The sequence below is a fragment of the Hyperoodon ampullatus genome (genome assembly GCF_949752795.1).
Source record: "Hyperoodon ampullatus genome assembly, chromosome: 11".
NCBI classification, from domain to species: domain Eukaryota; kingdom Metazoa; phylum Chordata; class Mammalia; order Artiodactyla; family Ziphiidae; genus Hyperoodon; species Hyperoodon ampullatus.
The window spans coordinates 56,706,164-56,837,704 of record NC_136924.1 but is presented as its reverse complement, the minus strand read 5'-3'; the positions used below and the strand labels follow the sequence as shown (position 1 = coordinate 56,837,704).

The window sequence follows — 131,541 nt, the reverse complement described above, 5'->3', positions numbered from 1 at the left end:
GATACTGCACCACTATCCTTGCAGGTATTATCCACCTCGTGTCCATAGCAGACCAAGGAAAAGTGCAGGCAAGCGGACTGTATTTCAGAGAGGTTAAGTAGCTGAACTAAGTTATACAGCTGCAGAGCCGGTGTTCAAACACAGCTTTGCTTGATTTTACAAGCCTTGTTTCTAATGTTTACATTGTTTAATCTATTTACATTGATTTTAATCTGCTGCCTCCCAAAGGTCTCAATTTCATCATCTGCCAGAAAACTCACATGATCCTTGTGTCACCTCAGGCTCTAAATCTAGACTCTGTTTTAGGGAAGGAAAAAAGCAAAGAGGAGCCTGAGAAGGCAGAGGGGAAGTAGGCCAAGCTGATAATCAGGTTGTAAATTCTGATCAGGCCCTAGATAAAAGTACAGATACTTCTACTGGATGGTAAACAGCCATTGCCCCAAGCCCTCTCCCCAAATACCCTCCTCTGCTCCAGCCCTCCACTGAAACCCCTCCTCCCCAGACCCTTCCATGGTCCAGTAATTAAAGGGTTAACTCTTTTTAAAAATTGTTTTTTAATTAATTAATTTAGCTGTGTCAGGATCTTCATTGCAGCATACGGGATCTTTCATTGCGGCGCGCGGGCTTCTCATTGTGGCACGAGGGCTCAAGAGTGCGCGAGTTCAGTAGCTGCGGCGCGCAGGCTTTCTAGTTCTAGCACGAGGGCTCTAGAGTGCGCGGGCTTAGTTGCCCCACGGCATGTGGAATCTGAGTTCCCCGAAAAGAGATCGAACGCGCGTCCCCTGCATTGGAAGGTGGATTCTTAATCACTGGACCACCGGGGAAGTCCCTAAAGGGTTAACTCTTGACACCCAGGAAGCCTGCAGGACCTAGTTCCAGCTAAGACAAGCTGCCCTCAGATTGGTCAGTGCCTCCTCTACAGGATGTTAGGTATTTTGCTTAACACGCTGAGACCAGGGTCTCCTGAAAGCCAGGGTGGAGCCAAATGAGATTAACAACAGAAAAGAAGGGGCTACAAGCCACTGTTTTCTCTGGCAGGTGGGATTAAGGGGCATCTGGCTACTTTCTTGAACAGGCATCAAGAGCCTTTCTGTTTTCTTCATTCTCCTTGGTCCCCAGTGAGATGATGTCATTAAGTCATCAAACATCCTTTCTTGAGTTAATTTAACAGCTATTTATCAAGCACCTGTTATGTGCCAGACCCTGTAATAGACACTAAGGAAACAATAGTGAAGAAGCACACTTAGTCCCTATCCTCATGGAACTTAGTCTACCTAATGGGAGAGACAGAAAAGTAAACAGATAATCAAAATATAGCGTGATTGGGCTTCCCTGGTGGCGCGGTGGTTGAGAGTCCGCCTGCTGATGCAGGGGACACGGGTTCGTGCCTCGGTCTGGGAAGATCCCACATGTCACGGAGCAGCTGGGCCCGTGAGCCATGGCCACTGAGCCTGCACATCCGGAGCCTGTGCTCCGCAGCGGGAGAGGCCACAGCGGTGAGAGGCCCGTGTACCGCCAAAAAAAATATATATATATATATATATATAGCGTGATTAATGCTGCCATAAGGACAGTATGGGGTGTTATGAGAACACCTGTGTGAGGTATCTAATCTTTTCTACTGTGGTCAGGGAAGGTGTCATGCTGGCAGTGATGTCTGAGATGAAATCTGAAGGGTGGGTGGAATTTAAGCAAGTGAAGAGGAGTCCCCAAATAGGGAACAGTGTATGCAAAGGCCTACAAGTGGGAGGGCTTATGGAGAGGGAGGATGTGACAACAGTTCGGTATGGCCGGTACATGGAATGGGAGGTGAGGACTGGTCAGAGATGAAGCTGAAGAGGTAAACAGGTGCCTTTCCATGCAGGGGGCCTTGGAGCCCATGGAGGATTCTATCTTAAGATAATGGAGTCTATCCTACAGGCACTAGTTAGCCACCAAGAGTTTTCAGCAGAAAAGTGACATGATTATGTTTTTTTGTTTTTTTTTTTTTTGCTGTACGCCGGCCTCTCACCGCCGTGGCCTCTCCCATTGCGGAGCACAGGCTCCGGACTCGCAGGCCCAGCGGCCATGGCCCACGGGCCCAGCCGCTCCGCGGCACGCGGGATCCTCCCGGACCGGGGCACGAACCCGCGTCCCCTGCATCGGCAGGAGGACTCTCAACCACTGCGCCACCAGGGAAGCCCCCATGATTATGTTTTTATTTTAGAAATATCTTTCTGGCTACCAAATGTAAAATAGATTAGAAAGGGGCAAGAGTTGAGGTGTGCCTGGGAGACACAGTTAGGATACAATGCAGTAATTTAGGTGACTGATGATGGCAGACTGGCCTAGGAAAGTGGCATCTGGGTAGAAAGAAGTGGGGGGATTCCAGAAATATTTAGGAGGCAAAACAGCTGGACTAATATTGGGATTAATGTCCAGGGTTAATTAACAGGATTAATGTCAGGGATGAAAACTCCATAAAGTCAAAAGAAAGATGACAAATTGGAAAAAAAAAATTTGCAGTTTGCATCACAAAGGGCTAATTCCCCTAAATATTAATAGCTCCTAGAGATCAATAAGTATATGGCCAACCATTAGAAAAAGTAGCTGGGAGGAGGGGGAGTTAGATGAAGGTAGTCAAAAGGTACAAACTTCCAATTATAAATAAGTACTAGGGAATGTAACATGATACAGATCATTAACACTGCAGTACGTTATAAATGAAAGTTCTTAAGACAGTAAATCCTGAGTTCTCACCACAAGGAAAAACATTTTTTCTATTTTTTAAAATTTTGTATCTGCATGAGACGACAGATATCCGCTAACTAAACCTACTGTGGTCATCATTTCATGATGTACATAAGTCAAATCATTTTGTTGTACACCTTAAACTTATATAGTGATATATGTCAACTATATCTCCATAAAACTGGGGAAAAATTTAACCAAATTTATAAAAAAAAAAAAGTAGCAAATGACATTTACAGACAGTTCACAGAAAAGGAAATGCAAATGGCTTCTAAACATATGAAAAGATGTTCAGCCTCACTCTTAATAAGAAGGCAAATTAAAACCACACAGATACCATTATCAGACTGGCAAAAATCCAAACATTTACTAACCTCAATTGTGAGGCTGTGGATAAGTGGATGCTCTAATTTATTGATGGTGGGAGTACAACTCCTATAGGGCCGATTTGGCAAATGTCTATCCAAATTACAAATTGCCATCCCCACTTCTAAGAATGATTCCTACAATTATATTTGCATTCATGAGAAATACTGTGTATATAAGGCTGTTTACTGCAGCATTGTTTATAATAGCAAAAGATTAGAAATAACCTATATATCCATCAATAGGGGACTGGTAAAATAAATCTTAGTATATCCATATAATTAAACACTGCATGGCTGTAACAAAGAACGAGGAAGCTCTCCAAAATATTTCATAAATGAAAACAAGGCAAGGTTCAGAACCATGTGCTTAGCATGATGCCTTTTGTGTAAAAGAGCAGGAAAACTATATTCATTAGTATTTGAGTAAAGAAATTCTGGAAGATTACACAAGATACCTACAAAAGTGGTTACTGGGAAGGGTGGGGAGACAGAGGTGGGAGTGACTTTTCACTATACACCTTAAAAATTTTTTAAAAATTTTTGAACCATGTGAATGCTTACCAATTCAAAACATTAAAACAATGTTGGCACACCTATTAAAATGGTTAACATTAAAAAGACTGACTGTTTCAAGTGTTGGAGAATATGTGGAGCTACTAGAATTCTCATGCACTGCTGATAAGAATGTAAAATGGTACAACCACTTTGAAAACAGTATGACAGGACTTTAAAAGTTACATATACCGGGCTTCCCTGGTGGTGCAGTGGTTGAGAGTCCGTCGGCTGACGCAGGGGACGCAGGTTCGTGCCCCGGTCCGGGAAGATCCCACGTGCCGCGGAGCGGCTGGGCCCCTGAGCCATGGCCGCTGAGCCTGCGCATCCGGAGCCTATGCTCCGCAACGGGAGAGGCCACAACAGTGAGAGGCCCGCGTACTGCAAAAAAAAAAAAAAAAAAGTTATATATACCATGTGATCTAGTCCTTCCACTCTTATTAACGCAAGAGAAATGAAAGAATATGGGCACACAAAGGCTTACCCATGGATATTTATTGCAGCTTTATTTGTAACAGCCAAAAACTGGAAACAACACAAATGTCCTTCAACAGGTCAATGGATAAACACGTTGTGGTGTTCCTATACAACAAAAAGGAATGAACTGCAGGTCCACACAACAACATGGATAATCTCAGTTATGCTGAGGGAAAGAAACCAGACAAAACAAGAGTGCACACTAAGGGATTCCATTTATATAAAATTTTGGAAAATACAAACCATAGTGATAAAAAGCGAGCAATGGTTGCCTGTGTAGAGAGATGGGGAGGAACAGGAGGGAAGAGATGGACTTTGGGAAGCTTTTGGGGGTCATGGGTGTGTTCACTATCTTGACCGTAGTGATGGTTTTATGGGTGTGTACAAGTGTCAAAATTTATCAAATAGTGCACTTTAAATGTGTAGTTTATGTCAGTTATGCCTTAATAAAGGTGTTCTTTAAAATAATGTTGGGGTGAAGGAGAGAGAATAGCCAAGGATGATGGCTAATGAATTCTTTTAGTGAGTTTGGGCAAGAGGGATGCTGAAAGGAAAATTACAGCCGAACTCGGTAAGTGCTACAGTAGAGATGGATAAACTGTCCTCTGAGGACTCAGAGAATGACACGCCTCTTCCTGCAGGGTCTCCTAGTCCCAGTTAATTAGGCTGATTAGAGCTTTTTAATGTACCTTTATTGAACACCTACTATGTATTGGGCTCTTCACTTGTGTAACTGGAGAACAAAACTACCTCCTATTCCCCAGCCCAAAGAGGGAGTGTGGAGGTTTTTGGAAGAATCCAATCAGGCTCTGAAGCAGCCTTTTCAAAGCTTTGGCTGGTCTTTGTGTAACTAAGGGAACAAGGATTACAAGATATATGACTCAGAAATGGATCCTCCTTTCTTATTGCTGGCGAGCCTTTGTAGGAGAGGCACTAACACTGCTCTGCATGATAATGTAAAGGCCTCACTCCACTGTGGCTACAGCAGCCTAGTAAATCCTGGGGCAGCGTCTCTTCTTTTGGGGTTTTGAGCAATTTTTCTCCGTGTGAAATCCCAAACCACCTGCATCAGAATCATTTAGTGCTTCTGCACCAGGGAAGTTGGAACTTCCCTGGTGGCGCAGTGGTTAAGACTCCATGCTCCTTGGGCTTCCCTGGTGGCGCAGTGGTTAAGAATCCGCCTGCCAATGTAGTGGACACAGGTTCTAGCCCTGGTCCGGGAAGATCCTACATGCCACGGAGCAACTAAGTCCGTCTGCCACAACTACTAAGCCTGCAATCTAGAGCCTGTGAGCCACAACTATGGAGCCCGTGTGCCACAACTAATGAAGCTGAACTTCTCAGCTGGTTTTCACTTGGATTATAGGGAAAGTTAAAATAAAAAATGTAATGCTTTCCTCTATTCTTTGGAATTCTCTTTAGTTTTTCCCTAACTCTTCAGTAAAGAACGACCTTGTGTAGTCACGTTGGGGAGAATTCACAGCTGTCCCCCACTGTGACTACAGCTGCATTTCATGCAGAGGGACCATACCAGGTGACTAGCAGCCAAATGAGTGGCCGAAAACAGAATGAAACAGAGGGTCAAGCGAAAGACTTGGGGGACAGGCATGTGACAAGCCTTGCCTTCCATTCCACTTCCCCAAACGTACAGTCTTTCTTCCATATCCACGGGAGATTGGTTCCAGGACCCCCTCCCCTTCACAGATACCAAAATCCGAGGTTGCTCAGGTCCCTTACATAAGATGGTATTTGCATAAATGGTAAAATAGTATTTGCCCAAAACCTATGCACTTTCTTATGTGTAACTTGAAATCATCTCTAGATTACTTATAACACCTAATACAATGTAAATGCTATGTAAATTGTTGTAAATACAATGTAAAGACTATGTAGATAGTTGCTGGTTTGAGGCAAATTCAACTTTTGCTTTTGGGGACTTGCTGGAATTTATTTTCCAAATATTTTCAATCCTTGATTGGATGAATCCTCTGATGCAGAACCCGTGGATACTGGAGGGCCAACTGTGCTAGAAGGAGGGGACCTTTAAAATGGAGGAAAATGCTGACACTTGGGTTTCATATACATTATCTCATTTAACACAAAAAACTCTAGAAGAAAGCATTATCCCCATTTTACAAATGAGAAACTACAACCTAAAGAGGCTATCTTGCCTCAAATTACACAGCTAGTCAGTGACCATGATCAGATCTGAACCCAGATCTGCAGATTTGACTGAATTATAATATCTCCTCCTGGCTCCTATGGCGAAGGAGGTTGGCAATCGTGGCAGTTAACTATCCATTTGTTATTCTCTGTTCTATAGAACTTTGTTTTATTTGATGCCTTCAAGCCTATATTGCTTCTGTAGTTCAGAGAAATAATAAAGGTATTAAAAAGAGAAAACAGAGGCTTCCCTGGGGGTGCAGTGCAAGAGAATCCACCTGCCAATGCAGGGGACACGGGTTCAAGCTCTGGTCCGGGAAGATCCCACATGCTGCCGAGCAACTAAGCCTGTGTGCCACAACTACTGAGCCCGCATGCCGCAGCTACTGAAGCCTGTGTGCCTAGAGCCCGTGCTCCACAACAAGAGAAGCCACCACAGTAAAAAACCGCACACCACAATGAAGACTAGCCCAGGCTCGCCGCAACTAGAGAAAGCCCGCGTGCAGCAATGAAGACCCAACACAGCCAAAATAAATAAATAAATAAATAATTTAAAATAAATAAATAATAAAAAGAGAAAACAATAAAATTAATGGTTCTTGGAAAACAATGTGAAATGCCTCTATCTTGGGACTGGTGAGTTTTATCATCCAGAGGATTTAGGAAGACAGAGTATAAGGAACATGGAATATGGAAGAAAATGTAGGTTCCAGTCCTGGTCTGCTCACCAGCTGTTTGGCTTTAGATAAGTCACTTAACCTCTCTGAGCCTCAGTTTTCTCATCTTGAAAATTATTCCTATATCACAGACTTGCTGTGAAGGTCAGATAAGAAGATAAATGATAATACTTCTTGGGCTGTAGAAGGCAACCTGGATCTTAATATAAGTATTAAATCTATCAGATTTGATGAAGTTACTCTTTTGCTGCAAGAAAGGGGACCCCCTTTGGCCACTTCCTGGACACAATTTCTCTGGAAGCAGGAGTCAGAGGCCTTTAGCCAAGTTAAATGAATGATGGTTGATCCTGCCAACTTATTTCCTCCTCCAAGTTTTATTTTCCTCTTATCTACACATCTACATGTCAGGAATAAATTTTTTTCCCTACAATATCATTTTTTGATACATTTTTTGAAACTTCCGGGCTTACTCGGATGGGAAAAAGGAGGGGGGAGAATGAAAGCCCACATTTCTTCAGGATTTCAATCAACAACCTCATTTTCTTCTAACAGTTGAAGTGAACTTCTTATGAATAATGGATGATAACCTGATGAATATGCACACAGCCTATTATGCCTGTGAGGTTTGGTGAATAATTTATGAGATAAAATGTTCCTCACCTTGTTACTGTTCAAAAATTATGGAAAAAAAACCCCATATTTACCCTTTGAGCTGGTAAGGTGATCTGTCAGAGTGACAGCAGCCCAGCAATAATTTTACATCATTGCTAAAATTAAAGTAAATAGAATATATGCATTTCAGGGTGGGAAGTCTATAAAAAATGGAGCATGCCCAGCCACACTCCTTGCCACATGCAAATTTTTCAGAACTCTGGCTTCTCACCTTAAAATAGCCCTGTATTGTTAACATCACCTTTTCTTTGATGGCCCATTCTTCTCATAAGGACTTCAGTATAACCAGTCAAGGTGGACAGTAGCTTCCTTGTTTTATGAAAGCTGGCTAACCACAGACTATTGACGTTGTAAAATTTAAGACATCAGAGATTTAAAAGAAAAAAAGAAAGTCCTAAAAGCTTTCAGAGAACAAGCAGATAAACACATGGCAGGCGGGGGTGGGGGTGGGGGGCGGTTGGAGGCTGGGCGGGACCTGGCCCAGAAGCACTTGAAAATGCATTTGCATTGCTGTCTTTCCTCACAGCTGAGAGGTTTTTTTCCTACTGACCAACCTGACTCCCTGCTGTATCATCCTTCAACTCACTCCCACCACCTGCCCAAGCCTCCTTCCCTTAGCAACAGCAGAGATGCCTTTAATCTGGTGATTGGAGGGGGGAGGGGCAAGATTAACTACGCAGTTAAGGAAGGTGTTTGGAAAAATATGCCTGGATCCTGGAGAAATTTGGGTGCTTCAAGGCAAGTTTTGAAGATTTGAAATTGGGTCAGTTCTCAAACCAGGTAAAACAGGATCCTAAGGATTATCTACTTAGATTCCAAGAGCTTTCTAGGAATAGAGTACAGGGCCAAGGGAGACTCTTACTGTCAACAGAGCATCCCTGATAAGCTAGGTGCTTGGAGGAGACTGGTTAATAGAGGAAACATAAGGCCCTGTCCTATATCTGTTGGGTAAACCAATATATTCTCAGGAAACAGAATGAAAGGCCTATTAACTACAAATTATATAATGAAGTTATTGGAGCAGCGATGTAATTAAAATAATATTAATTAGAACAATTCGGTATTATTCAAGAAGACCTCTTAGACGGGATAAATCTCGAGTAGAGTTTGCAAAGAAAGAAAGGACCCAACTGAATGGAAAGATTGGAGGTATATATGGCCAGGCCTTCCTGATCTGGGCCCTGCCTATCTTTCCAACTTCATCTTTCCAACTTCATTTTGTGCAATTCTCCCCTGTCACTTGCTGTGTTCCAGCCACATTGATCCTCTTTCAGTTTCTTGAACAACAAATTTATTCCTGCCTCATTGTCTCTGCTGTTCCTTCGGTCTCCTGCTTATTACATCTTTTTTTTTTTTTTGCGGTACGCGGGCCTCTCACTGTTGTGGCCTCTCCCGTTGCGGAGCACAGGCTCCGGACGCGCAGGCTTAGCGGCCATGGCTCACGGGCCCAGCCTCACGGGTCCAGCCGCTCCGCGGCATGTGGGATCCTCCCGGACCGGGGCACGAACCCGTGTCCCCTGCATCGGCAGATGGACTCTCAACCACTGCGCCACCAGAGAAGCCCTATTACATCTTTTAAACTTTGCCTTATATATGACTTCCTCAGGGAGGCCTTCCCTGAGAAAAAGAAAAATTCTCTTTTCTCTCTCATATCACCTTCTGGTTTTGTTATTCTCTCTCATATCACTGTCTGGTTTTCATAATCATCACATGTAATGATATATTTCTGTTTATTTTTTGTTTAACATCTGTTTCCCCAGAAGACTATAAATTCCAAGAAAGCTGTCTGTTTTGTTTACCACTGGACACTTAGCATCCAGCCCAGTGTTTGGCACATAGTAGACAATAAATATTTGTTGAATAAATGTAGGCTCAGAGGCATGGGAAGCGGAGTGAAGGAGAAAAAGAAAATGTGCTGGGCTGAGGATACTGTTGATGAGTTTTCTTTGGCATGGCATGTCACTAGTGACATCTTCTCCCAACTCAGTCATGGAAATTTGCATTGTTGACATTTTTTCTGATTATAAAATAAACACTTATTCTAAAAATCTTATATTTCAATATTGCAAAAAAAAGAGAGAGGCTGTATTGCAAGTATTGGTGAGGGTGTGGAACAACTAGAATTCTCATACATTACTAGTAAGGATATAAATTGGTTCAAACATTTTGGGAAAGTATTTAGCAGTATCTACAAAAGTTAGACATATACCCCAAACCTAGCAATCCCACTCCTCAGTATCTACCCAGGAGAAATATGTGCGTATATTCACTAAAAGACTTATGCAAGAATGTTCACAACAGCTTTATTCATAAAAGACAAAAAGAAACAAACCAAATGCCCATCAATAGTAGAATGGATAAACTGTGGTATAATTATACAATGGAATATATGCAGCGATAAAAAAGAACAAATAATACTGTTAGACACAACAACATGGGTGAATCTCAAAAACATGTTGAGTAACAGAAGCTAGACACAAAAGAGTACACATGCTGATTCCATTTATATGAAGTTCAAGAACCAGCAAAATTAAGCTATGGTGATAACTGGAAGTTTACTTAACAAGGAACACAGGGGAGTCTTCTCAGCTGTTGGAAATGCTCTGCATCATGTTGTGGGTGGTGATTTTGTATATATTTATAAAATATATGTATGTGTGTGTGATATAATAAAATATAATGATTATAATAAATATATAAATAATATATGTAATCTATTATATATGTAGATGTATGCAAGTAATATATGTAGATAGTAATATTTTATATATATATAAATAATTCATCAAGATGTACATTTAAGGTTTGTGTACTTTGCTGTGTGCATGTTATACCCCAATAAAAAATTTAAACAAACAAAAAAGTAGTATATGTTCAGCATCAAAAATTTAAGCAGAAGTGTATACAATATAAAATTAAGGCTTCCTTTTCCCAAAGAAAACCACAGTTAACATTTTAAAAAAATAAACTTATTTATTTTTGGCTGTGTTGGGTCTCCGTTGCTACGCGCGGGCTTTCTTTAGTTGCCGCGAGCGAGCGGGGGCTACTGTTTGTTGCGGTGCGTGGGCTTCTATTTGCGGTCTTGTTGCGGAGCATGGGCTCTACGTGCGCGGGCTTCAGTAGTTGTGGCTCACCGGCTCTAGAGCGCAGCCTCAACAGATGTGGCGCATGGGCTTAGTTGCTCCACGGCATGTGGGATCTTCCCGGACCAGGGCTCGAACCTGTGTCCCCTGCACTGGCAGGAGGATTCTTAACCACTGCGCCACCAGGGAAGCCCCACAGTTAACATTTTGATGTATGTGTCCATGAACCCCTTTGATCACATCCATTTCTTTCTTCATACTATCCCTGATATTCATGTCATCCAAAGCATTTATGTGTGTAGCACCAAACCAAGTCACATAGACTAAGAGTTTTTGTCTTCGTGTGACAACATTCAATAACAATACTGAGCCTCTTCTTCACATAAAGAGCAGTAGGAAATCCAAAAATTAGTAAGTCACAATCTGTGCTCTTGAGGAATTTACAGTCTGAGAGGAAGGACCATAGGGACTACAGACCAAACAAAACCCCCCAAAAACTATACCATGTCATGTATTAGTTTCACAAGGCCAGTTAAAACAGATTAAAACTATTGTACAGATAATGATACCTTACAATCGTAGAGCGATTAGCGTTTTCCAAAGTTTTTTCACATACAGGCTCACAATTAAACTTCTTAACCCTGTGAAGTAATGATTATAGATATCACCGTCTTTTTTTTTTTAAGTAATGAAGAAGTTAAACTACCTGCCTGAACCTCTAGTGGAAGAGTTGGGACTAAAACCTAAATATTCGAACTCCTAATCCGTTTGGTTACTCATAAATCTGCCAGGTGCAGGTAACGTTCTGGAAAAGTGTGTAGTGATGGTCTACCACCTGGTGCTGCTCTCTTCTCCTCCTCTCCCCTCCCAGTGTCCTTCCATGGGAGGAGGCCTTAAGCAACAATGGGCTGAGGGCTCCCCCTCTCTTCTCACACTACCTCTAACTCATCTATGCTTAGCTCATCACAAGGGGGGAGCGGTGGCAGTGGATGGAGGGGCAAAGGGGAAGCAGCCCAGGCTGATGGCAGGCTGCCTCAATGTTGGGATCCACAGCTTACTGGATTTACAGTGCTCCCTCCTCCCCAACTCGCCTCCCCTCATTCTTTCTCTTCCCCTTTGTTCTTCCACCTCCTTCCTCTTTCGTGTGTCAACTACTTCGTCCATTTGCCCTCAGCCCCAAACGGTGCCTCGTCTTATCCCTGCCCCTTTCCATACCTTCAAGAGCCTCTATTAAATAAACCAAACCCTTCTCGCCATCACCACCACCAAAGCAGAACGTTGTTTTCTCTCCATGCCACAGAACTTTGTCTATATTTTACATTTCGTAGTCTACTTGGTCAAGAAAGCAGGCAAGCTGTCTTTAGTCAAGACAGCCCACAACTGCTCTTGAGGTGGGGGTGAGGGAGCTTTCAGGCCCAGGGTCCCCTGCGTGAGATGGAGCCGGGGCACAGCTGCTCAGAAGGTTGGTTAGGCCGTGGCTGAGCGATGTCTGCGTTCCCTCCCTTTTCTCGCAGTGGGGTCCCGGCCTGGGGCTTGGGAATGGACATGGACTTGACTTTCAACGTTGAGGAGAGCAACTGACTAACCCAGAGAGGAAAGGCGGCCGCTGGGAGTCAGGGCCCCAATCCTAGGCTGACGGGAATGTGGCACAGGGTCCCCAGTCCGGACTCCCGTGCTCCCGTTCCCACTCTCGCACCTTCCAAAATGGAACGACCTCAAGCGGCACCTCGGAGGGGGCTGCGTGACCCGCCCCACCGGCCTTCCACTCCTGTCCGGGGAGTGAGCCTCTGGGGCCTCCGGAGTGGCAAGGGTCTGACCCCCCGGCTCCCCGCCCCAATCGCTCGTTCTCGGCTCCCCAGATCCCCTCCCTTCCTCGTCGGCCCGCCCAGCCCGCCGCCCCCGGCGGCTGGCGCGCGCGGTGCAGCATGCGGCAAAGCTCTTTGCATAAATTATGTTCATGACGCAGCAGCTAAAAAAATCCAAGTAGCAGAAGGAGGGAAAAAGGGAGGGGGGGGGGGAGAAAAAGGAGGGGGGGCCGTGGAAGCGGGGGGGAGAGGAGAAAAAAATATATGTACCTGACCGCCCCCCACACCGCTCCCCCTTCTCGCTTCCCGCCCGTCCCCTCTCCGCCCAGCGCAGCCCGCGGAGTCCCCTTCGGTTCTGCCCAGCCCGGGCTGGGGGCCCGGGGGCGGCGGCGGGTCCAGACCGGCTCCCGGGCCGAGCCGAGCCCAGCCAAACGGCACTGGCTTCTTTGTCTGCGGGCGGCGGCTGCCCCGGCCCCGGCCCCCGGCCCCCTGGCTCGAGTTGTGAGGTGAATCTCTAACCGGTGGATGCCGGGCACCCGGGGCGAAGGCGGCTCGGGCTCCGGTAAGTAGCGGGGTCCGGGGCGGGGAGGGGTTTGCACGGAGGGGGAGGGGGCCGGGCAGGGGAGGTTTCGGGTTTGGTTAATATGCAATGCCCGTAATTAGCATAATTTATATATTTATGATAAAGAGAAAAAATGCCGCGGGGCCGGGGCTCCAGGATGCTGGGCCGGAGCGACGGGGAGCTCTGGGAGTGGGAAGGCTAGCGGCCGCCTGCTGTGGACCGGAGACCCCGGGGGCCGCGCCCTCGCCTGCCTGCAGGCTGGTCCGGACCGAGGAGAGGAGGGGGCAGCCGCCAGGTGGACCCCGTGGGGAGCTTGGATCTGGCCCCTCCCCATTTCTGTTCCTGGAGCCCAGGTGGGGTACGGACCAAGGGGACGTTTTTACAAGACCCCGTGGCGACCGCGAATGGATTCTCGCGCCACTGGAGGACCCGGACGCCTGGGTTCCCAGCAGTTAAGGTCAACTGAGGCGGCCAGAGCTACCTGTCACAATTCTCTCCGACCACAGTGCACCGGGAGGACTGTGGGGCTCGGGGTTAGGGACCTGGGTGCTGCTGGAAGGGTGGCGGAGTGGTGGGAGTGTCACCGTATAGCTGAGCATGAGCACTTCATAAATATTTAGTGACAATATTATTATTAATAAATAGTCATCATAATGGACCTGATATGTGCTTCCCTGGGCGTTCTCACCTGGCAAGGCCGGGGGAGCCCCAGGGTGCCTTGTAACCTCCACTTTAGCGTTGGGATCCCCGACTCATTTGTCACTGGAAGCTCCATATCTTCACAGAACAGCCTCGTGTGCGGGCGCGTGGGGGGGAAATAAAACGCGGTCGGGCAGCCTTCGTGGGCAAATGAAAAGAAGCTCTTTGCAGAGAGCTAGAATCTGCTCTTCCATATTCCTTGTTCCAAAAGTAGAAGGCTGGTCTTCAATTGTTCATAGACAATATCCCACCTCCCTTTTCTTGATAATCTAAGGCAGCCACCATTGACCAGCAGGGCCTTCTGAGGAATAATTTTGTATATTCCATTTTGATTGAAGTCCGGGTTGGTTCTCAGCGTGGTATTTCTGTGACCTGGTACTTCTTTGCATATCTGCGGTAGACCTTCATTCATCTGTTCATTAGTGCAACAGAAATATCCACTCTGTGCCAGTTCTGAACAATACAGACAGAACTTCCCCTGTCTTGGAGTTTTAATTCTAGTTTGGGAGTGGAGGTGGGGACAGGCAGGTCATAAATATGAAAACAAACAAGATAATATAGAGTGATACTGTGTGTGTGTGAGAGAGAGAGAGAGAGAGCGAGAGAGAGAGATGGGCTATTCTCTTTTTGGAGGTACTACCTAGCAATTAAGAAATGAGTCAGAAGAAATTTGCTTCTCTAAGGATTCTCTGCATTATGAAGGAACTTGGGACAAGATCATATCCCCCCTCCCGAAGATTTACTCACTATAAAGTCATAGTAGTAATCTTACACATTTTTATAACACTTTACAATTAAAAACATTTTATATGCATGCTTTACTTCAATTTAAAGCAATTACATAGTGTTTGCTGTGTGCCAGGCCCTGTTCTAAGAGCCTTCCGTAAATGTTATCGATTTAACAATAGCCAATGGGGTAGGTACTATAATTTAGCCCCATTTCATAGATAACGAAACTGAGGCTTTGAGGGGTTATCTGAAACAGAAGCAGTACTCAATGTGGGTCTTCTGCCTTTAAACCCCAAGCCCCTTCTGTGTCAAAATGAGGGTCAGTGAGGCCACAGATGGAGTGGGACTCAGGAGAAACTAGACAAATGACGGAAGGCTTGGGAATGAGGAGCTGGACCAGCACGTTGGGAAGGGGCGAGTGTGACTGGGGTTCTCCAGAACTTAATACTACTTCTTTGAAATCGTTTTTAAGCAGCCCTAGCATTGGGAATGAGGGCACAAAATTTGAAATAGGCTATGTGTTTTGAGGAGAAGGTAGGAAATATGAGCAGGCTAAATGACATGATCTGATATCATAATTTATGTTTTCAGCTCATATTCATTAATCTCTGTTGTGTACCAGGAATTATACTAGACTCTGGGATATGATGATAGGTGGATATGCCTTCTTGGTCCTTACAGTCTAGAGGGGGAACATACCTACTTGTTATTTTTTCACGTTTCATTTGCCCCTTCCCTTCCCCCTGCCTGGGTGAATCAAGTTTGGGCACAAGGGGATGGAGGCAGAAACTAAATCTAAATGTGTCCTATTAAACTAGTCTTTACTGTTTGACTATGTATGTGTAAGATTATAAATGGTAGGTTGGGAAAGGAGAAATAAGGTTGTTCACTACTTTCCTATCTTTTGCCCTTTCCTTTCCTTCTGCCCCATGTTTGTGCCTAGCCGGTCTACCAACAGCTTGGCAAGTCATTTATCTCTGTCCATGAATCAGGGTGTGGGGTGGGAAGTTAATACATTAAGTCTGGAGCAGGACTGAGAGCTTCCATTTTCCAGTGTGTCCTGATCCTTGGGGGCCAGAGCAGCCCCCGTCAGCCTTCCTCCCATTTCCTGAATGGAGGCTTACTGTGGTGTCAGGAGGACAGGAATCTGGAGCAGGTGGATGTGGCCTTGAAGTTTGAATCTGCCACAAACTCTTCTGTGCCCTTGGGCAAGTCACCTGACCTCTCTCAACCTCCATCTTCCTATAGATGAAAATGAGGATCATAGTAAGAATACCATGTGGGGTATGATGGTATTCCCCATCTTACTTACAGATCTCATATCATCATCATAACAAGCCCACAAGTCTTGCCGATTTAATCAGCATTTTAAAGATAAGGAAATTAAACTTCAAAGAGATTAAATCATTTGCCCAGGATGGCACAGCTATTTCATGACCAAGCTGGGATTTGTTTTAGGTTTTTCTCCTAAGCCTATGCCCTTACCTCTCTTTGATCATCAACTTTCTCATCAATAAAAATGGGGATCGTAATAGCTAATTGTTAGTTGTGCTTTGTACGATAATTCCAAGATAAGCTCTCTTATTATTTATCCCTGAAAAAACAGAGAAGTAATCCGCCCACCTGCAGACAGTGACACAATTGGTCAAGCTTCACTATGTGTTTGCTCTGCGGTCTCATGGGGCTGGTGTCAAAACTGAATAACAATAGTTAACATTTATTGAACCCTTATACAATTTACTACAACGCTTGCTATCCCCGTTTCAAATATGGTAACTGAGGCATGAAGAGGCTAGGTCCTTGTCCAAGGCCTCACAGCTAAGAAATGGTGAAACTGAGAGGTGAACCTGGGTTCCTAACTGCTATACTAAATTTAAATGAGATAATGTATGTAAATTTTTATAATAGCTACCATCTTCTGAGCACTTACTATGTGCCAGGCATGGATCTAAACTTTTTACATGCATTAATGTATTCAGTTCTCATAATAGCCCTATGAAGTAGGTGTTATTACTCTCATTTTTACAGATGAGGAAACTGAGGCAGAGAGGTTAAATCATCTGACCCGAGTCCCACAGCTAGTGAATATCAAAGCTGAGATTGTGAACCCAGAAGTCTGTCTCCAAAGCGTGCTCACTGTAATACTATGTGTAAAGGGGCTGGGTTCCAATAAACTATTTTTTAAATTTATTTTTTAATTGAAGTATAGTTGATTTACAAAGTTGTGTTAATTTCTGTTGTACAGCAAAGTGACTCAATTACACACACATATACATTCTGTTTTATATTCTTTCCATTATGGTTTATCCCAGGACCAATAAGCTATTGATGATGATTATTTTTCAGCAGGTGGGAAGGGAAATCTATGTCCTGGGGCCAGAAATGGAGAAGGGCGGGAGGATAGGCAGAAAATCCATCAGACAATGAAAACCTGAAAGAGGTAGCAACCTGCGTGGAGACTGAGGATTTAAGAACAAGGCAGACGATGCCTGCCAAGCAGGAGGGGAGGTCGTCTCATGTTTCTTTACACCAGGTACTACATCCGCATGGACCATGGTGGTAGTGATAAGAAGTGGGGGGGGGGCTTCCCTGGTGGCGCAGTGGTTGAGAGTCCGCCTGCCGATGCAGGGGACACGGGTTCGTGCCCCGGTCCGGGAAGATCCCACATGCTGCGGAGCGGCTGGGCCCGTGAACCATGGCCGCTGGGCCTGCGCTTCTGGAGCCTGCGCTCAGCAGCGGGAGAGGCCACAGCAGTGAGAGGCCCGCGTACCACAAAAAAAAAAAAAAAAAAAAAGAAGTGGGGGGATTCTGGGTGCACTGGAAGGGAGAGCCAACACGATTTGAAGGAGTTACTATTAGATGTATAGGTAGATGTAAGAGTGAAGGCAAGGATGATGGCAAGGTTTAGGGCCTGAGCATCTGTGGAAGGATGAAGCTGCCATTTGCTGAGATGGGGAAGGCTACAGGCAGATAGAGCAGGTTTGGGGTAGAAATCAGGAGTTTGGTTTTGAACATGTCAAGTAGGAGATGATGTGAGCAATCAGTAGGTAGTTGGATATATGAAGTTCCCAGGTGAGGTCTAAGCTGGAGAGTTAGACTTGGTGATTGTCAGACTGGGTGAGACCATCTTGGGAGCATTGTCTGGATGATCCAGCTCAGCCCCAGCTACCAATCTATACTAATCTCCTGCTTCCTGTCCTTGTGGCCTTTTTAGATGGCAGCTCTGCAGGAGGTAAGTAGGTGCACAATTTAAATATAAAGGTGGTGTAGAGCTGGAGATGCTGATGTCAACAAACAACCTTGCTGGAGAGGATTATGTCAAAAATTTGAAAGGTAATTTCCCATAACAAATGTGACTTTCTTTCCCGTGAATACCAGTAAAACTCATTCCAGCTTAACCAGCCATTCTTTCAATACACGCAGAGTACTCTCCACCCCAAAAAATGATTATAATGAGAAGGTACTTTACACCTTGAAAACCTCAGACACATTAAGTGTAAAGTGATTAAAAGCACAGAAATGAGTCTGAGTTGAAAGTCTGAGTCCCGGGACTGCCCTGGTGGCACAGTGGTTAAGAATCCGCCTGCCAGTGCAGGGGACACGGGTTCAAGCCCTGATCCGGGAAGATCCCACATGCCGTGGAGCAACTAGGCCCATGCGCCACAACTACTGAGCCTGTGCTCTAGAGCTCACGAGCCACAACTACTGAAGCTCACACGCCTAGAGCCCGTGCTCCACTACAAGAGAAGCCACCGCAATGAGAAGGCTGTGCACGACAAGGAAGAGTATCCCCCGCTCGCCCCAACTAGAGAAAACCCACATGCAGCAACGAAGACCCAATGCAGCCAAAAATAAATGAATAAATAAATTTTAAAAAAGAAAAAAAAGTCTGAATCCCATACAACAAATTCCATTTTCCTCTACGTGGCACAAAATTCTTCATATACTACCAAACTTCATGTCTGAAACACATGCCACCCTGGAACAAGGGGCAAAGGACCGCACAGCACTGCATTAGACATCCCTTGGGTGGATCATCTGCCACCCTCCATTCATCCATCATGACACTTAAAGATACTATACTGTAGTTATCTTTTGTTTCCTTGATGCCCATATTAGATTCTCGGCTTCTTGACAAAGCTAGGGAATGTGTTTTTTCCTCCACTGAATCCCCAACACCCAGCACATAGTAACCACTGAAGTATTCGTTGAATAAACGAAGGACGAAGCATTTCAGGATTTTTCTTAGTAGGATCTCAGGCTGTTCTAGGGGTTCTGATTTGTTTGAGATTTCCCAGTGCTCCTCCTGGCTGTCTTGGAAGATTGCCATAAGCCCAGAGCAGTTCCCAAAGGAGAATGATAAACAGAACCGTGTCCTCTAACTCAGTTCTTGCCACTGAAAGTCGTGGATGGCCCTGGACCTCTGGATTTTTGGGTTGCGGACAAATGCCTCAGCACCTGCAGTTTCATTCTCCCGCTGAGGTTGCCTGTGGTTTTTTTGCGTTTTTGGAGTTTTTTGTTGTTGCTGTCTAAGCCACGCAGCGTGCATGATCTTAGTTCCCTGACCATGGATGGAACCCGTGCCCCGTGCCTTGGGAGTGCAGAGTCTTAACCACTGGACCGCCAGGGAAGTCCCTGCCTGCATTTATAGATGTTAACACAGAAAACCCAGGGACAAGTGAGCCATCTGTTAGCCTTGCCAGGTTTGATTCAGGTGTTTTTCAAACTCAACTCACTGGAGAAAGAAGGTAAAGGAGGGGACTTCCCTGGTGGCTCAGTGGTTAAGAATCTGCCTGCCAATGCAGAGGACACGGGTTCAAGCCCTGGTCTGGGAAGATCCCGCAAGCCATGGAGCAACTAAGCCCATGTGCCACAACTACTGAGCCTGTGTGCCACAACTACTGAAGCCTGCGTGTCACAACTACTGAAGCCTGCACGCCTAGAGCCCGTGCTCCACAAGAGTAGCCCACAATGAAGCCCGCACACCGCAAGGAAGAGTAGCCCCCACTGGCCGCAACTAGAGAAAGCCTGCACACAACAATGAAGACCCAACACAGCCATAAATAAATAAATGAATAAATGAATGAATGAATGAATAAATAAAAAGAATCCGCATGCCAATGCAGGGGACACAGGTTCGTGCCCTGGTCTGAGAAGATCCCACATGCCACGGAGCAACTAAGCTGGTGCGCCACAGCTAGTGAGTCTGCGCTCTAGAGCCTGCGAGCCCCAACTAATGAAGCCTGCACGCCTAGAGCCCATGCTCCGCAAAAAGAGAAGCCACCGCAGTGAGAAGCCCACGCACCGCAACGAAGAGTAACCCCCGCTTGCTGCAACTAGAGAAAGCCTGCGCGCAGCAACGAAGAGCCAACGCAGCCAAAAATAAATTAAAAATTAAAAAGCAAAGGAGGAGGCTCTGTCTGGGCACTGCTTCCTGTCCCAGCTTTAACCATGATCTATGTGTGTACTGGAGTTCTACTGCTGGGGTGATCATAAGAGCCCCTTCTCTTAAAACAGACAGTCGATCATCTCTCTTCACTGCTGTCAGGCTGTGGACACTGCATGGCATCATGAGCTCAAAGGAGGCCATCCAGATGTGCTATTTACCACAGTCATTGGGGTGAAAACCCTAAAACCCCTAGGGTGAGCCAGTAATTGCACTCCTAGGTATATACCCCAAAATTGAAAACAGGTGTTGCAACAAAAACTTGTACACAAAGATTCATAGATGCCCTATTCACAGTAGCCAAAAGGTAGAAGCAACCCAAACGTCCATCAGCAGATGAGTGGATAAACAAAATATGGCATATCTATATTTTGGAATTTTTTTTGACATATGAGTTTATCTACTAGACCATCCAGATGGAAATATGTGATAAATGGATGGAAACAAGGGTCATAAAATGAGAGAGGTAGGCTTTTTTTGTGTGTGTGTGTGCGGTACACGGGCCTCTCACTGTTGTGGCCTCTCCCGTTGCGGAGCACAGGCTCCGGACGCCCAGGCTCAGCAGCCATGGCTCACCGGCCCAGCCACTCCGCGGCATGTGGGATCTTCCCAGACCGGGGCACGAATCCATGTCCCCTGCATCGGCAGGCGGACTCTCAACCACTGCGCCACCAGGGAAGCCCGAGGCAGGCATTTTTAGACCCATTTTGGTTTAGACATTCACCAGGTTGGACTGTTTTTTAACATTTACAATAAAACTTTTTTTTTAACCACAATAAACAAAACAATGTATTAAAACTACTTCCAGGATTGTCCAAATTATTTTTTAATCATTATTAACATTTTTCATATTTATTTAAATGTTGCTTCCTTTAGCAAATTTATCCAAAATACTGAATTTTCATTTTAGAACTTGGTTTATATTTAGATAATAACAGAGTTCCTAAGTTGGCTTTCATCAGCATACCTTTCTCTAAGCTCTAGTGGTTGATACCTTCTCTTCAAAATATATAAGCATCTTTTTTATTATGTTGTCATTCTCAAAGATACTCTGGAGAAAAAAATATGAATGAAACTCTTACGAATTCTTCTTCATTTCTGTTAGAGTGTAGCAATTTATCATCTTACACATAGTGATCTATCAAATGGGTGAGGCTCAGTTTCTTGTTCTTTTCAGACATAGTTGATTGCAGCTCACAGAGCAACATCTGCCTACAACTTCTTCACTTCCTTATTAACAGCTGTAACTGGGACAGGTCATTCTTTGAGTGATACATTTTGACTAGTTTTAGCCTGTGAAGAAGGTCTTCTTTCTCCTGAATCTCCACCGATTTTGCTTTTTCTTCATTTAATCCTTGTTTGGGAAGAATTCTTATTCACAAAATCATTTTGGAGACCTCTGTGTGACCCAGTATCCAGTGATTTAGATTCACTCGCATCGATATTCTTAAAAGTATTTTTCAAATGTGTATTTTCTTCTACCTCACTATGTGTTTAAAAATTTCTTGAAATTCCAGTTTTCTTCTGCTAAAGATGCTGGCTTCTCTGAAAAGATCTGATTTTTAAATTTATTTATTTATGTATTTATTTTTATACAGCAGGTTCTTATTAGTCATCCATTTTATACATATTAGTGTATCATGTCAATCCCAATCTCCCAGTTCATCCCACCACCACCACCCCCCACACTCACACTTTCCCCCTTGGTGTCCATAAGTTTGTTCTCTACATCTGTGTCTCTATTTCTGCCCCGCAAACCAGTTCATCTGTACCATTTTTCTATGTTCCACATATATGCGTTAATATACGATATTTGTTTTTCTCTTTCTGACTTACTTCACTCTGTATGACAGTCTCTAAGTCCATCCACGTCTCTACAAATGACCCAATTTCGTTCCTTTTTATGGCTGAGTAATATTCCATTGTATATATGTACCACATCTTCTATATCCATTCATCAGTCGATGGGCATTTAGGTTGCTTCCATGACCTGGCTATTGTAAATAGCGCTGCAATGAACATTGGGGTGTATGTGTCTTTTTGAATTATGGTTTTCTCTGGGTATATGCCCAGTAGTGGGATTGCTGGGTCATATGGTAATTCTATTTTTAGGTTTTTTTTTTTTTATAGTGGAACTCTTTTTAAAATTTATTTATTTTATTTTTGGCTGCGTTGGGTCTTTGTTGCTGCGCACAGGCTTTCTCTAGTTGTGGCGAGCAGGGCTACTCTTCTTTGCAGTGCGTGGGCTTCTCATAGCGGTGGCTTCTCTTGTTGCGGAGCACAGGCTCTAGGCACGTGGGCTTTGGTAGTTGTGGCGCACAGGCTTAGTTGTTCCAAGGCGTGTGAGATCTTCCTGGACCAGGGCTCGAACCTGTGTCCCCTGCATTGGCAGGCAGATTCTTAACCACTGTGCCACAAGGGAAGCCCTATTTTTAGTTTTTTAAGGCACCTTAATACTCTTCTCCATAGTGGCTGTGTAAATTTACATTCCCACCAACAGTGCAAGAGGGTTCCCTTTTCTTCATACCCTCTCCAGCATTTGTTTTTTGGAGATTTTCTGGTGATGCCCATTCTAACCAGTGTGAGGTAATACCTCATTGTAGTTTTGATTTGCATTTCTCTAATAATTAGTGATGTTGAGCAGCTTTTCATGTGCCTCTTGGCCATCTGTATGTCTTCTTTGGAGAAATGTCTATTTAGGTCTTCTGCCTATTTTTTGATTGGGTTGTTTGTTTTTTTAATATTGAGCTGCATGGGCTGTTTATATATTTTGGAGATTAGTCCTTTGTCCCTTGATTCTTTTGCAAATATTTTCTCCCATTTTGAGGGTTGTCTTTTCGTCTTGTTTATAGTTTCCTTTTCTGTGCAAAAGCTTTTAAGTTTCATTAGGCCCCATTTGTTTATTTTTGGTTTTATTTCCATTACTCTAGGAGGTGGGTCAAAATGATTGTGTTTTTTTTGCGGTACGCGGGCCTCTCACTGCCGCGGCCTCTCCTGCCGCGGAGCACAGGCTCCGGACGCGCAGGCTCATCGGCCATGGCTCACAGGCCCAGCCGCTCCGCGGCATGTGGGATCCTCCTGGACCGGGGCACGAACCCGTGTCCCCTGCATCGGCAGGCGGACTCTCAACCACTGCGCCACCAGGGAAGCCCCAAAATGATTGTTTTTTTCATTCTTGACTTTAAGACACTTTACCACGCCATTTAATTATGGGAATTAAATGAAGATCTTGTTTTCCTTAATCGTTCTCTAAGTGTTGCACTCACAGATTGTTTTCTTGAACTATTCGTGCGGGGAGGTGATGGATTGGCACAGACCTATGGAGCGCTGGGTAAAGTCACAGCTGAGTCTGATGGACTTTCCATCTTGGAAATGAAATCTTGGTTTACCTGTGCTTCCGCCTTCCCCAGAGAGTGCGAGAGCCCATACAATGGAATTTTTTCACAGTTCTTTTCTGTGAAAAGGAATGAAGCACTGATACATGCCACATCACAGATGAACCTTGAAAACATTCTGCAAAGTAAAAGAAGCCAGACACAAAAAGGCCTCATATTGTATGATTCCATTTATATGAAATATTGGGAATAGGCAAATCCACAGAGACAAAGCAGATTTGTGGTTGCCAGGGGCTGGGGGTTGGCAGGGAAAGGGAGTGACTGCTAATGGGTATGGGATTTCCTTTTGGATGATGAAAATGTTCTGGAACTAAATAGTGGTGATCGTTGCACAACATTGTAAATGTACTGAATTCCATTGAGTCGTACACTTTAAAATGGTTAAAATGGTAAATTTGTTGTTATGTGAATTTTACCTCAATTAATAGAATAACAAAAAAAAAAAAAAAAAGGAAAAGGAAAACAAACGAAGCGGACCCAGGGGTAGAAGAGGAAGAGGAAGAGAAAGGTGAGGAATCCAGAACACTTCTCCGAGCTTAGTGTCCTCATCCATAACATGGTGAATCTAATGCTCCCATCCCTCAGCTGGCATGAGTAATAATGTGAATTAGTGTTCCATAAAATGCTTAGCACAGTGGGCACTCAGAATAGAGGTTAATTTACTCTTTTCTCTATAAGTGCCTAAAACTAGTTGTCCCCTTTATTACCTTTATTACCTCTGTTTCTTGTGACTGTGGTTTGTGGCTCCAGCAAGACCACCTGTTTCTCACAAGGGCTTGTTTCACTCTGTCTCACTGCATGTGGCAGCTGCTGCACCATCTGGGATGTTGTTCTGCCTCCCATGTTAAAGGCCAGTATGGTTCTTGGACCACTGCCACAGAATCCCCTGAGTGCTGATTTTGGGGCACCCACCTACTAAATCAGACTCTGGGGATGTTTGGTCTGGGGAAATCGGAGTAGGGGGGTCCTGCATTTTTAATGCGTTCCAGGTGATAATCAGACACATTAGTTTGAGACAACTGTTTTAATTTATTCCTATCTTTACCATCTCTTCCAGGAAGTCCACTCAGACCCCTCCCCTGAGACATGCTCTGATACGCAGTGTGCTCCTTACTTGTGTCTGGTTCTGAGAATCTGGGTCAAAGTCACCTTGGGTTCTACTGGGTCTGCTCTTTCCCACTGGACTGGGGAACTCCCAGGGAAAGATGCCTGGCCCCCTCTTTCCTCTTGTCACCCTCGCTCCTCCTGAGTGTAGGTTCTCCTAGGATGCTGTAGGAAGTGAGACACTTTAGTTTTAAAATCCTTAGAATCCTATTTCCTTTACTTCTACACATACCTGGGAGACCTTAGCTTCTCTCTCTTCCTTCCATTCTACTTCTGACTTTTTGAGATGGCATGGAAATTTTAGTACTATGTCGCATCAGCCTTTGCTTTTCCCGTCCCATCTCACCCTGCAGGATGTGTAGGTGTGGGCCAGCCCCACCCCACCCTGACAAGTGACCATGGATCCTGGAGCCGGGCCAGACTCATCTCTGACTGTCAATGAGCAGGTATCTTCTGGGGCAGGAAGAGGTGGGGGAGTGAGGATAATGGCCCAAGGGGTGTGGGCAAGGAGGAAAACTCCATAGAGCCCCTCGTTGTCTGTTTCTTACCAGAAACACCAGTCCAGATCGTCACTTTACCTATCCAGATGTAGTTGCCAGCTAGGATTTCTCAGGGGCTGGGTTTGGGGACTTAAGCTGTGACTTTAAAAAGTGAAATTAAAATGTGAAAATACATATAAGTTAACATGGGGAAAGATTTGGATATCAGGGAATTAATTTTTTTTCTTATATATCATTTTCTAATTTTTCTTACAATGACCTTTTATTACTTATGTAATTTTTTTTTTCTTTTGAGAGCGTGGCTTATGGAATCTTAGTTCCCTAACCAGGGATCGAACCCAGGCCCCTGGCAGTGAGACGCCAGGGAATTTCCGACTTATGTAATTTTTAAAAGGAGAAAAAAGACTAACTAACATCTCTTAAAATGAGATGGGAGTAATTCCTTCATAGGTCAAGCTTGAGTCAGAAAGGGAACTGCTTGGGGGGTTATTGCACTCATACTCCCCTGATGGGTCACAGTGTTGCTTTTTTCCAGCAGTCTCTGGCTGGATCCAGTTTTCAGGCCTAAGGAGCATGTTGTGGGAGTGTCTTCAGGCCTAGGCGGAGCGCAGGGAAGGCCTGACACAGAGCTTTTTAATGTACCGGGTGTCCCTGACTCTTGAGTGGCCCAGTTGGAAGCATGTCAGTGCTGGAGGTAAAGCGCTGAGTGCTGGCTCTTTGAGCAGGAAAGGGGACCCAGTGTTCCGAGGAGGCCCAGGGGCTGCCTGCATTGCTGGGCATGGGGGCTCCCCTCCAGCTCGGAGCACACCCACAGCAGAAGGCACACTGGAGCTGCAGGCCCACAGGGTACAAAGCTCCAGTCCAGGAGGGCCAGCGAGAGGCCACGTCTTCAGGATTCCTGACCCTCGCTTCAGGAAGTTGGCTTGGAGGGAAATCTTGGCCCGTACCCCGGAGTTTTGGAAATAAAGGAACCATGAGCTTAAAAAGTTACCCAGTATTGTGGAGCATTCATTTTCCACTCCTATAATAACTCGAGGGACGTGAAGAGGGGTTTGCTTCTTGTCCCAGCTTAAGCTGTGGCTATGGTGTTAGGGGCCATCGTAATCACACTCCAATATCCTAGCAGCCAAGAAGACAACCTTGCAAGGCTGTGGGAGAGGCCATTTACCACTCCCTGCACTGAATACAAGAGAGGAAACAAATGGAAATGTCCCCAAGTGGCCTGGCTCTGTGGGACTTTTCCTAGCTTGTGTCAGGCCCTTCTCCCTGTCACCAGGCCCTACTTTCTCCTAGTACCTCCTTCCCTGGAATCAGGGAGCTGCAGTCTGCTCCAGGCTCTGGAATTCTCACAGAGCACACAGTCCTTGAGACAGGAGGTCTGCATCCTGACATGCTCTCTCCTCTCTCCCTCAGCCATACCCAGAGCTCTGGTTCCCCAGGGCTGATCTGCCCCTCCCCCCAGCAGTGTCCCCGTCCTCTGTTTGCAGGTCATCGTGATGTCAGGCCATGAGACCATCCGAGTTCTGGAGGTTGGAGTGGATGCCCAGATCCCTGCTGAGGAGGAGGGCAAAGCACTGGAAGGTGTGGCCGCCGAGGGCTCCCAGAGCGGAGGCCCCACCAAAGCCGGTGAAGCTGCTGGTGAAGCTGGGCCAGACAACCCAGACTCCTCTGCAGAGGCAACTGGTATGAGGCTACCTGCTCCCATGTGGCATTGCTCCACCTGAGTCCCCTCTTGTGTTCCCCCTGGAGAGCCAGCATGAAGCCGGAGGGGGCTAGGTGGCTTTAGGGTCTCACTGTCTTCCTGTCCACTGGACAGCCTCTGCTCACAGTCTGTACTGTTGGTCGGCTCCTAGGCCACTCCTCATCCCTGGAACTTTAGTTCTGGTTTCAGTCACTTACAGACCTAAACTGGGATGGGTCAGGGTGAGGGAATTGAATTAACCTCAGAGAGGGCTCCCAGGTCTAAACCAGACCCTCAAGCTCAAGGCGGAGAGGACTAAGCCTTCAGGATCCTGACAGCCCTTCCAAATCAGTACCTTTTGTGGTGGAGCTGGGTGGTGCCAGGAGTTGGGGATGGGAGGCCATCATACCCACCTTGGACTAAGGACGTGTGTGTTAGGGAGGGCCTTGTAGAATGCCAGCCCCTCACTCCCGACTGGGCTGGCGTGAGTCTAGCCTGGTGGGCTTATTTGTGCTCTTATTCTCCAAAGATGACTTCAGGGCATGAGTTTGATTCTCCTGCATGTGGAATGTATATGGCTGATTGACTCACACCGTCTCCCCTAAGGACCCTGCAGTACAGCTGTGAGACAGCCTGGGCTGTTCTAGAAGCTGGGGCTGGTCCTAGGCACTCTGGGCACAGGGCACCCTTTCATTGACTTCCCTCATTAACACCTTATTAACACCTTTTGCAGGAAGCTTGGGGCCTCCCTTGCCAATTCCCCCAGAAAGCCATGATTCATCTCCCCTTGCTTTCTGCTGAACTTCACCCCTTCCCTAGATTGGAGATGTGGTTGGGGGAGAGGGTGTGGGCCAAGAGGAGGAGACAAGAAGAGAGCAAAGAGAACAGGCAATTCTTTAACAAAACCCCTGCCAGATCTCACCTCCCTCCTTCTACTCGCAAATCAGTGTGCAGATCCATTTGGGACCCTAGTAACCCGTGTTCTCTTTTCTCCTTTTGAGTAAAGGAATGACAAGAGACGTGACCATTTTCCCCTAGCCTGGAAATGTTCTGCTTCCTTGTTGAGGCCAGGATGAGCCATCACCTGCTCCCATGGGCCAGTGCCCTGGTGGGCAGGCAGGAAAGACAAGGATTCTCCATCTCGGCCACCCTTTCCACTTCTTTCCAGGTTTATCCACAGTGCCTTAACTTCCTTTTTTACCCTTTCATCCATCTTCCGTATCTCATTTCTTCTGGCGCCTTAATCCTGCTCCTTATCCAAAACCTGCTCTCAGGAATTGATCAGAGATCAATTATTTACACCTCAGTATGAGTGTTCACGGTAGTGTGCATCTTCTTCCAGAGATTTGTATACTTAAGCTTTTCACCAAAGTCTTCTTTATAAAGGAATTTCAGTCATTGTCAAGCAGGGAAGGGAGGTATGTTGATGGTACCTCCTAAGGAGCTGCCAGCTTAAACTGTGGCTTTGATGGAACGTTTCTGTGTATGCAATATTGAGAAGTGTTTCCTCTTAAAACAAAATAAAACTAAGTAATAGGAAACTTTCAAGATGAAAAAAGAATCTAGTGATTTGTGTCACTCCAAATTATTACCCAAACCTTGCCACACGTACACATTTTTATAGGTGTGGCCCCTGAGGGTGGGCTAAGTAGCATGACACTTACCACCATATTATTTCATATTCCACGTCCTTTATTGACAGATTCACTCATCTGATTCTGGTTTTGGCTATTATCAAACTGTCTGATTTTTCACTGTCATAAACAGTGCTGCTTTGAATGGCCCTTTAATTTTATTTTTCTTTGAGGTGTAGTCCACCCAAATTCCTTTTGAAGAGAAGCCAATTGTTTACGTAGGAGGAAGTCATCACACGGAAAAATACAAAATCTTGCTATCAATGAGAGAAAAAGTAATTGGCTATGAGGTACCACCTATGCCTATTAAGCCAGAAAAATAAATAAACAGTGATAAAACCTAAATTGGGTGGTGCTGTGGAGAAACAGGTACATTGTTGATGGTGCTGTAAATTGGTTCAGTCTTCCTGAAAAGCAGTCTAGCAGGAAGCTACAAAAACCCTAAATGTAGGCAAACTCTAGGGCCCATGGTCCTACTCTGGAAATACAGCATATCCTAATGAAGTGACTATACCCATGGTAAGCTTTCATCACTCGTGTTTATCACATTCCCATTTCCTCACTTTCCTTTTTAGGTTTCATCACACTTTGTCAAGCAAAATATTTTTTAAATTTCCAGAGGTTCAGATTATCCTTCTCTGATTTTTTTTTCAATAGTTAGAAATGTATCTCCCCTTCACAGTGGAGATAAATCTGCCATTTTGTTTTCTTTAGTATTTTATAAGGCTTTTGTGGTCGTTGCTTGCCTCTTTCATTCTTTAAGCAATCTGGATTTTTAAATTATATACTGTAAACAGTCTAGTCCTTACTTAGGTTGGTGCCTTTCCAGATTAAAACACAGGCTGGGAATGCAGGCTTGGAAGGTTATCTAGTTCAGTGGTTCCCACTTTGTCTGTGTGCTGTATCGCAAGGGAGCTTAAAAGAAAAAGAGAGAGATGCAAGGTTCCTGGCCTCCACTCCTGGACATTCTGACTCAGTAGGCCTAGACTAGGCCTGGAAACCTATACCCAGTCAGTATTTAGAAGCCACTGGTGTGATGAATTGGGAGATTGGGATTGGCATATATACACTAATATGTATTAAATGGATAACTAATGAGAACCTGCTGTATAAAAAAAAAAAAAGAAACCACTGATCTGGTCGAACACACAACACCTAGATTCTCTTTAATGTCTCACCATATATTAAATAATAAACCCTCTCCGCATTGTTATGTGGCTTTAAAGAGGTTTCCTGGTACAGGTCCCAGTACCTAACTAAATCCAGGTGGCAAGAGGAAGCTCTCACCTGGGTGAAAAGCTCCAATGCATGGGAAGTTCCTTTAGAACTTCCTAGAAGCCGCTCACCCAGACTTCAGACCTCAGGGAATGGCAAGAAGCAAAGCTGCCTGGCCTGGAGAGCCCCTGTAATCCTGAGTGTGGCCAAGACATGTCACTTCCAAGACTTCACCCTACAGGAGTCCTGCCCCTTCCCCAAGCCAGCACCTGCATCCAAAAAGTAGCCTGAAGGTAGGGTGAACAATGATGCAGTTGCTGGATGAGCCAGTCAATCCCACTGATTCTAGCTCCTTCTCTCCCTGACACATGTTCCTTGCTACTACTGATTATGTGATAGGTCCTAGCATCCTACAGAGCCAGGAGATGAGAGACTGATACCCAACTGTGCCTGGGTCTGCAGTTTCTTCATCCACATGTGAGAAGAGGGTGGCCTACCTTCCAGGTCTGGCCCAGGGTTCTCCAGCCTCCTATTCTCACTCCCCGTAGCTTTTGGGAAGCTGTCTCTGTGGGCCAGGGAAGGCCAGTGATTGGCCTCGGGTTATGCAGAAATACAATGTAGGGCTGAGGGTTGTCACACTCACCCAGGCTCACTCCTTGTCCCTCTCTCTCCCAATGCCACTTGAAGTGAAGTCACTCCCAGGGATGCCTCCGAGCCCTGCCCCTGCTGTTGCCACCTTCAGCCAAGCCCCATGCCAGCCTCAGGCATCGCAGACCCTGACGCCACTGGCTGTACAAGCTGCCCCCCAGGTAAGGGCCACCCCAGGGAGCTGGACAGAGGGCAGTGGGCAGGAGCAAGGCATGGGATAGCCAACATGGGCTGGCCATGGGAGCTGGGAACTTCATGAGGCAGGACAGGGAAGGGGCTGTGGCTTGAGGGAGGGAGTCTCCTACTAGGTACCCCTGCCCTCTCCCCTGCCCCAGATCAGGCCCCCTGGGAAAAGTAGATCTGCATTTGCCAGGTAATCTCCTTGGGTTCAGGAAGGATTATAGAGATTACATTAACTCCTTCAAGTCATCTAATGACTAAGTGAGTGGATACCCTTGTCAGCCCCTCTAGGGGATGCCTAGAAGAGTTAATGGATTTTTGGTCCTCACTTAGAGCCAGGGGCAGCCCCGGCTCAGTGAGAAGCTGTCTCCAGGGGCCTCCAAGCATGCTGAGCTCCCTGTGACCTTTCACTGCAAGCACAGTTCTCCAAGGCATCCATCAGGATTGTCCTCCATCAGAACTTCCCGGAGGCCCCTGTGGGTCTTGACCGCTTGGTTCCACCAGCCCCTGCCCCCTGCTTCCTGGCCACAAAGCATTGGTCCTGTGGGCACGGGCCCGGGGAAGGCTTGGGAGGCACCAGACCGTGGTGGGAGAGGCCTGCGACCCTTTCTGGTCCTTGAGCAGGGCTAGGCCCTGTCCCTGCTGTGGGCTGCTTCTCTGAAGGCGGGATAGTCCAGTCCAGGTGCCCCCTCGGGCGGGGTTGGGCCTCCAGCTAGGGCTTGTCTCTTCCCCGCCCTCATGCGGCCTTTCCCCACTGCCCTCAGAATGCTTTGTGTGTGCTCAGCTGGGTCTGAGAGACCCAGTGTTTGCGCTGTCAATGTTGATTTTTTATTTTTTCTTTTCTTTCTGAAATCTCGTTTGCTTTTGCAGGTCTTGACTCAGGAAAACTTAGCCACAGTTCTGACAGGAGTTATGGTTCCAGCAGGGGCAGTTACTCAACCTCTTCTTATCCCCATCAGTATTGCAGGTCAAGTGGCTGGTCAGCAGGGGCTGGCCGTGTGGACAATTCCTACAGCAACCGTGGCTGCCCTCCCAGGACTGACCGCTGCTTCTCCCACGGGGGCAATTTTCAAGCCACCTTTAGCCGGTTTCCAAGGTAACGGCAACTCTCCCCAGGACTGCACCAGGCTCCCCACCACCTTACACTACCATCCCTGCACGCGTGCTTGCCATGTTGGACTCCAAACCCGCGGCCCTTCCCGGGCGACAGCCCTGGAGTCTGGATCTGGTGTCCCAGGCACCCAGCCACAGAGCTGCTGCACCACCTCAGGACTCTAGGCCATGGCACCGTGCTGGCCCAGCAGGCCTCTCTGCCTTCAGCCAACTGTCTGAGACTCCCCCTCCCCCCTACGCCAGAACTCACCCCGCGGCCAGCCTCCTGAGAAGGACTGCAAGAAGATTCAACTTCTGGTTTTGAATCTACACCTCTCCAGGCCCAAGGGAGGGGGGATGAGAGAAGTTGGCATGTGCCGCCCCCGCCAAGATCGAGTGAATCACAGCTGCCTGTCCCCCCTGCCCCAAACCCCCTCGTTCTCGTGCCAGATCCCTTGGGATTGGAGCCTCCCTGGGCTACGGCTAGGCATTTGAGCACCTCTGTCTCTGCCTTGCTCGTAGCAGCTGCCGTGCTGAACGCCGCTCTCCCGGCACCTGTACAAGCTGCCCCACCGGCCCAGGCCTCCTCGCCCACCCGGCCCCGACCGCCAACCCAGCCCCAGACGCTGATCCAGACCCAGCCGCTGCTGCAGACCACACCTGCCATTCTGCCGCAGCCCACTGCTGCCACCGCGACTGCCCCCACCCCCAAGCCAGTGGACAGCCCCCCACAGATCACCGTTCAGCCTGCAGGCTTCGCGTTTAGCCCAGGAATCGTAAGCTGCTGCCCTCACCAGGGGCTAAACGGGGATGGACCGAATCTCTGGCCAAGGGTGAACCTGACCCTTCCCTCGGGGGAGGAAGGAGGTGGAGGACCAGCCCCCTGAACACGGCTCTCTTCCAACACTTCGGCAGAGATGGGCTCCCTCTGAGGCCTTCCCCTGCAGCTGCCAGCCCGTCCGTCCCAGACAAGAGCAGACAACCTCTGCCAAGAGGGCTGGGCAAATCCTCCAGAACCTGAACCACTGGACCAGCCTTGGAGGGTGGGAGGATGTCTGGGGATTGCAAACTTGTGAGCTGTCGCTAAGGTGGAGCTAGAGGCTGTTAGCTGTGACTAGAGTCACATCAGCCTCTCCAGTCTGGCCTTTCTACCCTCCCAGGGCTAGCCCGAAAGATCAGCCAGAGTTACTCCTCCATGACTGCGACCCCATCCTTCCCTGCTCACCCCCTGCAGCCCCTGGCCCTGGACACTATTCAGCTGGTGGACTTGGGCCTGCAGCCCACATTTACATCTGCCCAGCATCCATACCCCCCGCCCCAGTACCCTCAGCCCTCTTCCCTCTGCCTTGGGCTCTTTCTCGCCCCATCGCCTCTGAGCAAGGCTCTTCCTCCACCCACAGATCAGTGCTGCTTCCCTCGGGGGACAGACCCAGATCCTGGGCTCCCTCACTGCAACTCCGGTCATTGCCAACGCCGTTCCCAGCATGCCGGGGATCAGCAGTCAGATCCTCACCAACGCTCAGGGACAGGCAAGTGGTCAAAGCCAGGCTGAGGGGTGGGGACTGGTGGAGATGCCGGCTGTGGAGGACGGGCAGGACTTGGGCTGAGGGTCACAGGAACTCAACTAGGGTGACAAGCTGCTGTTCATACCTCTTGTGTGACAGCTCTCTGCTGATGCTGAGGCCAGGCAGGGGTATAGCCCCCATCCAGCCCTGGTGGTACTCACTCTAGCTGGGGGTTTTCGTTTATGGAGCACTCACTTTGTGACCAACCTCTGTGCTGGATGCTTTCTCATACATTATCCCACTTTTTTTTGAGTACACACCTACTGGGTGGAGATTTTTATTCCCGTTTTACAGGGGAGAAGGCTGAGGTTCAGAGAAATTAAGCCACACCGTTAAAATGTGGCAGAGCAGGGATTCCCATCCAGATCTGTCTGAATGCACATGCACACCTACTCCTGCCCCACCAGGCTCTGGAGAGAGAATACAGGAAGTGGCCCCTAGAGTGTGAATCCTTCACTTTCTTGTGAGGAAACAGGCCCAGAGGGGTTAAGTGATTTGCCTAAGTCCCTTCCTGCCAATGTGGGGATTTGGGTTGGGGATGGACCTGGACGCTGCCCTCACACTTGGGGTCCCTATGTTTCCTCCCAGGTTATTGGAACACTTCCGTGGGTAGTGAACTCGGCTAGCATGGCGGCCCCAGCACCAGCCCAAAGCCTGCAGGTCCAGGCTGTGACCCCCCAGCTGTTGTTGAACGCGCAGGGCCAGGTGATCGCAGCCCTGGCCAGCAGCCCCCTGACTTCTCCCGTGGCTGTCCGGAAGCCAAGCACTCCTGAGTCCCCCGCTAAGAGTGAGGTACAAGGGCTGGGTTTGGGGATGGGGGCAGGCAGTGCTGTCTGGCATGGGTGGCCTCCCTCCAGGCTGTGAGCAGGACGACACTATTTTCTGAAGCCCCTGGGAAAGCAGGGCACCTCCCCAAAGCGGGGGGAGGTTCCAGGGTAGAAGGTTCACATGAGTCCACACATTCTCTGCCTGGGAAAACAGCACCACCGTCCCCCGACCCCTTACCTACACACACCGAACATGTGGATATGTGCCCTCAGAGGTCAATAGCACTCTGAGAAAGCCAGACGGGTGGTCAAAGTAAACTGGGCCTCGGTCAGCTCCAGGGTGAACAAATCACTAGAAAGGCCCTGGGAGGTTCGTTATGTACCGTCTCCCTCTTCACCCCTTCACCCCTCCACCCCTCCGCCCTGCACCGTGGCATTGATTATTCATTTATGTGTTCATTCTAGGAGCAGTTTTTGAATGCCTACTATATTCCAGGTGCTGAAGATGTAGAGATGAATAAGATGCCCTTCCTAACCTTAGGTAGCCCAACATCAGAGACAATTATAAGTCAGCGTGACAAAGGCTATGATAGGATAAGGTGCTTTGGGAACCCAGAGAAGGGAGCCCTCAGCAGACTGGGGAGTTTGACAAGGCTTCGTAGAGTAGGACACTGAACTAATCTAAAGGGATGAGTTGGATGAGAGAGTATTCTACCTCCACAGAATTGCAGGAAGTACAGCGTGCCAGAGCATGGGTTCTCAAACGTGAGTGTGCCGCAGAACCAACTGCAGGGCTTGCTGGGATGCAGATTCCCGGGCCCCACCCCAGAGCCTCTGATTCAGTAGGTCTGGAGTGGCATCCAAGAATTCACATCCCTAACAAGTTAGTGGTATGTAGCTTCCCAGCTTCATTGAATAACCTCTTAGCCTCAACTATAAAATGGAGGTGATAAGAGGACCAACTTCAGAAGGTTATGAATGTTAAAGGATAGATTACACGTAAGGCAGTTTATACTCTGGTACACAGAGAGCACTTGAAAAATGGTGCTTTTATTGTCATCACTAATATCAGGTAGTGGGGAGTCGCGGGAGGGTTTTTAGCAGGGAAGTGGCTGATTAGATTTGCATTTTAAAAATTCCCTCCGTTATCCAGGTGGAGCCAAGAATTGGACTGTGGTGAGACTTGAGTCATTGTCCCTGTTAGGAGACAGCTTAAACAATTCTAGCCAGAGACAAGGAGCCCTGAACAAGACCCTGGGGATGATGAGGGAATGACTTGAAGCTACCAGGAGGTAGAATTCAGGGAACAGGACCCATCCTAAAGAAATCTGCACTTTCAGGAAGCTTTAAAAAAAATCATACTAGGGCTTCCCTGGTGGCGCAGTGGTTGAGAGTCCACCTGCCGATGCAGGGGACATGGGTTCGTGCCCCGGTCCGGGAAGATCCCACATGCCGCGGAGCGGCTGGGCCCGTAAGCCATGGCCTCTGAGCCTGCACGTCCGGAGCCTGTGCTCCGCAGCGGGAGAGGCCACAACAGTGAGAGGCCCGCGTACCGCAAAAAAAAAAAAAGAAAAAAATCATACTAAAAATACTAATTTCATATATTTATAGTTTCTCCTGATTATAAATTCGATACATGTTATTTATAAAAATTCCAACATTATGTGTGATGTCAAAAAGTAAAAATCCCTTCTAACTCTACTTCCAGAGATGACTTCTGTTGACAGTTTACTTTATATGCCTCAAGATTTTTTTTTTCCGGGAAATTCATATGTCTTTTTAAAGGAATTATTCCATAAAAACTGTTTTTCACCTTACTTTTTTTTCTTTCACTTAGCACTGTGACCCAGAGCTCTTTCCATGGTAGCAGTTAAGAGATAAACCTTATTCTTCGTCATGGCTGCACAGTATCTTAATGTAGAGAGGTCCCAGAAGTCATTTGCCACGTTCTCTATTAATGGATATTTGGGGCCTGGAGGCTCTAGAATCAGGTTCAGGTTCCTCCTTTGAGAGCAGAGATTTGAGAGCAGTTATCTCAAGGGCGGACACACTTGTTGGGGCTTTGACCAGGTGTGCTGAACCTTTCTGAGCCTCTGACCTGCCCGGGTCATAGGCAGCAACAAGGCCCCGGCTTGGTGGGGCACGTTCTATGCTTATTTTGGAGGTCATTATCATTGGGTGAGTGCTAATGCGTAGCTTCTAGTCTTGCTTTTTGATGGGGCACAGGTAGGAGTGTGCTGGGTGAGTGAGGATTCCATGCCCACTTTAAAAAAAAAAAAAATTAATTAATTAATTAATTAATTTTTGGCTGTGTTGGGTCTTCGTTGCTGTGCGCGGGCTTTCTCTAGTTGCAGCGAGTGGGGGCTACACTTCGTTGAGGTGCGCAGGCTTCTCATTGCGGTGGCTTCTCTTGTTGTGGAGCACGGGCTCTAGGTGCGTGGCTTCAGTAGTTGTGGCACCCGGGCTCAGTAGTTGTGTGGCTCGCGGGCTTAGTTGCTCCACGGCATGTGGGATCTTCCCGGACCAGGGCTCGAACCCATGTCCCCTGCATTGGCAGCTGGGTTCTTAACCACTGCTCCACCAGGGAAGTCCCTCCATGCCCACTTTTGCCCTGACTCTGGCCCCACCAGAGACTCCACCCCCCTGAAACAGGCAGGCGGGCAGTGGGGTTTGTTGGCGCTTCTCCTCACAGGTGCAGCCCATCCAGCCCCCAGCAGCCATGCCCCAGCCAGCTGTGGTCATTGCCAGCCCAGCCCCAGCGGCCAAGCCAGCTGCCTCTGCTCCCATCCCGATCACCTGCTCAGAGACCCCTACTGTCAGCCAGCTGGTGTCCAGTAAGTGGCTTCTAGAGAAGGTTGTGGAGAAGGGGAGAGGCATTTATTTGGATACGATGACCTCATTAGATGACGCTCTCCTTAATAAACTTCCTGGGGTCCACAGGGGAAGGGCACAGGCCCATTGCCAGGAACTGGCTTTCTTATTCTCATTCTGGGGAGCTGGATTCTATGCATGATGATGGTGGAGGCTGCTTAGCCAGCTGTCTGGCTGCTTCTCTGAGAAGCCAAGCCATTGGCTGTCTCTCACCCAGTATTTGAGGAATGTGGATGGCCAACAGGTGTGCTTGGGGCCAGGCTGGGGAGAATGGAGGGGGGTCAACAGTTAGAGCTGGAAGAACTTGAAAATAGGTCTCTACCTCTATACACATTGGTCCTGGCCCCTTACCCCCAAGTCTTATTTGTCTTGGGGACAGGGGTGATGAGGGTCTTAAGGGTACATAGGCCTTTTGTCAAATGTCCTCATCCCTCACTACAGCACCAGGCTAGGCCAATGGGCAAGATAAGCAGTGAAGATTGTCTGTCTTACACACACCCCTGCCCCCTTCCTTTGGCCTAGAGCCACATACCCCGAGTCTGGATGAGGACGGGATCAACTTAGAAGAGATCCGGGAGTTTGCCAAGAACTTTAAGATCCGGCGGCTATCCCTGGGCCTCACACAGACCCAGGTGGGTCAGGCTCTGACCGCAACGGAAGGCCCAGCCTACAGCCAGTCAGCCATCTGCCGGTGAGTAAGGCTGCCTTGGACAGGGTCAGGGCACTCACAGGGGCCCAGGTATCTGGCCCTTTTCCATATTCTCCCTGGCTTCTGCCCTCTTCCGGACAGGGAAAGCTGTTCTAAGGGTAGACATGAACACCTAGAGTAGCCAGAGTCTTTCTGGGGGCCCTCTGAAGTTTAGCCCCAAATCCTGAGCATTTATATTGTGTTTTTTGGGAAAGCCAGGATCCTAATCCATTTAGGAATCCTAGAGGGACAGGAGTACAGCTTATGAAATTAGTCACAAATTAGTCAGTTCTGGCTTGGTTCTCAACTATAACCCACTATCACCCCTATCATACTCCCATCTCCCCCTCTTTTGAGGCATGACTATAAAGTGATGTAGCTGATTTTTCTGTGTGCAGCGTACAGACTGGTTCTGGTGCCGGTATTAAAGGAGGGGTAGGGAATTCCCTGCCGGTCTAGTGGTTAGGACACTGCTAGGGTCCCAGGTTCAATCCCTGTTCGGGGAACTAAGATCCCGCAAGCCACGTTACATGGCCAAAAACAAAGAAAGAAATAAACAGAAAAAAGAAAGAAAGGAAGGATAGCCGAGGGTTTCAAACACGAGAAAACACACATTTCAGGGATGGCCAAAAGGTTTCATCTGCCTGCCAATTCTATAGATTAGACTAGAGTGACTATTAGACTACCGTGCCGTGTTGGGAATTCTGTAGTCACATCTGGGCTCAGCCAGAAAGAGTATTCTGACTTAGAGATGCTGCAGTTGGAGGACAGTACTTACGACATCCGTTTGGCATCTCTGGAGGCCTCTCAAGATGACTCCTTAAAGGACCTCACCCATTTGGATATGAAAGTTCTGGAATGGTGCTTATTAAAGCAGTTGCCCTGTTAACATCGCACTATTGAACCGAGGCCATGGGAACGGTCTCCCTGTTATGACCTGGGATACAGGACAGTCTGAGGAGTCTGGGCTTGGCCGAGCCAGGGGGTTTTAGTGGGGGTGGTGAGGGAAACACTGAGCACGGCCCCACCAGCCCCAAGAGGAGCAGCCCCCTGTGGATGGTGCTCATGCCCGGTGTGGGGAGTAAGACACTCTCACTCTTCCTTCCTGGGCTTGGGTCACTTACAGGTTTGAGAAGCTGGACATCACGCCCAAGAGCGCACAGAAGCTGAAGCCAGTGCTGGAGAAGTGGCTGAATGAAGCCGAACTCCGGAACCAGGAAGGCCAGCAGAACCTGATGGAATTTGTGGGAGGCGAGCCCTCCAAGAAACGCAAGCGCCGCACCTCCTTTACCCCCCAGGCCATAGAGGCTCTTAACGCCTACTTCGAGAAGAACCCGCTGCCCACAGGCCAGGAGATCACTGAGATTGCTAAGGAGCTCAACTACGACCGGGAGGTCGTGCGGGTCTGGTTCTGCAACCGGCGCCAGACGCTCAAGAACACCAGCAAGCTGAATGTCTTTCAGATCCCTTAGGGCTGAACCCCCAGCCCTGTGTTCCAGCACTTTGTACCTTCCCTTGGCACCCGGCTGCAGCCACCACCCTGCGGCACCTGTCATTCTGCCACGCGTGGCTGTGTTTGTCCTGGGTCGTGAGACTACACTGTGCGCCTGTGTTTCAGCCACCTCCCCCTCCCCCCGTATCGTCCACATCCTGGGGAGGGCAGTGGGGCCCGCCTGAGACCTCCAGGCTTGGAGTTGGTGGCGCCAAGGGAGGGGATTTGTGGTGTCACTTGAAGAAGCACTTTGCTAATGTGGTTTTTGAAGGGTGAATTCTGGTTGGGAACCGGAAACTCCCCTCTCTGGGGCAGGGCTGCAGCAGCCTCTGCGGCCCACTGGCCATTAGCTCTTGTTTTCGACAGCATTCTCTTTCTACTCTCCCTCCTCCTTTGCTCCTCTGGCAGGTACTGAGGCTAGTCCAGCGGAAACACAGCCTCACCCCCCCACCCCCCCGCCCTCTGCCTGCAGGTACACTGTCCCCTGAAAGAACCCAACACATACAATTCTGAAAAGGGTGATGTGCTGCTCAGAAGGTCAGAGCCGTGTCTGCCTCAACCTCAAGGTCAGAAGGTTTCTACAGCCCTGGGGCCAGAACATGTGATCTCCTCTCCCATCTCTCCCTGGTTCCTTTGGGAGGGTGGAAAATTGCCCTAAAGCAGAACCTTTTCTTTTGTAAATCATGTTGGAAGGAAGCAACAGTGAACTCTAGCTGTCCTGGAGTTGACCTGGGTCTATAGCAGGTTGGGAACTTAATAAATAAGGCCATCCTCCCAGATTTTAATCTGATCTCTGTCCGTGGCCATCTCCACATCAGAATGGTGTGGTTAAGATAGCTTGCAGCCTGGAAAATCCCCCGGCCCAGCTAAGCAGGCACGGGTCGGGGGGGTGGGGAATGAGGAGAGGAATGCTGACTCTCTCTTGTCCTCACACTCACCACCCCCCCAGTCCTGGACCCTTCTCAGAAGCAGCAAATTAAACAAGAATCCAGACAGCAAGGCCCTGGGGAAAAAAAGCCAAGATCCAGAAAGAGCTGATGGCAGCCCTGGAAGGTCTCTTTGTGGAAAGTGACTTAACTCTAATTTTCTTTGGAACTTGAAGGCTTGGATACTGGAGGAGAAATCTAACTTTGTCCAGAGTCTTAGACCACGTGTTTGTGTAAGCAATCCCCCCAGCGCGCTTCTGAGCTAAGAATACGCCTGGAGCAGGCTGGGTTTTGTCTTCAGAGAGGGTAGCTATGGTACATTGGGGGTTGGCATCTCATCCGAGCTGTTAAGTGAATTTCCCAGCCTCACTGTGGCTGGGCCTCCCCTGGAATTCAGTAGGGGATCAGGAGAGCATTGCAAGGTTTGCTGAGATGAGCCCAGACTCGCTGTGTAGACTAGACTTAAAGGGTCACACACAAGTCACAGGGGTCAGCCACCCCCTCCTTTCACAACTCCTGTCCTTACAGAGCCAGGTCTCTAGCTCTGTACAATAAACCCTGAGGAAGTGACTGCCAGGCGAGGGCACATCACCACCTCTGTCGGACACTGGTGCAGAGCCTAGCCTCGCTTCCTCTGGCATGCTGTGTTTCCTTTCCTGCCTGCAGCTGCCCCTCCCAGGCCCTACAAAGCCAGTGTGGCCGCCCTCTTGGTAGCTCTGCCAGTGAGAGGGCAGTTGTGTGTCCAATGGCCCGCTCCCGCCTACCCCACGCCACTGCATCCTGACCAAGCAAACGTGCTCGAGTGTGGTGGAGGATGAGGAAGCAGGTGGGCACCTTGTCTGCCCCAGCCTCCCAGGGAGAGACTACGTCTCCAAGGGTAAGGCTCCACACCCACGTTCAGGGTTATCAACCTGTCTCAATGAGATGACAAGCTCACTTGACAGGGGTGTTGTAAACAAGTTTTCAGTAAGAATAAAGTAGTGCCAGAGTTTGTAAAGGATTCAATCACTTATAGTTCAATAAATTAGACAGATATGGGTTTTTACCCTCAAGCCTTTGTGTTCAGATACGCTTTCTTCTTCTTTTTTTTTTTTTTGCGGTACGCAGGCCTCTCACTGTTGTGGCCTCTTCCGTTGCGGAGCAACAGGCTCCGGACGGGCAGGCTCAGCGGCCATGGCTCACAGGCCCAGCCGCTCCGCGGCATGTGGGATCTTCCCGGACCGGGGCATGAACTCGTGTCCCCTGCATCGGCAGGCGGACTCTCAAGCACTGCGCCACCAGGGAAGCCCTACGCTTTCTTTTTTGGGAGAGACAAGTGGGTCGTGGCTGGTGCCCTGGGAGTAGCGTATAACCCAGGGCGTGTCCGTGGCAGTGGATATGCAGGAGGACACCATCTGTCCTGTGTCACGGCAGGAAAAAGTTGAAGAACTGCTGCTCTAAATTAGGCCCGGCCATGCTTTCTTAGCTCCTCCTGCATCTAAATGTATCTTCCCAAGGCTGGGCTAGAACTAAAGCATTTTTTCCTCTGCTGGAATGATGGGTTGGTCTTTCAGAGGAACAAGTCCAGGGGCAGAATGTTTGCAGGCTGAATTCCCCAAGCAGGGGGGTACAGGATGCTCCTGAAGTGTGCCCAAACCAGAGCTCACCGGCCTGATCTCTGCTCTTGTTCCCCTACCACAGGACCCCCAGGAAGCAGCAATGGCCCTGAGGTGGGTTTTTTGTTTTGTTTATATTTTTTGTTTTGAGTAGCATCAGGCTCTGAAGGGAGTTGATATCAATTTTGTTTTGAAAGCACCTTTCTGGTTATCAGCCAGATCTCAGTGGCTTCTTTACCATGGAAAGGCAGGAGAAAGGGCAGAAATGGCTTAACTGTTTGCATGTGTTTTGTTTGTTATTGTTTCAAAGACCAAAACTTTCTATGGCTTAATGAATTGGCTGGGGCCTTTGACCCTGCACTGATCAAGGCATTTTATCCAGGTGGGGTCCAGGGAAAGAATTCAGCCAAATGGGTTAAGGAACCCATTTGACTTTGGAATTGAGAGACCCTGACCTTTTTGTGTCCTTGGAAATCCAATCACCTTCCTATGCCTAGATTCCCTTCCTGTCTCCTAGGCCAGGCTCTGACGCTGAGGTTCTGACTGATCCCGGACATGGGACAAAGTCTGCTGAGAGCTGGAGTGAGGGGTGAGGAGGGGAGAATGGGGGAGAAGCACTTGATGTAGTTGTGTGGAATAAACAGTATTTTTTCTTTTGTACTGGTCTGCCTGTTTCTCTTCTACCTCTCAGGGTGATGTGAGGGAATCAGTGTCAGAGACCAGGGGAGGAGCTGGCTTTGCTGTCAGAGTTTGTGGCCTGGAAAATCCCATTGCAAGAGGATGAGGATCAGTGCCCTGAACTCCTACTTCCCCGCCCAGGCCCTCCAGCCGGGACTCTCCCCATGGGGCGCAGGGTCAAGGGGATGTGCCCTTTCTCCTTCTAGACCACCCCCTGGTACCTAGGATCCCACAATTCCCTGCCAAGCCCACTTTCTAGCCCCTCTTCCCTGCGTCCTGATAATAGATTGTGCTGTTGGTGTATACACTCCTGGCCCAAGAGGTGACCAAGAGGCAGCTGTTTGTCAGAAAGCTGGGTGGATGGAGCTTGGCTGTGCAGACTGGATGCCGATACATATACACAAAGCCCTTTGCAATGTGAGGGGGGTGCTGCGAGGGGGAAGAGAAGGCAGGCTGCAGGCTGGGGGCCAGGACTGGGGCACATTCTAGCACAGAACTTCAAGGAGTCTTAGAAGTCCAAATTCAAACCTGGCCTTCCCGGTCATTATGAAGGTATGCTTATCATGATAGGAGGCGAGAACAGTCACAATTAGGTTGATTATGCTTTATAAAAATTTAGATATATGGTAAGTGGGTCTTCCTTTGTGCTTTTCCCCAGGCCTGCAAATGTTATGGGCAGGCCTGCCACCTGAGCTCAGGGCTGGGAGAGCATGGCTGTAAAAAGGGTCTCTCCCTCCTAGGAGGAGGGTTCATGCCATGCTCCCCTGCAACCCTCCCTCCTCCCCCCTCCCCCTCCTTGGTACTGGTGAGGTCTGGGCTACATAATCTAAACTGGTGAGAACAAGGCATCACCTTTGATTCCACCCAACCAGCATTCCTGAGCCAGGCACTGTGCTGGGTTCTAGATTATGCTCCACCCCCCTCCCCAACCCAAGGGACAAGAGATGTCTAAGACTCTGACGTCAGGCTTGGGGATCAGAGGAGCTTTACAGCACTCGAAATAACAAGGCCCAAAATGACACAGAAGCCAGCACTTACCTCTGCATATATCTCACAGCCCTAATATTGGCTGTCCACACTAGACTGCAACCCCTCAGGACCGAGGCCAAGGGCACAGAGCAGGTGCTTGATAAATATCAGATAGATGACTGAATGCATTTCTACCCTCCCTTTCAAGGAAACAATAAGAGATGAGTCCCTGACTTCAAGCTACTGGGAGAAAGCAGGTACAGAGGCTTCAGCATCAGCGCCGTAAGGTTTGGACTGTGATGTGTGGGAATGAATGGAATCTGGGCGGCAACTGGCTCTGAATGGGGAGAGGCATCTCCCAACAGCTCCCAGCAGAAGAGTCAGTGGAAGCTGTTACCACTGGCTCAGACCAGTTTGAGTGTGGTTCCTGGCAAACTGGCCCAGGAAAGCTTTAAAGGAAGAGGGCTGGGTTTGTGGAGGGACTGCAGTTTCTATTCCCAAGTCTGGGATGTTCCTCTGGGCTCCAGAACCCAACTCCAATGGGTGTGTGTGCAGGCTTCCCCATACCAAAAAGCATTTCTCAGGCACTAGCAGTGTGTCTGAGAACTCAGTTCAATTCTGACATTACCTACCCAGAGATGGCATCAGATTCCACAGGTAAAGGGCTCAGTCCCAAAAGACTGCCCTATACTTCAGATGTCTTTTCTCTTAACTGCAGGGTCCATCAAGAAAGCCAAACTGGGCCTCAAAGGCTTGCTGTCTGGAGTGTAGGAAGATGTGAAGAGTTAAAACTAGATAGTCACACATGAAAAGATGCTCAACATCACTAATTATTAGAGAAATGCAAATTAAAACTACAGTAAGGTACCACCTCACACCGGTCAGAATGGCCATCACCAAAAAGTCTACAAACAAGGGCTTCCCTGGTGGCGCAGTGGTTGAGAGTCCGCCTGCCGATGCAGGGGACGCGGGTTTGTGCCCTGGTCTGGGAAGATCCCACATGCCGCGGAGCGGCTGGGCCCGTGAGCCATGGCCGCTGAGCCTGCACGTCCGGAGCCTGTGCTCCGCAACGGGAGAGGCCACAACAGTGAGAGGCCCGCATACCGCAAAAGAAAAAAAAAAAAAAAGAGATGTGGTACATATGTACAATGGAATATTACTCAGCCATAAAAAAGAACAAAATAATGCCATTTGCAGCAACATGGAGGGACCTAGAGATTGTCATCCTGAGTGAAGTAAGTCAGACACAGAAAGACAAATATCATATGATATTACTTATATGTGGAATCTAAAAAAAAAGGGTACAGATGAACTTATTTACAAAACAGAAGTAGAGTCACGGATATAGGAAACAAACTTATGGTTCCCAGGGGATAAGAGGGGGGGAGGGATAAATTGGGAGATTGGGAGTGACATATACACACTGCTATATATAAAACAGATAACTAATAAGAACCTACTGTATAGCACAGGGAACCCTACTCAATACTCTGTAATGGCCTATATAGGAAAAGAACCTAAAAAAAAAAAAAAGAGTGGATATATGTATATGTATAACTAATTCACTTTGCTGTATACCTGAAACTAACACAACACTGTAAATCAACTATACTCCAATAACAATTAAAACAAACAAACAAAAAAAACAACTAGATAGTCCTAAAAAAAGCCTGCCTGGATAATGGTCTCTTCCTGTACCTGGAGGAAAATGCCCAGTGATTGACTTGGGGACCCAGCAACAGTGGCTGACTTTCTTAAATGAATGAGAAAGAAAATCTAGGGAATGGATAGGTACTGATCCTCCAGGGAGCTTGAGCCCTCAAGCCTCTGAGAGAATTGATTAATCTTAAGAGGTAGGCAGGACAAGTGCTAGGGTTCCCTTTTTGTCAATCATAATAATAGCTAACCCTGACTGATCACTGACTGTGTGCTAGACCCTCTTCTAAGCACTTAACGTGCATTAGCACCATAATCAGCACCATAATTCTATAAAGTAAGAACTATTATTATACCCATTTTACAGATAAAAAATTGAGGCACAGAGAAGATGAGAAATCAAGTCAGGGTTGTTTTGTTTGTGAGCAGCAGAACCAGGTCTTAAAACCAAGATGTGCTATCTCTAAAGCCTGTGTGCCTAACTTTACATCATACAAGATGGGACCTGGGGGTGCTATCTGTCCTGATCTTTTGGGTGGGATTTCCACGTTTCCACCTACCAGGGTAGGTCCTGCTATGTTCCATCTAAACAGTGTCTAGTTTCAGGACCTAACCTAGGGAAATGAACCTTTTACCATGATCCCAATGGTCCAGAATACTGAATTTGGAGCTCTGTGCCACAGGTGCTCTGGTTAATTAGCCATATTTATTATGTCTAATAGGAACCACGATTTTTGTTGTGGGATGAATTTATAGGTACAAAATTTTGATTTCTTGATAGATGTTGCTGGATTTCCAGGGGAACACCTGGTGATTTTTCTTGGAGGCAGAGCCCCCAGGGCTGCCCCTGGAATTCCTGTTTCCAGCCCCTGCACTCCAATTTCAAGAGTAGTTACAACGGGGAAGGGAGAGGAGGGAAAAAGTCAACCCCCCACAGTCACAGAATTCCAGGGGTAAACACTCTGCCTAAGGTCTTCTCCCCTCAGGGGGACCCGGGCCCAAGGATCTAAATCTCAAGGCTGATCTGTATTTCAGTTGGTAGAGGCCAAGCCTTAGGAGTCACTTTTCATTTCACCTCTGTTTGTTTTAGAATTAATAAATGGCAAGGAGGACCTTTGTGAAATCTTTGTTTCGGTTCAGAATTAAAACTTAGGCTCAAACCTTGGAAGAAGTACATGTGTATCTTTTTTTAATATGTAAAATTTAAAATTTTCTTTACTTCTGGCTGCGTTGGGGCTTCGTTGCTGCACACGGGCTTTCTCTAGTTGCGGTGCGTGGACTTATTGCGGCGGCTTCTCTTGTTGCAGAGCACGGGGTCTAGGCGTGTGGGCTTCAATAGTTGTGGTGTGTGGGCTCAGTAGTTGTGGCTTGCGGGGTCTAGAGCACAGGCTCAGTAGTTGTGGTGCATGGGCTTAACTGCTCTGTGGCATGTGGGATCTTCTAGGACCAGGGCTTGAACCCGTATCCTTTAGCATTGGCAGGCAGATTCTCAACCACTGTGCCATCAGGGAAGCCCCTCATTTCATTCCTTTTAAAAGGAATATATATACATATATATATATATAGGAATATATATATATGTATGTATGTGTGTGTGTATATATATATATATATATATATATATATATTTCCCTAAATGATATATTGCTTAATTTTGCTGGTTTTTGAGCTTTATAAAGTGATGTTACACTGTATGAGCACTTCTTCATTTCCCCCACCATTCTGATTGATTTATTCCTGTGTTTGAGTGTAGCTATATTCATGTTCACTGCTGTATAATAATCTATTACACTCCAGTTTGTCCTTTCTCTTGTGGGCATACATTTGTTTTGTTCTGTTTTGCTGCTATAAATAGTGCTGCCATGAACATTCTCATACAAGTCTCCTGGTATGTATGCACAAGAGTTCTCTAGGGTACATATGTAGAGTGGAGTTGCTGAATCAGAATAATTTTCAGGATAATTTCTAAAGAGGTTGTAGTCTGCTTAATCACTCTGTCCTTTTGAGTCTCAGTTTCCTCATGTTAAAAAATAAAATGAAAACTTTTATGAGGATTAAATAAATATATATTAGAGAAAAATATATATATATTAAAGTGCTACCAAAATCATAGCACATCAAACAAGGTAAGCTGACGTTTTTAAACAGGATAATACCAACCCAATCTTAACAGAGAAACAGAAATGGACTAGTGGGAGACTTGAGCTAATATTTACTGAATAAATATTATTTATGTGGCATCTTAGCACTTCATTTAATCCTCACAACAGTCTTAGTAGGATGTATTATTTTCATTAATTTATGGATTAATACTGAGGCTCAGGAATGCAAAGATACTTGCCCAACATTATGCATCTAGTGATAGAGTTGTTCAAACAAGGCTTGGGTTGACCTAAGAGGTGTTCAAAAACACTCTGGGGCTTCCCTGTTGGCACAGTGGTTAAGAATCCGCCTGCTAATGCAGGGGACACGGGTTCGAGCCCTGGTCCAGGAAGATCCCACATGCCGCAGAGCAACTAAGCCCGTGAGCCACAACTACTGAGCCCGTGTGCCCCAACTACTGAAACTTGCGTGCCTAGAGCCCGTGCTCCACAACAAGAGAAGCCACTGCAATGAGAAGCCCGTGCACCACAACAAAGAGTAGCCCTGCTCGCCACAACTAGAGAAAGCCCGGGCGCAGCCACAAAGACCCAACACAGCCAAAAATAAATAAAATAAAATAAATAAGTATATTTTTAAAAATAAAAAATAAAAATACTCTGGATTGGGTGGTGCAGTGGTTAAGAATTCGCCTCCCAAAAGACACAGCACAACCAAAAATAAATAAATAAAATTTAAAAAATGGATTTTATATATATATATATTTTTAATGGATTATATTAAAAAATACTCTGGATTGTTTATAAAGGCTTGTTTATAAAGGATCTTGGTTATGACATCTCTCTTTTGGTCTCTGAGCCCAAGACCCATTCCTTTACCCACAAACACATGTTTTGAGATAAAACTGGCTCAAGGAAAGAAAAAAATGGCTTGAAGAGATATTAAATGTCTTGGGAATGAATCAAGACTTGGATGCCAAGCTAAGGTAAGAAGATGGATAAGTCAGAGCCCTCAAAGAGAGGACTCTGGCTGAAACTGGGGGCATGCTGTCAACTTCATGTTAACCTCTTTAAAAAAAAAAAAAAGTCCTACTGAATGCAGGAACTATATACCAAGAGATATTTAGAACACAAGCCTGAAAAATATGTATTCTCTTTTCTTTAGGAGGTCATAATCTAGTGAAAAAGGCAGCTATCTATTTGTATCTATCTACCTATCTCAAGACACTGTAAAAATTAAATAATGGAATCCAGCAATGAACCAATACTTTCTCATATAGGCAATGTCTTGTAGTGAAAATTATCAGGGTTTGTAATCAGCTCTGAGGTTGGCACCCCAATTTAGCTCTGGCTAACTTAAGCCCTTAGCCTCCTCTCCTTATTGGTAAAATGAAGGTCATTAATACTTATCTTTGTAATTGTAAACCTAGTTACGATTGTTTTGAGTATTACTGATAATGTAATAAAGTTCCTTGTATATAGTTGATCAAGAAACAATGGACATTATTATTTTAACCTCAAAGGAGGAAGATGGAGCACGTGTGGTTATCCCCACTTTTTAAATATGAGAAAGCTAAATCTCGGTGTGATTAAACTATTATTCTGGTCACCAAGCTAGTAAATGACGCCAGCACAAATCCTGATCTTCAGACCACCACCTTTTTTTTTTTTTTTTTTTTTTTTTTTGCGGTACGCGGGCCTCTCACTGTTGTGGCCTCTCTCGTTGCGGAGCACAGGCTCCGGACGCGCAGGCTCCGGACGCGCAGGCTCAGCGGCCATGGCTCACGAGTCCAGCCGCTTTGCGGCATGTGGGATTCTCCCCGACCGGGGCACGAACCCGCGTCCCCTGCATTGGCAGGCGGACACTCAACCACTGCGCCACCAGGGAAGCCCCAGATCTCCACCTTTTAAAAGCTACGACACTTTCACCTATCTCATCCTTTCCTGTTGAAAAGCATTAAGGGAGAATGAGGAAGATAAAAAGACTATCCAGGGAAGTGGGACTTAAGCAGTTTTGACCCCGTAAGAGGTGAGTTTAATGAGACAGTATTCCAGGAGCAAACAAACGCGTGTTAGGAGCGTTTAGGTAAGTCGGCCAGGGTGTGGGTGTGCGTTCAATAAAACTAGAGCGAAAGCTCCACCCACGCCTTAGGGTGCTGACTCGCTTACTTAGCGGACGCCAGAACTCAGGTAGCCCCAAGGAGAGACGTTTCAACCGAGCCACCTGACGCATGCCACTTCCTCTGCCAGATCCTCCAGCCCAGCTCCTGCGGGCAGAGAGCCGTGGCGTAGCTAGCCTATCATCACTGCCGAGGCCGGCGAAGTCGCTTCTTCATTGGCTAGCGTCAGGGTGATTCACGTTCTCCGGACCGGCGAAGAAAGAGGGCGCCATGATTGGTTGGCGCTGGGCCGGTGGGCGGTGGGGGAGCCTGGCGAGTCTGGGATTCAACCCAGTGCTGGGCTTTCTCCACCCATGCTTCGAGGCCGTGGGGGGCTGCAGAGGGCTGGGAGTCGACTCAGCGGAAACCTGGATTTGGTTCTAAGAGCCGTGGGATTGAGAAGGGGTGACCGGAAGTGATCCTGGGACTGACCGGAAGCGAGGCCTGGAGGGGAAAGGGAGACTGGTTCCCGGGAGGGGGGGGTGGTTTCCCGCAGAAAGGGGCGGGGGAAAAGGTGCAAAAGCGGCGTGGGCGCGCAGGGTAGGTAGCGGGTCGCTGCTGCTGGTCTGTTTAGAAAGCAGCGAGTGACCACCACGAGTTCAAGGGGAGAGCCCAAAGAGTGGGAGTGCGAGGAGTCCAGGGTTGCCTTTGGGCAGTCTGGAAGAGTGAAGCCAAAGGACCCTCGCGCGGCTCCAGAGAGCTGGGCGGGGGTGGAGGTGGGGGTGGGGGTGGGGGTGGGGGTGGGGATTTTGGAAGTCAGGGCAGCCAAGGGCGAGGAGACAGGGGTGCGGGAGATTAGTTGTGTGGGCAGTGCGGGTGGGGCTTGAGGGCGGCTGGTGAGTACTGCGGGGGAGACCTTGGTTTGGAGTTTTCTACAGTCTTGCAGTCTTGCCCCCGTTGGGTAGAATCACACTGCTCGCCTTTGTACAAGAAACGGTGTCTCCTGAGGCAAGGAAGGAGCCAGGATGGCCTGGGCTCTGAAGCTGCCTCTGGCCGATGAGGTGATTGAATCCGGGCTGGTGCAGGACTTTGATGCTAGTCTATCCGGGATCGGCCAGGAACTGGGTGCTGGTGCCTATAGCATGAGGTGAGTGAGATTTTCCCAGACCCTGCACCTTCTGTATAACAAAGGCAGGATAGAGAATAAGGGGGAAAAAGAGAGAGAGAGGTGTATAGAGTTAGAGAAACTCTCAGTGGTTAGAGAAAACGAACTTGTCTGTTTTGTTGTTTTGAGTAGTGAGTATTGCGGTAGAAAGGGAAAAAGAGATTACAGGCAGTGTCAAGAAGAATAGCCCTTGATTAGCAACCAGATGAATGTTGAGAGGCTTTTGTGCCAGTGTGGGTGACTTGGAGACTGTTGGTGTGTGCGCACGTGTGGATAGGTTGCACTGGACTTGTGGGAAGAAGAGGCCACATTGAACATGTGAGAGATGTTTAGGGAGTTGGGGCTTAGTGATGAATGTTGGTTGACTGCTTATTGGGAGGAAATGTGAAACCTTTAATGAAGAAGTCCACACATCTGTATCTTAACCTGCTTTCAGGCTTTACTCAATTCTAGGGTTTCTGACTTTTGAAACATAAGCTGTGGAATGAAAAAGTGTCAAAAAGAACTCTTAGATGTTTCTAGACCTTCATGTATCAAGCCAAATGTTGATAAGAAATTAAAATCTCCTTTGAAAGCAACATAACCTCCCATGTAATATATTTGCATACGTTAGCTACTTCATTCCCCCAATATAGTTTGTTTCATTTACAAGATGTGTAAGAGCCATGTCTGGAAATGTTGAAACATCTGCTTCTTAATGTTTGATGGAATATAATTGGGTTTCCAGATGCATTGTAAGGCTTCATCTAAATGAGTCAAAGAGACTTTAGAATTTAGCACTTTAGTTAGGTTTATGAGTTTATAGTGGGAGGATCCTTTTATGGGGAAAATAGACAAATTTTGCATTTTGTTAGTGAGCTCCTTTGAGAGTTATAAAAGTGAACTTCCTTTCTTTAACTCTGCTAAGCCAAAGTGGAATTTCCTCACTGAAGTAAAATTATGAATTAGAACTTAATACTTTTATCTTCAGGAATCTTTGCTTACAGTTAAAATAATAAAGGCTATCCTTGAATGCATATTTCAGTGATTTTCAGGGAAATTTGAGTTCTATCATGCAGTGCTCTTAGCCTTGAGAAATTTAACTCTAATTTTGTCTGTCCTTGTTTACATAAGTCTTACCATAAAAACAGAGGTTAACTTGGTCTGAAAGTAAATGTCCTGACCCTGAGCTTGCACGTCAGTATGTGACATAATAGTTGACAATTTATGCTGTTGTTCATGTAAAGATTACTACTGCAAAAAGTTTAGTTTTGTCTAGGTTATCAGAGTTAAGAATGGAGATAATTAAATGTAACAGTACTTGTTATAAAAATAGTCTGACATCAACAAACACTTGGGTATCAACTATGTGCTCTCTCTGCCATGCAACTTTACATTTATGAGTGCTTTCCTATTCATATCCTGAGTGGTCCTCACAAGTATTAATAGAATGGCTTGCATATTTACACATTTGGAATTTTTTTCCAAGATCAAATCAACAAGAGTTTTCAAGCATCACTTTATGTTTTCTCAACAGCGCAACGTGCAAAAATTTTTTTCTTTTTTTTCTTTGCTCTCTTTCACCTTGCTTTTTCATGCAGTTTACTGCTGTCATGATTCTCTTGTCTCTTACACACATTTAATCATTTGCATTAATTTGTGTTAATTAGATATTAAGTTAATTCTCAAACTTTAGTGTTTATGAGAGTCATCTGGAAGCTTATAAAAAATAGTTTACAGCGTCCCATCTTTCGTGATTGTCTGGGGCACAGACCAGAAATCTAATTTTTTAAAAAAATAAATTATTTTATTTTTGGCTGCATTGGGTCTTCGTTGCTGCACGTGGGCTTTCTCTAGTTGTGGCGAGCGGGGGCTACTCTTCGTTGCGGTGTGCAGGCTTCTCATTGCGGTGGCTTCTCTTGTTGTGGAGAGTGGGCTCTAGGTGCATGGACTTCAGGAGTTGTGGTTCGCGGGCTCAGTAGTTCTGGCTTGAGGGCTCTAGAGCGCAGGCTCAGTAGTTGTGGCGCACGGGCTTAGTTGTTTCACGGCAAGTAGGATCTTCCCGGACCAGGACTCAAACCCACGTCCCTTGCACTGGCAGGTGTATTCCCAGCCACTGCACCACAAGGGAACACCTGATTTTTTAAAAACAAGTTCTTAGATGATTTTGATGCACATAGTCCAAGGACCACATTTTGAGAAACACTGATTGGAGGAGTTTTTATACTCAAAGACAATGATTCTTTGCTCTCCCTGGTTCTTTTTTTTTAACTAAACCTGTGATTACTTTTCCTAAACCTTTTTTTAGGGAAAATTTTCTCTTTTTGACAGCAATTTGTTTTGTAAAATATTTTCCCTAACATATTTGTTTTACCTTGATTTGCTTACTTCTACTGCATCTTATAATGGTTTTGCTTCACATCTATTGGTTTATATTTTATAAAAATTAATCTTAGCTAGATTTCTGTTTTTGATTCTTGATCTGCCATTGCATTCAGTGATTGTATTCTTTTCATAAGTGGTCCTTTAATAGTCTCCTTACTTTTTTCCTTACGTTTTAATACATGGCACAGACTTTATATTTAAAATAAAGGAAATTCCATGAAAACATGCTGAGTGAAAGAAGCCAGTCACAAAAGACTACATATGATTCTATTTCTTAGAAGTGTACAAAATAGGCAAATCTATAGAGACAGAAAGTAGATTAGTGGTTGACTGTAGGAGAGGAGGGAATGGGGAGTGACTGCTAATAGGTACTGGGGTTTTTTTTGGGGGGGGGCTGATAAAAATGTTTTAAAATTGTGATGATTGCATAACTCTGTGACTACAGTAAAGACAATTGTACACTTTAAATGGGTGAATTGTATGGTATATGAATTGTATCTCAATAAAGCTATCATTAAAAGAGTAAACATTAAAATTTTCTTAAAACTTTTTTCTTTCATTTTTTTAAGGTTGAGGTGGAATTCATATTACATAAAGTTAACCATTTTAAAGTGAACAACTCAGTGGCATTTAGTATGTTCATAATGTTGCACAACCACCACCTCTGTCTAGTTCCAAAACATTTTCATCACCCCAAAAGAAAGCCCTATACCCGTTAAACAATTGCTCCCCATTTCTCCCTCCCTTCTCTCCTTGGTGCCCACTAATATGCGTTCTGTCTCTATGCATTTACCTATTCTGGATTTCACATAAATGGAATCATATAACGTGTGACTTTTTGTGTCTGGCTTCTTTCACCGAGCATAATGTTTCCAGGGTTCATTCGTGTTGTAGCATGTATCAATACTTCAGTAATTTGTTCATTTTTATGGCTGAATAATATGCCATCGTATGTATATATCACAATTTGTTTAACCATTCATCCACTGATGGATGACTATTACAAATAATACTAACATAGCACTGTGTTTATAAAGAAGATGTTTATAAACATTTGTGTTCAAGTTTCTGTGTAGACTTTTTTTTTTTTTTTTTTTTTTTTTGCGGTACGCGGGCCTCTCACTGTTGTGGCCTCTCCCGTTGTGGAGCACAGGCTCCGGACGCGCAGGCTCAGCGGCCATGGCTCACGGGCCCAGCCGCTCCGCGGCATGTGGGATCTTCCCGGACTGGGGCACGAACCAGCATCCGCTGCATCAGCAGGCGGACTCTCAACCACTGTGCCACCAGGGAAGCCCTCTTTGTAGACATTTTTTAATTGAAGTATAATTGATGCATAGCATTATATTAATTTCAGGTGTACAACATAATGATTCCACGTTTGTATATGTTGCGAAATGATCACCACAATAAGTCTAGTTAACATTCATTACCATACATAGTTCCAAAATTTTTTTTCTTACGATGTGAACTTTTAAGGTTTAGTCTCTTAGCAGCTTTAAAATATGCAATACAATATTGTTAACTATATTCACCATGCTGTACTAGACGTATGTTTTCATTTCTTTTGGGTATATACCTAGGATTGGAATTTTTGAGCCATGTGGTAATGCTACACTTAACTTTTTTTATTTTATGTAACTTAAAGAGTTTTGTTTTTTTGTTTGTTTGTTTTTAAAGAGCAGTTTTAGGATCATAGCAATATTGAAAGGAAGGTATAGAAATTTCCCATATACCCCCAGCCTCTACATATGCATAGCCTCCCCTATTATCAACATCTTCCACCAGAGTGGTACACACTCTGTACCTACATTGGTGAACCTACATTGGCACAGCATAATCACCCAAAATCCATAGTTTATCTTAGGGTTCACTCTTGGTATTGAATGTTCTGTAGGTTTGGACAAATATATGATGACATGTATCCATCAATGCAGTATCATCCAAAGTATTTTCACTGCCCTAAAAATCCTCTGTGCTCTGCTGATTCATTCACCCACCACTACCCCAACCCCTTGCTACCATTGATCTTTTTATTGTCTCCATAGTTTTGCCTTTCTGAATTGTCATATAACTGAAATCATACAGTATGTAGCCCTTTTCATATCGGCTTCTTTCACTTAGTAATATGCATTTGACGTTCCTCCATGTCTTTTTTTTTTTTTTTTTTTTTTTTTTTTTTTTTTTTGCGGTATGCGGGCCTCTCACTGTTGTGGCCTCTCACGTTGCAGAGCACAGGCTCCGGACGCGCAGGCTCAGCGGCCATGGCTCACGGGCCCAGCTGCTCCGCGGCATGTGGGATCTTCCTGGAGCGGGGCACGAACCCATGTCCCCTGCATCGGCAGGCGGACTCTCAACCACTGCGCCACCAGGGAAGCCCCCTCCATGTCTTTTTCATGGCTTGATAGCTCATTTCTTTTTTTTTCTTTAGCACTGAATAATATATCATTGTCTGTATGTATCAGAGTTTATTTATCCATTCACCACTGAAGGACATCTTTTTTTCTTTTAATAAATTTATTTATTTTTGGCTGCATCAGGTCTTCGTTGCTGTGTGCGGGCTTCCTCTAGTTGCGGCGAGTGGGGGCTACTCTTCGTTGCAGTGTGCGGGCTTCTCATTGCAGTGGCTTCTCTTGTTGCGGAGCATGGGCTCTAGGAGCATGGGCTTCAGTAGTTGTGGCTCATGGGCTTAGTTGCTCCGTGGCATGTGGGATCTTCCTGGACCAGGGCTTGAAGCCATGTCCCCTGCATTGGCAGGTGGATTCTTAACCACTGCACCACCAGGGAAACCCTGAAGGACATCTTGGTTGCTTCCAAGTTTTGGCATTATAAATAAAGCTGTTATAAACATCTCTGTGCAGATTTTTGTGTGCAGATAGTTTTCATCTTCTTTGGGTAAATACCAAGAAATGGCATTGCTGGATTATATGGTATGAGTATGTTTAGTTTTGTAAAAAACTGCCAAACTGTCCTCCAAATTGGCTGTACCATTTTGCATTCCTACCAGCAATGAGTGAGAGTTCCTGTGTTACTCCACATCTTGTCAGGATGTGGTGGTGTCACTGTTCTGGATTTTGGCCATTGTAAAACGTGTGTAGTGTATGCTTAACTTTTTCAAGAACTGCCAAGCAGTTTTGCACAGCAGCCGAACCGTGTTACATTCTCGTAACCAGCAACGTACAAGGGTTCATACTTCTCTACATCCTTACCAACATTTGTTGTTTTCTGTTTTTTATTAAAGTCATCCTAGTGAGTGTGAAGTCTTATCTGTTATTATTTGTTCTACATTTCCTTGATGACCGTGATGTTGACATCTTTTCATCTGCTGGTTGGCCACTTGTATATCTTCTTTGGAGAAGTGTCTCTTCAAGTCCTTTGCCCGGTTTTAAATTGGGTTGTTGTCCTTTTATTGTTGAGCTGTAAGGGTTTTTTATATATTCTGGTTACTAGATCATCATCAGATACATGGTTTGTAGATATTTTTTCCCATTCTGCAGGTTGTCTTTTCACATTCTTGATAATGACCTTTGTTTGATTCACAAAAGTTTAATTTTGATGAAGTCCAATTTATCTATTCTTTTTGTTGCTTGTGCTTTTGATGTCAACTTCAAGAATCTATTGCCAAATTCAAGTCATGGTGATTTACCCTGTGGTTTCTTCTAAGGGTTTATAGTGTAAGTTCTTATGTTTAGGTCATTGATCCATTTTGAGTTAATTTTTGTATCTAAAGTGAGGTAGGGTTCCAGCATCATTTGTTTGTATGTGGATATCGAGTTGTCCCAGCCGTATGTTCATTTCCCATTGAATGTTCTTTGTAGCCTCATTGAAAATCAGTTGGCCATACATGTAAAGATTTATTTGTGGACTCTGTTCTGTTCCATTGGTTGATATGTCTATTTTGCCAATACCACACTGTTTTGATTACCATAGCTTTGTAATAAGCTCTGAAATTGGGAAATGTGATTCCTCTTATTCATTGGAATTTTGATAGGGATTTCATTGAATCTGTAAATAGCTTTGGGAGTATTGCCATCTTAACGATATTGAGTTTATCAATCCATGAATGTGGGATGTCTTTCCATTTATTTAGGTCATCTTTAATTTCTTTAAGCAGTGTTTTGTAGTTTTTAATGTACAAGTCTTTCACATCCTTGGTTAAATTTATTCCTACGTATTTTATTCTTTTGGATGTTACTGGGACTGCTTTTTTCACTTAGCATAGTGTCTTCAAGGTTTTGCTCAGTGTTTGTTTCATAAAATTGTGTTAAATTTTGTCCAGTGCCTTTTCTATTGAGATGATTGTGTGGGGTATTGCATTGAGTGATTTCCTTATCTGAACTACCCTTACATTCCTGGGATAAATCCCACTTGGTCATAGTTTAGAATCATTTTAATGTGCTGTTGGATTCAGTTTGCTAGTATTTTGTTGAGGATTTTGTTTCTTTACTCATAAGGGATGTTGGTCTGTAGTGTTCTTTTCTTGTATCTTTTTCTGGCTTTGGTATTAGGATAATGTGGCTTCATAGAATGTTAGGAAGTGTTCCTCTTCTTACCTCTCTCTCTCTTTTTTTGGAAGAGCTTGAGTAAGAATGGTGTTAAGCCTTTATTTACTTATTATTATTTTTTAAAGTTTATTTATTTATTTATTTGGCTGTGTTGGGTCTTTTGTTGCTGTGTGTGGGCTTTCTGTAGTTGCGGCGAGCAGGGGCTACTCTTTGTTGTGTGCAGGCTTCTCATTGCGGTGGCTTCTCTTGTTGTGGAGCACGGGCTCTAGGCACGTGGGCCTCAGTAGTTGTGGCACGCAGGCTCAATAGTTGTGGCTCGCAGGGTCTAGAGTGCAGGCTCAGTAGTTGTGGCACACGAGCTTCATTGCTCCGTAGCATGTGGGATCTTCCCAGACCAGGGCTTGAACCCGTGTCCCTTGCAATGACAGATGGATTCTTAACCACTGTGCCACCAGGGAAGTCCGGTGTTAATTCTTAAATGTTTGGTAGAATTTACCAATGAAGTCATCTGGCCCTAGACTTTTCTTTGTTGAGAGGTTTTGTATTATTGGTTCCATTGCTTGTTAATAGGTCTATTGAGATTTTTAAATTTCTTCTTGAGTCAGTTTTGGTACTTTGTGTGTCTCTAGAAATCTGTTTTATCTAGATTATCTAATTTGTGTGTATATAATTATAGTGTTTTCTTATAATCCTTTAATTTCTACAAGGTTGGTAGTAATATCCCACTTTCATTTCTGATTTTATTTATGTGTGTCTTCTCTCTTTTTTCCTTGGACAGTGTAGCTAAAAGTTTTTCAATTTTGTTTATCTTTTTAAAGAACTGACTTTTGGTTTTGATCCTCTGCTATTTAAAAAAAATATTTATTTATTTACTTATTTGGCTATGTTGAGTCTTAGTTGTGGCACACGGGATCCTCGTTGAGGCATGCGGCATCTTTCATTGTGGTGTGTGGGTTCCAGAGCGCACAGGCTCAGTAGTTGCAGTGCGTGGGCTCTCTGGTTGTGGTGTGCAGGCTCTAGAGTGTGCAGGCTCAGTAGTTGTGGCACATGGGCTTAGTTGCCCCGCAGCATATGGGATCTTAGTGCCCCAACCAGGGATCAAACCCGTGTTCCCTGCATTGGAAGGTGGATTCTCAACCACTGGACCACCAGGGAAGTCCCTTCTACTATTTTTTAAATTCTCTATTTTTTCCTGCTCATCTTTGCTATTTCCTTCTTTCTGCTAGTTTTGGATTTAATTTGCTCTTTTTCTAGTCCCTTAAGATGTAAAGTTAGTTTATTTGATTTGAGGTCTTCCTTTTTTATGTGGGCATTTACAGCTATAAAATTCCCCTTAAGTACTGCTTTGACTGTGTCCCGTAAGTTTTAGTATGTTGTGATTTCATTTTCATTTGTCTCAAAGTATTTTTAAATTTCCCTAGTGATTTCTTCTTTCATCCATTAGGTGTTTAAGAGTGAGCTTAAAAAAAAAAAAAACAACTGAGCTAATTTCCATGTATTTGCAAAATTTCCAGCTTTCCTTATTTTACTGATTTCTAGCTTTCTTCCATTGTGGTCAGAGAACATAGTTTGTATGATTTTGATCTTTTTAAACTTACTGAAAATTGGTTTATGGCCTAACGTGGTCTCTTCTGGAGAATGTTTTATGTGTCCTTGAGAAGATAATATATTCTGCTGTTGTTGGGTGGAGTGTTCTGTATATGTCTGTTAGGCCTGGTTGGTTTATAGTGTTGTTCAAATCCTTTGTTACCTTATTGATATTCTGTCCAGATGTCCCACTCATTATTTAAAGTAGGGTATTGAAGTCCTCAGTGGTAGAAATGTCTATTCATCTCTTCAATTCTATCAGTGTTTTAGATTCTTATTTTGGGGGGCTCTGTTGTTTGGGTGTGTACATGTTTATAGTTATTCTATCTTCTTGATAAATTGGCCTTTTAAATCAATATAAAATGTCTTTTGTGTGTCTCTCTCTTTTTTTTTGTTTGTGTCTCTTGTAACAATTTATAACTTAAGTTCTATTTTGTCTGATACTTGTATAGTCACTCCAGCTCTCTTTTGTTTACTATTTGCATGGAATATTTTCATTTTCACCCTATTGTGTGTTGTATCTAAAGTGAGTCTTTGTAAGCAGCATGTGGTTGACCTTTTTTTTCTTACATCTTTTCTGCCAATCTGTGTCTTTAATTGGTCAGTTAACCCATTTGTACTTAAAGTGATTAGTGATAATGAAGGACTTATTTCTGCCATTGATAGTTTTCTATATGTCATATCTTTTTTTGTTTCTCAATTCCTCCAATATGGCCTTCTTTTGTGTTTGATTTTTTTCTATTGTACCATTTTGTTTTCCTCTTCATTTTCTTTTTTGTATGTTTTTAAAGTTACTTTCTTAGTGATTATTCTGGGGATTACAGTTAATATCTTGAGTTTATAGCAATCTAATTTGAAATGATGCCAACTTAGGTTCACGAGCATACATTAAACTACATTTATTGTGGTGATCATTTTGCAGTATATATGAATATCAAATCATTATGTTGTATACCTGAAACTAATATAATGTTGTATATCAGTTATATCTCAATTAATAAAAAAGAGCATACATTAACTCCATTTCCCCTCTTTATGTTGTTATTGTCACAAATTACATCTTTATGCATCATGTACCTGTTACTGTAGATTTATAATTATTATTTTATGCATTTGTCTTTTAAATCATATAAGAAACAAAAAGAGGAGTTACATACCAAAAATACAGCATATTATCTTGTGCATTTATCTATAGAACCTTTGTAATGATCTTTTTTAAAATATGAAATCATTAAATTTAATTTTTATTTTATATTGGGATACGGTTGATTTACAGTGTTGTGTTAGTTTCGGGTGTACAGCAAAGTAGTTCAGTTATACATATACATATATCCATTCTTTTTCAGATTCTTTTCCCATATAGGTTATTACAGAATATTGAATAGAGTTCTTGGTGCTATACAGTAGGTCCTTGCTGATTATCTCTTTTATACATAGTAGTGTATATATGTTAATCTGAAACTCCTAATTTATCCCTCCCCCCACCTTACCCCTTTGGTCACCATAAGTTTGTTTTTGAAGTCTGGGAGTCTGTTTCTGTTTTGTAAATAAGTTCATTTGTGTCATCTTTCTAGATATCATATGATATTTGTCTTTCTCTGTCTGTCTTACTTTGCTTAGTATGGTAATCTCTAGGTCCATTCATGTTGCTGCAAATGGCATTATTTCATTCTTTATTATGGCTGAGTAATATTCCATTGTATATATGTACCACATCTTCTTTAACCATTCCTCTGTTGCTTCCATGTCCTGGCTATTGTAAATAGTGCTGCAATGAACATTAGGGTGCATGTATCTTTTTGAATTATGCTTTCCTCTGGATATATGCCCAGGAGTGGGATTGCTGGATCACATGATAGTTCTAGTTTTAGTTTGTTTAGGAACCTCCATAGTGTTCTCCATAGTGATTGTACCAATTTACATTCCCACCAACAGTGTAGGAGGGTTCCCTTTTCTCCACATCCTCTCCAGCATTTATTGTTTGTAGACTTTTGATGATATAATGGGCTTTATTTTTTTGTATGACTTTGAGTTACCACTTAGTATTCTTTCATTTTAGCCTTTCCCTTTCGTTGCCCTTTAGCATTTCTTATAGGGCAGGTGAACTGGTGATGAATTCCCTTAGCTTTTGTTGAGGAATGTCTTGATTTCTCTTTTATTTTAGAATTTTTTTTTTAAATTTCCCACATATGGCTATTTATTTATTTATTTATTTATTGGGTCTTTGTTGCTGCATTGGGTCTTTGTTGCTGTGTGCGGGCTTTCTCTAGTTGCAGCGAGCGGGGGCTACTCTTCGTTGTGGTGCACGGGCTTCTCATTGTGGGGTGGCTTCTCTTGTTGCGGAGCACGGGCTCTAGGCACATGGGCTTTAGGCGCACGGGCTTCGGGTGCACGGGCTTCAGTAGTTGTGGCATGTGGGCTCAGTAGTTGTGGCTTGCAGGCTGTAGGGTGCAGGCTCAGCAGTTGTGGCGCACGGGCTTAGTTGGTCCGCAGCATGTGGGATCTTCCCAGACCAGGGCTCAAACCTGTGTCCCCTGCACAGGTGGATTGGCAGGTGGATTCTTAACCACTGCACCACCAGGTAAGTCCTATTTTAGAATTTTCGGTTGATAGTTTTTACCTTCAGCACTTTAGATGTATCATCCCTGGCCTTCTGGCCTCTATGGTTTCTGATGAGATATTGGCTGTTAATCTCATTGAGGGTCCCTCATATATGATGAGTTACTGCCTTTCTGTTGCTTTGAATATTCTCTTTGTTTTTCACCAGTTTGAATATAATGCATCTTGGTGTGGAATTCTTTAGATTTATCCTGTTGAAGTTTGTTGAGCTTCTTGGATGTGTAGATTCATGTCTTTCATCTATTTGGACTGTTATTGATGATTTTTTTCTTTAAATTTTTTTTTTTTTGCCTCTTTTCTTCCTGGGACTCCCAGAATATGTGTGTTGGTATATATGATGGTGTACCATAGGCCCTTTACACTCTGTTCATATTTCTTTTTCTTTGTTTCTTTTTTGGTCATGCCACATGGCATACAAGATCCTAGTTCCCCAACCAGGGATTGAACCTGCACCCTCTGCATGGGAGCATGGAGTCTTAACCACTGGACTGCCAGGGAGGTCCCTCTTCATTCCTTTTTTTAAAATTTATTTAATTTTAATTATTTTAAAAATATTTATTTATTTATTTTGGCTGCACTGGGTCTTAGTTGTGGTATGTGGAATCTTTTAGTTGCAACATGCAGACTTCTTAGCTGCAGCATGCAGACTCTTAGTTGCTGCACGTGGACTTCTTAGTTGCAGCATGCAGACTTCTTAGTTGTGGCATGCGAACTCTTAGTTGCAGCAGGCATGTGGGATCTAGTTCCCCAACCAGGGATCAAACCCAGGTCACCTGCATTGGGAGCGTGGAGTCTTACCCACTGGGCCACCAGGGAAGTCCCTTCATTTTTCTTTGTGCTCCTCAGCCTGAGTAATTTCTTTCTTTCTTTTTTTTTTAAAGCAGAGTCTCAAAGAGATATTTATACACCCATGTTCATGACAGCACTGTTCGCAATAGCCAAATATCAGAAGTTACCCAAGGCTCCATCGACAGATGAATGGATAAACAAAATGTGATATATACACACTACTATATATAAAATAGATAACTAATAGGGACCTACTGTATAGCACAGGGAACTCTACTCAATACTCTGTAATTCAGCCTGAGTAATTTCAATTTTCCTGTCTTCAAGTTCACTAACTCTTTCTTCTGCCTGGTTGAATCAGATATCGAACCCCTCTAGTGAATTTTTAATTCCAGCTATTGTACTTTTTTGTACAGAATTTGTTTGGTTCCTTTTTATATTTCCTGTCTTTCTGTTGCTATTCTGTACTTATTCATACATTGTTCTCCTGCTTTCCTTTAGTTATTTGTCCATGGTTTCCTTCAGCTCTTTGAGCATGTTAAAGACAGTTAACTTAAATCTTTGTCTAGTAAGTCTAGTATCTGGGCTTGTAGAGGATGGTTTCAGTCAGTTTCTTTTTTTCCTGTGAATAGGCTGTATTTTCCTTTGTCTTTGTATGCTTTGTAATTTTTTCTTAATTGAAGTATAGTTGTCCCTGTGTTATGCAGTAAATCCTTGTTGCTTATCTATTTTATTTATAGTAGTTTGTATCTGTTAATCGCATACTCCTAATTTATCCCTCCTTACTCCCTTTACCCTTTGCTAACCATGAGTTTGTTTTCTATGTCTATGAGTCTGTTTCTGTTTTGCCTATAGATTCATTTGTATTATTTGTTTAGATTCCACATATAAATGATATCATATAATATTTGTCTTTCTCTGTCTGATTTATTTCACTTAGTATAATTTTCTCCAGGTCCATCCATGTTGCTGCAAATGGCAATATTTAATTCTTTTTTATGACTGAGTAGTATTCCATTTTGTTTGTGTGTGTGTGGTGTGTGTGTGTGTGTATCTACATATATCACATCTTCTTAAACCAGTCATTCGTTGATGGGTACTTGGGTCCTTTCCATGTCTTGGCTATTGTAAATAGTGCTGCATGTATCTTTTCGAATTATAGTTTTTGTCTTTTCTGGATATATGCCCAGGAGCAGGATTGCTGGATCTTACGGTAGCTCTATTTTTAGTTTTTTGAGGAAGCTCCATAATTTTTTCCACAGTGGCTGCACCATTTACATTCCCACCAACAGTGTACGAGGGTTCCTTTTTCTCCACACCCTCTCCAGTATTTATTGTTTGTAGACTTTTTGATGATAGCCATTCTTACTGGTGTGAGGTGATACCTCATTGTGGTTTTGATTTTCATATCTCTAATAATTAGCAACATTGAGTATTTTTTCATGTGCTTGTATGCTTTGTAATTTTTTGTTGAGAACTGGACATTTTGAATATTGTAATGTGGTAACTCTGGAAGTCAGATTCTACTCCCTTCTGAGAGATTACTCTCATTACTGGATGAAAGCTGCAGTTGTCTCTAAGTTCAGTGACTCTTCCAAACTAGTTTTGCCAAGACTATATTCCTTGCTGTATACGGTCACTGAAGTCTCTTCTGTTATCTCCACCCCGTCAGTGACTTGACAGAGATTTCCTTAAATGCCTGGATCCAATAAAAAAAGACAAGGAAAAAAGAGAGTGTTCTCTTTTTTTGAATCTCTTCATCTCACTTTGTTAGGGAAGCCACTTCAGCCATGGGGGTTGAAACAATGGTGAGCCTCTTTGCCAGCTCCCCGGCAATCAAAAGCAGTGATCAAGACACATAACCTTGGGAGTTCCCTGGTGGCCTAGTGGTTAGGATTCTGGGCTTTCACTGCTGTAGCCTGGGTTCACTTCCTGGTTGGGGAACTGAGATCCCGCAAGCTGTGTAGTGTGGCCAAAAAAAAAAGAAGGAAAGAAAGAAAGACACATAACCTTTATTTTTGGAGGACAAGATCCCTATTGCCCACCCTAGCACCAGCAAGCTGCAACAGGATTTTGGGCTGTTGTTCCCACTGCTGCCTCCCATGGGACTGGGAGCTGGAGGATGATAGGTGCTATGCCAAATGCTGAAATTAAATAAAATTTACCAGCCTCTTTCTTCATCAGGCACTCCCTTGGATGCTGAAAGTGTTGGACTAGATTCCAGAGTTTCAAAGTAATTACTTTAAGCATTTCTTGCCAGCTCAATAGTTCTTTTGGTGAAAGGACCAATTCCTAGAGCTTTCTACTCTGCTATCTTCCATGACCTCTGTCCTTAATCTACAATAGCCTTTTAATTGGTCCAACCCTGCTTTTAACTCTGCACTCACCACCCCCCACCCAGTCTGTTGTCTACACTGAAACCTTTGTGTGTGGGTATTTTGTTCATTTAAATAAAAAATAATTTCAGACTTGTGGAAGATTTGCAAAAATAATCTGAAGAATTTCTGCATACCCTTCATCCGGATTCCTTAAATGTTAACTTTTACTAAGTTTGCTTTATCTTTCTGCCTGTCTCTTTTCAGACACCTAGAATTATTCTTTTTCTGAACTATTAAAGAGTAAGTTGCAGATATGATGCCCCTTAACACCTAAATACTTCAATGTGCCTTTTTTTGAAACAAGAAATTCTCTTAACGCAGCCACAGTACAATGATCAAAATCAGGAACTCGACACTGACACAATACCATTATCAAGCTATGGAACTTATTCACATTTCTCTAGTCATCTCATGTCAGTCATCTGACATGTCTTTCTTGTCCTTTAATCTAGAATAGTTCCTGAGTCTTTCTTTGTATTTTCATGGCATTGACAATTCGATAAATACAGGGCAGTTATTTTGTAGAATATCCCTCACTTTGGGTTTGTTGTTTTCTCATGATTAAATTCAGTTAATGCACTTTGGGTAGTAATACCTAAGAAGTGATGCTGAATTCTTCTCTGTATATCATATTAGGATGCACATGCTATTGATTGGTTCCATTACTGGCAGTGTTAACTTTGGCCATTTAGTGAAAGTGGCATATGCCAGTTTTCTCCCTTGTAAATTTGTCTTTTGTAATTGGTAAGTATCTTGTGGGGAGATACTTTGAGACTATGTAAATATCCTATTACTTTTCAAACTTTTACCTATCAATTTTAGTGTTTATTGATGATTCTTGCCCTAATCACTTATCACGGTTGCTAATAGATGATTTTCTAATTATGTCCTTCCTTCTAAATTTGTTAGTTGGCTTTCTCCTATATGAAAGAGCTTTTCCAAATATGTGCATACGTATCTTCATAGCAGCACTATTTACAATAGCCAAGACATGGAAACAACCTAAATGTCCATCAACAAAGGAATGGATAAAGAAGATGTCATATACATTACAATGGAGTATTACTCAGCAATAAAAAAGAATGAAATAATGCCATTTGTAGCAACATGGATGGACCTAGAGATTATCATACTAAGCAAAGTAACTCAGAAAGAGAAAGACAAATACCATATGATATCACTTATATGTAGAATCTAAAATACAACACAAATGAACATAGCTACGAAACAGAAATAGACTCACAAACATAGAGAACAGACTTGTGGTTGCCAAGGGGGAGACGGAGGTGGGGGAGGGAAGTATTGGGAGTTTGGGGTTAGCAGATGCAAATTATTACATATAGGATGGGGGAACTGTATTCAATATCCTGTGATAAACCATAATGGAAAAGAATATGAAAAAAAATTTATATATATATATATATATATATATATATATATAACTGAATCACTTTTTTAAAAAAAGAAAGAGCCTTTCCTTCATATTTATTTTTATCAGTGTAGCCTCATAGATTCTTACTTTATTCAGTAGATTGCAGTCTTTTACTATCACTGTATATTTTGATCAATTGTTCCATATTTGGCCAGAAGAACCCCTTCAGGCTGGCTCCACACAGCGGCCTGTAAAAATTAAAGTCTTCTTAATACCTTTTGTCCTAACATAACTATCAATAGCACCCTCCTTCACTCAACCAAAGTGTCCCTGTTTGAGTGATAAATTATATGATTATCTTACTTAAAATGTAAACCAGATTATGTTACTTTTCTCTTGGAAAGGCTCCAGTGATTTTGTATCTCACTTTGAATAAAAGCTTCATTTCTGGCATTGCTCCACATGTGGTGCCTCTGTGACCATCTTGTCCATATCTACCCTTCTCCTTGCTGCTGACCCCAGCCACATCTAACCTTTTTTCGGTTCCTCAAATGCTGTGCACACTCCCACCTCAGGGCCTTTGTATTTGCTGTAACTCTTCCTGGGATAGTCTTCTACATTCCTCACTTCCTTTAGGTTTCTGCTTAAATGTCACTTTATCAGAGAGGCCTTCTCTAACTACCTTCACATAAAATAGCAAGCATCTCCTTCCCCTCACACCAGCACTCTGCCTTCTCTGTTCTTCTTTATCTCTTCCGCAATATTTGATGTGCTATTCATTTGTTTGCCTCTTTCCCCAACTAGAATAAATGTTCCTTGAAGGCAGAGACTTTGTTCTGTTCTCTGCTATATCCCTAGTACCTTAGAAGAGTGTCTAGTAAATAGTTTGTGCTGATTTGTTGAGTGAATGAAGTGAACTCACTCTCATTCTGTTTTGTTTCAAAGGCAAGTACAATAGTATAGCAGTTTCTGAGACAACTGTTTCTCTCCATTCACACTGATTTTTGTTCTTTTTTGGTGTTCCTTTTTTGCTGTGCTACTTTTTCAGTACTGTTTACTTTCATTTTTTTCCCCTTCAGCTGTCACCTATCCATCTTCCAAAGCTTCATCTTTTTGTCCTGAGTTAATCAGTTGTTACTAACTGTTCCTTTTCTTTCCCTTTCATTCAGAGTCTCTCATGATGGACAGATGAAATTCCTCCCTTTGTCACAAAATTTATCCACTACTTTTTTTAAAAAAATGGCACTGCTGTAAAAATATAAAGAAGTGAGTAAGAATGTTTAATTCCAAATTCAGGATACTGTTGCCTTTGAGAGTTGAAGGGGGCTATAACTGAGGAAGTATACAGAGAGCTTTAACTGTTAATGCTCTATTTCTTAAGCTGAGTGGAGTATACACAGGTATTTGTTATACTTTTTTTTTTAACCTTTTTATATGTCTGAAATACTGCATAATAAATTTAAGGAAAAAAGTCTCTACTGCATGATCTGTTGCTGGCTAGCTTTCCTCATCTTTAAAGTCGTCCTATCTCATTTGTTGTTTTGTTACTAAAGGTCTATAGATGTTTCTTTTTTTATATATATAAATTTATTTATTTTATTTATTTATTTTTGGCCGTGTTGGGTCTTTGTTGCTGCGCATGGGCTTTCTCTAGTTGCGGGAGTGGGAGCTACTCTTCGTTGCAGTGTGCGGGTTTCTCATTGCGGTGGCTTTTCTTGTTGTGGAGCACGGGCTCTAGGTGTGAGGGCTTCAGTAGTTGTGTCACGCAGGCTCAGTAGTTGTGGCTCACGGGCTCTAGAGCACAGGCTCAGTAGTTGTGGTGCATGGGCTTAGTTGGTCCACGGCATGTGGGATCTTCCCGGACCAGGGCTTGAACCCGTATCCCCTGCATTCGCAGGTGGATTCTCAAGCACTGCGCTACCAGGGAAGCCCACACTTAAATCTTTAACCCACTTAGTTTTTTTGTTTTTGTTTGTGTTTTTTGTTTTTTTTTTTTAGTGCACCATGCAGCTTGTGGGATCTTAGTTCCCCAACCAGGGATTGAGCCCGGGCCATGGCAGTGAAAGAGCCAAGTCCTAACCACTGGACCTCTAGGGAACTCCCAGAATTGGTTTTTTTAGTTGAATTTTGTATTGGGTATTGTTAAGGATCCAGTTTCATTTTTCCCCATATAGATACCCAGTTTTTCCAACATTGTTAATTAAAAAGTCAGTCCTTTCTTCACTGACCAGTGATATCAGCTCTCTCATAAATCAAATTTTTGTATATGTAGGGTCAGTTTATGGGTTCTGTATTCGTGAAATAGTTTAATTTGTCTATCTGAGTCAATACCATTCTGTCTTAATTACTAAAAACTTCAAAATAATATTTGATATCTGACAGGGTAAATTTCTTATGTTTTTTCTTCTTAAGGAGTATCTTAGCTATTCTTGGTTTTGTTAATTGATACAATTTTAGAATCAACTTGTCAAGTTGAATCTATTGGGATATTGAGTGGGATTGAATCTACAGATCAGTTTGGGAAAAATTGACATCCTTATAATATTCAGTCTTTCAGTTCTTGAACATGATATAACTCTCTATTTAGGACTTACCTGAATATTTCATAAATTTGTCCCTACTTCCATTACTGATTCAGATTCTCATTATTTCTTACCCAGACTGTTGCCTTAGCTTTAAACTGATCTCCCTATCTTTTGTCTCCTTTTTCCAAGAGGCAGCCTAGCAGAGTGAGATCTGGAGCTAGATTTAGGAGTATGAATTCTGGTTCTATCAGGATTGGACAAGTTCCTTAACCTCTGTTGCTTTAATTTAAAATAGAAATAATAATAATAGTACCCACCTCATGAGGTTCTTATGAAAATTAAATGAGTTAATATACGTATTATAAAACAATTAGGACAGTGTTAGGCAAACAGTAAATGCTCAATAAATGCTAGCTGTTATTATTGCTGTGATTTAAATTCTAGTAGTCTAACTCCAGTGCCTACACTCTTAATTCCTATACTTTACTGAAAGGAAGATGAGTTCAAGTTACATTTTTCAGATAAAAATTCATAGGACTTGTTAATGGGCATGAAGATAAGGGAAAAGTATCAATCTAGGATGCCTTCAAGGGTTCTAGTTTGAGCATTCTGATGAATCGTTTGCCATCCAGTACAAGGGTGGGAGGAATAGGAGGGGGGGAGGTAGGCTGAGCAGGTTTGGAGGAAGATTGAGAGTTCTTTTTTGGACCTGGCCCATTTGATATCCTTGAGAGACATCAAAGAGGCAATGTTAGATAGGTATTTAAATATGGAATTTGGAGTTCAAAATAGAAGTCTGGACCTAGTAGATATGTTTGGGAGTCATCAGAATAAGGTATTATTTAAGTGTATGGGAATTAATGAGATCATCTGGGAGTGTAGAAAGAGAAGAGCCAAAATCAAGTCCTGAGGTTTTATGGAGGAAGAGGAGTTGCCACAAGGGAGTTGAGGAGGCATTGCTGGTGAGGTAGGAAGAAAATTAAGAGAGGATATTCAGGAGGCCAGAGAGGAGAATAGCCAGTGTAGGAGTACAGCTATGGTTTTTGTTTTTGTTTTTTAATATTTATTTATTTAGGCTGCATCGGGTCTTAGTTGGGCACGCGGGATCTTCGTCGTGGCATGGGGGATCTTTAGTTGTGGCGTGTGGACTTCTTAGTTGCGGCATGCATGTGGGATTTAGTTGCCCGACCAGGGATCAAATCTGGGCCCCCTGCTTTGGGAGCTTGGAGTCTTACCCACTGGACCACCGGGGAAGTCCCAGTTATAGCTATGTTGTATGCTGCTGAGAGTCGAAGTAAGATGAGCCCAGAGAAGTGGCTTTTAGTTTGGCTACATGGAAGTCATTGGTGACCAAGACAAGCACTTACCATGGGGAGTGAAAGCCTAACTGTCATGGTTTGAGGAATGAATCAGAGATGAGGAAATGGACACTCTGAATACATATAGATAATTTTAGTTATGAAAGATACAAAGTGTAGTAGTAGTTGAAGGGAGATGTGAGAAGATTTTTTTTTTTAAAGATGGGAGATACTCAAATGTGAATATATGCTAATGGGTATAATCCAATAAAGGGAGATTGATGGTATATGCATGGGGACAAACAAGGGAATAAAGTTCTTGGGAATTGAGAATGCATGGATTCTAAGTCTGTGGGTAAGGATTAGCCTTTCCTAGGAGGAGGAATTTTGCGTTCATTGTATCAGGAGCAAAAGAAAAGATGCTTTCAAGGTTTGTAGGTTTGGTAGTGAAAGATGCTTAGAAATATTGTATGAGAGATTTAATTAGTAAAATTGTATGTGGGGAGGCAGTTGTAAGTAACATGCAAATACTCAGAAGCTCTTCACAGGGGTGGTAGACAGCCAAGTCCTCAATAGAGATTTGATAATAAATGATAGCAGCATTTTCTGGACTATTCATCCACAAGTATAACCCAATCATTGCTGAGTAACCTAATTATAAAGACCTGGATTTTCTAATGGGATTATTACTATTCCTATTATTACTGTTGTTGTAATCATTTGAACAGTATTTATGGAGTACCTACTGTGGCCAGGCCTTGTTAATATAGGATGACGAGACAGATGAGGTCCTTGCTTGCACGCTTTGGAGTTTGCATTCTTATGGGAGGAGTAGTAAATAGATAGGTAAATAGTAGATAGGTAGGTAGATAGATAGAAAACAGCTAGATAGATAGACGGATATATAGACAAGGAAATTTCAGAAAAAAGTGCCATGATGGAAATGCATAAAATCTGCTTTAGGTAGAGTGACCAGGGATGTCTCTGTGTAGACATGACAGTATAGCAGAGACCTGAAGGATGAAAACGAACCAAGCAGGCAGAATTCTGGAAGTTTAGCTTCTGGACAGAGGAATCAACCATTGCAAAAGCTTTGAGTCCTTTTTGTGAAATCAGTTAATTGATACTATCATTCTATTAGTATGAATTGCACAAATAGCCATGTGCGGAGTATTAGCGTGCATCACCTTTAGAAATATCTTTGGAGCATTGAACAGGAGCTCTTGATTACATTTTTTCCTCAGGAATGTTTTGAACAGGTGCTGCTTTATGCCAGGCATTGAGTAATAATAAAGAAGGATAAAACTTGGATAAAATTTGTTTACTGTTTCTTCTCTGCCTAAAACAGTGCCAGGCCCATAAGTGCACACCAAATATTGAATGAATGGATAAATAAACTTGGATTTATATTTGCTATTTACTAGCCGTTTAACCATGGGCAAATTATTTAACATCTCAAATTACTTGATCCTCAGTTTCTTCAACTGGCAAATAAGGAGGGGAGACAGTTGCTCCTACCCCACAGTATTATTGTGTGGATTAAGTGCTAGTTTACATGTAAAAAATCAGTGGTCGTAGTTGAGTGGGAGTGGAGGGGAGCAAGGGAAGAGAGCTACAGTTTGTCAGCTGAAACTTTTAAAGAGGGAAAAGAGAGGTGGGGAGTATAATGAGAGATGAGACTGAACAAGTAACCTGGGTCGTTTGGAAGGGCCTTGAGTGCTGTGTTGAGGAGCTAGTGCTTTATCATGGTTTCATTGGGAAGCCACTGAAGCATTGTAAACAGAGTAGTGACATTTTAGATTTACATTTTTAAAGGTTACTCTGGCTGTAGATTGGAGGATAATGATAAAAAGCTAGTTATCATTCCTGAGAACGGTTGAAGCTTAGTGAACTGGGTGTCTTTTGCTCTGCATATCCTTAGAAATGCAAATTAATTCTCTATCATCTGTCTCTTCATCTATCTACCTACTACCTCTCTGCCTTCTATCTATAAGAGGAAGGGAGCAAATAACAGATCTGCTTTGACTGCTTCATCTCCAGGGAATATGTTGGCCATTTTAGAAGAAAGGACCTTCCTCAAAGATGTGGTCTGAAGGAGGAGAAATTTTCATAAGCCCTGCCACTGTGAGCATAAAGGGGAGAGGGATAGCTAAAGTCTTTTTACCATTTCATGGGATTGGTATTCTGATACTTTTAGGATTTCCCCAAAAGTCATTAGTGGTTAAAGCGTTAACAAACAGAAAAATGTCTGCGTTTGTCTTTCACTGCAGGGAGGAATGGGGGACTAGGGAGATTGTCCAGCTTTGAAGCTAGCTAGCTGGGCTTGGTAGCGGGGATGGAATGAGCAAGGCAGAAGAACCTCAAAGGTGGTGAGTGATTCTTGGTAGTGAAGAGGGAGGGAAGCTTAACTGCAAAACAAAGACAAAAACAAAAGAACTGGTAGACATTTTGGACCTGAAAAGAAGCTTTGCGGTTCAGCAGTATAAGGGGCTAAGCGTGGTTTCCCTTTAGTCACAGGAAAACAAAACCCAAAAACTTCTGTTGTTTTCCCAGATAGGTCGTAATATGATGCTGGATATCAGATCTTTGAATACTGAAATGGGAGCTCTATTTTTTTATATCAAAACTGCCAGATTCCCTGGAATATATAACCCATGGTTGTCATCCATCACCTAAATGGGAAGAGTCGGTGATTTCAGAAATTTAATGAAAGAGCCTGGTACTAATGATGCCACAGGTGATGTTTTCAATTAGCAGTGTTTTAATGAGATTTGTAGGCTGTAGGAGCTAATCCTGTAATGTTGGAAAAAAACAGAAAGCAGGCCTATATCTGGCAAATCTCCTGAGATAGGGCTTTGCTGATTCAGATTGCTTTGACTAAACTTTTAATATCTTACAAGCTCTCTGGAAGTAAATTTGTATCTGATATTGGTCAGATACTTTTCAGCTTCCAAAGTAAGTAAGGCTTCTAGACAGATTTGAAAATGAGAAGTTTTTAGTGACTTTCTAAGTCAAAGGAAAATAAAAAACACATTGCTTATAGAAGGAAATAAATGGTAATTGGCAAATAATTCAGCGTGGTAGAAATGAGGGAGATTCAAGAACTTGGAGGGGGACTTCCCTGGTGGTCCAGTTGCTAAGACTCCACACTCCCAGTGCACCGGGCCCGGGTTCGATCCCTGGTCAGGGAACTAGATCCCACATGCTGCAACTAAAGATCCCACGTGCTGCAACTAAAAAGATCCCGTGTGCTGCAACCAAGACCCAGTGCAGCCAAATAAATAAATATTTAAAACAACAACAACAAAGACTTGGAGGGAAAAAAGAAATTAGCTTCATTTTTGGGTAAACTTTGAGATGTACATAATAAACGACAACAATTCAAATTTCTGGTCTCCTAACTGCTGAAGAATGGTTTATACCTAGAAGCACCTCTTAAAGTGCTTAAAGAACATTAAGCCCAGTATTGAGATCTGGAAAAAAGTTCCAGAAACAGTATTCATAAAGAAAGACTGTCAGATGACCAATATCTCTTTCAGGGACATCATCAGCATAAAATCCAGATGTGTTGTTTTATCTACTGCTTGCTTGTGTTTGGAGGTCATACCGAACAGTCCCTTTTCCAGGTTTGAAGTTGAAGTTTGACGTCCCAGGGGAGTAGAGTTAAGCTCCTCAGGGCAGAGTTGTATAAAGCACCTACTATAAACCTAGTAGGCCCTTTTGAGTTACGTAATCTTTACTATTTTTAAATAATTCATTTATGCGTCCTCAAGTATTAGTAATACTGTAAGGACAATGAACTGGATTGTAGGAAAACACTAGGTGTTTGTAGAATAATTTAGTAAGATTTGTTGCTGTGCAGAGATAGAAATTTAGATGACAATGATGCTGTGTGCTTTGTAAGGGGATCTTATCTATAACTTTTAAATTTAAATTAATTTATTTTTGGCTACAGTGGGCTTTGTTCCTACGCATGGGCTTCTCTCTAGTTGTGGTGAGTGGGGGCTGCTCTTCGTTGCGGTGTGCGGGCTTTTCATTGCGGTGGCTTCTCTTGTTGTGGAGCACGGGCTCTAGATGCATGGGCTTCAGTAGTTGTGGCATGCAGGCTCAGTAGTTGTGGCTCACGGGCTCTAGAACGCAGACTCATAGTCGTGGCGCACAGGCTTAGTTGCTCTGCGGCATGTGGCATCTTCCCAGACCAGGGCTCGAACCCATGTCCCCTGCATTGGCAGGTGGGTTCTTAACCACTGCGCCACCAGGGAAGCCCCTCAGACTTCACTTTTGATGAAACCTGATATCAGCATTTTTGGCAGCCATGTCACCTTGCTTGTCTCACAAATAATTTTTTTTTTTAAGTCTTAGTCTTTCTCACATATATTGGGCCATTTTGTTGTTGCTGTTGTTAGTACTAAGTGCATGACTTTATATTTATCCTTATTACATTTTATCCTGTTAGATTTAGCCTCCTATTCCAGCCAATTAGAATTACTTTAAAAGTTGATCCTATCATATATGAAATTGCTTTCCCATCCCAGATTCCTGTCATTTGCATATTTGATCATCATCCTCTTTAGCGTCCTCATCAAAGTCATTTATTTATAAAACATGTTGCAGAGGACAGGTTTCTCTGGGGTCCTGTGGCGTATCACTAAACCTTCTTCTAGACTTACCTGCACTCTAGGTGCAGTTGTATAGTTATCTTAAAGCCACTTAACTTATAGAATAAATATTTTTCACCTTCAACAAGGATATCAAGAGAGACTGTTTTATGCATTGCTGAAATCCAGATATATTTATGCTTATAGCATTCCCTGGTCAAACCATATTAAAAAAGGAAAATGAGATAGTTTGGTTATGGCTTCCAGTGATTCTTGATGCCCTGCCTAAATAACTCATAAACTATTCTTTGAATAGCCTTTTCTGCAGTCTTGCCTTGGACTTCATATCAGATCGCTCTGGTATAAGGTATGAAGAATATACTCTTTTTTCATTTTGAAAATTGCTACTACAGACATAAAAAGCTAATATGATATTTGGCATTATCAGAATCATGAGATTTGCCTGAGTTTACACAGAGTGTCACCGATGGATCTCATCTGCACATTCTTTAATTCTCCTGGTATATAATTTCATCCAGGTATATAATTTCATTCCAGGCACTTTTTGATAGTCTTATGTATCATGATCTGTTAATCCCATATTTGGTCTTCTTTTTCTCTTCTCAAGGTGGTTTTTCTTTACAGAAAAGATAGAAGAAAAAACAGGAATTGAGTTGTTCTTCTGTCTTTGCTTTATATTAATTAGTAAAATGCCGTTTACATCAAAGAGTGTACCTGTGCTTTCTCTTACCTGTTTTGCAAGCCTCAGCACATTCTCGGCTTCAGCTCAAGCTTGCTTCTTATATATATTGTTGCCACTTTCTAAGAAATAGTTTCTTTCCTTTTATATATTTAGTTTTCTTGTGCATGTTCTTCTAACTCTGAGTTGATTGGTGACCTTTCCATCCAGTCTCTTTAGATACCTTCCTTCTTTTTTCCCTCTATCTCAGATAATGTGGGATTGGCAGATTTCATTTTTGAGAACTTTTTCCCATCTCAGACCTTGAGCTTGAGTCCTGTCTTCTTCACTGTTTGAAGCCTGCTCTCACTGTGTTCCTTCTTCTTCCAGCCTACCTGGTTTGGTTGCTTTCTTTTGAGGCTCTCACCACTTCCCCTTTTCTAATCAGTTTCTCTTTCTGAACCTAAGTTGATTGGTCAACTTAGGTTCAGAATTATAATTCTACTTATTCTGCCATCTGGGTGGTAGAACAATTAGCAAGGCAAATTTTTTACTATATATGCTGCTTTCTAGTTGAATGAGATTTTTCACCCGATGTTCAGGTAGCAAAAATCTTTTACCACTTTGTGACAGAGGGCTCCTACCAAGAAAGTCAGTTAATTTCACCATTACTCGGTAGTTAGGGCGTCTCACTGGCTTCATGTTAAAACATGCAGGGCTATCTCTCCTGGCCAGGTGTCCTCCCTGATCTGCCCTTCCATCCTTCCCACAAATCCAAGGAAATCAGTCTGCTGTCCTCTCCTCTTTAAAAGTGTTATGACCAGTTATTTACTGGATATTTTTTTCTTTTGAAGCTGACCTCAGTGTAGGGTGTAGTCTCTTCAGTTCTTGACCTTTCATTCTGTAACTAACATAGGGATATTGACATGTTTTATTTCATGTTTTATTTTCATAATGATGGGGTCTAAATAAGTGTTACAAATAGGGAAGTTAGAAGTTCATGGCATTTTTTAAAAAATAAATTTATTTATTTATTTTTGGCTGAGTTGGGTCTGTTGCTGCGCGTGGGCTGTCTGTAGTTGCAGCGAGCAGGGGCTACTCTTCATTGTGGTGCAAGGGCTTCTCATTGCTGTGGCTTTGTTGCGGAGCACGGGCTCTAGGTGTGCGGGCTTCAGTAGCTGTGGCTTGCAGGCTCTAGAGCACAGGCTCAGTACTTGTGGCACACGGGTTTAGTTACTCCGCGGCATGTGGGATCTTCCCAGACCAGGTCTCGAACCCGTGTCCCCGGCATTGGCAGGCGGATTCTTAACCACCACGCCATCAGGGAAGCCCAGAAGTTCACGGCATCTTATTGTCCCAAGTTAGTTTCTAATTTCCTTAGGTGCTGTGGACATCTGTCTGTTTGCCTCTTACTCAAGGTAAAGTTCATCAAACCTCACCCTCTCTTTGCTCCAGGCTCTCTAGAAGAGGGTTTCAAGAGATGGTAAGCCTGGGGGAGAAGGTTAAACCATAGCTGTGCATTAGTAGAGACCATTAAGAGGCTGTCTTATGTCACAGGGTAACTTATACCTCAGAGGACCCTGAATCAGCTCTTCGTGGAATCCCAGTTACGTACAGGAAAGATCATACCTGATATTGTTTCTGTTCCTCAATTACTTCCACTCAAATGCTTTCTGCTAGGCCTCTACTCTCAGGTGTGGATTTCTACTTAGCAGTGCACATTTTTAACATATACTTAACTTATCTTTAACAGGTAAGATTTCTATATCCTTATATTTGACCAGAGATACTGTGAGATGTTGAAAATTCGAAAATGATCAAAATGTATTAGGGCTGGACTTCCCTGGTGGCGCAGTGGTTGGGAATCTGCCTGCCAATGCAGGGGACACGGTTTTGAGCCCTGGTCCGGGAAGATCCCACATGCCGTGGAGCAGCTAAGCCCGTGCGCCACAACTACTGAACCTGCGCTCTAGAGCCTGCGAGCCACAACTACTGAGCCCGTGTACCTAGAGCCCATGCTCCTCAACAAGAGAAGCCACCACAGTGAGAAGCCCGCGCATGCAACAAAGGGCAGCCCCCACTCACTGCAACTAGAGAAAGCCCGCGTGCAGCAACGAAGACCCAACGCAGCCATAAATAAATAAATAAATAAATAAATTTATTTTTAAAAAATGTATTAGGGCTGAATATTCTGGAGAAACAAATAAAAATATAAATCATGTCAACAAGTATTTACTAAGCACACAAAAGAGAAGTTACTCCCTTTAAATAGCTCATGTTTCATTGGAATGAATTAAGTATATGAGTCAATCAAAGAATATAATAAAATGCTAAATTATACATTGGTAGCAACTACTTAGAGTCCACTAGAGTTGGTTTTCCAAATCTGTACTCAATTTATGTCTGAGAAGGAGCAGCCTTCTGTATTTCTAAAATTGTTTCTCGCTGAATTTGTTTGTTATTGTTTTGGTGTAAACAGGGGCCTAAAGCTGGGTTTGCCAGTGACCTTTAGTCTCCACCTCTAGGAATGTGGAACTAACTGAGTGGTATTCTTTCTCCCGCAGCAGAGTGGAAGCAACACAGTGTGGGGGGAACATGAGTTATTCAAATATATTTGAGCATTTTAGGTTTTAAAATCTCTCATGAGATAACACAGTTTTGTGTATTTGGATTGGCTGTGCTGTTTTGAGTTAATTTTAGGGGTAACTTTTAGAATCAGTTTTAGAATTCCGGCCTCAAATGACAGTCCTTTGCTTAGTCATGAGGGGTTAGGTGTAATGCCACATTATATTGAGAAGACTAGGAGCTGTTGTTATATATTAACCTTACTAGGCACTGATACTTGAGAAGAAAAAAACCCCCTACATTCATAATGTTTCAGCTGTTGCTATGTTGCAAAATCCAGTTTGCCTTGATTCCTGGTAATAGCCACTAATCTTTCAAGGAATTATCAGATATGATGCATTTGAGGATGATATGGCAACAAAGTCTCCTAAAGACTAACCTCATGTTTCTTAATTTTGTAGTGTTTTGCTTTATTTTCTACACTGTTTGCTGTGGGAGCAGTGGTAGCTTCCTGATTTTGAGAAGAGGAAGAACTGGGACAGAGTACTTTTTTAGAAACCCCAGTGCTTCTACAGTTTTGTATAATCTCAAGGGAACAATAGTATATTTTGCCTGACAAATTAATATGGACAGAAAGAAGGATTCCCCACCTTCTCCACTCTTAACCCCACCTGTGTAAGCAAAACACAACACACCTTCAGGCCTAAGGAAGAGGAAAGCACCCTTTGTTTTTCTTGCCTTTGAAATACTTTTGAGCAACAAGAAACCTGTGTTTCATAAACACTGGTTTGTATCTCTGCTGACTGGATTCAACTCATAACATGTCTTTGCTATTTAGACATCAGCAGAAAGAGAAATTTCTTTTTTTCGAACCCTCCCTTTTTTTTTTTTTAACATTCATGGCATTAAATTTTTATTGTACCTATGTGTATTCTTAGGTCAATAATCAGAACATTTGCTGCTTGTTTTATATTCCAATAAGAATTTATAATGTTAAATATATGATTCCTATGATTGCAGTCACTTTTCTATCAATTGTATTTGCCTGAATGTAATAACCTTATAATCTAATGTTCGGGGATAATGTAGACTGCTGAGGGATATAGGTGCATATAAGGAATGCCTTTCCATCTGTGGATAGTAAAATTGATTTTGATCTCTTTGTTTTACAGTATAAGCAAAATATTTAAATTACAGGTAAAGGTTTGAGTGTATTTCATTTTGAATGTGGGGAATGTTGACAAGAATCACTGGATCCCTGACCTCTAACCCTTTAGAATCTCAATTGTTTTTTTTATGTTATGTATCTGTTGCCTTTCTTTTATACCTGGAAGTACACTGTGGCCTATACATATTTTTTCTATTAAAAAAAAAAAACTTCATTGTAGAAAATTTCAAACATATATAAACAGAATAGTGTAATGAACCCTCTTGTACCTATCCCCAGCTTTAAAAATTACATGTTACTACTCTTTTATCATTTATACCATTTCCCATCCTCCAGTCAATAATTTATTTTTTTCTTTTAGGTAAAATTTATATGGATTGAAATGCACAAATTTCAGCTGTACAGTTACGACCATGTAACCCACACACATCTAAACATAATATAGAACACTTTTATCTCCCCAGGAAGTTCCCTGTATACCTGCCAAGTCAATCCCTGCCCTGCTAGCAAGCCACTGTTCTCTTTAATTTTGCCTGTTTTAGAACATCATATAAATGGGATCATGCATGATATATTCTTTTTTTCTGGCTTCTTTTGTTCAGTATCATGTCTGTGAGATTCATCCATTTTGTTGCATTCCTTGTTTTGCTGAGTAGTATTCCATTGTATGAGTATACCACAGTTTGTAATCCATTTTCTTAATTATGAACATTTGGATTCTTTCCAGTTTTTGCTTTTATGCTATGGACATTCATGTATAAATCTGTGGTTGGTCTTATGTTTTCATTTCTCTTAGATAAATACATATGAGTAGAATTGCTGGATCAAGGGACGGATGCCGGTTTACTCTTGTAAGAGACTGCCTAACCTTTTTCTAAAGTGGCTGTATCATTTTACATTCCTACTGGCAAAGTATGAGAGTCCTAGTTGCTCTACAGCCTTGCCAACATTTGGGTTGTCATTCTTTTTCATTTTAACTGTTCTAGTGAGTACATGTACATATTTTTTAAATTAAAATACATTTTATTTTGAGAATTTCATGGCATGTCTAGAGATAATTTGAAATACTCTTTAATTTGGTACAGCTCTTAAGATCCTTTTTTTTTTTTTTTTGCGGTACACGGGCCTCACTGTTGTGGCCTCTCCCGTTGCGGAGCACAGGCTCCGGACGCGCAGGCTCAGCGGCCATGGCTCACGGGCTTAGTTGCTCCGCGGCATGTGGGATCCTCCCAGACCGGGGCATGAACCCGCGTCCCCTGCATCGGCAGGTGGACTCTCAACCACTGCGCCACCAGGGAAGCCCCTTAAGATCCTTTTAAAGTTTGATCTGGACTGGATACTGATCACAACAGTTGGTCTCCAGGGCCCAGAATATTCTTTCTCACTAACCATGGCTAGGACTTCTGAAGGAAAAAAAAAAAAAATTTTTTTTAACATCTTTATTGGAGTATAATTGCTTTACAATGGTGTGTTAGTTTCTGCTGTATAACAAAGTGAATCAACTATGCACATACATATATCCCCATATCTCCTCCCTCTTGCATCTCCCTCCCACCCTCCCTATCCCACCCCTCTAGGTGGTCACAAAGCACCGAGCTGATCTCCCTGTGCTATGCAGCTGCTTCCCACTAGCTATCTATTTTATATTTGGTAGTATATATAAGTCCATGCCACTCTCTCAGTTCGTTCCAGCTTACCCTTCCCCCTCCCCATGTCCTCAAGTCCATTCTCTACATCTGCGTCTTTATTCCTGTCCTGTCCCTAGGTTCTTCATAACCTTTTTTTTTTTTAAGATTCCATATATATGTGTTAGCATACAGTATTTGTTTTTTTCTTTCTGGCTTACTTAACTCTTTATGATAGACTCTAGGTCCATCCACCTCACTACAAATCTCAATTTTGTTTCTTTTTATGGCTGAGAAATATTCCACTGTATATATATGCCACATCTTCTTTATCCATTCATCTGTCGATGGACACTTAGGTTTCTTCCATATCCTAGCCACTGTAAATAGAGCTGCAGTGAACATTGTGGTACATGACTCTTTTTGAATTATGGTTTTCTCAGGGTATATGCCCAGTAGTGGGATTGCTGGGTCGTATGGTAGTTCTATTTTTAGTTTTTAAAGGAAACTCCATACTGTTCTCCGTAGTGGCTGTATCAGTTTACCTTCCCACCAACAGTGCAAGAGGGTTCCCTTTTTTCCACACCCTCTCCAGCATTTACTGTTTGTAGATTTTTTGATGATGGCCATTCTGACTGGTGTGAGGTGATACCTTATTGTAGTTTTGATTTGCATTTCTCTAATGATTAGTGATGTTGAGCATTCTTTCATGTGTTTATTGGCCATCTGTATATCTTCTTTGGAGAAATGTCTATTCAGTTCTTCTGCCCATTTTTGGATTGGGTTGTTTGTTTTTTTGATATTGAGCTGCATGAGCTGCTTTTAAATTTTGGAGATTAATCCTTTGTCTGTCGCTTCATTTGCAAATATCTTCTCCCATTCTGAGGGTTGTCTTTTCGTGTTGTTTATGGTTTCCTTTGCTGTGCAAAAGCTTTTAAGTTTCATTAGGTCCCATTTGTTTGTTTTTGTTTTTATTTCCATTTTTCTAGAAGGTGGGTCAAAAAGGATCTTGCTGTGATTTATGTCATAGAGTGTTCTGCCTATGTTTTCCTCTAAGAGTTTGATAGTGTCTGGCCTTACGTTTAGGCCTTTAATCCATTTTGAGTTTATTTTTGTGTATGGTGTTAGGGAGTGTTCTAATTTCATTCTTTTACATGTAGGTGTCCAGTTTTCCCAGCATCACTTATTGAAGAGGCTGTCTTTTCTCCGTTGTATATTCTTGCCTCTTTTCTCAAAAATAAGGTGACCATGTGTGTGTGGGTTTACCTCTAGGCTTTCTGTCCTGCTCCATTGATCTATCTTTCTGTTTTTGTGCCAGTACCATACTGTCTTGATTACTGTAGCTTTGTAGTATAGTCTGAAGTCAGGGAGCTTGATTCCTCCAGCTCCATTTTTCTTTCTCAAGATGGCTTTGGCTATTCGGGGTCTTTTGTGTTTCTATACAAATTGTGAAATTTTTTGTTCTAGTTCTGTGAAAAATGCCATTGGTAGTTTGGTAGGGATTGCATTGAATCTGTAGATTGCTTTGGGTAGTATAGTCATTTTCACAATGTTGATTTTTCCAATCCAAGAACATGGTATATCTATCCCTGAGGGAAAATTATTTCTAATCTTTTCGATCCATTTTAGCCCCTATTGTTTCTGAAATATTTTCTCATATATTTACTCTTTGCAGCAAATGTGGTTCCCATTTTATAGATGAAGGAATGAAGACTCAAGAGAGCTTGCCCAAGATTTGCCCAAAGGTTCTAGAGACTGAAAGCTAGGATTTCAAACTTGGTCCAGTACTCTTTAGCACGTAAGAATGAGCAACATATTAGAATTCATTGGATGTGTCTCTTTGGTTTGCAAGTTTAGATAAACTGAGAGGTATAAGAAGCTTTTTCTTGGAGGAGATAGCTGGTAGGGATATATCAATATTAGTTGTATTCCACAGAATGTAAACTGACCTTGAAATATATACTGGTCATTGATTTTTGCTTTTCACGTGGTTTCTTGGAATTTTGGTTATTGTTTTAATCCTTAGAATAGATGAGCTGATGTGGTTATAAAGATTCTGCAGTTGGTATCTTTCTGGGAACAAATATATTACTGAGTGTCCTAAATTGACATTTGGGAACTCTGCATACAATTTTCAGAGCCCTTTTAGGAGCCCCTGTCTATGATTCCTAGAAACACTCTCTTTGGACACTTAAGTGGTTTTAGTAGTGAATGTCTGTCATTGCCCACATTGTTGTGGTCAGAGGGATATTACAGCAGGTAATCTGAACTGAATGGTTAGGAAGAAACTTCTTCAAGGTGTGTAATGTTTATGGTTTTCCAAAGCGAATTGCAGTTAAATGGTTTCAGTAATAAATCGGCTCTTACACCATTGTCAGATGTTAAGGTAAGTCATTTGTTTGTTTTATTTCAGTGATGTCCTAGCATTGCCTATTTTTAAGCAAGAAGAGTCAAGTTTGCCTCCAGATAATGAGAATAAAATCCTCCCTTTTCAATACGTGCTTTGTGCTGCCACCTCTCCAGCAGTGAAACTCCATGATGAAACCCTGACATATCTCAATCAAGGTTAGATATGGTGTTATTCATTAGTATTATTGCAGACCTGCTGGATTCATGATATTTAATTAGGTACACTTATATGTAAAAGTACATCTTTCTAGTGTGACCTGTTAAAGTCAAAGCCTCAGTGTCATATTTGATATATATTACTGGTTTCTTTTGTCTACCTGTCCATTTTTAGTTCTAGTCTCCCTCTTTCTAATCCATGTTCCCTGGACATCCCCACTGGTCACTGTCTGAGAAGTATTACTGTATCCAGCTCTATTATTTACCAGTTGTGTGGCCTTGGACAAGTTGATTAAATTCTATGTTCCAATTTCCTTATATGTGAAACTGGAATTGATAATACCTTAGAGAACTGTATCAATTAAATGATATAATTTATGAAAACACTTAGCCCTGTGCCTAGCATAAAGTAAAGGATTATGGTTGTTACTAATACTAATAATGTTATATGCTCTTGTATATTCAACCAACTGAATTTCATTCTTTCTGAATTTTGGGAAGTTAATTTATGATGAATATAATATATAGTTACTTTTTGTTCTAGGCCAGTCTTATGAAATCCGAATGCTAGACAATAGGAAACTTGGAGAACTTCCAGAAATTAATGGCAAGTTGGTAAAGGTAAAAGAAAACAAGTAAATCATTCCTCTCCATAATATCCTTTTACTGACCCTTTTTGGATATTTTTTCTTTCATAAAGGGCTTGGTGGTATCTCTTACCTGCTACAGTTTGCTAGCAGAGTGGTAAACTGTTGTGTTACTTCTTTGGGGTCAGAGTGAGCCCACCTATTCACATGGAGTTTTCAGAGCTGCAGAAATGAAAGCTTAGCACTCCATGTCAGGAGAGTCTCATGGCTCATTGAAGTTCTTTTTGGGTGGAATAAAGTAACCTCCTTGAGATCTTTAGAGGAGTTCCAGTGTCTCTTTGGATACTTGGTCTAGTAGCAAAGAAACCAGAAGCTACTGTTGATGAATAGCAGTTTTCTTAGTCTGGACTGACAGTAATGAATTCACAGTATAATTGAGACAGGAGTTTGGTCAGCTGCTGTAGAAGATGATGAGAGGGATATTAACAGGCACTTCCACAAAAGGAAAGTTGATGGAAACAGCCCCTACCTACCCTCAATGTTTACAGGTTGTATGGTGGGTTAGCAAGCAGGGGACTCGGTGAGATTTTCATATGTATCTGAAGGGCTGAGCCAGATATTACACGGTAACAGTAGGGGCATGTAGAAATGCTTCCAACGGAGTCCTTTATGCCTAGTTACCAATCAGGGCTGATGTTTAAGCCAAGTTTTAAATATGGTACTAGTTAACTATAATATAGATTGTATTTGAGCAATTATAAAGTTTGCCTTGAAATACAGTATGGTATGGGTTTTAGAGTAAAACAGGTCTCAAGAAAAATAATTTTAAGTTGTGTCTGGAAACCAACTGGGGGTGACTCCTGCTAGTTTTCCTTTGTCAGCACTGATTTTTAAGGGATCCTGTTATCATTTGATTTTGTTGCTTCCTTTTAGAGTATATTCCGTGTCGTGTTCCATGACAGACGGCTACAATACACTGAACATCAGCAGCTGGAGGGCTGGAGGTGGAACCGACCTGGAGATAGAATTCTTGACATAGGTAAGTTAAGAGAATCTGTTGCCCAGGAAATGCCTATAACTATGGTCCGAGAATTGTTTTTCTTTCCTTGATGTTTACTTTGATTCAGAATGCTTCAGGGGCTCAATTAACATGAACCTAGAAGTGGTTATTGATTAAGCATAAGAAATTACTGGTATAATGATTCCAAAACTGAAGTTGAAAGTGTAGACACTTCAGTTCTGTAACAATTGCATCCATAACTTGAGGGTGATTTTTTGTTTTTTAAATTTAGTTGTGGTAAAATATACATAACATAAAATTTACCATTTTAACCTTTTTTTTTTTTTTTTTTTTTTTTTGCGGTACGCGGGCCTCTCACTGTTGTGGTCTCTCCCCTTGCGGAGCACAGGCTCCGGACGCGCAGGCTCAGCCGCCATGGCTCACGGGCCTAGCCGCTCCGCGGCATGTGGGATCTTCCCGGACCGGGGCACGAACCCGTGTCCCCTGCATTGGCAGGCGGACTCTCAACCATTGCACCACCAGGGAAGCCCCATTTTAACCATTTTTAAGTGTACATTTCAGTTGCATTAAGTACATTCACATTGTCGTGCAAACATCACTACCATCCATCTCTAGAACTTTTTTCATCTTGCAAAACTGAAACTCTGTACCCATGAAACAATAACTTCCCATTCCCTCCTCTCCCCAGTCCCTGGTAACCACCATTCTACTTTTTGTCTGTATCAATGTGACTACTGTAGGTGCCTCAAATAAGTGAAATCATTCTGTATTTGTCTTTTTTGTGATTGGCTTACTTCAGTTACCATAATCCTCAAGATTCATACATATAGTAGCATGTGCCACAATTTCCTTCTTTTTGGGAACCCTTGTGCACTGTTGTGGGAATGTAAGTTGGTACAGCCACTATGGAAAACAGTATGGAGATTTCTTAAAAAACTGAAAATAGAACTACCGTATGACCCAGCAATTCCACTCCTGGGTATATATCCAAAAGAAACAAAAACAATTCAAAAAGATACATACACCCCAATGTTCATAACAGCATTATTTACAGTTGCCAAGATATGGAAGCAACCTAAGTGTCCATCAACAGATAAATGGATAAAAAAGATGTGAGATATATACACACACACACACACACTTACATACATATATATATTTATACACACATATACACGCAATGGAATATTAGCCATAAAAAAGAATGAAATTTTATCATTTGCAGCAACATGGATGGACTTGGAGGTCATCATGCTAAGTGAAATAAGTCAGATAGGGAAAGACAAATGCTGTATGATATCACTTATATGTGGAATCTAAAAAATACAACAGGGCTTCCCTGGTGGCGCAGTGGTTGAGAATCTGCCTGCCAATACAGGGGACGCAGGTTCGAGCCTTGGTCTGGGAAGATCCCACATGCCGCAGAGCAACTAGCCCCGTGAGCCACAATTACTGAGCCTGCGCGTCTGGAGCCTGTGCTCCGCAAAAAGAGAGGCCGCGATAGTGAGAGGCCCGCGCACCGCGATGAGGAGTGGCCCCCGCTTGCCGCAACTACAGAAAGCCCTGGCACAGAAACGAAGAGCCAACACAGCCATAAATAAATAAATAAATAAATAAAATTAAAGCAGTAAATTCGATCGAAGTTCTTTAAAAAAAAAAAAAAAAAAAAAAAAAAAATAAAATAAAAAATACAACAAACTAGGGAATAAAACAAAAAATAATTCGTTTTTCTTAAATCATAAAGGGAAGGATCTTTACAAACACACGTGCAGCTTCTCTTCATGAATGTACTTTTAATTCTGGCCTCTGTGTCTTTGATCTCTTATTGGTTATCTCCTATTGGTAAGCATAGTTGTTAAACAAATCTAAGTACTACTATTTTTATCTGAGAAAACACTGGTTCTCCTACAGATATCTTGATATCCATTTGATAAACTGGCTTTAGGATAAATCCAACATAGCTAATGCTGTGGAGTGGGACCCACTTAATGCTTTCTTGTTTGAATCATTGATACTAAAACAGTAGAAAACTTATAGCATAGTTATGATAATAAATATCAGCCTGGCCTTATCCCCCAGTTTGAATATTAATAGCAGTCAGGGAATGATATTTAAATATATGCCATATGGAATGGAAAGCAAAGTTCTAAAGCCCATTCATTTTTCTTCCCTCCTGAGAATAAGATGTGTCACTCTGTTATAGGATTCTTTGATGACTTCATAAGTCAGCATCAATTGTTACGTTAGATTTTCCCCACTTATCTTTGTGATACAACACTTTCTGCTTTTATTCAGACACTCTGCTTTATCCTTCTGTAACAGTCCTCTTAGTTTACTTCTAGCAGTAATACTAACCTTAAAACTGTAAGTGAAGCAGATGTAAATTAAATTTTTCATGACACTAGAGCCAGTGTGTAGACTAAATCTATCTTTAAATAGAATTTTGGCACATTAAAAGGAAACTACTTTTAAATTGTCTTATTGTAAAAACTTTTTTAAATGGAAAAAAGATACTCAAAGGGAAAGTATTTAGGTCTAATCAAACTCTTTTTATTGGCAAAAAAAGGTTTAAGGTATGATACACAAAAATCTTGGTAACTAGGGACCAATAATATAAAAATCGGTGCTTTCTTATTTAAACCCAGTAGCACTCAGAATTGTTCAATGATAACCATTTGTTTCTCAGATATCCCAATGTCTGTGGGTATAATCGATCCTAGGGCTAATCCAAACCAACTAAATACAGTGGAGTTCCTGTGGGACCCTGCAAAGAGGACATCTGTGTTTATTCAGGTAAGACACTGCAGATAGGGCTCCAGTTTTGAAGAGGATCTCTTACTACCAGTTTGGTTCTTAAAGGATAAAACATGTTGAATTTGAAATCTTTACAGGGTTGAATCTCTCAACAAGTGCAGACTTACTCAACATGTGCCTGAAAGCAATGAGGAGTTTCTGAATTGCTCTTCTAATTTCCCCTATTTATTTATTTGTTTCTCTCAAAAATACTTGCTAATGGTTGCATAATATTTTATTCTTTGGATGTACTTACCTAACAATTATTTAGCTTTGAGAATGTTCTAATTTTTCACTATTATCCAAGAAGTTATTTTGAACATCTTTATACTTAGAATTTGATTTGCATACCTGATTATGTCCTTTGGGTAGATTGCTTGAAAAGTCTTATTTGTTAGAGTTTATTTGTATGATAGCCAGTAGTTTGAGCACTTCTCATCAGGTAGTCACTGTGTTAAGTAAATACTTTTTATACATGATTTTATTTAAGACTTTCAAAAATAATCCTGTGTTGTAAGAATAGTCCTTGAGGCTTAGAGAAAATAACTTACCCAAGCTAGTATTTGGTCAACCAAGATTCCACTATTTTTTTTTTTTTTTTTTTGCGGTACGCGGGCCTCTCACTGTTGTGGCCTCTCCTGTTGCGGAGCACAGGCTCCAGACGCGCAGGCTCAGCGGCCATGGCTCACGGGCCTAGCGGCTCCGCGGCATGCGGGATCCCCCCGGACCGGGGCACGAACCCACGGACCCCCAACCACTGCGCCACCAGGGAAGCCCAAGATTCCACTATTAAGATTACCAAAATCTTGGACTTTATGCAGTAGCCTAGCAAACCTTTTTCTTCCTATTGCTTGTGAGCTTTCATATTTACTGTTTTCCCAGCATGGATGGTGCCTGTGCTTTCTAAAATCTACCTTAAAGTTCAGGAAAGTTTTACTAACAGAAACCATTTCTCTTTTATGTTAACTCTGTCTTTTCTGAAACGATTAATGAATTCCTCACAGTAGCTTTTTGTTAACATTAGATCTGTACATTTACTTTGTTTGCATTTGTAAATCATTTAAGTTTTCCTCATTTCCTCATGAGAGTGTAAATTCTTCATGATCAAAAAGAGAGTAAAAGTTTTTTTGTAGGTGTTTAAAGGTTTTGCTGTTAGTAGTTGCCCCAAAAATGTTGCTGACTGGTTTGGCTAGCTAACAGTACTGAATGAAACCTGGCTGGATGTTGTATTCTTTTCAGGTGCATTGTATTAGCACAGAGTTCACTATGAGGAAACATGGTGGAGAGAAGGGAGTGCCATTTCGAGTACAAATCGATACCTTCAAGGAGAATGAGAACGGGGAATATACTGAGCACTTACACTCAGCCAGCTGCCAGATCAAAGTCTTCAAGGTACTCCTGGGCGTTGTGCTGGCCCTTGGAACTTTCTCTCTCGTCTTTCATTTGCAACATTAGTCACCAAGTGAGAAAGTCAGCTTGTCCCTTTTTCAAAAACTATGAAAGTTCAGCCTAAATTAGAATAATTGAAATAATTATTGATATGCCCAGTAAAGAAATTTAAATAGGGATGGTCGTGGGAGAAGGGGAACTTGGAAAAGGGATCATATGGATATCATATGGATAAATATCTTCTCATTGCGAAAGATTCATTAATACAGCAGCATTCAGAGCATGACACTGAAGTCCCCCTTTACCACTCTTACCCTGACTCCCCAACCTCTCCCCGGAGGTGACTACTGTCAATAATTTCATATGTATCTTTCTAGTTCCCTTCTGAGCTCTTATATATACGGGTACCTAGATATACACATTTTCTTTTCTTTGAAACATAAATGGGATTATATCATACGAATTGTTTTGAAGCTTGCTTTTTTCAATTAACTATGTGCTTTAGAGATTTTTCCATGTCTGTAGCTATAGACCTCTTATTCTTTTTCAACTCCATCACACATTTAAATATCCTATTTTCACACTTAGATGTAACGATGGATCTTGTCTTTACCTCATTGTACATACCTTTTTGTTTCACATGTGACTATTTTAAGTTCGTAGAAGTAATATTGTTGAGTTGAAGGGTGAGTACGTGAGTTTGAAACAAAATATTTCTCATTTTAGCCCAAAGGTGCAGACAGAAAACAAAAAACAGATAGGGAGAAAATGGAGAAACGAACGCCTCATGAGAAGGAGAAATATCAACCTTCCTATGAGACAACTATACTCACAGAGGTAAAAGGATTTCTTTTGGTGACAATTTCAATCAGTACTTTTTACTCTTAAAAGACAAATACAAATATTTTGCAATATACAGTTGACCCTTGAACAACACAGGTTTGAACTGCATGGGTTCATTTATACGTAGATTTTTTTTTCCCACTAAATATGTACTACAGTACTACATGGTTTGCAGTTCGTTGAATCCAAGGATGCAGATACAAAGGGCTGACTGTCAAGTTATACCCGGATTTTTGACTGTGGAAGGGGAGACGGTGCTCCTAATACCTGCGTTGTTCAAGGGTCAACTGTATACGTATATCATTATGTTGTATACCTAAAACTAATACAATGTTTATGTCAATTATATTTCAATTTAGAAAAAAAGAAGCATCACTTCCAGTCTGGTCAAAACTTACTTGTCCTCTTAGTTGTGAGGGCCTCTGAGGAATTAAGATTTACTAATCAAGATGTGCTATTCGACAAATGAACTTATCTACAAAACAGAAATAGAGTTACAAATGTAGAAAACAAATGTATGGTTACCAGGGGGTAAGCTGGGGGAAGGATAAATTGGGAGACTGGGATTGTTATATACACAGTACTGTATAAAAAATAGGTAACTAATAAGAACCTACTGTATAGCACAGGGGACTCTACTCAGTACTCTGTAATGGCCTATATGGGAAAAGAATCTTAAAAAGAGTGGATATATGTATATGTATAACTGATTCACTGTGCTGTATACCTGAAACTAATACAACATTATAAATCAACTATACTCCAATTAAAAAAAAAAAAGATGTGCTATTTGAGTAACAATAGTACATCTCTGTGGAATTTTGACACAGAAAGAGTCAAATGTACTTTCTGTGTCTAAGTTGTCCTTTGTTTTTAGTGTTCTCCGTGGCCCGAGATCACATATGTCAATAATTCCCCATCACCTGGCTTCAACAGTTCCCATAGCAGTTTTTCTCTTGGGGAAGGGTAAGTCTGGGAAATTGGCTTGTGTTTGTTCTAAATATGTATTCTTTCGTTATGTCTCCATAAACAAAATCTTTGCAAATCAATAAGACCTTCTATTTGGTCAGTCTTTGATGGACTTATATATTAACTGAGGTTTGGATTATCTTCAAAAGAGACTGAAAGAGTTCTGTGTAGCCTTTTTCCCCCCCTATTATTTATTTATTTTATTTTATTTCATTTTTTTTGGCCACGCCACAAGGCTTATGGGATTTTAGTTTTTCATTGCCCTTCCGGCCCTCGGCAGTGAGAGCGCAGAGTCCTAACCTCTGGACCTCCAGGGAATTCCCTTTTCCCCACTATTAGAAAACAGCATTTATGGTCAGTTTTTAGTGATTCAGGGACTGAATTTTATGGGTTTTTCCCTTCTCCCTCTTACTGCTTCTCTTGAGGTTATTTCACTTCCTGATCAGAGTGGTCGTTGGGAATTGAAACACAGTTGTGCAAACAGTAAAATCTGTTTGGTTACTTATTAAGAATGATCCCAATACCTAATTATTATGAATCTTTGATAATTGGGGGAAGAAGGTGAAGATGAGAGCTAAAATGAAGTTTGGGAATTATCTATGGGATGCATTTAGTCTTATTGTGTTTTACCATCAGAGATAATTGAAAGTTGGTATAGATGCCTACTCCGGTTAAAGAAAGTTGTCTTATAGTTCCGGCATTTAACACATATGCTACATAGGTCATATTGAAATTTGAAATAGTTAGGTTGTGAAATGTGTGAGTATATTGTTTGGTTGTAATGTTCGTTTTTGAATTTATTTAGGCTCTGTGTTCATCCTACTTCTGAAATTATTTAATTAAGGTTGCTTAGGGAAGTCTCTGGCAGTCCAGTGGGTGGGACTCTGTGCTTCCACCGCAGTGGCACGGGTTCAATCCCTGGTCAGGGACTAGAATCCCACAGCCCATGCAGTGCGGCCAAAAAAAAAGTAGCTTAAATATTCAAAATGTAACAGTTAAGAATAAAACTAGGTAGAAATTGTAGAAAAAAATAGATAACTAGAGCCCTGAGATAAGTTAATTACTAAATTTGATTACTGAATTTGAATTTTGCAGCTAAGGCCAAAATAAAAAAAAAGAAGAAAAAAATCTTTTTTGAAAGAAAAATCTGTTACCAACCTATGGATTATGCAGTCTACTTATAGGCAATTTAAAATATTATATAAAATTTAAGAGTTTTAAAATTTTCTTCTGTCATGTAGTTCATTATTAGGCTCAAATTTTTCTCCCATAAAAGAAGTAATCATTAGGGAAGAGAGACAAATCTGTAGAGCAAAAGGAAGTATAGCGGAAGATCAAGGCTGTGGAGATAACCCTTGGATCACAAATTAGCACTAATTTTTGAAGCTATTTTAAAAATAATTATTAAGTGTTTTTTATTATAAAAGTATGTGATCACATTGCATTGTATACTTTTTATTCTAATTTTTTCCTGTATCTGTGTTTATTTATACACTTCATACAGTAGTAATATATTGATTACTTTTATATTCTGATATTTTTAGTTTACATTCTAATAAGCTTATGTTAAGTATTATTTATGCCATAATTTATCTAATCAGTCCCAACTTACTGGAATTTCGGTATTTTTTTCAATTTCTTCAATAATAAAAAATGACATAGTTTCTGTTGCTACCCCCGTAACACACAAAAGTCTTTATGCTAAAATAATAGATAATAGAAGTATTGGATCCAAGAGTAAGAATGTTTTATGAGATAGCACAGATTCCCTTAAATCTCTAGCTTAAATAAGACTTACGATGATGAAGAATGAGGCGATGAACCCTGGTATGTGTCATGAACTCATCCTTTCATTTTAAATGTTTCTTTAGAAATGGTTCACCAAACCACCAGCCAGAGCCACCCCCTCCAGTCACAGATGTAAGTCTAAAGTTATATAAATGTCAGTTATTATAGTCTAATGTCTAATAATACTTTGGTGACTGTGTGATTCAGTAGAAATGCCCAACTTTTAGGGAATATTAATCATTCATTCACTAAGCAAACATTTATTGAATTTTGGCCTGAACCAGATACTGTGCTGTATTTAAGGAACTTTCAGTCTAGTGGGGAAGATAAGGATGGAATTCCATGGATATCTTGCATGGTTAGAGAAAGAAGACTGATGTATAAACAACTTCCAAGCAAACTCAGCCTGTCTGAATGTGGGTGTATTTGGCTGTTGTTACCTAATGATGTAACGTTTACCTTTTTAAGGTTGAGACTGTTTAGTTACAAAAAAAAAATGCTTTCCCTCTTTCAGAACCTCTTGCCAACAACCACACCTCAGGAGGCTCAGCAGTGGTTGCATCGAAACCGTTTTTCCACATTCACAAGGCTTTTTACAAACTTCTCAGGTTAAATTTGCTTGTCCTTTTGTTTTCCCCAGCATGGGATTTCCTTTACATTCCAGGGCCTCCTGGTATCCCTGTGTTGTTTGGTGTGTAGAGGGGGGAGATCTTAATGCATTTTTCTGATTAAGTGAATTTCATTGAACCCTTCAGACTTTCTCACCAGCTGCAGCTGTGCTGTGAAATGCTCAAAAAAGAAAGACCTCTTAGTTTAAACTCATTTTCATTTTTAAATATTTATTCTATACAATACTTTAAAATATATTATCCATAAAGTATTATATCAAGGAGCATTGCAGGTAGTCGGAAATCTTCCCCTTGATATCACTATATTATGTTTTCTTTGCACATTCCACTCTTATTTAGCACCTTCTGTGTACCAGGTATGGTAGGAATACACAAATGGATGAGGCATATTTCCTGATCAGTCACCATCTAGTATCAAAGGAAACCCAAATCAAAATAAAACCCTGAAAAAGGTAAACAAATAGTTGTGATGCAATAGATAAGAGTAAGGGTCTGGAGTTTGGGAACATGTGTGATGTGTGAGGTAAATCTTGAGGGCTGAGCAAGAGTCTGTTGGTCAGACAGTGGAAGGATATTTCAGGCAGGAGGAACAGCTTGCTCATTAGGCATGATCAGCATGATGAAAGCATAGGGTTAAATGAATAAGTTAATTGGGTGGGAATTGAGGTGGGAGAGGATGCAGGGGCCAGGTCATGGAGGGCCTTATATGCCATGCAAGAGATTATGACTGTAGCATACTAGTAATGAGCTGTCCTTGTAACAGAGTCCATTTTAAGTCATTAACAAGGAGAATCTTTGCCTTTATCACCCATTTTCTTATATTTATTCCAGGGGCAGATTTATTGAAACTAACTAGAGATGATGTGATTCAAATCTGTGGCCCTGCAGATGGAATCAGACTCTTTAATGCATTGAAAGGCCGGTATGTAATTAGTGTTAAAATATCAGTGGGGCTGGATTTCAAATGGACTTGGATTCAGGGACTCTTCACCATACTTTTTGTACAGCTAAATACATCTTGTCGAAACATTCTTTTTGAATGCCAGCTATATGCCAAATAAAGATGAAAAATATCTTTTCCTGTACTTGATCCAAGGAATTCCTCATGATATTCCATTTTTCATTAGTTTTCTTCATTCAGTTAAATATCCATTGTCCCTGTTATGAGCCATTAGGCTTTGGTGATACATTGATGAGCTTTCTGATGGGGAGAGAGATAAAGATTATAAACTATAAGTATTTTGAATAGTGATAAGTATTTCGAAGGAAAACAAAACAAACAAATAAACAAAAACAAGGTTGTGGCCTACAGAGTACTCAGAATATAGTCAGGAAAGACCTCTCTGAGGAGGGGGCATTTAAACTGAGTTATGAGAAGGACGGAAGCTTTGGAGTCATGAGGGAAGAACATTCTATGCAGAAGAAACAGTGGGTGCAAAGGTCCTGAACTCAGTTTTACTAAAGAAGAGATTATTCTTAAGTTTGGGTAGGAATTGCTTAAGTGTCTGCTTACAAATATTACATGTAATACAGAGGAATTTCTAGTCTCTGTTTGGGATTTACAGTTTAAAATAGGAAGTAGTAATATTGATGGAAAAAACATACAGGTCAGTGCCATAGAACCAAATCAGTGACTAAATAATGAAACAGATTGTGAAGTATTTGTGTTTGTGTATATTACAAGAGATAATTGAATCAAGTTGGAAACTTTTTAAAAATATATATTTATTTATTTATTTGGCTGTGTTGGGTCTTCGTTTCCGTGCGAGGGCTTTCTCTAGTTGCGGTGAGCGGGGGCCACTCTTCATCGCGGTGCGCGGGCCTTTCACTGTCGCGGCCTCTCTTGTTGCGGAGTACAGGCTCCAGACGTGCAGGCTCAGTAGCTGTGGCGCACGGGCTTAGTTGCTCTGCGGCATGTGGGATCTTCCCAGACGAGGGCTCGAACCCGTGTTCCCTGCATTGGCAGGCAGATTTTCAACCACTGCGCCACCAGGGAAGCCCAAGTTGGAAACTTTTAAGGAAAGAGGTGAAATTCAAGGGTTGATGGCTGGGAGGAAAAGAATGGATCTTTCATTTTTAAAAGTATTACCTACAGAGGGGCTTCCCTGGTGGCGCAGTGGTTGAGAATCAGCCTGCCAATGCAGGGGACACGGGTTTGATCCCTGGTCTGGGAAGATCCCACATGCCGCGGAGCAACTAAGCTCGTGTGCCACAATTACTGAGCCTGTGCTCTAGAGCCTGTGAGCCACAACTACTGAGCCTGCGTGCCGCAACTACTGAAGCCCGCGCGCCTAGAGCCCACGCTCTGCAATGAGAAGCCACCACAATGAGAAACCCGCACACTGCAATAAAGAGTAGCCCCCGCTCGCTGCAACTAGAGAAAGCCCGCGCGCAGCAGCGAAAACCCAACACAGCCAAAAATAAATAAATAAATTTATTTTTTTAAAAAGTATTACCTACAGAGCATTTAGAAGTAGGAAGGAATAAGATGATCAGAGCAAGAGGTAATTCAATATTGTTGTCTAAGAAGAAAGAACAGAAAGAAGGCTAAAGATGCTTAGGAGAAGATAATGAGGGAAATAAGATTTTCTAGTTTATCGTATTGGTACTTTTAAGTATCAATAGAAGGTGTGTCTTGAACTGACCCACAAAACAGTGGCTCACACATTTTGAATCTTTCTAATCTTTACATCAAAGGTTACAAACTCAAATGACTACAGAGACCACATGTAAATGAGTGACAGTCAAGTCTGGGGTGTACTGAGGAATACATGCACCATGCAAGTAGAACAGCTGATTGGGTGCTTTGTAAGAATGGGGGCCTTGGATCACCAGATCTGATTTTTCAAGGAAAACCAGAGGTTTATATGAGGGCTTCTGTTGGAATGAATTCAGTTAAAAACACACACACACACACACCAGTGGGGAGCTAATAAAACAGAGCAAATGAGCTGCATTGGCCCAAGGGCTGCCAGTTTTCAACCCCTGCTCTATAGTATTAATGTAGACACACAAGTTCTTCCTTAAAATGCGCTCACCATGAAAAATTTTGAGTAACAGCTTTTTTTCTTTTCCTCCTTAGGATGGTGCGCCCAAGGCTAACCATTTATGTTTGTCAGGAATCCTTGCAGCTGAGGGAGCAGCAGCAACAGCAGCAGCAACAGCAGCAGAAGCATGAGGATGGAGACTCAAATGGTACTTTCTTCGGTAGGTCGTTCTGGACAGGCCAGGACAGATATGAAGAAAAAGGAAGAGATGACTTATGAGCATGTGTGATGGGAATTTATCAAACAGCAGATTCAGCATTTGCTAGTAGTAATGGTAATTGCTAACGTTTATTGAGTTCCTAATATATGCCAGGCACTATTCTCAGCAGTTTTACATGTTTTAATTTTTACAACTGGTGTTTCCTCTTTGCAGTAGATTTTATTGTTCTTGCCAGCATTTCGATGAGGAAGATGAGGCTTAGGGATGTTAAGTAACTTGCCCCAGGTCACACACAGCTCGCGAGTGGTTGAGCTGGGATTTCAATTCAGGCAGTCTGCCTCTGAGTCCTTCAGAAAAGTGGGCATTCCTAGTGATCAGATTACATATAAGACCAGAGACACTCTGTACTGACTGCCTTTGCTTTCTCCTTTTTGCAGTTTACCATGCCATCTACCTAGAAGAACTGACAGCTGTTGAACTGACAGAAAAAATTGCTCAGCTTTTCAGCATTTCCCCTTGCCAGATCAGCCAGATCTACAAGCAGGGGCCAACAGGAATCCATGTGCTCATTAGTGACGAGGTAGATTTTCAGCACAGCTGAATCACCAGATGACAATGATTTGTCTGGGCAGATGACAGGAGCAGGAACTGTTCTACTGGGGCAGACTGCTCTGGTTTCTAAGACGAGAGGTTTTCAAATGTTTTTGTTTGCTTACCTCCTACAATGATTTTTTAAAACTGTATCCCTTTGCATATTTTTAGGTTGACTTAAAAATTTTTTGTTTTAAGTTTAAATAGTTGCAAAAGATGTCATTTCTGGGCATATTATATGACATTTAAAAATGAAATGATTACTTCACTACTCTAGCTATATGCCATGTAACCTAAATAGAAGAGTAATTTAATACTGTCATCTGTTTAAAAAAATACATGAATATACTTTTTTAACAGAATTTTTATATCATTGCTTCCTTAAGCTCATATTTTCATTCACTTCCCCCATAGAATTTCATCTTACCATAACCTACTTTTATGCTTGAATATCTTTTATTAATTATCCTACCATATTTCTTTAAAACAAAAATTTGCTTCAATAAAAGTAAAAAATATCTCTTCTGAATAGAATTATCACCATAATTACACAATGGATTAAAATAACATAAATGTATTGTATGTTTTTATAAGTAATTATTAACATTAAGAAAAAGTTTAGGGGCTTCCCTGGTGGCGCAGTGGTTGAGCGTCCGCCTGCCAATGCAGGGGACACGGGTTCGTGCCCCGGTCTGGGAGGATCCCACATGCCGCGGAGCGGCTGGGCCCGTGGGCCATGGCCGCTGAGCCTGCGCGTCTGGAGCCTGTGCTCCGCAACGGGAGAGGCCACAACAGTGAGAGGCCCGCGTATCGCAAAAAAAAAAAAAAAAGAAAAAGTTTATTAATGCATTAGTGCATCTAGGGAGTTCCCTGGTAGCCTAATGGTTAGGATTCTCAGCTTTCAGTGCCGGGGCCTGGGGTTCAATCCCCAGTCAAGGAACTGAGATCCTGCAAGCCGTATGGTGTGGCCAAAAATGAATGAATAAATAAATAAATAAATAAAATAAAATAAAAGTGCATCTGTTAATGAGATGGATGGGATTACTCGATTCCTTACCCTCTCTCCCACAGACAATTAATTTATCGATAAATACTGCCTATTGATTGCTAGAATGAAATAGAGTTCAGCATCAATTCCATCCTGTTTTTTTTCCCCTAGATATAAGTGCTGTGGAATCTGTTTCATATAAATTGATAGACAGGAATGGATGGAGTTTGCTGTAACAGCATTGCTGGATTTTTTTTTTTTTAACTTCTGAGTTATGTGCCAAAAATTGCATAGTGATATTATCAAAAATTATTTTGAATCATCTGTCATTTGACAATTTGTGATTAGATCACTTCAATTCTGGTGAAAGGAAAGAACTGAAAATAAGACTTTATTACCCAGGCATTTGAGTTCCCGTCTGCAATTACACTTTTGCATCCTGGAGGCTTTTATACCCCAGGGCAGTGCATCTTCATAGGATTTCAGGAGGGTGAAACTCTTGCCTTTATTTTATAAAATGGGAAAAGGGAGTTTGAGAAGGGAAGTGGGAAAGGAAAACTGAAGAGGTTCTCAGATGGTTTTAGGAAAGAACAGATATGGAAGTTTAATTCCTCCCATATGGGCCTATCTGTATGTGTGTGCCCCTTGGAAAGTCTTGGGGTTAGCCCAGGAAAATGCACACTCGAATTTTAAGAAAGCTGTTTTAGAATGCTTGGCTTTTAAAGCTTTTGAAAACTAAATAGGAGAGAAAACAAAACAAAGGATTATTCTTCACTTATATCTAGTATAATAAAAAAACAGGCAAAATAAATACAGCAAACCAAGGTTTTAATAATCAGCAAATTTTCTTGCTTTTTTCAGATGATACAGAACTTTCAGGAGGAAGCCTGTTTTATTCTGGACACAATGAAAGGTAATGAAGTAGTAAGACAAATGCCTTTCTCGAAGGAGTTTGAGGTTTTTTTTATAGTACTTCTTTGAGGAGAGAGGGAAAGTATTAACTGCCATATTTGAGGTAAAGAAAGTGACATTATTAGAGATTGTTCCTTTTTATGAATTGGCTTCTTGCCATTATTAGAGTAGACAGTGTAACTGATGACTTCCCGCCGTTTTCTTCCACCTTCCATGGACAAAGGATGAAACGGAGGCATGTTGTTCTTACAATGCATATTTATTACAAGTATTCTGTGACAATTAAGTATACTGCCCTTTGTCCTTCTGTTTTTTCTTTCTCTAAAGAACCTTACCACATATATTTTTCTCCTGCTGTGTTTTAGAGGTAACTAAAGATGATTCTTTTTTCTTTTTCTTTTTTTTTTTTACAGCAGAAACCAATGATAGCTATCATATCATACTGAAGTAGGTGTGGGGCATTCCATCCTCAGTGGCTGCTGCTGCTTTCACCTATTGGGAACTCCCCTCTTGAAGGGAGTCGCAAATGGAGCTTTGAAGGGCTGCAAGAACCTGACCCATCTGACTGTGTCCAGGCCTTGGAGGCAGAATCCCAGGCATCTGGATCTGTGTTGGCCCAGGCTCTTAGGGCACCCACAGATTACTGCCCAACGTGCATTTCTACAACTATTTCTTATTTAAAATTTCTGGACCTTATTGTTGTTGAATATCAATAGAAACTCCACATCATTTAGGATGTGTGTAGGGCATAATGATGATGAGAATTGTGTGATGTTTAATGGAAAGATGTTAAATTTTGTGATATGGAGCCATGTAAATTTTTTTTTCTAACATAAAAGCAAACATCTAGGGCTTCCCCGATGGTGGCGCAGTGGTTAAGAGTCTGCCTGCCGATGCAGGGGATACGGGTTCGTGCCCCGGTCTGGGAAGATCCCACATGCCGTGGAGCGGCTGGGCCCGTGAGCCATGGCCGCTGAGCCTGCGCGTCCGGAGCCTGTGCTCTGCAACGGGAGAGGCCACAACAGTGAGAGGCCCGCGTACTGCAAAAAAAGAAAAAGAAAAAAAAAAAAAGCAAACATCTATATTCATAAGACTAGATCCTCAACCTTTTTTGCCCCTGAAAACCTCATTAAAGGGAAATACGGAGAAAGAAGAAAATTCTTCTTTTGATTCCCGTGTAATTCTATGACTAATAGTAATTTTAGGTAACATTTATTGCACCTTTAGTTGTGTCAGGCAGTGTGATAAATTCTTTAAATGGATTATCTTGTTTAAATCCTCTTAATAGCCCTATATGAAGTAGGTAATAATGATCCCTAATTGAAGATGAGGAAATGGAGACGGAGTGGCCGAGGAGCCTGCTGAGTAACAGGCAGCTAGCAGCTAGTGACACTGAAATGCAAACCCAGGCCGTCTGGCTCTTATTAACTGCCATCTGTGACTGCCACCCTTGCAGTCCTCTGTGCTTGCCACCGTTTCTTACTGTGGCTCTTCTGGTGAATTGGATATAACACTGAGCGAGAACTGAGGATTTAACACCAAAAGGGACAAACCACACCTAAATAATGATGAACAAATCAAGACCTACAAAAAAATGAAAACATAGACACTTTCAAGCGTCATCAGTTATCAGATTCACAGAATTTGAGGTGGTGGCAACTAGGGATTATCTGTAATTCCCCAAATTCACTGTTCTTGAATGACCTTCTCAAACTATTTATTAATGAGTTAGACTAACCTCTGCTTTCTCTTTCCCCTCTCTGCATCTTCTTTTGGTATAGAAAGTTCTTTTACTCATGTAGCGTTCTTTTATATAAGCTTTACAAGAAATTCATTCCCATCCTGTTTGCATTCTTACCATATACTTTAGTTCTTCCTGATTGTGATTGTGTGCTCTTGTGTGTGCGCATGTGTAAGACTATGGGTCTTTTTTCACATGTAAAGTTTTATCCAGAAACCCCTCTACATGTTATGCTGAGGTGAAAAATGACAATGTTCAAAAGATTCTGTATTGGATTTGGATCTGTGTGTGTGTGTATTTTTAAAGCATTTGATAAAGTTAAAATGTTTTTATACAGAGATTTTCGTTCATTAAAATCAACCTTCAACATGGTCTGTTTTCTTTTGGTTTGAAAGAAATTGAAAATTTTGAAACTAGAAAATTAAGTCAAATGACTTGTTTAAAATCGACCTGGACAACTTGACATATTAGGCCAAAATACTTTTTTAGTGACTGATTACCAGATGTCCCCATTTTGGGGGGACATTTCTAATTGTATTATGTTCCTAGGACTGGTTCTCAGCTTCAGGGAAGTCAGCTCTCTCCCCAGCAGGCTGCTATTTTTTATTTTTATTTATTTATTCCAATTCTTTCTGAATGTTAGGCTGGGAGGGTTGGACTTTTATGGTCCCTTCTAAATCTGAATCTGTGACTCTTGTTTACTGTAAATGATACACAGAATTCTATTAATATATTTACTATAAATTTACACTTACTAATTTTTACTTGGAGATAGAGGGTTTTTTAAGAGTAGTTTTCAAATTTATATAGAAATGAATTTATATAAATTTGTAATCATCCTCAAATTAACTAGAAAATCTCTTAGGCTTTCTTTAGCTTCAAACAAATATTTATAGTGCTAATGCTATATAATTGGTAAGAATTGGTGTAGTGATAGGACATTGTAATTATTCAACTTGCTTTAAAAAATTGCATTTGTTCACTATTGATCCTTGCAGTTAAATGAAAATTTTAAACTAGTTTTTTCATAATGAAAGTAATACACAAAGTGATAAATTCAAACAATAAAGAAAGGTATAACTTATCTACTTGTCCCACTCTATAGAGGTAGCCATTGCAAAAAAGTTTCTCTCTGTTTCCCTCCCTCTCTCTCTCTCACACACACACACACCCAGATGGGCTCATGTAGTACTAATGATCTGCAGTTTTCTTTTTATGTTTAATATGTCTTGAACATCTTTCTATGTTAGAATTTATAGTTTGACATTCTTTTGGAAAAAAAAATGGCCATTCCTTATGGATGCCATTTAGGTTAAGCCCATTTAAAATGTATTCTCATAAGTTTTTTGAGTGTATCTCTTAAGATATATTCCTAAAAGTAGAATTTGCTGGATTTTACCTCTTTACCATGTGATGGTTGATCTTTAAAATAAAGGAGATGGTTTAATGTTTCCATTAGGGTGAGGGTATATCAGAAAGAGAATGGTTAGATTTTAGGCCCTCCTGAGAAGTGGAGTAGCATCCTGTTTAACTTAGCATTGTCTGTACTGTTTCCTTGAAGTATAATAGGTTCCATCTAGAAGAATCTATTGTATAAAGACTTGATAGTTAAAAGGGAGTCATTGGGAAGTAAAAGGGTCACTGCAGAACTCTTGAGGACTGAATACCAGTCACTACGTAAAATGTGGCTATTAAGTGATAAGATTGTCCAATATGCCCCAATAATAAGAATGTTTGCCCACATATATGATTTATTTAAGATGCCACTTAAAGGGAGGGGAAATGGGGGTGGTCATCTTGTCTGGAAAGAGATTACAGTACGACAGATACAAGACAAGTAAGTAGAGTCTGAAAGACCTGAGAAGGCGAGGTTCTCTTGAGGGGGCAGACGTGATTCCTGGAAGTCAGGCACTGGGTACGTTGTGAGGGGCAGGGCGTGATCTCACCACTGTGAGTTGGAGGAGCATGGCAAGTGAAGAAGGCTTGACATCATGAGCCTCGCCAATTCTCATTTAGGCCTAATGAAAGAGTGTTCTGAAAACCCTTTGTATCTCCAAGTCTCCTGAGAAGGTCTTTCGTATAGGGTTGCTGCAGAGATTTGGGCTATCTTCAAACTAGCATGAAAGATTGACTGAAGCTTCAGCATTCAGTTTGGAAAGTAACACAGATTTCAGGTGCAAATATTTGAAAACAAGACTGAGTTTCTCCTCCTTCGCTGAAGCTTTTTTCTCTGGCCAATACCTAACAATTCCAGATAACTTGGGACCAGAGAGCTGCAGTTGAGTCTTTTTATCATTTTTCTGAAGCTTTAGTTGTCTTACTTGGCCATGGACGGTTCCTCTATGGGAATTTGATCTGTTATGGCCTCTGCTGCTCTGTTATGAGAACTCCAGTCTCAGCAGGAATGGCACAAATGCCCCACCTAGCTGCATCTTTTTATATACTAATTCGTATAAAGTAATCCTGCTTCATTCTTCTGCTTCTCCTAAAAATGCTCTATTTTCTTAGTCGTGAGCTAAGGCTTTTCCTGCTAGAATATTTATTTTTAGTTTGTGATTAAATTATTGTTTCATTATACAAACTCCAAGACTTAAATGAGGAAGAAAGATGCCCTATGTGATGTGAGGTTAATGCCATCAGCACTTGTTTTCTGTTTTGTTAATACTTTATTTCTCCTCTATGCTTCTTTAATGACTTTGTATTTTGCCTTTGACCTTGAACTTCCATCTATTTCTACTTCCTTCTTTTTTCCGCATCTTTCCTCTTCACTTCCAGATCTCCTCTGTATTGTTCCTTATGAATTCTGCCCTGTTCAACAAATTAATTTGGAAATTGCAACAGAGTCTAGCATTTGCATTCTCAAATTCAGAGATTTAAAAGTTGTATATGAATTAAACTTTTCAATTGGATTAAAGTCAATTTTATAAAGGAACTTGCTATTTAAAAAATACTATTGTATTATTATTGTACTATTTTGTATTATATGGGATCTTTTGGGACATGAGTAATAACCAGTTTATCTTGTGAATCTGTGTTTTCATATATTTGCATAAGATGAGATACACATTCCTCATTTTAATCACTACAGATTCCTGTTTTCTTCTGAGTTTGTTTTTTTTTTTTTTTTGGCTGTGCTATGTGGCTTGTGGGATCTTAGTTCCCCGACCAGGAATTGAACCCAGGCCCTTGGCAGTGAGAGCACGGAGTCCTAACCACTGGACCGCCAGGGAATCCCCTCTGAGTTCTAATGTCTATTTTTCATTTAAGGGTTTAGTTAATATCTTTCCCTAGACATCTTTATAACTTTACTTCAGACTTTCATTCCCCTTTTTTAAGCTGATTATGCTTGACCTCTCTAAACTCACCCCTGCACTCTACCCCCTCAAACCTGGTTGTTATTTTGCTTTTTTAATAGGGTTTTTGTATGTGTTATGCACATATATAGATCAATTTGTGTGTCTTTTTCGAAACCTTCCTTGATAAAACACAGCTTCTTCGATTTTTTGTGCTTTTAAATTGCTGTGGCCCCGTCTTTTTCCCAGATTTGCTCTATTGATCTCTTGGTTAGTGTGGAATTAGTCACAAAGAGGTGCCTGTCTCTCTAGATCTGGATTCTGATTAAATGTAAATTAGTAAAGTAACATACAACTTCAGGGCTAAATCTACGAATTCCCTATCAGAAAAACAAATACAATGGCTTAGATTTAAAAAAAATTTTTTTTTAATATTTGTTTATTTTTTGGCTGCATCGGGTCTTAGTTGTGGCCGGTGGGATCTTTCATTGTGGCATGTGGGCTCTTCCTTGCAGTGCACGGGCTTCTCTCTAGTTGTAGCACGCAGGCTCATTAGTTGTGGCATGCAGGCTTAGCTGCCCCGCGGCATGAGGGATCTTAGTTCCCTGATCAGGGATCGAACCTGTGTCCCCTGCATTGGCAGGGGGATTCTTAACCACTGGACCACCAGGGAAGTACATGCAATGGCTTAGATTTTACTTAGCTCTTTTTCTCTAAGAAGCTCAGCACATAGTATCCTCTGATCTATTCATTTTCAACCTCCCTGGAGAGTGTACTCTATCTTTTGTTTGGTAAAGAGTAGTTGATGCAGTACATACTTTGGTGTCAGATAAGCCTCTGTTCAAATCCCAGATCTTGCTCTTCCTGGATGTGACCTTGGACAAAATAATCCCTTAAACCTTAACTTTCTCATCTTAAAAAGGAGGTAATGTTTAATTCATAGGGTTGTTAGGAAGATTACAAAGGATAATGAGTATAAAGCAGTTTTATTTTGTACATAATATACTTATTCAGTTGCTTAATAAATTTAGGATACTATTGACTACAAGATCACCTTTACATGTAGACATGACTGCAAGACAGACGTATAAACACTGCCCAGGACACAAAATCTGATCTTTGGTTTTCATCTTCATCTGTTGTTCTTGATCATCTGTCTTTTCTTCCTACTTGACTTTTTTGTCCCTAAAACCCACCCATCCATGAATTACGCATGGTCTGGAACAAAGCAGTCACATTTAGAATTAGATGTCCATTGTTATAATTTACATATTAATAATAGCATTTCTTTTCACTTTTCCTTGTATCTTCTGTTCTACTCTACTTAAGCTTAACTTACCTAGTGATTCTATCAAGACAATGAAATATGGTGAATAAGCGACTCTGTGATAAGTAGTTGTGATGTTTGTGAGTCCAGATGATCTTTTTGACTGATCTAGAGCTTACTGCCAAATTGGATTCTGCTGTCTCCTCAAAGGATGTGCCTAACTTTGCTTTGGCTATCTTCTAGTTTGGTGTCATTAACCAACAAAGCTTGGGCACTGAGGCTGATGGTACTCTGACAAATTTCCATGACTGCTCAAATTCTAGATGTGTAGGCATATGAAACACTTTTAGCCTACCCAGCATGGCCTTTAGGCTGTTTTTTTTTGTTACTCAGCCCACTGATTCTACAGAGTCTGGGGTCTTCTCTTCCTTTTTGATTTCTGTGTGTCCAGGAAAAACACATTGCACTGTGTTGCAAACATTTTATACTACTATTTAATCTCCACAAAACCCTATGAGATACATACTTTTATCCCCATTTTGCAGATGAGGAAGCCAAGGCACAGGGAAGTAATGGGCGAACTGGCACCATTGTAATAACTTACCTAGTGATGCTATCAAGACAATGAAATATGGTGAATAAGCGACTCTAGACGTACAACTTCTGATTTCTGAGTCTTTTTCCCGTTTTAAAAATGTATTGCACAGTTGTGAAGATCAGAAGTCATGTAAGAAATTTCTGGAAAGAAAACAATTCATCAATACATATTGAGATTACTCTGCATTGCTTGTATTTTCTTTATACCTTGGGCAGGCTGCAGCACGTCATGCTGCTTAAGACTTAGATCCCCTGAGCAAGGATAAGGGGGATTAAGTTCCTTAGGCACGGGAGTGTGGGCCTGGCGAAAGGAAAAGGGGAGTTATAGAGGAGAATTTGTTTAGTCACCGAAGATCTGTAGCTGAGGGTCTCCGCTTTTCCTCTTCAAAATGCTGTAGTGGCGTCAACTCGCTTTCCCAGGGTCCGCTGCAGCAGAGTCACAGCCTCCAGAGCCTGTTTGCGGGCGAGTTTCGGCTTTGCTCTGGTAGTCGCCTCCAACTCCCGGCATGCCGCTGGGCGTGGGGCCGGCACGTAGACTCCATTTCCCAGCCTGTCCCGGGGCTCGGTCGGACGTGCCGGCGCCTATAAGACCCTGAGCGCTGCGGCCAAAGCCTATTGTTAGCCGGAGCCGGGGCGGTTCTGGGCGGCTGCTGCCGGGGGCGCCCGAGTTGCCGGCGCCGCCCGCCCTCCGCCGCCTGCCGGCCGACCTGACCACCCACCGTCTCTCCCCGCCCTGCCGCCTTGGGAACTCCCAGACCGTCTCCGCGGCCCCGGGACTCGCTCTCTCCTCCCTCCTTCCCACTCGGGGTAGGGCGGCGACGGCGGCGGCAGCGGGGGCGGCAGAGACCATCACGGGAGGAGGCAGCTGCGGCGGAGCCGGTAATGGGCCTGGGGGTGCGGGGCGGAGGGTGCCGCCTCGTCCTTTCTCGGGATCGGCCTCCCGGCAGCTGTGGAGGAGTGGTCAACCCAGAGCCGCGGGGATGGAGGGGTCAGAAATGAGGGAGGCACGAACGGGAGCGGTCGGGGGTGGGGGGGCGGGGAGCTAGGGCGCCGCTGGGAAGGGAAGGAGTCGGGAGAGGCGTGGGAGCGAGGGGCACGGAGGACGCGGGCCCGGACTGCGGGGGCAGCTTGAGGGAGACCGACGGGCGGCTTAGAAGCCGGCAGAAATTCGGATGCGGGTTGAGTTCGGAATGGAGTGGAGATGATGTACGATGGAGGGAAGGGAAGGGAAGGAAGGGGAGGGGGGAAATAGAGGAAAATGTGGGAGGAGTGGTTGGGAATTTGTGAGTAGCAGGCAGGAAGGGATGGGAAACCGGGTAGGGGCTGCAGATTGGAATGAGCGGGAAGGTTAGCAGGAATCAGAAAAGGTGCCCCGGAGCTGAAGGGTTCAGCGGGAGTGTCCGTTAAGGGGAACTGTTGACTTGACATGTCCTTTCAGCCCAGGTTCCTGATGTCTCCCATTTTTTCTGGCGTTGTGTGGGAAAACGAAAGCATCACTTTCCCTGGTTGCTAGCTTGATCTTTTTTCACAGGCCCAAACACGCAGCTGACTGCCATCCATTCCTTTTAGTGCCATGGTCTTGATTCATCCTTTTAAAGGGGTTTAGAGTGGCAGTGTGACACACAAACCGTTCTTCAGTATGAAACGTTAGAAGTTATCCCTAAGAGACACGGTGTCCCCTTGTCCTGCAGTTTTCAGTTCAAGGTAAATCCATAGTTGATTCAGATTTTCCTTTTCTTTACTCACTTTCCATTTTGCAAATGTCCAAAGCCAGGAGGATGTTGGTGTGTGCCAGAGTTATAAATGACTGCATATCCTTGAGAGTTAATGGCTCCTGCAGCATCATGTTCCATTTCTACCACAAAGATCTCGTGTCCTTCATACGATGGGAGGTTAAACATGGAAAGCCAAATTCTAACCTTGTGTCAGTGAAGGGATAAAAACCAGGGAGTGACGGTTGGAGGGGGGCTTCCCTGAAATACCTAGTTTAAACAAGATGTTTTCACTTGAGCACTTTGTAAGTTCATGATCCTGGTAATCACACGGACACATGGATCCACGAAATTCATAGTATTTGAGAAGCAACTCACAGTATTTTGTAAAAGGAGAAACAGGACCTGTCATCTTGTTTAGGTTGATCCTGACACTTAGGCAGCAAGCCTTCCTTCCTCTAACCCTACAGCTGGTAGCACTGACGGTCTTACTAGAGATTTTTGGCCCTTGACCTTTAGCAGGTTGGGTTTCACTTGAATAGAGAGGCCTTCCCCTGTGAGATGTACCTTGTCTTATTTTGGACTCATTTATGAGAGAGGCTTTCATTACCTAAACTTTGTCAATACATTCTGCATCCACAAAATTGGGGGGAGGGGCAGTTCCTTTTTTGCTGGTCTCACATACTTGGGCTTTTGTTTTTGGGGGTGGTTATAGGAATCCACATAGGCCTTAAAAGGCTTAAGTCTAATACTAAAGTACAGATATGTAGATCTATTTTATTTGGTGCTAGTTTAAAAACTTCTATATACTATGGATCTAAATTATTTCATGTACCTTTGGGAAATGTTCAACTAGTAGAAACACTTGAGAAAAGACAGAAAGACATGTAGCTAGAAAGGGTCAGTTGACCTTTCATTTTACTGGCATAAAAGCTTTTATAGAGGTTTGCATTATTTTCTCCAAAAGCATTTGTTGTTTGAGTTGGCCATTTTGACAGTTAACTGTCAGTTATGACCTGCATTTCCAGTCTCATCATGTTTATTTCTGTATGGGTTTAAGTGCTTGGAGTATAACTTAGAAGTGTTTTTCTCGAACATAAGCACTGATCCTCTGCCAATGAATAAATAGTTGAGAGAAGTGGGAATGACTGACTTCTAATTGTGGTTTGAAAGGAAGTTGAATTGATAAACTGGAAAGTGGAACCCATTCTTGTTGCTGTTTCAGAGAAAGGTTTCTTCAGGCCACAGTGGAAGTGGGTGGGAGGTTTCTTGGTGCCCATTGGACATATTTATCTAACAAGTCAGGTTCACACCAGAGAGTTGGATGAGGAGAGCTGGGTTGAAATTTAAACTTATATTGGTTGTCAGGACAGAATCGTCGGATTTTTTTTTTTTTTTTTAAGAATGGGTTAATGGCAGAAAAAGTGATGCTAACATCCTGGATAGGGTAGAGAGCTCAGTCAATATGCACGTTATTTACATATATAGCCGTTCAGACATTTTAAGGAAAATACTTTTTTTCTAGGTTTCACATCTTTTTTCTTCTTTCTTACCGGCCTCCTGTCATTGCCCAGAAACCTCTATTCCAGAAGTGGAAGTGAGGAAGACGTAGAAAAAAGAGAGAAAGAGAATAGAACAAGCAGCCTGCAATCCTGGCTGCACGAGAGTGCACAAAAAGTGACCTGAAGGGGCTTCCCTGGTGGCGCAGTGGTTGAGAGTCTGCCTGCCGATGCAGGGGACGCAGGTTCATGCCCCGGTCCGGGAGGACCCCACATGCCGCGGAGTGGCTGGGCCCGTGAGCCATGGCCGCTGGGCCTGCGCATCCGGAGCCTGTGCTCCGCAACGGGAGAGGCCACAACAGTGAGAGGCCCGCGTACCACAAAAAACAAACAAACAAACAAAAGTGACCTGAAGAGAAGGGATACCCTGAGGGTACCTGGGGTTAAGACAGTGGAGAATCCTCATAATAAAGATGATCTTGGACCAGACCCAGCCTCCCGCAGGACTTAAAAGGAAATATTCAAAGGCAACCACACTACCGGAAGCAAAGGGACACCTGAACAAAGGACAGGGGTGCACATTTGCTTCCAGTTGTCAATCCCCGAGTGCTTCCAGGCTGAGGAAAAAGGCACTTCCTAGTAGCAACACTAACTGGATCTCAGTTAAAACTGAAGCCAGACTTACGTCCTTTCTGAGAAGGATTTTGAGCTCAGTCTGCTTTTTCATGTGGTCGATAAGATTTTTAAGTGGGGAGGAAATATTAAATTCAGTGGTCAACATTCTTTTATTTTTTTTATTCCACCCACATATGTACTCAATAGCAAAGGTCTCCCCTCCCCCAATAATAGAATAGAATGAGAAATTTGTTAGTTAGTAGGTATCTTTAAGCCCAGCTGAAATCTTAACCCGTAAAAGTCCTTGGCTGTCTCCATTCTTACCCACCCATGTCCTAGGAATGTGACCTCTGATGGTAAGATCAGTAACCTGAAGAACAAAATTGATACTTTGGTTTCATTTTTAAATTTAATTACAATTCTTATCTAGTGCTTGATTATTTTTTTTCTTTCTGGCCAATTTATTTCAGGAATGTGCTTTTCTGAGATCTATGATGACAGGTTTCTTAGGTGCATCTTGTGACTTGAATGCAGAATTTTGATGAGATCTGGCTAGATAAATTAGGAAGTTCCTAAAGTACTTACTAGGTCTGGTTGACTGTGTAGAGCTGACCCAAGAGCAGGCAAATCGCTTCCAAGAGACAGTCCAGAAAAACAGCTCTGTAGCAGGCATCTCTTGACACCACAGTATATTCTGGGTAGCTGCTCTGCAGTAATGCAGCCCTGGCTTTCTGGGCAGTGTTGTTATTCCTGCTGCATAATTAGCAACTAGTGAGATCATAGTCTGGGGAGATTCTGGCATTACTGAGGCAAAAGCAGGGAGGTTTCAGATCATCACTTGTGGCTCCAGCTTTGACAGCGCTTCTGCTGAGCAGATTCATATCTTTGGGAACTTAAGTCCAAAGATGGAGGAGAAAGATTTGTACCTGGGAAATGGAATATCCCAGATTCCTTGGTTGTGTGGCAGCATGTTGGAAACACTGCCTGCCATATCAGTGTAACCAGAATAAATTGTCACTCCTTTTGCTGTTTGTTGTGCCCTTGCTGGTTTCTTTATAGAGGGCAAAGATTGTAAAGCTACGTCTTCCTTGCACAGAGGGTGATGGTAGGTCAGCTGAGCCCTATTTTATGGAGCAGTAGGCAATTGGGAAGGAGTCTGGGTTTTGAAGCCAGTGCCGATTCTAATCTTCAGTCCATTCTTTAGAACCCAATTTGACCTTTTTAGGAGCCTGGTGAGACACTTTACATTTGTGAAGATCTGGGTAAAGCATTTCCCTGACTGCCAATGTATTTTGAAATTGAAAGGCTAGAGCAGTGTTTCCCAACGTGTGTTCCCAGGATCATTTGCCCCCCACCAAGATACTCCAGAAACAAAGGGTTCCTTAATCATGGGTGCAAAACGCTGCATTCTATTTCCTCCCACCCTTCACCAGGTTCATTAGCATATTAAAAGCCTCTAAAAGTTCTTCCATAAGCAGTTATCTAAAGTATTTTGACACAGCGGTCCCATTTCCATGTAAGAGCTATTAATATCTATGGAACTAGTTTATTTAATGGATACGCTTTAGGAAATGCCAGGCTATATTTCCACTAGGAATAATAATTGGATCTAGTCTAGGTTTAGGCACAGCCTAATTCTGCCTTTGATCCCCAGTCCCTCCTGCTGACCCCGTGGAGAGCTCTCCTGGGTGAGCAGAAGAGCAGCTACTGTTAGCCCAGGGCTAATGAAGCCTAGAGTCCAGCAGGCTTGGAAGCCAAGGCCTTCTAGTCATCTCATTATCCTAAGAGTGACTGAGACTGGAGGGCTGGGGAGAGACAAAAGTAGGAGAGTGCTGGCTGGAGAGAGATGACCTTGTTTCTAGAGAGCAGACATCAGTGCTGGCTCGGCTGTTTTCTTCAGTGGGAGAGCCTTGTATATAGACTTGGGAGGGGTCTGTCTTAGGACAGGAGTGCTGATTCCTCTTTTCCCCTGGGCAGAATCCTAATGCACCTGGCTGACTGGTGGTGAGCAGGGGCTTTGGGGCCAACGTGGTGGGCTCCCCAAGGAAACCCCTTTGAAACCAATGGATGCATTCACGGGCTCGGGTCTCAAGAGGAAGTTTGATGATGTGGACGTGGGTTCATCAGTTTCCAACTCCGACGATGAGATCTCCAGCAGTGACAGCGCTGACAGCTGCGACAGCCTCAATCCTCCCACAACTGCCAGCTTCACGCGTGAGTGAGCTGCTCCCTCCCTGCCGACCCCCATGTACCCCAAGCATTGGAGCCTATTGCAGCTCTTTGAGACAGCTTTTGTCCAGCTTGGGGATTTGCCCTTATTCGTAATCTCTCCCACCCTTAGCTCAGCCTTGCTCTTTGGAGGACCTCATTGCTCTAATATCATAGACTTATATTAAATGTGAATTATTCTAGCTGATTTTACTTGTGCTGTGCTTTGTGAGTCTCCAGAATGGGTTGAATTAAACTGAAGAAGGAGGAGTCTAGGAGTCTGCGCTTCCCCCACTAGAGTCCTATAGAGTTCCACAAAATTGTAGCTCTAGCAGGACGTAAATGCTTACTGCCTGGACAACTGGGGCATCTCCACACTTCTTAATTCTTATGGTTCAATTAGTTTCTTGGAAAGAACTTCGGATTCTGTAGATCGGGGATTGTCTGTGGGCTAAATCTGGCTCACTGCCTGTTTTTGTAAATAAAGTTTTATTGGAACACAGCCACACCCAGTGTCTATGATGGCTTTTCATGCTACAATGGCAGAATTGAGTGGTAGTTGGCAACAGAGACCTCATGGCTTGCAAAGCCTAAAATATTTACTACCTGGACCTTTACAGAAGAAGTTTGCCATCTCCTGCTATAGAGCAACACTATCCAGGGGGTGTTGCCTGGTCGTCTAGTGGTTAGGATTCGGCATTTTCACTGCTGTGGCCCGGGTTCAGTCCCTGGTCAGGGAACTGAGATACCGCAAGCCATGTGGCACGGCCAAAACAACAACAAAACACCGTCCAAAAGAATTTTCTTTTATCATAGAAATGTTCTATATCTGCACTGTCCAGTATGATAGCCATTAGCCACATGTGGCTATTGAGCACTTGAAGTGTGATTAGTGTAACTGAGGAGCTAAATTTTAAGTTTTATTTCACTTTAATTTAAATTGCCACATGTGGCTAGTAGCTGCTGTATTGGACAGTGAAGCTATGTAGATTGTTACATCCTGAAAAGATTACCTAGAGATTCTCTTCCCAGCTGATGTCTAAAAATAGATTTTGTGATCATCTGTTTGGGTGAAGTCAGTCTGGAGGCAGTGGTATGGACCAGCTGATGGTCAAGGTCCCTTCCCACTGTGCTTTTAAGATTTGAAAATTAGGAAGGTCTCTAGATACAGGGAGCACCTTTGGAGAAGAGTTGAGAGCCTAGATGAATGAGAAAGAATGAGGTCCCCAAACAGGCCATCTCTGGGTTAAAGTTTTCCTTCTGTGCTCCCTTCTCAGCCACATCCATCCTGAAGCGGCAGAAGCAGCTGCGGAGGAAGAATGTGCGCTTTGACCAGGTGACTGTGTACTACTTTGCCCGGCGCCAGGGTTTCACCAGCGTGCCCAGCCAGGGCGGCAGCTCTCTGGGCATGGCCCAGCGCCATAACTCTGTACGCAGCTACACGCTCTGTGAGTTTGCTCAGGAGCAGGAGGTGAACCATCGGGAGATTCTCCGTGAACACCTGAAGGAGGAGAAGCTCCACGCCAAGAAGATGAAGGTGCCTAAGGGGTCTAGGGTCTGGTACTTCCCATGTGCCAAGATAAAGCAGGAAACCATCTAGGTCTATCATGTGGTGTTTTTGTTTTGGTTTTGGACTGTTGCCTTTGGTACATAGAGATTCCATATCTTTCTAGTGAGAAATCTCAGATTTGGATTCAAATCTCAGTCTGAGATGCCATTCTTTTTGTCTCTGGTAGGGAGTCTAGCCGAGATAGCAAAATGGCTTCCCTAGAATTCCCTATTCTCGCCCGCTCTGCAAGTGTTTTTAAAGTTTAAAGTGTGAATACCTGAAGATATTCAAGTCTGCCACCCCTGGACCCTGAGGAAGCAGTGTTTCAGTTTCTCGTCAAATGATTGTCCATTGGCCTGATGCACAGAACAGGTTTTGGATCTTTTACATCCTCTGAAAGGATCCTGCTGATTCTGTAACTCCCATTGCTTCTAGGTGATAGTTTTTCAGGTATAAACAATAGCATTACCAAATAGTTATTTCGATCTGTATAGTACTGGGCCTGCAGTCTGATGCCGCACCAGCTCTTCAAGTTTAGGAGGAGAACAGGGCTGGAAGACCCATCTCAGATGGCTCTTTATAGCTACACATTTGCTCTCAGCACTGCTTGGCACTCCACAGCCATAGTTTCCACCAGTCCGCAAAAATTGCCCCCAGAGTTCCTAGTTCCAAATTTGGAGAACACTGCTTCAGGCCTAGCCAAGTTCTTCTGGGCTCAAAGTATGCCGACCCACGTTAAAACAGGTGGCTGCATTATTTCCAGGGTTGTGGGTGAAATCCTAATGAGACACACCAGAATGTGGTAGAGTTGGAGAACTGGTGGCAGAGGATGTATGTGAACCAGATCTTGCTGCTGTCTCCCTTGGAGAGCTCTATGTCTGCTGCCCGAAGTCTACGCCTAAAGACTTACACCTGTTTTTCTAACTAGAATGACATTCAGGCTTCCCTTTCTTCTGTCTGAGGATTTCCATCACTGACCCTATCACCTTCCTGCTGCTATAGCAACAGCTGGGCAAATAAACACTCTTCTCATCATTTGTAATGAAGGTTTTCTTCCTATTCCCTAAGAAGAAACATCTCCCCTAAATCTGGTAGAGGGATGACATGTCAAAGCAGACACCCTGTTCTGTGTCCTCCTTTGTAGGAGGTCTAGGGACAAAGCCAGGCAAACGAGACTGAGAAACAGGACTGCTACTTATTAAGCAGATTTAGTGAGCAGCACAATGGTGGCATCTAATACATCTTTCTATGTCAAGGGAACACCCTTACTTTGGTCCACTTGACTCTTTTCTTAGACATTTTTCCTTCTTTAGCACTCTATAGGGGAGGCAGTTGGTCTTTAAAAATATACATTTTGCATCTCCCATATGCCATCTAATATTTGTTTTCCCTTTGGGCTTCCACCCCCTCCAAAAAAAAGCTGCTGCTGCTTTGCATCAGTATTAGTACCTGTAATTTTCTAATATTTTTATGACTTTTTTTGGCCTTTTATCCATATGGAATTCATTATTATGAATGGTATGAATTGGGAATCTAACTTACTTTTTTTTCAAAAGAATATACAGTTGTCCCAATACCGTTTAATGACTAGAAGAGTCTTTTCCTTACTAATTTGAAATGCCACCTCTGTTAGAATATATTAAATTCTCATATCTACATGGGTTTCTTTCTATTGCATGTCTCATCTCTTTCCTTTGAGAGGATAGCAAGGAGGGGGAGGGTGCTTCGGAGGAGGCCAACCCTGGTGAAACAGGCAGGAGCAATGCTAAGGTCTGTGGAAAGGCCCCTCGTAGTTGGCCTGCCTGGGACAGAAATAATAGTCTAGGGGATCCCCAGAAGCACCACTTTATTTCTCTCATTTCTCTTATCACCTCCCCCCAAACTAACAAACGAACAAAACAGGTGTATACCTTATTAGCCAGGTCTCTTGCATCACATCTCTCCCAGGAGTTGTTCCTTTACCAGCACTTTTCTGGCTGGCTGATGAAATAAGCCAAACCTGCCAAAAGCGTGGCTTTTATCCTGCTAGTAGCTCCCAGAGCCCTGGGGATTGTGAGGCCTCATTTTCTTTACCTGAATTCTCTAGTGAGTTTTCAAAACTCATTCAGCCACAGATTGTCTTCAGCCTGTCCTTCCACTAAGATTCCCTTTCCTGGCTCTCTGTCCTTCTTATCCAGAGAACCCAGATTTCTGCCTGCAGAGAGTACACTCAGTATCATGTATGCCACCCTACCTCACATACAGACTTTCTGAAACCAAATAAAAAAGGATTAGGAAGGAGAAAGAGGGAATTCCTTGGCGGTCCAGTGGTTAGGACTTGGTGCTTTCACTGCCGAGGGCCCAGGTTCAGTCCCTGGTTGGGGAACTAAGATCCCACAAGCCATGCGGCACGGCCAAAAAAAAAGAAAGGAGAAAGAATATATTTCTTCTAGGCCGTGGCTTGGAAGTGAGGGCTTTCTTGACAGCCATCAATAACTTCCTCATTTTTTTACTCCTCCACATAAAATGAAGCTCTTCTGTGTATGCACAGATAATTATTCACACTGTGGGGATTCAGGTCCATTGACAAAGACTGGTAGGTAGTCTTGTGCTATACTTTAATGTACTCTTTTTTTAAAATATAAATTTATTTTATTTATTTATTTTTGGCTGCGTTGGGTCTTCGTTGTTGCCCGCGGGCTTTTCTCTAGTTGCAGCGAGCGGGGGCTACTCTTCGTTGAGGTGCGCCGCTTTCTTATTGCAGTGGCTTCTCTTGTTGCGGAGCACGGGCTCTAGTCGCCCGGGCTCCAGTAGTTGTGGCACGTGGGCTCAGCAGTTGTGGCTCGCGGGCTCTAGAGCGCAGGCTCAGCAGTTGTGGCGCATGGGCTTAGTTGCTCCACGGCATGTGGGATCTTCCCGGACCAGGGCTTGAACCTGTGTCCTCTGCGTTGGCAGGCAGATTCTTAACCACTGCGCCACCAGGGAAGTCCCTAATGTACTCTTCTTCCCACAGTGTGGTTTGGGGTCCTTTAGGTTGCAAACTGAAGGGTGTTTTGCAAGGTTGTTTACATCCAAGGAACATCCAGCCATTGAAGTACCTTCTCTTCTTCCGTGTATGAGAAGGCAGGTTAGCTGAAGCTAAGGGACACAAGCCTGGGAATGGAGGGTATATTTGTGGGAAAAGATTATCTTCTGGGAGGGAAGGTGAGACAGAGGTTTTAAGAAACGTTGATCCAGAAAGGTGATGTCCCTTGTGTTGAAGGGCTGGTGTTAGAGCTGCACAGGCTTCCTGTCTTCCTGCTCTAGAATTGTTCTCTTGACCGACTCTATCCAGTACGGTAGCCGCCAGCCATACTAGTGGCTATTTATACATAATTAAAATTAAATAAAGGTAAAAGTTCAGTTTCTCAGTTGCACTAGCCCCATTTATAGTGCTTGGTAGCCACACGTGCGTCGGGATGGGCTGCACAGATGTCTCCGTCACGGCAGAAAGTTCACTTGGCCCAAGCTGCCCTAGGTGCGCCCGGTGAGAAGGCTCCTGCTGATAACGCTCTAGAGCCTGACCTTCCTTCCTGTCTCTTGGCAGCTGACCAAGAACGGGACAGTGGAGTCGGTGGAGGCCGACTGCCTGACATTGGATGATGTTTCAGATGAAGATATTGATGTGGAAAACGTGGAGGTGGATGATTACTTCTTCCTGCAGCCTCTGCCCACCAAACGGCGACGGGCCCTGCTGAGGGCTTCTGGGGTCCACCGCATTGATGCTGAAGAGAAGCAAGAACTTCGAGCCATCCGACTGTCACGGGAAGAGTGTGGTTGTGACTGTCGACTGTATTGTGACCCGGAAGCGTGTGCCTGTAGCCAGGCTGGGATTAAATGCCAGGTCGGTCCACATTTTGCTGTGATAAGTGTATCCACCCTAGAGTCAGGGGTGTGTAGTGTGGGTGCCAGTGAATGTGGGAGATGCCCATGCACGGGTGAACACTTCAGTTCTGCAGCCTTGCTCCACCAACAAAGAAAACAAGTGTGACGGGATTCTTAGGCTGTGGAGATAGCAGTGATCTTTTCTTTCTGTGTATCTCACTTCCGAGGTGACAGGCAGCGGTTGCTGGCACGCGGCGGAGCGGGGTTAGTGAGGTTAATATTTAATAGCTGCCCTTGAATACTGACCGGTTCCTGGAGGTAGATGGAAGCAGAGAACTGAGGTAGGCCTTCAGATTTTGTCCTAAAAACACTTACTCACAGTACCTCTACCCCAATTTTGTAAAAATCAGAACAGTCCTCAGAATCTAATTCAGGATCAGATTTGGGCTTAAATCCATAGTGTCCTGAAAGATAGAAAGCATCATCCCCCAGAGGGCCTTCTGACAAGGGACAGTTTGGAAGACACATCTCAACTGAAAATGGCAGTACCATCCCAAAGAATGAAATTTATCTGGAACCTGTATACTGAGGCTGTGGTGCTGAGTCCTTGTGGTTGGATTTATCCTAACCTTTTCTTTCTTATTTTCAGGTTGGTATCCGATAGCTGTAGCAGGTCCGACCAGATAATGCTTTTCAGACTGAGTCCCGTAACGAATCAGTCTGTTATACACAGACCTGAGGACAGTCCTAAGAAATGGATTGTTCCTAAGAACTGGAAGGGAGAGTTCTAGAAGTTGATTTCATAGGAAGACACTGTATTTGTACAGAAGACTTGTCTTCTCACATTTTAAATTTTATTTTTGATATGTATGGGGTGTTTTCATTTGGGGGATTCAAAAGGGAGGTAAGGAGGTAGAAAGCATCTCCTTTCCAGCTATCCCTGGTGTAGAAGTTAATTATCTTGATAACTGCTTCCAAAGCAAGCTGGCCAACCATCAGGGGAAAATGAAGCAGGTAGTGAAAAGCTGGCCATTATTTTGTTCGAACCTTCACTATAGTACCTTGGCAAACAAAGGCACTTTCGCCTAGTTTCCCCATTATGTGTTGCTTTGGACTAGCAAGATCTTCTACCTCCTTTCCCATGCCCGTCATCAAAGACCACAGTAGGCTTGGGCCCTGGCCTTTTGTTTTCTTAATAAAGTAGGTAGGTTCTGGAAAAGTCTCTGAGGCATACACATTTCTTTTCTCTGAGAACTGTCAGCTTTCAGAGAGGTATCTCTGGTCTTTTGACTGGAAGGGCCCTTTGACATGATCTTTGTCTTCTTTTTGTTTAGAAGAGGAAACAAAGCCCTTGAGAGAGAAATGACTTTCTTGAGGCCACACTACTAATTAGTGGCTGTGCTAGAATGGAAAGGCAGGTGGTCTGGTAACTCCCATCTAGTGCCCCGGTAGCTCACGCTGCAGGTTATGTTTTGAATTGGTTGCTTCTCTTGTAAGGGGACCTCAAACCCTGACTCCCTGTGTTCGCCAGCTAACGTCTCGTATCTCATCTGGCCTCAACCTCCTTGTCCCCTCCTCAGGTGGATCGCATGTCCTTTCCATGTGGCTGCTCCCGGGACGGCTGTGGGAACATGGCTGGGCGCATTGAATTCAACCCGATCCGGGTCCGGACTCATTACCTCCACACCATCATGAAGCTGGAGCTGGAGAGCAAGCGGCAGGTGAGTCGCCCGCCAGCCCCCGACGAGGAGCCCTCCCCCGCTGCCAGCTGCAGCCTGGCGGCAGCACAGGGCTCAGAGACACAGGACTTCCAGGAGTTCATCGCCGAGAATGAGACGGCGGTGCTGCACCTGCAGAGTGCGGAGGAGCTGGAGCGGCTCCAGGCGGAGGAGGACTCGAGCGGCTCCAGTGCCAGCCTGGACTCCAGCATAGAGAGCCTGGGCGTGTGCATCCTGGAGGAGCCCCTGGCTGTCCCCGAAGAGCTGTGCCCAGGCCTGACAGCCCCCATCCTCATCCAGGCTCAGCTGCCCCCAGGCTCCTCCGTGCTGTGTTTTGCCGAGAACTCGGACCAGCCAACTGCCTCAGCTGTGAACAATCCATCCTACTTGAACAGTGGGCCCCTGGTCTACTACCAGGTGGAGCAGAGGCCAGTCCTGGGGGTGAAAGGAGAGCCTGGTACAGAAGAAGTCCCGCCCTCGTTCCCCAAGGAGAAGGATCTGAGTGTCTTCTCTCTCCCGGTTACCTCACTGGTGGCTTGTGGCCCCACAGACCCGGCTGCCCTCTGTAAGTCAGAGGTGGGGAAAACATCCACTCTAGAAGCACTAGTGCCCGAAGATCGTAACCCCGAGGAGCCTGAGGATGAAGACTTCCGCCCCTCTTGGTCCCCCTCAAACCTCCCCTCGCGCACGGACAATGAAGAGGGCTGTGTGGTGGAGACCGCACAGCAGAGTGAGGACCGGCCCCCTGAAGAGCCTTCCCTGGAGCTCCCTCTGGCAGTGTGACACGGGGATGGAGATTATGCCTCTTGCCCATTCTCTATTTATTCCCTTATTTTATCTAACACCATTTCAAAAACAAAACTGTAGAAGCAGCTGCTGCTCCCATGTTATTTTATTGGGATCTTTGGGGAACGGATGGGAAAGGATTGTCTGTACAAGTATTTTTTAAAGGGCCAACAGAACCAAGGAGACCAGCCTCAGCTCCATCTGGGGATAGAGTCTTGGGGCAGAGGAGGCTGCATACTGAGCTTTCTGGGCCGTTGGAACCACACTACGATCTCACAGGAGAAGCTGGGTAATTCAAACAGCTGTTCACGTAGGGACCAGAACACAACAATTGGAACAGCATGACAGAGCCCCTTCCCTCTCCTGAGCTCCAGGCGGGGAACAAGCTCATTTTCCTCAGTGGTTACTCTGATATATCCCAATTTGGTGTATCATAATAATACAGTTGGAATCATCAGCTGGTTGAGTCTAGAGAGGAGGGGGTGAAAGGGTCTCTGCTTCTGTACAAAACATCCAGGATCTATAAAAATTTAACCTGCGTTCCCTGGGCCCCTATTTGGTAAATAAGTTAATATTTGACATGTTTGGTGTTCTCTGACCTGTTCCCCACACTGGGGATTCCTGGTCTTAACTTGAATTGTTTCTTTCACATGTTCTTAGGTACTAGAGTTAAACTGGTCTTGTGTTTTTTTTACCCCTCTGTCCTTTTTCCTTTGAAGGGAAAAAGCTAGATTGGCTGGGGATGTGGCATCAAGAGCCTGAGTCTTCTGTATGTGTCTAACCCCAGCTCCATCAGGCAGCTTTAGTCTGGGGCTCACACATCCCATGGGAGGCCTATATAGAGCATTAACCTGTGTCCAAAGGAGGCAGCAGGAACAGGCTGCTGTCTGGAAAGATGACTTTGTGCCATGCTTGCTTTTTCACCCAGGTTGTCCCCCACCCCCACCCCAATTTGAGAAATTTGAGCTTTAAAGGAATGTAGGATGTGGCAAGTTCACCGACTAGTTTTTGTTTCCTTTTTGTATCTGCCCTCATGGTCCCTCTTGGATATACAGGGTTAGAGTTCTTACACAATGTTCTTATACTGTTCACCCCCAATAACTGCAAATGCTTATTGGATCCCTCCCATCTCGATATATAAAGATTGGAAGCCAAACCGGTTCTTAAATGCTACATACAACTTCCAGGTTCTGAAGAAGTCAAGTTCTGACTGTAACCTTTGAGGTCTATAGAGTGGGACTCAGATTCAGTTTGTACCTGAATTAGGGGGGATATGGTTCCTGTTCTCTTATGTCCTGCTTACGTTCCAGGATGTCCTCCATTGAACGCCACTGAATTCTTTTTACTAGCAAAGTTATCTTTGCCTTTTTTATTTCATTCTTTTTTTATGGCCTCTGTTTGAAGAGGGAGGCAGTAGGGAGCAAAACACTCTTCTTTAGCATCCTTTACACCATGCTTCATTACTGCTATTGGTTTATTAACCAGGAAAAAAAAAGTAAAAAACTTTTTTTTTTTTGGTGGAGGATGTAACTGTTCCTACTTATCTTGCTCATAAATCATAAAGCCTTTTCTTGTGGGATCTTAAGGCCCTGGTGTCTGAAAGCAACCTTCACGTACATCACAGCAGCATTTCACCTATCAAACCTAAACTGAGCCTGAAAGACCTCATACTTAACACAGATACATCTTTTAACGCATTCTGCCTCTCCTGTTCATTCCTGTTTTTGCTGGGTTTTACATGTGCAGGGGAGTTAATAAGTCATAGGCCTTTATCTCTCCCCATCCTCTAGTCTCGAAATAGAGTTGAGAGTCTGAAGTACCTGAGATCTAGGTGTTATCCTGAACTGAGCTATACTCTGCCACCTTAGACTGGTCCCCTGAGATATAAGACTGAAGTTTAATTGGGACTTTGGAGAAAAATGTTTCTAGAAGTTTGCGTTGGAAGGTGAAGGTGAGCGTCATACATTCCCTCCTTAGGAAGGCTCCAGCCTAAGCTAGGGAGTGGATTTCACCTGTTCAGTAAGACACACATTTGGGATCAAACCAAGAATTTGCATCTAACTAGACTCATTGCCAACCTCCCAAGATAATTTGATTTTTCTGAAAAACTAGTTTCTTAATATAAGTCCATCCCTTCATTAACTCTGCAATTCTGACTCACCTATCCAAAGCTTTTAAATGCTAAATATTAACGTTTAGCATTAACTGTCTTGTCAAGCAAAGGGCCTCTTCTACAAACCTGATCCATCTCGTTTCTGGTGCTACCTGAGTTGGACAGAATTATAGTTCATGGTTGCTAGAAAGGCTAGGCCTCTGATCACAGAGGCAGAGAGCTTCAGTCCCACTTAGTCTAGGCCTAGATCAAAAATGATTATTACAACGCTTAATTATTTTCCAATTTCCTTTCTCACATACTGTACACAGGTAGTATTTTCAATGTGAATCCAAAGCTTGTCTGGTTCTCTGAAAAAAAAAATTTTTTTTTTGCCTTTTAGGTCCTTTACATTGTGATAATGCTGTATTTAAAGAGAATATTTAAATGTAATATTAAAGAAATATTCAAAAGAATGGTGTGTTATTCTTTATCTTGGCAGACCACAAGTCAGTTACTTGTTAGAGAAAAGATGCTTCTCTAGCATTGTATATAAAACCAATTAGGTCAGTTAAGGATTAATGTTAACAATAGGAATGTTTTATGGTGGAAAAATAGAACATTCTTTGGAGCATCAAGAGCTTTACTTGCATCATAGGCCCTAACATACCTTTTCAGCTGAAGCAGGCCTTGATCTGCCCTGCTGGAGCTTTTCCCACCTCAGTCCCTACTCTTGGGGCCCACTTTGTAATTCCATTACTTTACATATATATATATGTATATATATATATGAAATTCTCTATTCCTGGTTACCATCTTATAACCCAGCAAGAGGATCAACTTCAAATTAGCTCCTTTGTCATTTCCATCCCATCAGAAGGTTCTATTCCAACCAGTTATCTCACCATTAGTTAGCTTATGTCAGTCAGTCTTGTAAAAGGAGCCTTAGTAAAATGATTAGGGTATGCATAAGTAATTTCCAGCAACTGGTTTCAGGCAGTCTTTACTTGAGCTTAAAAACAGTGCTTCATGCGTTTACAATAAGTTACTACAGGTCACTGATGCACACAGACAAAAGCTGAACCCAACTTACTATCTCAAAGTAGACCTCTCCTGGTCTCCAGGGCTGGGCAGTAATTAGTACCTTACAGGATTGATCCATGGCCCAAAGAAGGCAGCCACTGTCACCTACAGTTGGATCACTGCAACACAGTGGAAGTAGCAAAGCGTTTAAGATCCACAGGGGCTGTAGCCCAGTCCAGAAATTAAGAGAGGGAGGGGAAGGCTGTAAACACTTGAGTCAAGAAGCGCTTGTATTTCCTTTTATCTTTCCATTAGAATGTTCCCATAAGTTATTTACTTAACAAAAAAAAAGTTAAGGTGCTCAAAGGATTTGAAAAAAAGGGAAGTGGTTATCCCTGTGAGGGGAACAAAAAATAAAAAATCCCTATTTTTGGTCATATCAAAGTGCTGACGGGGGCATCAAAGTACATGCATGGATATAAAGGCTCCAGTTTAAGTAGTGCTGTTCCCCTCATCAGCCAGAAACTGTCTTGAACAAAAACAGCTGTAACGGGGCTTCCCTGGTGGCGCAGTGGTTGAGAGCCCGCCTGCCGATGCAGGGGACACAGGTTTGTGCCCCGGTCCGGGAAGATCCCACATGCCGCGGAGCGGCTGGGCCCGTGAGCCATGGCCGCTGAGCCTGCGCGTCCGGAGCCTGTGCTCCGCAACGGGAGAGGCCACAACAGTGTGAGGCCCGCGTACCGCAAAAAAACAAAACAGCTGTAACAAATGTGGCAGTGCGTGAGGACTCCCACCTGGGGCAAAAGCTCACTTCCTGGGATCCGAACTTAAAACACCATAGTAAAAGCCCAATACAAAGGCTGCTGCCAGCTCCAGCAAATTCTGAGGAAGTTGGGATGGCAACCCTCCTCTCTTGGGCCGCCCCGGTAGGAGGGTTTCTTTCAGTTCCAGCTGCCACACGGGCACCTGCTCCTCTGCCTTGCACACGCCTAACAGGGCACACACTCTTTGCTGACAAGTGCTGTTTGGTTCCACGCTGCTGGACTACGTGACTGCATGCAGGACAATGCCACCCGCTTCTTGTCGGCTCAGCGCCTTGTCCCAATGTAGTTGATGGAAAGCAGGACCACATTGTGTAGCAAGAGGGACAGCTCAGCTTCTGAAAACAACATCAACATTAATGGTTTGGCCAGGGAAGAGTCTGCCTTCCAGCTACCTTGTTATGCAGGGCTTGACACCAGAGGCAGAAAGCCAAGTACAGGGAGGTGTGACATTAAGAGGCCACTATTCTCAAAGTTCCCCTGCTTCATTCCAGTCCCTGCATGTACACTTTCTTTCCTTCCACCAAATATCTATATCTACTTGATTCTCATGTGATGGCAGTAGAAAATTCAGAGATGGTAATGGTACTAAACCCCACTGTCACCCTTCGGAATTTTCTGGTAGAAGTTGGTCCTCGAGGGACATTTCTCAGCCCCAAGGAGATTAGTAGGCCTACCCTGATGTTCAGAGGCTTAGAAGATATCGAGGCCTAGCCAAAGGTTCCAAACAGGAGACCCATAGGTCTAATACCCACCCGCAGATACTTTTTGTTTAGGCAACTGAGTGTTTTCATTCTGAATTTGAATGCCTTGGGACTGGTGCTTCTCCCTGAGTTACATGGCAAGGTCTGGAGACATTTCTGGCTGTCAGAACTGGGTGAGGGGGTGCTACTGTCATCTAGTGGATAGAGGCCAGGGATGCCTGCTGTATCGTCTTATAATGCACATGACAGCCTCCACAGCAAAGCATCAGTAGTGCCAAGGTTGGGCAACCCTGCTTCACACTCAGGTTCCCACAATTCCTAGTCCTCCCTCTTGTCTTGCACAGTCTACTTCATTACCTGCCTAGGCCCTGTAGGCAAGTGGGTCTGCGCCCTTTCAATTAGACGTATATATTAGATAAGGGTCTCACGCTACTTAATAATGAACTCTCAAATAAAACCTCAGAATAAAATACAAAAATGACTTGGATTTTAGTGGCCTAACCACAGGCATGTCTCACCTTTCAGGCTGCAGGAAAGCTGTAGCCATTCTCCCAGCCAAGCTCGACACCTCTCTTCAGCAATATGGGTGGAATTCAGGCCACGAAGATAACAAGCCTAGATCGCTCAGAAGAAAAACAATCCTTAATTATCACAGAGCAAGTATGCCAAGGAAGTATAAACCCAGAGAATCCCAAATCCCCTTTAAATAAATTAAAACCTCATCCCCAGAAGAAACCTTTCACCAAGGCAATATGAACTCTGATGGACAGGATGAGAAGCAAAAAGGCCTATACAATCTAAAACAATAGATCTAAAGTGTAGTGTCCTTGCTTTTTGAAGGGCCAGAAGAAAACATACATAAACCAAAATTATTGTGGGCAACTCCTTCCCACTAGTTAAATTCACTCAGAAAAAAAGACATAGAAATGAGGTGAGAGAATAAAGAGCCTGGGCTCTGCTGTAACAAGCAAGACAAGGAGCTCCTTGGAAGCTCCCAGCCCCGTGAGCTCAAAAGCCCACCAAGGACTGCAGATTGATATTGCAATCAAGCGCTTACCGACTTCACCTCCTGGGCAGTCAGCTGACCAATCCCCAGCTTTGCCAAAGCCTTGTCCAGTTGGTGAATCACAGTGGTATGAGTCTTTAAACGGTATCTCAACAAGACAGGAGGCAGATAAGGTGTGAGAAGCATTGCTCGACTCAAGGCTTTCTGTGACACAATATAGGGGGAGAAAGTCAACTCGGTGTTACTGCAAGTAAGACCTGAAGCGAGGTGAGGCCATGGAATAGAGAAAGCCTCAGTGCTCACCATCTGCAAAGCATGGAGCTGGTTCATGCCCAGAGGATGGTTAGAGAAACACTCTCTCAGAGCCAGGATATCATGTATTGCTGGGTGGGTACCACGTTGCATCTTGGGAGAGGTAAGAGATGGGTAGATGTTAGGAAGGTCCAGACTAGCCTTCTTACCCAGTTTTAGTGCACGCTGGATCTAACAAGATTCCTGGTTTGCAGGAAGGGTTAATTGGAGGAATACCTTGGTGCACAATTCTGTCATATGCCACCGGAGTCCTGAATCAGAAATGAGAGGGATAACCTTTTCTAAATAACAAATAATTTCTGGGTGGGACTGCTTCCGGAGAGTATGATAGATATCTAAGAAATCAATTTGTTGCTTTGGGGTCCAGAAATGTTGGATCAGCAGTTGCCTAGGAAACAGGTACCTGAAAAGAAAAGGAATCACAAAGTCACTTGCTGAAACTGGCATCTTTCAAAGTGACCTAAGAAAGCATTTAGCAGACATGAATGCTTGGAGGAAGAGATGGAAACACTATTTCCCTACCTTTCTGTTCTTTCCTGTAAATGAGTGTCAGACCAAGGTTTAAAGATACACTGAAGCGCAATTTCAAGCAACGTTACTGAGGTTATGTAAAAGGAAGCAGTAAGGGAACAGCCTTGTACGCAGCGATCAGAAAAATGACTCCTTTTGAATCAAAGCATGTGATGAACATATTTTGGACAAAGCTGCAGACAGAGCTGGATTTTGTATGTGACGTTGACAACCTCAAACTGTTCACAGTCCCTATGTATGTACAAAATGGAATTCCTCTAATTCATTTCTCTATACAGGCGGTGGTTTTAAAACATGGTCACAAATTCCCTGGCACTCCTCTTATTGAGAAGTGAGGTCTGTGCCTCTGGTTTTTAAAATCTGGGTGAGTGCATCAACCACCAGAATAGAGCAGAAGTCTTTGTGACTTCCAAGGCTGGGTTATAAAAGGCCATGCAGGTCTTCCCTGGTGGTGCAGTGGTTGAGAGTGGCTTCAGTAGTTACAGCGTATGGGCTCGGTAGTTGTGGCTCATGGGCTCTAGAGCGCAGGCTCAGTAGTTGTGGCACACGGGCCTAGTTGCTCCGCGGCATGTGGGATCTTCCCAGACCAGGGCTCGAACCTGTGTCCCCTGCATTGGCAGGCGGATTCTTAACCACTGTGTCACCAGGGAAGCCCCATGCAAATTCTTATTTGCTGGAACACTCATTCTTAGAGCCCTAAGCTGCCATGTAAGAAGTCCCGCTGCCCTGAAGCCACCACATTACAGAGGCCATATGCAGGCACCTTTGTTGACAGTTCCAGTCTTCCAAAGCCATCCCGGCTAAGGCACCAGACCTAAGAGTGACCTTAGACTGTCCAGACTAGTCCATTCACCAGTTTTAACTATCACTGATGGACAAGGGAAAAAAATCTTTCAACTACCTGAGCCCTGCCCCATAAAATCATGAAAATGGTGGTTGTTTTGAGTTATTACGCTTTGAGGTTGTTTGTTATACAACAATAGATAACTAGAACAACATGCAAGGTCATAGTTTAAACCTGTCATCTTCAGATATAAGGTAAAGTAATAAAGATTTGTATTATCAGAATATGAAATGCATTTTCCTCCTGAAGAAAAAAAATTGTCCCAAGTTGCTATGCTTCTAAGAGAGTGGGTTGCTGCCTCTAGGGATGATGGAAAAGATCATTATCTTATTTCACATCATACAGGAGAGCTAAGAGACAGGGAGAAGCCAGGCCACCTACTCCTACAGCCCTCGCAGTAACCCAGCTGGCTTTTATGAACCTTGGGCTAATGAGAAAATTGGAGCAGCAGTTTGATAACCTCTGCCTAACTTCTGAAATGGAAAGTTCCTAATTTGTAGTTAAAAAAAAATCTACATATCTTCAGTATGCCGGAGAGACAGAACTCTGTACTCACATTAGCAAGAAGACCAGGTAGTTGGCAAAGGGTGGAATGGAAAGAATACCTAGGAAAAGACACTTGGTGACGTCTCGACGGAACTAAGCAGAAATAAACACAGATGCAGTTTTAACCCAAGTAAGTTTTTAGTACAATGGACAATCCCTCCACCCCACTGTGCAGTAAACTTCTATTAGAGCCCAGGTAAGGATCGAGGTTATTTCTACCTCTAGTTGGTAAGTTCCTTAAGGACAGGAGCCCTGATCTGTTTACTTTTGTATCCCAAACAACATCTAATACAGGGCCTGTCAGTATACCAAATCCCTAAGTAAATTCTTCCTGATCTACAGAATGGTCCTAGATTCTTACTCTCAGCTTCAAAACTACCATCAAGTTACCACCAAATACTACTTTCCTGCTGCCTTTGGATCCTTCCTTGCAGATTTTTATATGTTCAGAAACGAACTGGACTTTACTGTTCACAACTTTTATTCAGAAAGTGTTCCAGAAACTCTACGGAGCTCTGCTATGGAGGCTCACAACTCTGAATGAAATGATTCTGACAAATGATCTGATATCATGGCAAGGGGCAACAGCTTGGTCAGTGGTGAAGAAAATAGGAATGAAAAGACTTGAGTTCTGGGTTAACTTTAATTATATCACCGTAAACTTCTGGATATCTGCCCTTGGCGCATACCTGTCTCAAATGCTCCATCTCCCGGTATGAAAGTTGATGAAACTTTATATTGTGCTTCCACATATTTGTCTTTATTCTTCTAGCCTTTTTGGCATCAGCCCATAACATCTGCAATCCTACCTCATTAAAGTAGAGGACAGAGTGTGATGTTATCCCAATCTGATTACCACAGCCTTTTGTTCCATGTTCACCCACAACACACACTTGTCCCTCCCTCCCCAATGCTACTCTAAATCAAAGCTTTAAGCTAGGTCACTTGAAACTCTTGTGAGGCTGACCTATATTTCGTTTCTTATCCTTCTCCCCTCTGCCCCCTTCCACCCCCCTGCCCCCCAGCATATCACCTCTCTTCCTGCCAAGCTGGCGTTCTGTGATCTACCAGGGAATGGTCTCCCTCTTCTGGTTCATTACTCACTCCCTTTTAAAAATAAAAATTCAAAGCTCTTTAACCTCAGGAAGTCTTGCTCAATTAACCCTTTGTATATCTCAACCAGATATTAACTTATCTCCTTTCTAGAACACTTTTATAATTACTGGAATTCAACATATTTCTAAGATTGCATTTTCTCTTCATTCCAAGATAATCCTTACACTGATCTAGAACTTTAGTTTATAAAAATGTTTTCCTATTTATGAATGAAATGGTATAATGTCTAGGTTGGCTTCAAAATAATACAGGAGAAAGCCAATGTATAAATGATATGACTGGTGGCTATGAGTCAGTAATTGTTGAAGTGAGGTTGAGAATATGGAAGTTCATTGTATTACTCTACTTTTGTGTTATGTTTGAAATTTTCTATAATAAAAGGCTTAAACACAAACAACCAAAATGCTTTCACACTCTTTTTTTCATTTGATTCTAGTTATAAATCGGGGAGCAGACAAAGCAGCCATTCTTATCTCCACTTTACAGCTTTTGCAAGTACATGAAGCTAGTAATAATTATGATAATATTCAGAGCTGACAATGTGGGAGTTTACTATAATTGGTGTTATGATAAAAAAAAAGTATAGAGTATAATAGTTATAGCTGCACTTACTGAGCACTTACTATGAATCAGGTCCTAAGGACTTTACATGTATGGATTTATTTAATCTTCATAGCCATGCAGTCAATAGGTAGGTTCTATTACTACCTTCATTTTACAGATGAGAAAACCAAAGAACAGAGAGGTTAAGTAACAAGTCCAATCACACAGCTAGTGACTAGTTGGGATTTGAACCCAGGCAGTCTGGCTCCACAGTGGACACCTGACACTGTACCATCTCCTAGTAACTAGCAGAGCTCTGATTTGAACCGAAACATTCAGAAACCAAGTACATGTAGTGCTATTTCCACAACGTGCTACCCAGGAGAGATCTGTGACAAACATTAGACCACATTTTCTTACAAGCCAAGTCAACTGGTAAAGCACAGGGCAGGTCTGTGCAGCTATAGATCTCTGCCCTTGTGCACGACAAATAATTTCTACTATAGTCAGATGTGTGGTTAAGAAAAGTGAAAAAATACCTATAATCCTCCTGGGTGCTGTCAGAAGTTGTTTCTCAACATACCTTTCTAGAAACATCAAGAAGGGCTAACTTATAAGAAATAGTTTAATGCTCAAGCATTTATGAAACAGAAGACATACCAGCTTACACCCCCATCGCAGAGCCTGCAAGTGATCTTACTTATTCTAATTCTCTGACACTGCCCAAGAGCTGATTCAATGGATTTTTATTTTAGTTTTGTCTTTACCTTTCATGAAGATTGTATACAGGACATAGAAGCGGGGGAAATGACGACCCAAGAAACGATGGTATTTCCCATTAATCACTTTTGTCTTGGTCACCACGTAAGAGATCAAGCTCTTCACATCTGCCTTTGGAGAAAGGTGAAGCTTTGAAGACCTACAAGGAAGATGAAAGAGGCTATCTGTGAACCAGTCCTGGAAGCCCCTTCACGCCTGGGGTCCATAATGTAAAACATCTGCTTCAGAGAATGTATGCTAAGACCTGAAACTTCTGAAATCCAAAGATCTTGAGATTATGGAGAGATAAGCAGTCAGACTGAGAAAAACAGATAGGGCAGATGAGAGGCCAGGAAAGAATGGATGTCGCGGAAGTGGTGAGTCTGGAGAGAGCGGAAGGCCTGAGGGACAATCTGAGCAGCAGGCTAAAGCCAGAGAGGTGAGATCCAGATAAGTAGCAGTAAAATCTGAGCCGGAAAAGGGAGGCTCAGGACACGTGGGGAATTCAGACAACATGGGGCACTGAGAATTGAGAGGGTCACGAAGCCAGGTCTCTAGCAGGGATCCCGGTGCGAATTCTGAGCGGCAGAATAAAAATCCAGGGGCCGGGGCGTGGAGCCCTGAAAATTAAGAGACAGCATGCAAACAAAACTGAGACACTGGAAGAGCCTGAACGTCAAAAATGCTTTTCTCTCTCCAAGTCCCTCACCGAAGGGCCCCCCAGGCCAGGCCAGAGCGAACAAACTGCAGCCTCCGGGCGACATAAGGTCCAGGGGGCCCCGCCGAACCCCACAAAGCAGCCCGAGCGCACCACACTCTAGAGACCGCCATCTTCGCAGTGAGGGAGGGGCAGACGAGAGTAAGTCGTCTTCAGGTCAAAGTTCCCGTACGTTGCGTTCGTTTGACAACGCATGCGCCTTTCCTGAGAGCTGATTGGTAACCATAGACCGTTCGCCTCGCGCAGCCCGGGCGAGGAGCGGACGCTAAGGCTAAGTTCGGAAGGAGGGCCAGGATTGGACGCCGCCAGCACTTCCTGGTTTAGAGGCGCCGGAAACCGGCTGTCCCGGAGGAAGCGAGAGAGTATCTGCCCTTGGTTGGGTTGTGATCCTGAGAATGTCTTCTCTTTGAGGGCCTCGTGACCCCTCGCGATGCTCTAGGGCCTCCGGGCTTCCTAGCGCCGCCGCCCTTGCTCTCTGTCCGTATGCGGACTTCGGGCCCTTGGCGCGGCAGGTGCCGGAGGTTAGGAAGGGCCTGTGTCCACGGTGCCTCATGGGGGTTGGGAAGACCCGCGGCGCCCTCTAGTGCCAGTCAAAGTTTGCAGCTAAGGTTGGATGCCTGGGAGCCGCCTCTCTGTGGACCAAGTCCGCTCTTTCTTTTTTTTTTTTTTTGCGGTACGCGGGCCTCTCACTGTTGTGGCCTCTCCCGTTGCGGAGCACAGGCTCCGGATGCACAGCCTCAGCGGCCATGGCTCACGGGCTTAGTTGCTCCGCGGCATGTGGGATCCTCCCGGACCGGGGCACGAACCCGTCACCCCTGCATCGGCAGGCGGATTCTCAACCAGTGCGCCACCAGGGAAGCCCCGCTCTTTCCTTTTGTAGGCGTTTTTCAAAGTAGGTCTGTGGGAATAATGTCTTAAGGTAAGTGCCTCCTGAAGACCAAGCTCGGGTCTCAGCCTTAATGTCACTTTTCTGAGAGGCGCTCTCCGACCAGAGGGACATACATTTTCTCCCACCAGCCTGTGTATTTTTTTAAATAGCACTTACCACATCATTTATACGTTTGTTTCCTTTGACCGGCTCCCTGGACCAGACTGAGGGCAAGCACCTTCTTGCCTTGTTCACTGCTGTACCTTACCCCCACCGCTAGGTGTCATGCCCGGCACCTAGTAGTTGCTCAGTAAACATGTTTGACTACATTAATACCTGCAACTGGGAAGGTTTCCCAGAAGTGGTATTGCAGGAAGGGGGAGAGCGGGCTCTTGTCTAACACTCGGAAATGAATTGTCCAAGGAGACACACCGTGCTGACAAAGCAAGAGACTTTATTGGGCAGGAGCATCCCGGTGGAGAGCAGCAGGGTGAGGG

The 131,541-nt window shown here is 43.3% G+C and overlaps 4 protein-coding genes, 1 long non-coding RNA gene and 1 pseudogene across 19 annotated transcripts; 4 read left to right on the top strand and 2 right to left on the bottom strand.

Annotated features, from left to right (window-relative positions):
• Positions 1–21,003: 21,003 nt before the first annotated feature.
• On the bottom strand, positions 21,004–23,506 carry LOC307060417 (swi5-dependent recombination DNA repair protein 1 homolog; annotated as a pseudogene). The gene is made up of 2 exons: positions 23,120–23,506; positions 21,004–21,518 (listed from the first exon to the last, which is right to left on the bottom strand). The product of its transcript is annotated as a swi5-dependent recombination DNA repair protein 1 homolog (transcript).
• An 18-nt stretch (positions 23,507–23,524) lies between these two features.
• POU6F1 (POU class 6 homeobox 1) lies at positions 23,525–38,775 on the top strand (the record flags this gene model as incomplete). The annotated part of the gene is made up of 11 exons (XM_079714604.1): positions 23,525–23,866; positions 24,816–24,908; positions 26,450–26,645; positions 30,180–30,301; positions 31,191–31,416; positions 31,935–32,188; positions 32,813–32,941; positions 33,566–33,769; positions 36,437–36,578; positions 37,138–37,306; positions 38,430–38,775. Exons 2-11 carry the CDS (start codon positions 24,861–24,863, stop codon positions 38,773–38,775), a joined length of 1,836 nt encoding a protein of 611 aa, XP_079570730.1. The 5' UTR covers positions 23,525–23,866; positions 24,816–24,860.
• A 1,501-nt stretch (positions 38,776–40,276) lies between these two features.
• On the top strand, positions 40,277–41,901 carry LOC307060753. The gene is made up of 3 exons (XR_013811154.1): positions 40,277–40,598; positions 41,402–41,430; positions 41,834–41,901. It is a non-coding gene; the product is annotated as an uncharacterized lncRNA (long non-coding RNA).
• Positions 41,902–49,842: 7,941 nt separating this feature from the next.
• On the top strand, positions 49,843–100,445 carry TFCP2 (transcription factor CP2; the record flags this gene model as incomplete). 3 transcript variants are annotated; one of them, XM_079715826.1, is made up of 15 exons in its annotated part: positions 49,843–49,964; positions 82,465–82,616; positions 83,161–83,237; positions 84,137–84,242; positions 86,911–87,017; positions 88,257–88,409; positions 89,133–89,243; positions 90,127–90,215; positions 92,090–92,138; positions 92,521–92,614; positions 93,467–93,557; positions 95,718–95,842; positions 96,280–96,422; positions 98,283–98,334; positions 98,750–100,445. In XM_079715826.1, the coding sequence occupies 15 exons, from the start codon at positions 49,843–49,845 to the stop codon at positions 98,782–98,784; spliced, it is 1,506 nt and encodes a 501-aa protein (XP_079571952.1). The 3 variants fall into 3 exon arrangements, with proteins under 3 accessions (XP_079571952.1, XP_079571953.1, XP_079571954.1); XM_079715827.1 differs by having other exon boundaries at positions 98,747–98,784; XM_079715828.1 differs by lacking the exon at positions 88,257–88,409.
• A 10,660-nt stretch (positions 100,446–111,105) lies between these two features.
• CSRNP2 (cysteine and serine rich nuclear protein 2) lies at positions 111,106–119,158 on the top strand (the record flags this gene model as incomplete). Its single annotated transcript, XM_079716013.1, has 4 exons — positions 111,106–111,271; positions 112,543–112,802; positions 116,380–116,676; positions 118,238–119,158. Exons 1-4 carry the CDS (start codon positions 111,121–111,123, stop codon positions 119,156–119,158), a joined length of 1,629 nt encoding a protein of 542 aa, XP_079572139.1. The 5' UTR covers positions 111,106–111,120.
• A 3,630-nt stretch (positions 119,159–122,788) lies between these two features.
• Positions 122,789–130,289, bottom strand: LETMD1 (LETM1 domain containing 1; the record flags this gene model as incomplete). Of its 12 annotated transcripts, none has more annotated exons than XM_079715505.1 (9): positions 123,261–123,435; positions 124,320–124,416; positions 124,859–125,011; positions 125,111–125,212; positions 125,336–125,522; positions 127,051–127,133; positions 127,730–127,845; positions 129,467–129,639; positions 130,168–130,289. In XM_079715505.1, 9 exons carry the CDS (start codon positions 130,287–130,289, stop codon positions 123,365–123,367), a joined length of 1,104 nt encoding a protein of 367 aa, XP_079571631.1. The 12 variants fall into 12 exon arrangements, with proteins under 12 accessions (XP_079571625.1, XP_079571629.1, XP_079571631.1 ...); XM_079715504.1 differs by having other exon boundaries at positions 127,691–127,845; positions 129,467–129,618; XM_079715506.1 differs by having other exon boundaries at positions 129,467–129,618.
• Positions 130,290–131,541: the final 1,252 nt, after the last annotated feature.